Source organism: Pan troglodytes, chromosome 14 (assembly GCF_028858775.2).
Source record: "Pan troglodytes isolate AG18354 chromosome 14, NHGRI_mPanTro3-v2.0_pri, whole genome shotgun sequence".
Taxonomy (NCBI): Eukaryota; Metazoa; Chordata; class Mammalia; order Primates; family Hominidae; genus Pan; species Pan troglodytes.
Genome location: NC_072412.2, coordinates 53,297,723 through 53,441,901, shown reverse-complemented (window position 1 = coordinate 53,441,901; position 144,179 = coordinate 53,297,723). Strand labels below are relative to the sequence as shown.

The following is a 144,179-nucleotide window of genomic DNA, read 5'->3' as shown; positions in this document are numbered from 1 at the left end:
ACTGAGGATTAGGGCTTCAACACATGAATTTGGGGGAGATACAAAAATTCAATCCATAGCAGGCTACCTGATTAGAAAACCAAATACCCTGCCGGGCACAGTGGCTCATGCCTGTAATCCCAGCACTTTGGGAGGCTGAGGCGGGCGGATCAAGAAGTCAGGAGATCGAGACCATCCTGGCTAACTCAGTGAAACCCTGTCTTTACTAAAAATACAAAAAAAAAAAAAAAAATTAGCCGGGCGTGGTGGTGGGTGCCTGTAGTCCCAGCTACTCAGAAGGCTGAGGCAGGAGAATGGTGTGAACCTGGGAGGCGGAGCTTGCCATGAGCAGAGATCATGCCATTGCACTCCAGCCTGGGCAACAGAGCGAGAGTCCGTCAAAAAAAAAAAAAACAGAAGAGAGAGAGAGAGAGAGAAAGAAAGAAAGCCAGCCAAATATCCATAGTTCTATAAATTTTTTAATGCTAAAAATGGCAATGGATGGGTTAAAGCCTGAATACAAAAGCAACACACACACAAAAAATTTAATCAACTTTATTCATTCAGAGTGCATAATATTGATCAAGTCAATGAAACTAGTGGCAATAACAGGAATAAACTGGTCTCAAAAAAATTGAGATCTGTTCAATAAGCATATGTTTACATTCTGACTCCAGATTTATTTCACAGAGAGTAACTCTTAACATGTTTCTCAACTTGTATTTAATTTTTATTTCAACACCTTTCTGAAAAAGAAAATATTTTCAGAAAGTTAGGTAGAAGCAAAAGTTGCCTAAACTTTAGGCACATAAATTTCATAACATAAGTTTCATAACAGTTCTGGAAGTAATATACTGAATTTTAACATGACACAGAATTCTGCATCACCTTGGAAGTCTTCATTATCCTTCAGCTCAATCAAGTCCCCTCAAAACTAAGCCAAACTAATAGGACATATTCCTCAATATTTCAAACACTTTCATTATTATTATATCCATTAAAGTGATCTGTGATTTGTGAACTTTGAAGTTACTATTGTAATTGTTTTAGGGTGCCTTGAACCATGCCCATAGATGGCAAACTTAATAAATGCGTGTGTGCTCTGACTGCCCCACCGACCAGCAGCTCCCCCATCTCTCTTCCTCTCCTTGGGCTTTCCTATTTCCTGAGGCAGAACAATATTAAAGTTAGGTCAATTAATAACCCTGCAATGGCTTCACTGTTCAAGTGAAGAGTCATGTGTTTCTTTAAATTGAAAGCTAGAAATGATTAAGCTTAGTGAGGAAGGCATGTTGAAAGCTGAGATAGACTGAAAGTTAGGCCTCTTGAGCCAAACAGCCAAATTGTGAATGCAAAGGAAGAGTTCTTGAAGGAAACTAAAAGTCTACTCCAGTGAACACATGAATGATAAGAAAGTGAAATAGCCCGATGGCTGATATGAAGAATGTTTGAGTAGTCTAAATAGAAGATCAAATCAGCCATAGCATTTCCCATAAACCAGAGCCTAATCCAGGTCAAGGCCCATAACATCAAGGAAAGAACCTCCACCAGCAAAAAGATTACAACTTGCTGAAGGCTCAGACCATCATTAGTATTTTTCAGCAAAAGTGTTTTTCAATTAAGATATGAACATCCTTCTAGACACAATGCTATTGCACACTTAATAGATTATAGTCTATTAAGCATAGTGTAAACATAACTTTTATGTGCACCGGAAAACCAAAAAATTCTTGTGACTTATTTTACTGCAATATCTGCTTTATTGTTGTGGTCTGGAACCGAACCTACAATATCTCCAAGGTATGCCTGTACTGAAGAGCTCAGTGCTAAGAGCAGCCCTGATTAGGTGTGAATGCCTATATGCAAAGAGCTAATTTTCTGGGGTTAAATCCCTTATACATTTTCCTATCTATGATTCCTTGGATGAAAGGTAGATTAGGATCAAAACCCAAAACTTCATGAGAAATCCTTGATATGGAGAGGATGGATGATTTTACAGTGTATTTCTTTTGAGGAAGAGTAAGAATCAGGGGCAACTGGAGGTAAGAAAAACTAGTAGCAGTTTCACGTGGTTGGTTCTGGGTAGCGGAACTTGGTATTGGGCTGAGTGGAGTTGGAGATTGCTGCTTTTACTGTATATTCTTCTCTATTTGATTTTTTTTTTTTTACCATGTACACATATTACTTTGAGCAATTAAAAACAAATCCTAGGTGGGGTTTTGTGTTACATCCCCCTAGCCTACCCCTGAATTTGGCTCAGTGTAGTGGGCTGTTCCCTGCAAGGTTGGATTTCCCTTCTGCTGACAGCATCTTGCTCCAAGCCCGGCTTTCTTTTTTTCCTCTGCTTCGAGGACCTTCTTCAAAATCGTGGGAGCCCTCTTGGCCCATGCACAGGAGCAACCAGGAAGTGGAGAGGCACACAGACCCCTGGGGGATAACGTTTCAACAGAAGGTGGTTGGAATGAGTGGATACAACTTCAGGCTGATAATTAGGGGAAGAATAAGAACACTTCCCAAAGGTCCCCAGCAGAGTGGAGCCCCTGTTGCCTACAGAGATGACTCAATAATATACTCTGAAATGGACATTTTCCCTTTCTCTCTCATACTCCCCTGTTACTGCTTCCTAGGCTCATCTCCCAAATAAACTACCTGCACTGAGTCCTCATCTCAGGCTCTGCTTTCAGTAGAAACCAAATCAAGACAGTTCCTTATCTGAAAACTAGTAATCCTGAGATGAGATTTGCAGTCTAAGGTTTCTGGACCCTGCTATCTGCAGTTCCATGGACCCTGGGAGCTGCTGCTGTGTGTGCATTGGGCTTAGATGCAGACAGAGAATTACTCCATTCTGAGCAATCAATGAACAGTTCCAGAAATGTACAATGGGGGTGCTTCATGGCTGGGGGAGGGGGCAAAAGATGCCATAAGGGAGACTGTAAGTAATTTTCTGGCCAGTCAAAGAAGTGTCATAGAAGAAGAAAGAAGGAAGATAAAAATGAGGGGAGAAAAGAAGTTGGCATCATACAGAGAAAAGGAAATGCCGTCTCTCCCTTTCCTCCTGTCAAGACAGCTAAGAGGTGTGAGCAGCAGATTGCAAAATAATCCGGGGAGCCAAGGACACCGCCAACTTGCTGTAGATGTTGGAACTGTCTCTTGAGTTTTGGAGGCCAACCACTAGAGCTTGGGGAAGATGACCAAATACAGACATTGCTTCCTTCTGCCATGTAGGTGGGGTGAAGGAGATCCACTGACTGAAATTTTGGCATGTCTGAAAATTCTGCTCCCAGGGTGCCTCTGGATTTCCAGTTTCCAGTTTTGCTCCTACCTGACTGTGAGTGGCTGCTGGCTTCTGTGAGACACTGATCCACCCTTGTAATACTGCACCCACCACCTTTTCCTTAAGATACCTTGGCCTGGTTCTTGTTATTTGCAACCAAAATTTGTGACTGTTATGGTTGCCCTCCCCAGCAGACCGGGGTGTCCTTGGGATTCCCTTCCCCGCTCTTGCACTCTTGTTTGTTTCTTTCTATATATGTGGCTTAGGGTTGCTGTTTTCCTTCCTCAGTCAGATCATGGACCTTCCTCTCTTTCTGTTTTCCAGTTAATTATGTTTTCTTCTTTGTTTTCCACACCCTTGTATACCTCTTAGTACTTCTAATAAACCTTCATGTGGGATGCCATCAGCTAAGTGGAACAGCAAAAATAACCCTCCAGCTTGTTAATGCTAAAACCACCAATAGGAAGTGACCTGTGGGGTGTTTCCAACAATTTAAGTGTCTGCCTTAGAGGGGAGGGTAATTGCTATGCTGTTCCTAAGCTCTCCATGACTCTTGGGTATCCACAGCCAACACAGCTTCCCACTTCTCCCAATCTATTCCCCGGCCTCCTTGTTGAATGAGGGTCTTATTGGAGAGCTCCCTTGCTTAAGGCTTGTACTCTTGGCTCCTCTATCAAGATTTCATAGAAGCATGTCTGAAAAACAGGATCTCTAAAACCAACTTTCCCTCTTGAGCTAGATTTCAGGAAACATCAAGAGTTGAAACAAATTCTGCTTTTTCTATCACTTAAAAGACAAGTAACCTGCTCACATTTTTGAATCTTGTCCTCAATACCTGAACCTGAGGCAGTAATGTGTATGAATGCCTTATAATGGCAACTGATATGCCCCAAATGGGTTTAGATTCTTTTTTTCTATTAATTCTTGAAATTTTAAATAAAAGCAATAGCTGCTTATTTAAAAAAAAACTAAAGCAGTACTAGAAAGAAGGAGCAGGCTGGGCCAGACTGCATGGGTCAAACTATCTGCTGTAGCCAGCACAGGCTTTCAGGGTGTGACCTCAAGCTCTCTGTCTTCCCATTCCTTATCTGAAATGTGGGGATAGCAATAGCACCTACCCCAGAGGTTCTCATGAGAATTAAATGAGTTGATATCTATAAAGAGCTTAAAACAGTGCTTGGCACATCATAGCCTTATATTAGAAAGTACTATATGAAATCAAAGATTTTTCAAATATTTTCCACATTTTTAATATCTATGTGAACATATCAACAAATTATTTTTCTGCTTATATAAGTAGGCTCCTCATACATAGAGTGGACCTCTTTTATTCCCCCTTGATAATGTGTCTTAGACATCTTCATTGTCAGTATTTAGAGATTACCTCATTCTTTTTAATGACTCCATATATTCCATTGTATGGGTGTAGAATAATGTATTTAACCAGTCCTCTAAAAATAGACTTGTGTTGCTTCCAATGAGTCTGTTAACAAAGAATGTTATAATGCATAGATGTGTGCATTTATTTCTGCACACAGGCAAGTAAATTCATAGAAGTAAAATAAATTTTGGTAGGTCTTGCTGAATTGCCCTCCAAAAGGTTTATCCATTTATACTTGGTTTGGACTCTTTTAAATTAAAGTACAATGACAATGCTAAGCACGTATTTAGTTGATGGGAATGAATTTAAGATTCAGAGAAATGTGTCTATGGCAATGTTTGGCAGAAAGTTTGGCAACACATGGATTGAGATAAACTTAGACCTTATGTTTTGAATAGGAGCTCACCCTAGGTCTGAAGCTGGATTTAAGAATACACAGAGTGGCCGGGTGCCGTGGCTCACACCTGTAATCCCAGCACTTTGGGAGGCCGAGGTGGGTGGATCATGAGGTCAGGAGTTCGAGACCAGCCTGGCCAATATGGTGAAACCCCGTCTCTACTAAAAATACAAAAATTAGCCGGGCCTGGTGGCATGCACCTGTAGTCCCAGCTACTTGGGAGGCTGAGGCAGAAGAATCGCTTGAACCCAGGAGGCAGAGGTTGCAGTGAGCCAAGATCACGCCCCTGCACTCCAGCTTGGATGACAGAGAGAGACTCCGTCTCAAAAAAAAAAAAAAAAAAGAGAATACACAGTGCACTGTTTGCAAAGGTAGTATCTACCCTTTGGCACTGCAGGCCTTTCAAAAGCATCACCGCATGCCTAACAATGAACACAAAGAACATTGCTTTGCTCCATATGTGTGTCTAGCACTTAGCATCAATAGGTGAGTCCATGTGTCAAATATTGAGCAAGTAAATCTCTTTTTAACTGTGCCCTAACTACAAAAGATGACTACAAAGTAAGCTTAGAAGATGAATGCAGGGATTCTTCCAGAATACAGGGTATTGGAGGAGGAACGCAGGAGACCTGCAGGCCAAGCCCTGGCTGGCAGTTGCTTCTTTCCTTCTAAGGATCACCTCATCCTCTCCCCTTCAGACTCCCTGTTGGCCTTTCTCATGCATGGCAGTGAATTTCCTCTACCATCTTGCAAGGCTCAAAGATGTAGCATGGGATATTCATTCTATAGAACCCAAATGAAACAAGCATTACTGCTGTGGAATTCCTGACTCAGAGAAAAATTCATGTAATTGGAATGATAAATCTTTATTATTCATTTCTTTAATCTTCAAAAGGTATGAGTCAGGTTAAAATATTTGAATAATGAAAAAACACTAAAAAGAAGGCAAATGTTACCTGTAATCACAATGCTTAAAAATTATATAAAATAAAAAGTCAAAAACGTACACTCTCAACCACCTCCTTCTCCCCCTGCTACCTCCACGCCTCCAACTGCCGTTACTAGTTTAGAGTGCATCCTGGCATTTTTAGTCTTTAACATAATTCATATGATAAGGGGGAAAAATGAGCTCTGAGTGCTTCCTCACTGAGCTGCCAGCAGCTCATCTGAGTCTACAGCAGCACCCTCAGGAAACAAAGGAGAGGAAGAGGAGCAGGGCTAAGGAGACAGAGGCTTGTACTGGTTAAGGAGATAGATGCTGGGCCAGACTGCACGGTCGAAACTCTCAGCTGTCACTAGCACAGGCTGAGGAAGGAGTGCGGCAGCAGGATGGGGAAAGTGGGATGGGAGAGGGCCAGAAATGCCAGGGATGGGGCTCTGCTTCTTCCTGCATGCACACTGACCACAGAGTCAGAGAATATCAACGCCTATCTAGTCCTACCTCCCTATTCGCAGATGTGTTTTCCAGCACTCAGTTTTTGATGCAGCCTGGAGAATAGAAGTTCCTAATAAACATAATGAAGATGATAATAAAAACCATAGCAATAATTTCTGGAATATTAACTGTGTGCTCGGTCTTTAAAATGCATTATCTCCTTTGATTTACCAACAATCCTATTGTCTTCATTATATAGAAGGGGAAACTGAAGTCAGGAATGTGAAGTATAGCCTAAGGCTACATACTCAGCTACCTGACACAGGTTCACAACTACCTGATGGAGTTCAGAATCCCAGCTCACACAGTTGGACCCCATATCATGAATTCCTCCCACTGAATAATAATCCTGCAGATGACTCAGTGGGGCTCCCTTTGACTATTCTACAGAAAAGGATTCCTGAAAGCTATCCTGGAAACCATGGGGAAACAGCATTCCACAACATCTTCAGAACCCACCTCTAATCCCCCAATATAGTCGGAAAGGTTTTCTACATGCGCTTTCCTCCTTACGTTTCTAGAAGGGGAGAAATTGTTTTTACCCATACTTAGATGAACTGGTTTTGTAAACTTCATGGCTTAAAAATAAGGGGCCAGGAAAATGTCAAAAATGATGCCCAGACAGATAGTACCAGACAAAAAGCAGAGCCATAAGTAAGGGAAGTTAATGGATGATTCAGAAGTGGTGATATTACTGAACGATACCTTAAAAGTTGGCTTCTAGGAAGCTATGTAAAAGGTTTGGGCAATCAGGAATAAGATACAGACATTACTGGTAATTCTTGGCATGGATGCACATCAAAGCAGGGGTGACTTTGAAGAAGTGCTTACATTGAACCAACAAGGCTAAATGGGAGGCTCAGGGAGGTCTGGAGGAAGGGTTCGAAATATATACTGGATGCAAACTCAGGGGAAGTACAGTGCTCTATAGACTGTGGGGGAAGAATGAACGGTGGAAGGAAATCACTTAGCTCGAATGTAGGGTCAATGGGTGGATGGAGTGGTAAGGAGATGACATTCAGACACCAGCTTGTCAGGGCAATGATGTCTCTCTGAGGAGTGGTGGTCCCTTCCGGATGTGCTTCCTTCATGCCTGACACCTGCTGCCATTCCCCAGCACTGGACCTGTAGGCCAGCCCACAGGCCAATTTGGGGGCCAGAACAGAAGGCACAGCTGTTCACTGGGCTGTGAACTTAGAACTGCAGGCACATTGCTCGGGAGAAAATAATCCCCAAGGGGCTTGAGAAGTCAAACTCGTTAAGGACGACAGGGAAATATATATTGCCTGAAAGTCCTAGGTGCTGGGCACTGTGTCTGGGCCTTTAAACAAGTTATTTTGTTTGAAGCCTTTCAACAAACGGAAAAGACACAGGTAAAATTGCTTAGGCAGATGTTAAACCAACAAAGAGGTGGACAAAGAGAAGGCAGTGCTGGGCTCTCCCTGACTGTTGGGAGAGGGTCGATGGACTCTTCGGATGATCGAGGATCACATTAGTTTCTGCCAAAGCTCATGACTACCTCAGAGTTGTGGGTGATTGTGAGAATTAAATGAGGTAATATATGTAAAGCATTTAGAACAGGACCTAGAACATCATAAGCCTATTTGTGTTAATTATCATTATTAGTTATTACCAACAAATGTTACCAGTAGAGGGTCTTGACCGCAAGTTGTCCAGGTTCTTGGTATTTTGAACAAAGAATTGGACAAAACACACATCAAAGCAAGGAAAGCAGAGATTTATTGAAAGTGAAAATGCACTACATAGGGTGGGAGCCGCCAGAGCAGCGGCTCAAGGGACATGGTTACAGGATCTTCTGGGGTCCAAATACCCTCTAGAGGTTTTCCATTGGCCACTTGGTGTACACCTCATGCAAATAAAGTAGTGGCCCGCGAGGCTGAAGTGAAGTTACAAAGTTACACTCCTATGCAAATATCTGATTGGTTCTTTTCGCAACCAATCAGAGGTACTTACTTTCAATTTTCCATCTTCCAGGCAGAAAGGGGGTTGGGGGTTTGCAAAGGGAGTAGCCTCCAGTCCTTTTGTTACTTAGGTGTGGAAAGTTGGGGTTTTCCTTTTGATTTAGTTCTATGAAGTCAGCGTGAATCAGCCTTAGGTTCCCTGCCTCCAGACCCTATTCTCCTGCCTCACAAGAGTTGAAGAAAGACCACCAGTAAGTAGAACAGCCAGTGTTTATTGAGTACTTATGGTGTGTCAGCTCTTTGCTAATCACTTTATATAGGAGGGGACTGGGACAGGCAGGTAAGTACACTGCCTGAGTCACCCAGCTGCGACTGTAACCCAGGGTTCTTTGTTTCTAAGTCCACGCTTTTAAGAGCTAAGCAGGAAGTCTTGGAGGGAACAGAAAGGAGGCAGCCTGAGGATGTGTGAGGAGCAAGCTTTACCTCCACTAATGCTTATGTTTGGAAGGAGACCAGAATGGAACCAGAAGTGTTGGGTTTCAACTGCTCAGAGAAGTGTGAATGGTTTTCTTACTTTTTTTGGCTCTTTAATTTCCCATCTTTTCTATTGAATAATCATTTCTCTTTGGGCTCTGCAGTGGTTCTCAAACTTGGCTGCACATTACAGTCACCTGGGGAGCTTTGTATAGGCTCATCCCAGACCAATTACATGGAAATCTCGTGGGTGGGGGTGGTCCAGGCACCGGTACTTAAAAAATATCCCCAGGTGATGCAAATTACCCTAAAGTGTCTCCGTTTTAGAAGCTTTTTTGTATCATCCAGGAATTTTTAAACAACATCCAGGCCTTGCCCTGCCTGATTCACTTGGTCTGGGCTGGGGCTTAAGTACCATGGTGTGTAAAAGATCCACAGGTGATTTGAATGTGCAGTCAGATTTGAGAATCGTTGTCATCAGTGGGACTTTGGGTAGCAACCAAGGAGAAAATACGTTATTTATTTATTTAGAGACAGAGTCTCGCTCTGTCGCCCAGGCTGGGGTGCCATGGCGTGATCTTGGCTCACTGCAACCTCCGCCTCGCAGGTTCAAATGATTCTCCTGCCTCAGCCTCCCTGGTAGCTGGGATTACAGGTGCCCGCCACAATGCCTGGCTAATTTTTGTATTTTCAGTAGAGACAGGGTTTTGCCATGTTGGCCAGGCTGGTCTCAAACTCCTGACCTCAGGTGATCCACCTGCCTTGGCCTCCCAAAGTGCTGGGATTACAGGCCTGAGCCACTGCACCCAGCCCATAAGTTATTTGTTAATAAAGGAGTTAGAAAGGTAAAATTGAGAACATTTATATATGTCAATGATTTCCATGCTTATGACTTCACGTTAATTTCACATTCTATGTCATTCTTGTGGCAAAGCTTAGTTAATAAAAATGCTGGCCAGGTATGATGGCACACACCTGTAATCTCAGCACTTCAGGAGGTTGAGGCGGGTGGATCACTTGAGGCTAGGAGTTCAAGACCAGCCTGGCCAAACATGGTGAAACTGCATCTCTACTAAAAATACAAAAATTAGCTGGGCATCGTGGTGCACGCCTGTAATCCCAGCTACTTGGGAGTCTGAGGCAGGAGAATCTCTTGAACCCAGGAGGTGGAGGTTGCAGTGAGCTGAAATTGCGCCACTGCACTCCAGCTTGGGCGACAGAGCAAAACTCTGCCTCAAAAAAAAAAAAAAAAAAAAAAAAAAGCTATACATTGAGATTTGTTGGAATGCCTAGGGTGATAAAATGGATAATATTTAAATGTTCATAATATATGATCCAAAGGGATATTTTGGGACATCTTAAGAGCTGTTGGGGCACATGAAAATGATAAAACAAGGAAGCATGGAAGAAAGGAGACCCTCTCGTTCTCTTTGCTCACGGTCACATACAGCATAACCTTCACAATGCTAGTAATAGCTATAGCTCCTGTCCTGTCATCTTCAGCCTAGCCGCTTACAGTCTGTGCACTTATGCAAAGCCTCTGTGGTGATCCTGGTGGAGATACAATGACAGATTTCAGGCTTGGTTGTGAGGGTGGGACACAGCTCCTGCTGTAAAGGCGATATGCAGGCTGTGTTCTGGGGCTGAGATCTTCATGGGTGAAGCGGGAGCCTCCTTCTGTCCACCTGGGTTGATACCTAGCCTGACTGAGAGGTAAGTTGTAAAGTGAACAGTGAGTCTTCAATGTTTATTCCCCCTTCTGCCTTCTCCCAACTCCCTTCACCCACCTACCTGCTCTCCCAAGCAGCACAGTAGCTGGTGGAGAGTCTAACATGACCATTAGCTTGCTTGGTGACTTTGAGTGAACCCCTTACTTCATTGAACCTCAGTTTTCCCATCTGCAAAATTGGGCCAATAGCACCAGTTTCAACGGCTGTCATCAGGATTAGAAGAAAGGCACTTAGAGCAGCCCATGGTTGGTGCTTTGTACATTTTACCTGCTGCTGGCTGGTGTGCAGGGAGAAACAGGGAAAAAGACTTTGTGGGCTACATAGGGCTGTGTGCTGGTGATCACGGATACGTAGGGCAGCAGAGAGAGAAAAATGTTAGTCTGGGAACATGTTCCACTATGGGCTTGTGCATTCACCTGTCAAATGGGCAAGCGACTCCTGCTGGTTTCCATGGAAATATGGAAATTCATCCGTTGTTCATTTCGCATAAGGATGAATTAGGAAGGTGGAGTTTTGGGAAGAAAAGTGCCCATTACATTCTAGGTTAAAAGATTTAATCATTCGATTTCAATCTTCAACATTCTTGGCAAGTGATGCCAAAAGTTATTGTTTCATTTATTTTACTAATTAAGTGTATCTGTAGAAAGGACGGATGCACATTAAAAATAAATTTATTTGTAGGAATATATCTCTGGTATTTACCTTCGTTATGTGCATCAGTGGAATAGGATTCAGGTTATATCTAACCTTTGGCTAGAAGTGTCCTAAACATTAATTTGTAAAGCAGCATTTTGGTATTTTAAGGGCATTTGTTGCCCTTGGAAAATCTGCTATGTATGCACTGTGCTAGGCCTGTTTGTAAATGTCTTTGGGACACAATGTAGCTAAATTGCTGATGTTAATTAGTTCTATAATTCATTATGGAATAGGACTCAGTGCATGCAGAAAAGGAAAGGGATCTTGACTTGTCCTTGGCACTCACCTGTCCTAGGCAAATTTCTAGAATGGAAGAGGCTAAGTGTGTCATTAGCATGTTCTGACTCCTTCTCTGCACTCCTTATCTGCCTTCTGGGGCACTCTCCTGTCTCCAACATCAGTGTCTTAACTGATACCCAGAGGTGCCACTGTGGCATCTCTGTGACTGGGAGCCCTTTCTCCAGACCACCCGTTCTGCCTCTCTCTCCCCACCCAGTGGCAGTGTTGCAGAGCTCTCCCCACCTCCTGGCAGAGATCAGGAGAAAGAGAAGTGGGTAGATTAAATTAATTCACACTGTTGTCTGGATGAGTGATATCATTGTGTGTTTATAGTGCTATTTTTTAGAAAACAGAATTTTTCTCCTCTTCTTTCTTTCCTTTCTTCACCATTTTTTTCCCAAGGGAAAAACATTTCAGGCCATTTGACAAAGTGAAGTGAAAAAATTCAGACAACCTGAAAGATAAATTTTGTAAGCAGGAGAGGTAATATATCCCACCTGGGGGTTTTTGCTGATTTCAGTTCTTTTATGACATCTCTTCCCAAAGTATTTTCTCTGGTTGTTTAGACACAGGTGTTTCCAATATGGGAAGACTCTATCAGGAAGGACTACAGAATTTGTGGAACCCAGGGCAAAATGAAAATATGGGGCCCCTTGTTAAAAAATTCTTAAGAATTTCAAGATGGTGACCACAGAGCATTTTAGTCTGTGGAAGTGTCTTTTGGACATTTCTTGGTGTTCTGCAGAGATTCTTTTGGGATGCTCAAAACTGTTTTCTTTTTATGGTGTTTGTCCTTGCTTCACTTTAAAGCTCCCATACTTGTATATCACAAACCTCAATGTTCAAAACGAAGCTCCACTATCCACTAAAGGAGGGGATGGGTAGAGGGGTTTCTCTAAGGTGGCTGCAGAATGAAGCCTGGGCTGTGGGTTGAGCTCCTTGCTTTCTAGGTCATTTTGGGGTTTGGCTCTCTGATGAGCCAGGTGTAGACAGGAGTCTGCCTGTATTTCTCACTTTCCAATGCTCCCCAGTGAATGGTGGCTTTCGCTGATGCTGAGCACGGGTGCATTTCAGCCACACTCTGTCCACTCTGTTCTCTGCAAGTTGTTGCAGCCTCTTGAAGTCCTATGGACAGGAAGGTAAAAGGAGCTCTGAGTGATGACTCCATTTGTCTCCCTGCTGCCATGGTGGCCAGCTGCGGAGGCAGGGGATCTCCATAAGAAGTGAGAGGTAAGGAGCAGGACAGTCTACACACATACTATCGTGTTACAGTTGCATACAGAATTCAGTACAGTCACATGCTGCACAGGTTTGTAGCCTAGGAGCAATAGGCTGTACCATAGAGTATAGATGTTTAGCAGGCTATCCCATCTAGGTTTGTGTAAGTACATGCCATGATGTTTGCACAATGATGAAATTGCCTAATGATGCATTTCCAGAACATATCCCTGTTGTTAAGCAATGAATGACTGTATATCCAAACTAAGAGGATGCACAAAGGAAAATGTGGAAAGTGTTAAAAGGCAAGGTGCCCTACTTCTGTCTTCTGATGAACTTAGTAGATGTTTGTTTCATCAGAGATTCTGAAGGTATTAGCAATCCTTCAACTTTGTTTGGTTTTAAATTAGAGTCTTCTAGCAATGGTAATTTTTCTCATTTTCTGGGACTACTTTACTCACTTCATAAAGAAAGGAACCAGGCCCCTAACCCCAACATATGTGCTTCAGTTATTTTAGAGTCTGTTTACAGGAGATAAATATATATAAGAGCCAATATGCTTTCTCAATTGTATTTCCTAGTGAGACTTGTTTTGCCACAAAATTCAAGTTTATTTTCTTTCTAGGCATTTTTTTATTTTTTTGAGACAGAGTCACTCTTTCACTCAGTCTGGAGTGCAGTGGCATGAGTATAGCTCACTTTAACCTCAAACTCCTGGGCTCGAGGGATTCTCCTGCCTCAGCCTCCTGAGTAGCTGAGACTACAGGCACAAGCCATAACACCTAGCTAATTGTTTTTAAAGAGATGAGGCCTTGCTGTGTTCCCAGGTTGGCCTTGAACTCCGGACCTCAGGTGATCCTCTGGCCTTGGATTCTCAAAGTGCTGAGAGTACAGGTGTGAGCCACTGCATCTGGCCAAAAGGCAGTGTCTTCATTCCAAAAATTAAAAGGAAATAACCACTTAAATACAATTTTGGGGGAGAAGATACAGTTCTGAGATAAAAATAAAACATATCCCAGAGCCTATGTACTTAACATTTTTGAGTTAGATAGGTTTTAAAAAGTCAGTCATGTGAGATTTAAATTACAGGGAGGCACATTGATTGGCACAGCTGTGACTTGACAGCGATTAGTGGCCTGAGGCTTTGAGGTGGTGCTCAGCTCATGTGAAACAGAATCTGGAATTGACTGAGAAAACCGTGAATCCTTCATAACCAGTCTTCCCCTACATCACCACTTAGGTGAATATTTGAGTGTGGGGGGTGTTGCATCCTGGGCAAAGTAAGAATAAATTATCAGTTGTGACTTCTGGAAAGTGACAATTCAAGCCAGGGATCCTAAGGGATAAATCTCCAAGTTGACTCCCTAAGTACTAGGGCACCAGGCATACCACAGACTTCAATCAGGATTTCAGAAGTGAGTCCTGGGAGGGGATGAGGTAGGACATTGTTGGACCATTCTTACCATAGGGCCAGCCCAAAGCTTTCAGGCAATTTCTCTCTCTCTCTCTCTCACTCTCTCTCTTTTACACACACACACACACACACACACACACACACACACACACACACACACACACGATGATACGTAGAATCAGCACCCAGCTCTGCCTCTTGGAAGAGCCATGTAGCTCATCCATATTTCATTTCACTTATAACATAGGCCTATCTTGTTTTTTCTAGGGTTTTCTGTGCTTGGGTTAATTTGAATGATTACAACACATCTAGCAGACATGAATCCAGATGAGGTCTGCTCTGGACATCAGAATTGTAACTATATTTGTCATGAGGGACCAGATAATCTACACTGATCTGTTCCAGAAGTGGTCCTGTGACTCAGCACTTTATGAAGAGAAAAAACACAAAGTATTTGAGTTCACATTATGGAAAAAGAACTATACACATTTTACTATGCAGTCAACAATGTGTAACTAATAGTGCGGAAATATAGATATAGTAGACTGCTTCCTCACTGATGAAAATATGTACTTTGGTTCTCTCCAGCAAGAAGTATCAGAGACCACTACTTTGGAGAGTGAGTCATTTTTGGGGGACTGAAGGACAGGAAGTGCCCCTTTCAGCAGAGGGGGATGAACTGGAGCTTGTGTGCAACCTGTTCATTTTCAGAGGTCTAGAGACAGAGGCTGCAGTGCCCTGTGCGGATGGAGCGGCAGAAAAGGCAAGGTTGTCCCGGACTCCCGCGCTGCCTCCAATCCATGAGCAGTCAGGTCTGGGGCTGGAGGGAACTTCCTTGGGTGCACATCTGCCCTTCCAGATGTGGAGCTGTGGTGGGAACAGAGGACCCAGACCCAGCCTTTAGGTCTGGGAGACACAGGAGTGGGACTGGTGCTTGCGGTACCCATCGCAAGAGACTGTTCCTATGTTTGGATTCTCTGAGGCCTCAGGTGAAGTGAGTTGGGGATTGGGGCTTGAGTTTCCTACCCTGGGAATGGAGCTGAGCTGGGTGGGCTGAGGGGAGGAAAGAGCAGGAAGGGCACTAGAGAGACGATGCGGTTGGAAATATCCTGTCCTTTCCCTCTGAGGAAACAACCAAAGCCCTTACTGGTGTGGTCAGGGAATTACTTCGGTCTGGGCTGGATTCTTCCTGCCATGTCTGAGTTCTCTAGATTCCTTTGCACGTCTCACACTTCTTTTCTCACACCAGTCTACGTAGGATTTGATTTTCCAGAGTCAGGTGCACAAATCTTCTGTCTGTGCATCTGTGCTTGCTTTGGGTTTCCTTAAGCACCTTATTTATCCCATGCTTTGCTATGGAGGCTTCATCCTCCCTCACCCCAATTCTGATACTTTAAAGGGAGTGCTGGCTGCTTGCTTTACTTATTGTCTATTTCCCTGGAATAGTTTCTTGTTTGGTACTGCAGCTTTGCTTTCTAAGCCTGGCTTTTCTCTGCTCTGTGACTGTTGTCTAACAGAAAGGGAGTTGTAGACATCTTGTGGCATGAAGAATCACTTCTGATTGGCGTTGGACCCAAAAACAGAGCCCCCTGTTGGGCAAAAGAATCATGGAAGCCGGCTTGGTTTGTGTTACCCCATTAAATGCCTTGGTGGTGGTTACACGGCTAGACGTGCTCATTGTGCTATAGTCGCAACTTAAGGAGCCTTGAACAAAAGCAGTTCTGAGCTAGCTGGAGAGATTATCATTCCATTTCATCACATGGGGGCTGTGCTTCTCTCATTTTCTGATGACTTCAAGTGCTGAACTAAGTGAACCAAGTGAAAAAGTATGGCCCAGAAACAAGATATTTTTATTTATTTTTGGTATAATGTATAAGGCCTCAGCACATGCCCACATTTTCCCCTTGCTATGCCATTTCCAGTCCTTTATCCCAGCCACCTTGAACTAACATCCTCCAGCTGCCTGTCTTGTGCCTCTGCACACAAGTTTCCCTCTCTCTGAAACTGAATCCATATTCATCTGGCAAGACCCTGTTCAAGGGCTGAAAAGTTTTTCCTGACCTTTCTCCATGCAAATTGGCCCTGGGGGCAGCATGTCCTCACTTCTAATATCTAATACCAGAAATGCTCCATTTCAATTGTTGATAATTTGTTTCTATACAGCGTAGAATAGTCTAGCGCAGCCCCTGAACTCAGCCAGCCCGATTTGAAATCCTAGCTTATTCTGTGTGTAGCCTTGGGCAAGTTTCTTACCCTTTATTGCTTCAGTTTTCTCATCTTTAAAATGGGGATGATAACAATAGTGCACTTATCTTACTGAGTTGTTGTGAGGATTAAATGAGTTAATATATATAAGGCACTAAAATATAACTGAATTATATAGGACAGTGCCTGGAAAGGAATAAGTGCTGTATAAGATGTTTGTGGTTATGGCTACTAATCTGAAAGTCTTTTGTGGGCAATGTTAGCATCCCTGGTTTGGGTCCACCATGGGTGGTCCATGGTGGGAGTTGAAAAATGTTAGTGGGATAACTGAACAGCCAGAACACCTTCCTTCCATCTCTGAGTGCAGTGTCATTTCGACAGCATACATATTCCTTAAGTCTGAAAACAGAACAACAGGAATGATTTCTGAAAAATAGAAAGCACAGTGAGACAGCCAAGATGAGAAACATTCACATTCATGGCCTATGAGCTGCGCTGATCATCAGTAACCCAGTTACAGTCTTTGGAGCTGATTCCCAGGTGGGACCTCTGGTTGAAGGGTCAATTGTTTCATTGACTTCTGCCATTTCCCATCACTTTACCAAGCAGGACTTTTTCGTATCTACTGAGTGGTGCTCTCAGTTTAATTTGTCAGCTCTCCTAGTGGATTTACTCCGCTAAACATGCCATGCCCATTGGACTGGACAAATACCTGCCTAGGGTATGGCCTGGCTCCCCTAGCCTTGTCTTCATGTAATACTGTTGCCTTGGTGAGTTCAGAACATTTTCCTGGATATGTAGTTTTTCAGTATCTCCAACAAGCAGGAGGAAGGCAGGAACATGGGTGACCTATTCTTGATTCTCTTGGTGCTTTTTATGATTATCATGATTATTTTTTATTATTACTTTTTGAGACGGAATCTCACTCTGCTGCCCAGGCTGGAGTGCAGTGGCGTGATCTCGGCTCACTGCAAACTCCGCCTTCCGGGTTCAAGCGATTCTTCTGCCTCAACCTCCGGAGTAGCTGGGATTACAGGCATGTACCACCACGCCCAGCTAATTTTTGTATTTTTAGTAGAGACAGGGTTTCACCATGTTGGTCAGGCTGGTCTCGAACTCCTGACCTTGTGATCTGCCTTCCTTGGCCTCCCAAAGTGCTGGGATTACAGGCGTGAGCCACTGCACCCGGCCTATCATGATTATTTTTAGGCCTCCTTTTTCCTATGAGTTAGAAAGAGGGTTACTAGTTTCTGAGGCAAAAAGAACCTACCATCACAAGGGTTCATCAATTAGCCCCTTGTCTGCTCTTTCTCTTTCTGTATTTCCAGTTTTATTCCATGACGTCACAAGCTTCCACGTTCACAAGCTGGAGATGTTTATACCATTTTTTATCTTATACTCATAAGCTCAGACTTTTAAAAAATTTGGCACCTACCCAACCTCCAAGTCACTGCCGGAGTTCAGGCCTTTATTATTTCTTCACTAGACTCTCATTCTAGGCCCTTAATCAGTCTCTCTGTCCATTCACATTGCTGCCAGGAAAATACTTCTAAAAAAAATCTTGGGTTATATTACATAATAGAGGATCTTAAAAATGTGTACTTTCTGAAAGTGTGCATTACCAAGTCAATGACTGCAGTGGGTTACTAGGACTTAACCCCAAGGGGAAACTCTAGGAGAGCAAATAAAATCTGTGCCTCACTATTGTTTAAATATTGTGCGCTGTATTCTATCTTCTACTATCTGAAGTGATTAAAATGTTCTTTATATACCTGGCCTGTAGGTGAAATGTTGATAAGCCAAGGTATAGATGAGAATCCCAAACTGAGACAGCTTAAGAAATGTCCAGAGTCTTGTAACAAGTGAAAATGTCATATGTCATGAGGTCATGTTAGAAAACCTTAAAGAGGATAAAAGATCTTCCACAAGCAGCAGGTCAGTTTATAAATGGATCTATGTGGGATTGTTGTCAATGTCCACCCTTGACCCAAGAAAGGACCTGATCCATTGGAAATGTTTTGTCTCTCTCACAAAAGGAAGCAGGACATAGACAGGACAAGAGAGGGATTTTGGATTATTTTCAGGGCAGAAGTCCACACTGGTGAGCTACCTTTGAGAGCTGACAGCTTATCGAGACATGTTAGAAAATCTTGAAGAGGATACTGAAAGCCATGGATGAGGTCACTAAGGGAGTGAGGCAGATGTAGAAGAGGAGAGGCCTGATGAAGAGCAGCTGGGACTGACAAGGGGCTGGTGAGGTAGGAAGAGCAGAGAGCACTATGTCCTGGGACACTGCTGGTGGGTCAGTTGTGGTAGGTGCAAACTGAGAAGTGAACATTGGGTTTGCCAACAGTAGGTGGATAGGCCTGATTGCAGTGGGCTCAAGAGAGGACCGGAGGAGAGGGTTGGAGATAGCATGAGTTATTCTTGCAAGAAGTTGTACTTAGAAGGGTGATATGGTTGGCTGTGTCCCCATCCAAATCTCAGCTTGAATTTTAGTTCCTATAATCCCCTTGTGTTTTAGGAGGGACTTGGTGGGAGGTAATTGAATCACGGGGATGGTTAACCTCATGCTGTTCTCATGATAGTGAGTGAGTTCTCACAAATCTGTTGGTTTTATAAAGGGCTTTTCCCCTTTTTGCTTAGTACTTCCCCTTCCTGCTGCCATGTGAAGAAGGACGTGTTTGCTTCCCCATCTGCTATGATTATAAGTTTTCTGAGGCCTCCTCAGCCCTGCAGAACTGTGAGTTAATTAAACCTCTTTTCTTTATAAATTACCCAGTATTGGGTATGTCTTTGTTGTGGCGTGAGAATGGACTAATAAAAAGAGAGTGGAAAAGTTGGGAGGTGGCTGGAAGCAAAAGTGGAATCAAGAGAGGCTTTTATTAAGGGGAGTGGTTGGGATGCTCAGAAATGTTTCCATGGACTGGCAAAACTACATTCAGCATCCTGGCTTTTATTTGATTTTGTAGGACTGAGAAACTGTCAGAAAATCTAAAACCTGGAGATATTTCTGGGCACTGATGAAAGATTGAAACCGTTTGTAATAGGAACGCAGCAGCGAATCTGGTCTTGCTGGACAGGGGAGAGCCAGGCCTCTGTGAGTTTGCTGTGGGAGCTGTAGAGAACGGGCTGGGCTTTGCTCTTCCCAGGTGGGCCCTGTCCTGCCCTGGTCCATCCACCCCTGGGTCCTGTTCTTAGTTGTTTTCCCTAAAACTGGCCACAGTAGATTTTGGGAACAATATAACTAAGACATACTAAATGCTTTAGTAACTTATTATGGACTTAATGATAGTACTACTTATTGAGGCACTATGTTGGGTATTTAATTAGTTTTATTTCTCACAACAATCCTACAAGGTAGGTACTTTTGTATTCACTTTATAGATAAGGAACCTAAAGTGCAGATAGGTGCGCTTGAATAGCAGGGCCGTTATTCAACCGAGGTCTATTTGATTCCAAAGTTTATATCATGTAACACTACTTCTTTATTGCTCTGATGAGTAGGATTTTGCTTAATCTTTTTTATTTTTTTCTTTTTCAACTTTTATTTTAGATTCAGGGGGTACCTGTGCAAGTTTGTTACATGGATATATTTTGTGATGCTGAGGTTCGGGGTACAAATGATTCGGTCACCCAGGCAGTGAGCATAGAACCCAATTGGTAGTTTTTCAACCCTTGTCCTCCCCTGCTCTAGTAGTCCCCAGTGTGTATCGTTGCCATTTTTATGTCCATGAGTACCTGATGTTTAGCTCCCACTTATAAGTGAGAACATACAGTATTTGTTAACCTTTTTCAGACCCCACTTTTTTTTTATATTCAGTTTTTAACTCTTGAGGTAGGAAGTGAGGAAAGATCCCATAACACCTGTTGCAAGAAGTACCTTCCATATATGGTAACAATTACTCCATTTTATCTTTGACGTATTTCTTTTAGACATGAAGAGCTTTCCTTTAAGGCTAATATTCTGAAATGTGGAGAACAAAGACATTTATTCCATTTTTTGCTATTTATTGTTTATTTATTTCTAGCTCATCACTTTTCTGACTTTTCACCCCAACACTGCAAGGCTAACTTTTCACTGTATTCCCAGGCGGCTACCACCTACTCCCTTCGGCCTTGTGTTCTGCCTTCTCTGCACTCTTCTTAGTAGCATTGTAGTAGTCCATTCTTACACTGCTAATAAAGACATACCTGAGACTGGGTAATTTATGAAGAAAAAGAGGTTTAATGGACTCACAGTTCCACATGGCTGGGGAGGTCTCACAATCATGGCAGAAGGCAAAGGAGGAACAGAGGCATATCTTACATGGTGGCAGGCAAGAGAACACGTGCAGGGGAACTGTCCTTTATAAAACCATCAGATCTTGTGAGTCTTATTCACGATCATGAGAACAGCATGGGAAAAACCTGCCCCCATGATTCAATTACCTCCCATTGGGTCCCTTCCATAACACGTGGGAATTATGGGAGCTACAATTCAAGATGAGATTTGGGTAGGGACACAACCAAACCATATCAAGCATGATGCCATTTTTTAAGCAGAGCTTCCCACAGAGCTCTCTCGGGAATGCATTATGGCTCTGAATGAGACAGGAAAGTGCATTCTATTTTGTTTCTATTCTGACTCAGAAGAACCCCTAATATTGTAAAGATAAAGCCAAAGGCCACAGCAGCCCATTGGACTGATGCCTTTAAGCTGACGTCTACTTTAGAGTGACTCTCAGAGTTATAAGCTTGGAATCTTTTTGCTCCAAACCAGCATTTCCCAAGGTGGGTTTTATGGAACACAGTTCAGGGAGATGTGACAGGAATGCCAAGAAAAGGTAGAGCCAACAACAGCACATTTGGGAGCTGCTGCATGTGCTCTGCCTCTCTTGAGGAGTAATAATGTTCATTAGTGTGTTAAAATGCTAAGAAGTCACATAGGGTATCTTAGCTTGGGTTTTCCTAGTAGCAGATTGTGAAAGCACGGTCTCAGGGCAAGTAATTTATTTGGGAGATATAGAATATGATAGAAGAGAAGTAGGAAAGTGATACAAGGATGGAAAGAAAGCCAATAAAGTGTGCATTACCAAGAAAGTGACTAGAGCTTAACTCCAAGGGGAAACTTTGGGAGATTATGTGAAATGCATGCCTTAGAATGGTCCTACTTGAGGAACAAGAAGCTGTGTTATTTTTACACCAACTTCTATCAGCTATTGCTGATAGCTGCTCCCAATTTCTTGCACTTCCAGCCTGTCACTGGCAGAACAGCCTCCCAGGCTTTGGAGAAGTCTCTCAGGGAAAGCAATACAGATCATGGCCATGGAGGTCAGGTGGAGGAATTTAGGATGAACAGAGGATATGGACGTTGTTTGTTATGTAGAAAGAGCCCTAACCCAATATTTCAAAAATCTGAATTGGGCATGGAACACTGGTTCCTTGGCACACTTGTAAGGAGTAGTCACAGGCAGCAGGCATCTGCTGAGAGAACACCAGGACCAAGAAGTGTAAGCAACGCCTTGAGGTGGAAACCAGGAGTGGGAGAAGAATAGTGAAACATTCTTATATGTAAGAAGGAGCTGGAGGCATCCATGTGGGCATGGGGCACACCTCCCCACATGGACCCCAGGGAGGCTTCTAAATGTGCCAAGGGATTCCAGTTTAAGAAGTATAGGTGTAATAGGGTCACAAATTTGATACACTATGCAAGACTCCTAAAGAAAATAAAGCTGGCCCTTTTAGAACACCTGGGTCCCCTCACCAGAGCACTCAGGACATTCTGAATCTCCTGAATGTGTCACAAATATTGTGAGAAACCAGCAATACTGCCTCAGGGTCAAACACAATAAATACCACACTGCTGCTCCCAGGCCAGATGGCCAGATACACAGGCAGAGCAGCTCCCAGAGCGGGGCTGTCCCAGAGGGTAGCCACTGGTGTCGTGTGGCAATTGAGCACTTGGAATATGGCTAATACAACCGAAAAACTGATTTTAATTTTAATCTTAATTATTTAAAATGTAAAGGAAGATACAAGGATGTGGCTTGTGGCCACCTTATTGGACAGTGTGATCCTAGAGTCATGCCGCCTCTCCGGGGTGCATGTGGGGAGGTGTGCCCCATGCCTGCGTAGATGCCTCCAGCTCCTTCTTACATATAAGAATGTTTCACTATTCTTCTCCCACCCTGGTTTCCACCTCAAGGGGTTGCTAACATTTCTTGGTCCTGGTGTTCTCTCAACAGGTGTCTGCTGCCTGTGACTTCTCCAGCAACCTGCAGGGAGCAGCTTTCTCCACAGGCATCCAGAAGATTCCTCTGAACCCTTCCAAATGGCCTCACAGCAGAGTGCTGCCATTGAGACACCTTCCCATGCTTGCCTTCTTTAACTCCTCATGGGGCTTTGAAGTGAGGTCCTAGGTGAAGCACCTTTTTGAGGCTAGCTTTCTCCTGCACCCCAGAGGGGTGGTTTCCAGCAAGTTCCACTCCTGTGGCACCTCAGCAACTTCTCTGTCATCTAGTGACAGCTCTCCCATGAGTTTTGCATCTAAGCCTGAGAGAAGGAGCCTCTTCCCTGGGTGCTCCCTCAGCCTCATAGTCGTGGCTGTGCCTCCTTTTGTGATTCCTAAATTCTCAAGAATTCTTTTTTACCTCTTACTAGTCAATCCCCTGTCATGCCAATCCCCTATTTTAGTTAATAATTCTTTTTTTTTTTTTTGAGATGGAGTCTTGCTCTGTCACTCAGGCTGGAGTGCGGTGGTGTGATCTTGGCTCACTGCAACCTCTGCCTGCCGGGTTGAAGCAATTCTCCTCCCTCAGCCTCCTGAGTAGCTGGGACTACAGGCACGTGCCACCATGCCCGGCTAAGTTTTTGTACTTTTAGTAGAGACGGGGTTTCACCATGCTGGCCAGACTGGTCTCGAACTCCTGACCTCGTGATCCGCCTGCCTCGGCCTCCCATAGTGCTGGGATTACAGGCGTGAGCCACTGCACCCAGCCCCAATAATTCTTTACATTCAATTTCCTGCTCAAATTGCTAGTAGTTGCTGTCTCCTGGTTGGAGTCTGACTGACACACTGTAATAATCTGACCTTCATTTGGAAAAGGATAACATCAGTAAATTGTCACTAAGAGAGGTTAGGATCCCAAGAGATGATATATACAAGTTATACACTTAGAGAGAATGGGCCGGGCGTGGTGGCTCACTCCTGTAATCCCAGCACTTTGGGAGGCTGAGGCGGGCAGATCACAAAGTCAGGAGATTGAGAGCATCCTGGCCAACACGGTGAAACCCCATCTCTACTAAAAATACAAAAAATTAGCCAGGCATAGTGACATGCACCTGTAGTCCCAGCTACTTGGGAGGCTGAGGCAGGAGAATTGCTTGAATGCGGGAGGCGGAGGTTGCTGTGAGCCAAGACCACACCACTGCACTCTAGCCTGGGTGACAGGGTGAGAGTCTGTCTCAGAAAAAAAAAAAAAAAAAAGAGAGAGAGAGAGAATGAGAACATAAGTTATACTTCAAAAATCTCTATACCTGGCTATATAACTTGTGATGATAATTTTTACCTACTTGCAACTTTCCAATATCACTATTAGAGAATAGAGGAAGCCCACTGTTCATTGCTCCAAATGAGAAATGAAAAGCTGTAACGGGATATATTACTGTCAATTATTCAGGATAAAAGAGGGAGGAGGTGACCTCACCTCCAGGAAGAGTGAGCAGGGATGGTCCATGAAGGTTGACAGTAGAAGGGACTCTTTTTACTTGACTTGTGAAAGACAGAGGGGTCCTCACTGAAATCCCTTTTAAAGCCTTTCATGACAGAAAACTCACCAGCCAAGGGCTAAGTAGAAAATGAAAGGGCTTTGTGTAAAAATCCTTCTGGTTGATGTCCACCTCCTGGTGTTCTGAATTTTTCCTTCACAATCTTGTAAAAATGATTTGTTTATTAAATTAGGACTTGACAAGGAGAAGACAGTGCCCCTTATCTTGGCTGAGAATTCCCCTAAAATAGAATCTTCCTTATTGACTTACTTCTGTTAGTGCTGTAACTATCACAATTTAAAGCTGTCATTTGTTGGGCTAGGTCCTAAGCTCAGCACTTTTCAGTTATGTCTTATTTAACCTTTAAAAAATGCCAGCAGACAGATGAATAAATTGAAGTTCAGAGAAGTTAAGTAACTTCCACAGGGTCACATGGCTGTGGCAGTGCTGGGCTCTGAAGCCAGGTATGACTGACTCTAGATTCCTGTTCCTTCCACTCTGCCACTAATGTCACTGTTCATGGAAAAACTATTTTCAATTTTGCTGATTCCCTTAGAAAACACCATCACTGCCTGCTTTAGTTCCTTCTCATGCTGCTCTAAACACATACCTGAAACTGGGTAACTTATGGAGAAAAGAGGTTTAGTTGACTCATAAAAATGTTCCACAGGCTGTAAAGGAGGCATGTCTGGAAGGTGAAGGGGAAGCAAGCATGTCTTCATACGGCGGCAGGAGAGAGAAAAAGAGTGAAGGGGAGATGCCACACACTTTCAAACCATCAGATCTCATGGGAACTCTCTTGCTATCATGAAAACAGCAAGGGGGAAATCTGCCCCCATTATCCAAATCCACCCGCATGGTCCAAATTCATCCCCATGATCCAAATCCACCCTCATGATCATGATCCAAGGGACCTCCCACCAGGTCCCTCCCCCAACATTGGGAATAACAATTCAACAGGAGATTTGGGTGAGGGCACAGAGCCAAACCATATCACTGACTGAAGCAAAAGAATAGAAAGGGCTCCCAGGAACTAATGCTGAAGATAAATGGGGGTATTAGGGGTAGAGGAGATGTGTAAAGAGAGGGCTTTGGAGGATAAGAAGGGCGAGGACACTGAGAAATAAAGATAAACACATCAGACTCTGTTGCAGTCTGAAGGTTTACACTAGCTAACAAGGCCAACAGACCTACTTGGAGCAGGGTCATGACAGGACAGGGGAGCGGGGGTAGTCTCCAGGATGCAGGGAAGAATGGTGCATGACAGTTAGGCGGGGAAGAACATTCACCTGGTGTCCTTGGAATTCTCATAGCTGATGGTGGAAATGGGAAAAGGCACTACAGTATTCTTAAATTCATAACTACCCTGTAGCTGATCTGTACTCAACCAGGATTGTATACTGGGGATGGCAGATGGTTTAGTTTCGGAGTATAGTGGCAGAACAAATATCCTTAGAACTCACTGGCTCACCTTTTCCATGTGCGAGACAAGAATATAATAAAAAGAAAGGGAAGCAGAAACCATCCTGATCCACAGATGCTACTTCCTGGGGAGCCTCTTCTGACACCAGATACCAGGGGCAGCCAGGAAAGGGGAAAGATGAACTCTCAGGACTGGTGCTGCAACTTTCTTCCGGGCTGCATGCTCCTGGTCTGCAGGTATGGTGCACGTCTCTGTAAGCACAGTCATCGGGAGAATTTTTAAAAAGTGGAAGGACAGTGGAGGTCTGTGCCATGGCTTCCCTGGGAGTGGGGAGGGCAGCACCTCTTATCTACTTACAGAAATCCCCTCATGCAGGGATGAGGGGGTGAACTTGTCCAGTTTATGAGCCTTGATTCATTAGCTGCTCAGAAACCCCCCAAATCTACAAATTGGGCCCAGAATCAGAGCTGCTAAGGAGGACTTTAATAATGAATAATGATTGTCATGATAACAACATCCCCAATGATGTCAGTAACAGTAGCCTTAGGAATATTCCTCACAGGCCATCATTTACTCAGTGCTCACCAACATCCCATATATTGTGCCTGCTTCTTTACATGCAGTGTCAGTTAATCCTCAGACCAACCATCTGACATTCTGTACATATGCAAAAACTGAGGCAAGAAGAGGCTAAATAATTAAGGTTAAGTTCTGAAGCTGGAATTTCAGTGCTGGTCCGTGGGACACCAAAACCCACAATTGTAATCATGATGCTTTTGCAATGGATACTATTGGCTGCCTGTCCTCTTCTTCCTCCCATCCTAACAGGACAGTCCTCTGATTTGGTTCTGGTGTCAGCTTTTCTTTATTTAGTCCTGTGATTTAGGGAAGAAGTATGTGACAGTTCTGCAGTCAATTATTGGTCTAGGTGGGGCATGAGATTTAACTACGCCCAAGCATGGCCTTATGTTTCATGATGAGGGGAGAGATTGTCTCACCTACAGGAAATAAACAAGATAGTAAGTTGTGCTAGTCATGGCTGGTAGCCTTCTTGAATGAGGACAGGTGATTCAGTGACCTATGAGGACAGGGAACCTGTGGACAAAACATACACATAGACACATAGAAGACATCTGAATCAAATGAGCTGTAGGCAAACAGGACTGGAACCCTGGTCATTTTGTGTGTGCAGCCCCCTTGACTATTGACTTCCTCATATGTAATCTAATAAACTTCCTTATTTATTTAAGCCAGTTGAATCAGGGTTGCTGTTACTTGCAGTCCAGCATATCCTAACTGATACAGCTCTGCCCTCCCTCGGTAACCTACAGAATCAAGTGCCCAGTGTCTTTAAGAGGTATGTACTCTCAATTATACCAAACATGTTCTGGTTTTATTTAACCTTTAAACATCTCTTAGCATCTCAAAATGCTTTAAACATAAACCTAAGTCCTCTAGTGGTCCTTAAAGCTATGTTCTTATTTTTCTTACTTCACAAATAGTCAGTAACTTCCCTCACACCAACCCAGTAAGGGACCCTAATTATATTTCTTAGCCTGCATTTTTCCCCCTCTGATTTGATCAATATTCTAGGATGAAGGATTACAAAAGTAATCTTTTCAAAGAAAGTAATGATGAATTATAGGGAGCAAAACACACCATCCAGAGGGAAGCCTCTTTCTGACAACACACAATAATGCTTGTGGCATGTTTCCAAGCCCCACAGAGAGCTGAGTGGAGGGAAGTGAAGGGGGACCGATCATATTCACAAACGGGCCTTGGGTGAGGCTGAGGTGGTGGGAAGGGAGGCAGGACCCAGAAAGGTCAGCGGCCCAGCCCAATTATTCCATTGCTGATAAGAATAGAGAAGATTGAATGGAGATCATTAATACCCTACTCTTATGTTACGAAGCCCTGCTGAGAATGGGAGGATAAACCACAGAGAAGCAAGTTAGAAATAACTGCAATTGTATGTATACAACGAAGAAGTGCTGTGTGCAGGGAAAGCCTAAGGTTTAGGAACGGTGACCTGGGAGGGTGGCTGGCTGGTTTTTTAGGGACTATGCAGAGAACCTAAGAAATGAAGTTGGTTGAGTTATTAGGGAAGATGGATGTCACCAGATTCTGTATGCAAATTACTAGTGGAGGCAGATTTATTCTATGTGGCATCATACAGAGAGAAAAGGAAACAACAGTTCTAGAGATGCCTGATGATATTGAAATCTTGGATCTGGGCTGTTACTTTTTCAATAGTGTCAACTTGATATGTGGTCAAATCACCATGGCTTTGCAGTTTAATTTTTGAGCATCTAATTTCCTATCAATATAAGAAGGGGATACTTCCCTGGGCATGGATTATGTTAAGTATATTTCTTCTCCAGGGTACAGGCAACATCATCAGTTGTTTTCTTTTGTCTCTGCATTCACCTTTTGATATTCTTCTTTATAGAAAACCAGAATGTCATTGCTCCCTCTTTATTTTGTCAGAAAGGACAAATAATTGGAAGCTGGTCAAATAATTATGGCAGGCCATTGCTTTAAGAAGGAAAACTTCATTAAAATAGATGGTTAAAAAAAGGGTGGAAATAGGAGGAAACTGGGTTTTATGCCTTCAACTTGCTACCTAATTCCATCCTATATGAGGGTTGTATTAAGTCCTTATTTTCTCTAAAAGCAATATCATAAATTAAGACTATTCCTGGAAACCCAGTTAATAATACAAAAATACTTAAAATATTGGTCACAACAATAAACAGAAAATGTACAACTGGGAAATATCTTACAAATAATAACTGGATGCATTTAAATGTTTCTTTTAAACAAAGTTCTCCCTATAGACTTCCATCTTTTCAGTACAACTAAGAAGTTTTGAAAATAGGCATGGGTAAGACAGAATTTTCTAGATTAATTTAGTAGATCAAGAACCAGTCCTGAAGGATGCAGATACAGGGTTGTTCCTTTGCCTCCAAAATTTCAAAGTCCTAATTCCCAGTAGTGGAGGAAGGATATGAAACAGAAAAAGTAAAGTACAAACTCCATGGTTGTTGATTGCCGAGAGCGACAAGGAAAGACAGGTGGAAGGACCAGTTGTCCTCTGTGATCTGTGTGAACAAGAAACAGTCTTAGGATATTTCTGTTTTTATCAAATGTTATTGCAAATGCTTTTTTGTAAGTATTGAGTAAAAACTAAGAGATCAGAATGTATGATAAGGGGAGGAAGTTAGCTACTGCAGTGTTTGCACATGATTATGGAGTTAGAATTATTATTTCCACATTTTATTTTTAATATATGTTCCTCATTATAAAAGCATATGCTCATTGTAAAAAAAGAAATTACTTTCATCGTCTGGAGCAATCACTTTGCTTTAGTGCATTTCCTCCTGCAATTTTTAAAATGGAAATCTGAAGAATTCTCAGAAGCTTCTGGCAAACATGGATATGAATTTAGGAAGAAAAATTTAAGAAGACAAAACAGGAGATAAGTAACAAATGCATGAAATACTCAGGGCTGAATTTCCAAATCTTAGAAACACTGTTTGGAATAAATCTAAAAGAGTGGTCTGGTATATTTTATTATCTTAATTTATATTATAATGAGAAATGGAGCACATCTGACTTCAGAGTCCTCATCCACTATTTTAAGACTGCTCTAAAAGTGACCCATTATAGAGAGAATTAATAAATGAGAACTAATGAACCCAAACCAGGGACAAGTAAATATGACAGTAAATACACAAACAACTTTTAGACACAACCAAAGTGTGAATCATATGAAGGCAGCACTCAGTAGATTACTTTTTACTTGAGATATCTAATGATCCTTGTCCAAAATAAATTTAATTGTTACAGTTTCATTACATTTTTCCATATCTCAGTGACCTGGAAATTCTTTTGAGAGTTGTAGGTTTAAAAAAATTAAATTGCTGCTTAACAAGCATTGACTTTAGTAAGCTTTTGAGTTTTGTTTTGCATGAAATTGTTAGTAGCAGAATGAGGAGATATGGTGTAGACCAGATGTTTCCAGTGTTGGCCTCTTTACAAAGTAAAATGATGTTATAGACCCTCATATAATAATGTTTTTGTTTACTTCATTTAAGTAAATATGTATGTGGATTAATGGGTTCTGTGAAATAATTACCCAGCCCCAGTCCATAGGCTGGGCTTTAGCCACTGAGTTACTAGAGAAGAGGAAACAAATTGTAAAGAAAGACTCTTATTGTGGGAAATGGAAGTGTTCCCAGGGGCCCCTCTTTTTCCCCCTGGAAATGTCTTCATATTGCAGAAATTTTTCCAGCTTCCTTGTTGTGTGAATTTATCTTATTTAGGTCTCTCATGCCAGGCCCACACAGGAAATCATATTCCTGCAATATGGCCCTGTGTCTCCTTCCTTTGGAATATTGTAAACACCCGCTTTGTCCCAACAGAATTAAGCCAAATGATGACATTGCGAAGAGCGTCTTGGTTGGCTATTGGTCTTGTTTTTATTGTTACATGTGGGCCAAGTGTCTCAGAACTTTTCTCATAATCTCATGTGCCTCTCACCTGGATTGGCATTGGAGAGCAATAATGCAACTTCAGTGCGATTCTGCAGATTTCATTCCGAAGTGAGAGAAGAAATAGAATCACATTTTGATAAGATATTGCATTGTTGATACTTCTTTTGATTTCTCTGGGGTGCCAATCTTGCAACTTTCTGCCCTGTTTTAGCTTTAGATGTAACCATTCCTGGTTATTATTGGTTCAGAAGAGAGAGAGAGATATTTTGTCAATTCAGCCCATTCAGGATGGCTGGAGAACATTCATGGCACAGTTGGAAAAATAGTCTGTTGCTTTTATTGAAAGCATGATCTTTCCTTTGGCAGCAACAAAACCCATATTCTTTCTTATCTGGCAGAGAGAAACACTTATGCAGACAGAAAGACAGTTGCTTTTAGCTTTTAGAAAACATACCAATTGAGAAGTAGTTTTGTGATGCAAATTTGGTGCCAATGACTAAGCTTCTTTGAAGAGTGAAAGTTGGAGAGTTGCTTTGGCAGAGGCCTGGAGCCCTCCAGGATATTCTGAACAGATGCTGAAGTTCTTACCTTTCTTGGTTTGAAGGTTGTCTCTCTCACACTGAACATAGTATCTTTGTCAAGAAACTTCAGGAATGTAGTACATTAAAATTTAACCCCCTCTGAAAGTAAACCACCTGTAGAAAGGTCAGTATAATATCTGGGTTTAAAGCCACTTCCTCCACTTACTGTGTGAACTTGAACAAGTTACTTCATTGAGCCTCAGTTTCCCCATCTGTAAGGGGGGAAGATAATAGAATTGACCTAATAGTGTTATAGGGATTAAAGGAGATAGGGCACGGTGTCTGGCAGGGTGTAGTAGCTCAAGTAGTGCTAGCTATTATTACTATTATCAATCAAATATCTAACAGTAGCTGGTATTTTGTGATCATTCTAAGTTTGAACTTCTAACTCTCATCTCATGTTTTTGTTTTTTGTTTTTTTTTTTTGATGTAATACCCCATTAATGATGTCCAGCCAAAGACCTCCAGAAACACTCTTGTACGTGAATAAGGCTGGTTCATTACTTGTTGCAGTGAGGGAGAACACACATTATAGGAATTATGGGTGTCTCAGTAAGAGAGTGTTAGAAAGGACCTTATAAGATTAGACTTTGATTGGGTGATCTGAGGCAGGGTCTGAGGTAGCAGGGATTCCCTCTAGATTGGATGGTGTTAGAAAGCAGGGCAATTCTCTGATTATGGATCTCAGTGACTTTTATCTATAGGAAGGGGAAACTATAGGGAGAATAAAGTTGTCATTGGTAAAGAAGTAGCAGTCCTCATTTCGGCCAAGAGATAGGGTGTTTGGTATTTTGTGGGTGGTACAGTGACTTGCTTTTGTCTGTACTTAGACAAAATTATGAAGTGGCCCTGCTTGGTCTTATTTAATCATGATCTCAAAGTTGCCTGGTCAGAGGCTGGTTTTCTGTGAGATGGTTCATGTCTAATGGGAGAATCACAGGGTCTACCTGTGAGAGCCAGGCCAGCTTCTGGGTGTCAGGGGCTGCTCTTTTTCCTTCCTCAATTGTTACAACTACAATTCTAAAGAAATATTCCAATGATTTAAATGAGCAACACATCTTTCCCTCCTGAAGAGTTGAATAGACTAGCCAAGTTTTCAGGAAAAACACATCATTCATTTGTTCATTCAACAAATTTTCCTTTGGAATTTACTACTGGCCTTGTCATATGTGCTGGGGCTCTAACAATGAACAAGAAAGAGGATGTGTGTACATTAGAGCATCTAGTAGGGGAGACATTCAAATAGGGGAGACAGACATACAAGGAAACAAAAGAAGAAACTCAGTGTTTTCTGCTCTTGATAAGTCTCCAAACTGACTGTACAGAAGGCACTCTATACTGTCCATCCTTATTTTGAGAGATGGCTCTTTTTTATTCCTGGATTTGATGACTGTTTACTGGAAAGGGGCAATGTTTTGAGACATAAACACCTATCTATACCATACATGACTACATTTCTTTTCTGATGTTGTGGACCTAAAGATGAAGTGAGAAAGGCTGAGAGAAGAGAGACTAGGGATGGAAAAGACTTCCAGATATTAAACATAAAAGATAAGTGAAAGAAAGATGATTTTTTTGATTTTGATGTATTTGAAGGAAGAAATCAGTGATGATTTCCCTAGATTCCTGTGCTATTCTAATGAACAGGCTGCTTTCAAGCTAAGAATATTTGGAAAACTCAGGTTTCATTTGTGGCTTCCTCGTCTACTCCAAGTGGTGCTTTATGAGTGGGTTTTTTCTTCACTCAAGATTCTCTTTCCAGCCCTACTATGTGTTATTTTTAATTTGTTTCCCTATGTTGATTGGCAAGGTCCCTGCTAAGTACTTATCAGGTTTTTGATGAATAGCTGTGGATTGATTCTTGGATTCCCCACATCCTGTAACCCAGATGTCAGCTGTACGGTCATCCTCTGGCTCCAGAAGCCACAACCACCTTCTCTGTGTTCATTGTGTAACTACCTGGATGCAGACCCAGCAACTCTTTGTCATCTCTTAAAGAAGCAACTTACCCAGATACCTGGTAGACCACAGAAGATGTCACTGAGGGTTTTATAGGGAAGGCAGAGGAGGAGATTTTTCCACATCAATCAAGTTTTACATTTTCACTCAACAAAGTCTGTTTTTTCCTCAGCACGGTAGCAACTGAGGCTCTCTGCTCACCTTCCCAAAATGAGGCCCTTCTCTCAATTTCCTGAATTTTCTTAGGGCACTTTAACATTTTCATATTTTTATCCTGAAGAACAATGAAAACTATCATGAGAAATTCTTTTACCAGCTGTGATGGTTAATTTTATGTGTCAGCTAGACTGGGCTAAAAGATTCCTAGAGAGCTGGCAAACAGTACTTCTAGGTGCGTCTGTGTTTCTGGAAGAGATTAACATTTGAATCTCTAGGCTGAGTACAACCCACCCTCATCAAGGTGGGCAGGCATCATCCAATCCACTGAGAGCTTGAGTAAAGCAAAAAGGCAGAGTAAAAGCCAATTTTCTTCCTGTTAGAGCTGGAACATTTATTTTCTCCTGCCCTCAGACGTTGGTGCTCCTTGTTCTTGGACGTTCCAACTTGGACTGAATTACACCACTGGTTTTCCTGATTCTCCAGGTTGCAGGTGGCAGAGTATAGAACTTCTCGGCCTCTTTAATCACGTGAGCCAATTCCCATGAAACATCTTTTCTCTATCTCTATTTATGTGGAATCTATCCTATTGGTTCTGTTTTTCTAAAGAACCCTGGCTATGAGACCAGCTTTAACCAACATAATAACTGCCTATTAGCTTCATTCTAAAGCCACTTTCTTGGCTGATTGCACCTTTTTCTCTCCAGCTGTCAGCCTCCCTTACTTGAGAGTAAATGTAGAAAGTAAAATGGGCAAATTGTGTAAGTGAATATGTGACTTATATTTTTACAAATGATTGCTACAGTTTTAGGCCATTAATTTTAGGAAAGAAGAAAAAAAGTTCAAAGAACAAATTTCCTTTTGTGTCTTGGATTCATGGCTTCCCTCCTGCTGTGTCTCTGGGCTTACTTAATTTGTTGGCTGTCTTTGCCATTTTTACAGAGCTCGTCATTTAGTGACTTTTTGATTGTCCTTGGATGAAGCTGGGATCTGTGTGAAAAATGAAATGCACTATCCCTATTCCTAGGGATAATCACTATCACTAAACTTTTTTGAATATTTATTTCAGCGTCTTTGAGAAGGATTGCAAAATAAACTTATTGAATTTTATCTTCCTTGCATTTTTAGCCTATCTTTGCTGGAGAAATATGTTTAACAATGAACACAAATGTTGAAGTAATGAGTGCTTATATTGATGGTTTGCTCTTCAGGATGGAGACCTATTCAGAAAAATCTGTATCAAAACTTTTAAGAGAAACAACTCAGAACCTATACTCTCTCCTACAGGCGATCTTTCTTATCTTAATCTCCAATTATTCTATGTGTCTTTGGAAGTAATTTGTGATCAGATGTAGTGGCCAGTTTCACTTTAGACAGCCCTTTTGGTCAGAAATGATTTATAATGCGTGGCTGCATCTTATACTTGCACATCCATCTTTCCTTTCCTAACTAAGCTGGAATTTATCCATAAGAGTCTCTACTAGGGGGATGTTAAAAGTAATAATAACTGTTCTTATGTGTTATTTGGTATTTTTTGTTTAAGGAAAAATCCCCCAATGCCTGGGGTAATATGCAGCTCCTCATGTATTTATGGAATAAATACCGTTTCAAGTTTCCAAACCCCAATCTTGATATAATTCCTCTTAATTTTGGCTAACGTTCTCTGTATTCTCCATGTTCCCAGCTACTGTTAGTGGCTGTGGTGAAAGGACAGATCATTATATAATTATAATTGCTTACATCCATTTTGTGTTTGTTTTGTAGAAGTATTATAGAAGGTGCTTTACAAATATTTTCTTTAATTCTCACAGCAATCATAAAAGGAAGGTATGAACATCCCTCATTATAAAAAAGAAACTGGTTCAAGAGGAGCCCCAGTTACACAGCTAAGGAAGAGCAAAGCTGAATTTCAAGCCACGTTTCTCTGGCTCAATGGCAGAGCTCTCTACTATGTTGTTTCTCTGCTCTTTTCCAGGATGCTGATGCAGCTCTTCCCAATTTTGCATTATCCTCTGACCCATGGGCTCACTCCATGACTTGCCCTGGCTGCCAGGTTACAGTCCCAGGGCCATATCTGGACTAACCACATTCTTTGGATACTTTAGACCATTTGGCTAAGCTCTCCCTGGCCAGCCATTGCTACTGGGCCCCTTGCTACAAGTTTTTGCCTAGTTTTTCCTCATACCCCACTTTGCTGGCCTCCAAGTTGCCCTCCCATCCCAGCATGTCTTGCTTTTGAATTCATTTACATTAGGAAGGAGCTATGAGTTGAGCCATCCTGAGAGCTGAATTTTGGAAAGAAACTGAATTTATTTTAAAATCAAAGAATGTAATCTTAATTTCCTATCCACTTGAGGTACTGAAGGATTTTTAACACCTTTAAGGAAGAAAAAAGCTCAGGTTACAGCTTTGCTTGATTTGCTTTGAATGAAATTGCCCAGTTTCTCCTGCTTTTTTTTTGTTGTTCTGGGCTATCTGATACTGAACCATATAGCCTGAAATTGAGTTTTGTGCTCAAATTTGAGAGAGAGAGCGAGACACAAGAGCAAGTATTTGTAAAACTTGGGGAAAACAAGGGCAGCAGCAGTTACTTTCGTTATCCCTATTGCTGTAACCCTGGAATTTTGGGTTCCTTGGTCAGTTGCAGTATCATCAGAACCTGGTGAAGCAGAACCTACCACCAACCCCAGTAGTCCTAATAATTTACCCTGGGTCCTACCCACATCATCATTCTCCTAAATGTAAGAAGGAACTCAAAGGTCAAGTCAACTGGCCAGGTTGGAATCCTGATTCCCAAATACTTAGAAAAATCTCTTCCCTCTTCAATATATCAAGATGTGAGTCTTTCAACATCTTCCTCCAAGAGTTTAAGAAATCATCTCACTCACTAGGTTTAAATTGAATCCCTTGAAATGACTAATATCCACTCTCAGTATCTCCAGCAACAGATGCCAACTGATAAATTATATCTCCAAATGCTAATCACATATGAGCCTGGAGGCATAAAATGACGGAACCAACATCTTTGTGGGCCATCCCAGCTAGTGTGGCAGAGAGAAACGAGCTTGAGATTTGAAGCCAGAGGACCTTGGTGAGTCCAGCAGGAACCTCTAAGTATGAGTGATTTTTAGATCAGTCACAAAATAGGGAAAATAAAAATACTCATTTCACAGGGCTGTTATTTTTATTGAATGGGAATTATGAGTATTAAAATACTTTGTAAAATGTAAAGTACTCTACAGGTGAGTGCTATTTCTGCTATTATTGTTTTAATTATCATTACCTTGTTAAAGAGAAGGTAATTATTTTATTTGAAAGGTTCCAAAAAGCAAGGAAGGGGGGTCTCATTTAAACTTGTGATATTAGGAGCTAATAATGAGTAATTCTGGATCAGAGAAGTTGGCAAGTCAGGGTGTCAAGAAGCACAAAGATTTGAATGCTTAGGAATTTCACTGTTAGCTTCTTGGATGAACTTTCAAAGGGAAACCTCAGGTCTCAGTTCAGTTAGGATCAACACATCTTTAATGAATTTCCTGTTCCATCTACTGTATTAGGTGCTGAGATTCTGAGTTAAATGAGACATCATTCCTGCCTTTTAGAAGATAACAGGCTAAGAGAGGAGCCAACAAAACAGACCATTTTGATGTACCATGGTAGTGTTAGAATGCAGGTACATTCATGGTGCTCACCAGCTGTCTCTAGATCTCCAAATCCAACAGGGATTTTTCAGTCCTTATCTTACAGGAATGCTTTGCTGATTTTGAACCTTGATACTCCATTCTTCTTGAAAGCTGAGGACCTTCATCAATTTTCATCTCCTTCATGAATTATCTTACGCCATCTTACCCTTAAACACTGGTGATTCCAAAGGCTTCAGCCTTGGTCTTTGTTCTTTTCACTGAATGTTCTCTTCCTGGTCTCTCTCATCTGCTCTCTAGGTTTTAACTATCACCATATACTATGATTCCTTATCTGTATATCTCCATGCTTAACCTCTCCAATTAGCTACAGATTCCCACATCTAGTTCTCTGTTGGGCTCTTTTGGATTTTCTTCAGGTTTAACTTGTTCCATACTACGTCTGTTTACTATAACTTGAGATTTGAGATACTTTCTAGATTTCCAGCATTTTGATAGTTTCCCATGTTGGTAGTCTCACCATTTCATGATAGATTAAAAAATTTTTGTTCTAGGCTATTTGGAAGAATGTGATTCAGGTACTTCCAGTCAGATACATCCGTGCAAGACTTGGATAGAGAAGTAACATAAGGAGGCAGCTGTGGGAAGACTGACCATCTGGTAAGCGATGGTGGAGGTATCTGGTTCTTCTGGGGCTCCTGTGGCAGAGTTTTGGCATCCAGTCCCATGTGTGTTCTGGGACAAGTGGCTGGTGGCCAAGGTGGCTAGTCTTTCCTGTGATTATTGCTTGTGGATGGTTTCAAGATATGCACCATTTAGATGGAATTCTTTGGTTTCTCTAGAAATTCTGCAAGCTAACCATATCCTTTAATAAATTACCTTCTGTTTAAACCAGAAAGTATTGTTTGCAACTACCAATACTAATTGCTATGGGCCTCAAATTAAGAGCTTTGATGTTATCTCTCAATGGAGTTTTACATACATTTGTATTTTTGTGTGTGTGTATGTACATGTTATAAGCATTAATTTTTTGAATAGATTATTTTTCAGAGCAGTTTTAGATTCACAGCAAAATTGTGTGGAGAGTACACAGAGTTTCCATATTCCCTGCCCCGACACATGCATAGTTTTCCCCATTATCAACACCCCCCACAAGACTGGTTACAATCGATGAATCTACAATGACATGTCATTATCACCCATAATCCATAGTTTGCATTAGAATTTACTCTTAGAGTTGTACACTGTATGGGTTTTGGCAAATGTACAATTATATGTATCCAATATTATAGTATCATGCAGAGTCATTTTGCTGCCCTAAAAATCCTCCATGTTCCACCTCTCTCTACCTCTTTCCCCTTAAGCCCCTGGCAATCACTGATCGTTTTACCTCTCTGTAGTTTTACCTTTTCCAAAATGTCTTAGAGTTGGAATCACATAGTTTTTCAGATTTGTTTCTTCTACTTAGTAATATGCATTTAAGTGTCCTCCATGTCTTTTCATGGCTTAATAGCTAATTTCTTCTTAGCACCCAATAGTATTTCATTGTATGGATGTATCACAGTTTATTTAACCACTCACCTACTGAAAGACATTTTGATTGTTTTCAAGTTTTGGCCATTATGAATAAAGCTTCTATAAACATCGATGTAGAGATTTTTGTGTGGAAATAAATTTCTATCTCATCTAAGTAAATATCAAGGAGCATGATTGCTGGATTATGTGGTAAAAGTACATTCATTTTGTAAGAAATTGCCAAACTTTCTTCCAAAGTGGCTGTATCATTTTGGATTCTCACCAGAATTAGAATGAATGAATGAGAGTTCTTGTTGCTCATCCTTGCCAGCTGTTGGTATTGTCAGTGTTTTGGATGTTGGCCATTCCAATAGGTGTGTAATGGTATCTCATTGTTGTTTTATTTTAAATTCCCTAATGACATATGATGTTGAGTGTCTTTTTATATGCATATTTGCTTAAAAGTATTACTTTTTAAATCATAAATTTGCAATTCTATTTTGGTTCTCTTTGTATTTCATTTTTCTGGAAGTCTGAAAAACTAGAAATCACTCAGGGTTCTCTTGAGCTTTGAGATGGTCTGCCTAAAGTTGAAGACGAAGGATAAAGCAGGAAAAACGGGAAATCATTGTGAAGAAGTAGACTGTCACACGTAAACAGTGATGCTACTGAAAATGAAATATTAGAGAATAGACAATATCTTTTCCTTTCTGAAGGAAATCAGAAATCCTTTCTGAAGGATTCTGAAGAGTGAATCAGAGTCTCATGTGTTCTACTTGCTGTTTGGTGAGGAGGAAAGAAGCTTTGAAATAGGTTTTTATGTGTAGTGGCTCAACAATGACCTCAGGCTGATATAATGAGGGTGATCATCCTCATTATATAGGAAATACCCCTGCATGCTTTCACCTTGACCCACTTCAAAGGAGGGAGTTTGCAAAGCTTATTGGTCTATTAGCAAACCTCATTTCCCCTCTTTTTTTTCTGAACAATGAGCATCTACCTATCATAGAGATGTTATTAAGATAAAATGTGATAATGGTGTGAAGGTATTTTGAAAATATGAAGTATTTTACAAATGAAAAAGTTTAAAGGCTTGATTTTCCACTTTGGCTTCTTTTTAAAATTTTTATTATTTTTATTATTTTGTGTTTTTAAAAATATATATATATTTATTATACTTTAAGTTCTGAGGAACATATGCAGAACGTTCAGTTTTGTTACATAGGTATACAGTGCCATGGTGGTTTGCTGCACCCATCAACCCATCACCTATATTAGGTATTTCTCCTAATGCTATCCCTCCTCTAGCCCCCCACCCCGCGACAGGCCCCGGTGTCTGATGTTCCCCTCTGTGTGTCCATGTGTTCTTATTGTTCAACTCCCACTTATGAGTGAGAACATGCGGTATTTGGTTTTCTGTTCCTGTGATACTTTGCTGAGAATGATGGCTTCCAGCTTCATCCATGTCCCTGCAAAGGAAATGAACTCACTTTTTTTATGGCTGTATAGTATTCCATGGTGTATATGTGCCACATTTTCTTTATCCAGTCTATATTGATGGACATTTGGGTTGGTTCCAAGTCTTCACTGTTGTGAATAGTGCCACAATAAACATATGTGTGCATGTGCCTTTATAGTAGAATGATTTATAATCCTTTGGGTGTATACCCAGTAATGGGATTGCTGGGTCAAATGGTATTTCTAGTTCTAGTTCCTTGAGGAATCGCCACACTGTCTTCCACAATGGTTGAACTAATTTACACCCCCACTAACAGTGTAAAAGCTTCCTATTTCTCCACATCCTCTCCAGCATCTGTTGTTTCCTGACTTTTTAATGATCGCCATTCTAACTGGTGGGAGATGGTATCTCATCGTGGTTTTGATTTGCATTTCTCTAATGACCAGTGATGATGAGCTTTTTTTCTTGTTTGTTGGCTGCATAAATGTCTTCTTTTGAGATTGTCTGTTCATATCCTTTGCCCACCTTTTGATGGGGTTGTTTTTTTCTTGTAAATTTGTTTAAGTTCTTAGTAGATTCTGGATATTAACCCTTTGTCGGATGGATAGATTGCAAAACTTTTCTCCCATTCTGTAGGTTGCCTGTTCACTCTGATGATAGTTTCTTTTGCTGTGCAGAAGCTCTTTAGTTTAATTAGATCCCATTTGTCAATTTTGTCTTTTGTTGCCATTGCTTTTGGTGTTTTAGACATGAAGTCTTTGCCCATGCCTGTGTTCTAAATGGTATTGCCTAGGTTTTCTTGTAGGATTTTTATGGTTTTAGGCCTTACGTTTTAAGTCTTTAATCAACCTCGAGTTAATTTTTGTATAAGGTGTAAGGAAGGGTCCAGTTTCAGTCATTGGCTTCTTATTGACTCATATTCACTTAGTCTATGGGAATTTTACAGTATAATATTCATCTAATTAATGGGAAGATTTATTTCATTTCCCAAACTAATCTTGTCAATAAACACCTTATCATTTTATTTTGTAGTAAAATATATTTTCTGACTACTGAATAACATTCTTAATAATGATTATGTGAATGTATTATTTAATCACAATTTATTACTCTTTCCAAGAGCTTTCAGTTAGCAATATCTTTTGTGGAAATTTCCTTTCACATTAAAGACCATCTAAAACTTGGAGTTGGGTTTTAAAATGTGTTCTATTTTCATAAGTAAAGAGAAAAGAATGTCAATGCAATTTTTTTATTCTCTTCAAAACCTTCAGGTGGTATTTTAAATGTCTTTTGTTGTCCAAATATTATGTTTTTAATTTTGGAAAGAGGTTTTCTTTCCCTTGGAGGAGAACTAAAAAACTATATTTTAGGATAAAATGCTTAAGAAAATGACTAGAATAGAAATGCTGGGTAATAAATTTTTTACTGAACATTTATTATGGACACTATAAGAGGAAGCAATAGTTATAATACTGTTTTCATTGGATCATTAAAGGTCAGCAATTGCTAACACTTCAAGACTGTGAGAAGTTTTTAGGCCAAATTCTTATGTGCAAAAGCATAAATTCTCCCAAGGTTTTACACTAGTCAGACTCCTGATTAATGTTTAGATAAGCCAGTGAATGTTGGTGTGGACTAGTTGGATAATTAAACACCACATGACATAGCTTACCACTCTAGCTTCTGTAAATTTTAGAGATATTCATTCATCAACATTTGACTGTAACCAGGATTACAGAAGTCTAAAATATCTCTAGCTTTCCTACTTTGTGACAACATCATACCTTCGGTAGTTGTGTGTTAAGCCCTAGGGTGAAAAATTTCCATCCTAGAGCAAAATAGTTTTAAGCTGGTTGTTTGCTTAAGACTGATGACTTATTCTGAGGGCTTCAGGGAACTTTTTCTTCATTTCAGTGGAAGCCTTCAGAAAGTGGAACTGAAGAGCTCAACTCGAACACATTAAAGAGGCTTTTTACAAACAATTCATTTTTTACGGTTCTGAAAAACCTTACACCTAATAATTGCTACATCAGCACATATGAAGATTTCAGTACTTAGCATTGCAAAGCAGTTGCTTGACATTTAGTGATGGGAAGGGGCATCCAAAGGTTATGCCACTAGTGAAAGAATAAATGACCCTAGAGGAAAGGAAGTCAGAGGCAGATATGGAATTTACATGGCTCTGCACTGGGCAGCTGAGTGCTATGGAAAATAGAGGAGAATAAATTAATTGGGAAAATGTTGGCAGTGCCCAATCTATATTAACTGAATTTAGCAAACCAAAAAAACATTCATTTTAATTTCAATTAATTAATAATTAATTCAAGTTAATTTAAATCTCCTTTAAAAATGTGTGCAACTTGACGTATCTAGACCTGAGCTGATCATCTTCTCCACCTTCCCTGTCCCCCAACCAGCTTCTCCTCTTGATTCTTTTTTTAGTTAGTGGCTCCTGTGCTCTCGAGGTGTCTCAACCCAAGATCTGGGAGTTATCTGAGGTTCCTCCTTCTTGGTTAGCCTCACATTTGGCACAAAGTCTTAATCAGTGTTACCTCCTAAGTATTTCTCGAATCCATTTCTTTCTTTGAATCCACCAGCTTCATTAAATCACTGCAAATGTTCCTGCCTTATCTCTTGCCACTCCTTCTTCTCACCTAGAAAACATCTTGGTTTTCAAACTTGCTCCAAATATTGCCTTTTTCCCATTAAGACTGGTTTTCAAAACACTGGTTTTCAAAACTTGCTCCAAATATTGCCCTTTTCCCATTAAGATTGACTCCAATTCCTCATTGTGCAGGTAAAACAGTGATTCACAGCCTCGGCTGCACTTTGGAATCACCTAAAGTGTTAAAAAAAGAAACCTGAGCCGCCCGCAGATATTCTGATTCAACCGGTCTGGAGTGCCCCCTGTCATGGGAGTGCTGAAAACTCCTTAGGTGATTCTAAGGTGCAGTCAAGGTTTGCAAACCACAACATTAAAATAATCTCCCCCTTATTTTGCCTCCTCTGCTGTACCTTATAACAATATTCTGAAACCTGGTTAAACATCAACATCACTGAGGTACTTTAAAAAATAAAGATTCTTGGGCTTGTGGTGGGCTAACTTTAAGGTGATACCTCTCAAGTCCACCTTTTGGTGTCCACACCCTTGTAAACCCCCTCCGTGAGTTTGGGTGGGGTCTGTGACTTGCTTCTAACCAGTGGAATGTGGCAACGGTGATGGTGATCATGTCAGATTATGTAAGAATCCTTGCAAGTGGACTTGCTCTTCCCCCTGCGGGCTTTGAAGAAACAATTGGCCATGCTATGAGAAGGCAATGGAGAGGGCCATGTGGCAAGGAACTGTGAGTGGCCTTTGGGAGCTGCGAGTGGCAGTGCTTAGGAGCTGACCAGGGCAAAGGAGTGGATTCTATTTAACAGCCCCAGTGAGCTTGGAAGATTTGTTGCCAGTTGTGCCTTTAGAGGAGACCTGAGCCCTGGTGGACATCTTGGTAGCAGCTTACAGAGGACCCATATAAGCTGTGCCCAGAATCCTAAGCTGCAGAAATAGTGAGATAATAAATATGTGTTGTTTTAAGCTGCCAAGTTTGTGGCAATTTTTAATGCAGCATAGAAAACTAATATATAATAGGAGGCCTGGCATGGTGGCTCACACCTGTAATCCCAGCACTTTGGGAGGCTGAAGTGAGTAGATTGTTTGAGGCCAAGAGTTTGAGGCCAGCCTGGGCAATATGGCAAAACTTGTCTCTACAAAAAGTACAAAAATTAGCTGGGTGTGGTGGCTTGCACCTGTAGTTCCAACTACGTTGGAGGATATGGTGGGAGGATTGCTTAAGCCTGGGAGGTCGAGGCTGGAGTGAGCTGTGATTGTGCCACTGCACTCAGCCTAGATGACAGAGCAAGACCCTGTCTCAAAAACAAACAAACAAACAAAAAACAAAACAAAAACAAAACAAAAAAACTAATATAAGGCCTTTTAACCTTTTTCTTTATAACCTATCCTGCTTAAGGCCTCATTTTAACGTGAAAAGATGCAGACTACTTCCCTGGTCAAATATCTGTATGCCTGTGGAATGACCTAAGAGCTGTCATCCTGAAATCCATTCAGGTTAACCTCAGGACCCCCAGTCCAGCTCTTCCATTCCCAAAGCCTTTGTATAAGAATGTGCTGGTAATGAGAGCAAAGGCCAAACTCATGGTGTTTTCAGGGTCTTCTGATCTTACTGGTGATGCTTGGAGGTAACCTCATGTGGAAGGAAATGCCAAGGTGTACTGTCAGATAGGTGGTTCCTAGGACTTGAGGGAGCGGTTACTGAAATGAGAGGGCTGACTGACCTGGTTAGTGAAACCAGTTCTGGTAAAGAATCACCACTCATCTTTTTTCTGATGTGCAATCTTCCTATTGAGGTTTGAAAGCTGAGGGCCAGGTGATAATGTTGAGAGGCCTCTTTTTGGGCTTTCTCCTTTGGGATGCCCCCTTTGGAACAGGTACTAGGGTCCCTATTTTCCTAACCCAGCAATGGAGTAGATGATTTTCAAAGCAGAGACTGTTGTCAGCTATATTTAGGCAAAGATTTGATGGGCATGTCAGGGAGGAAGTGGCAGGAATTCTACACTGGGCATGAGATTGGATGATACAACTTTCAAGGTCTTTTCTAATCTAAGATATTTGATTCTAGGAGCTGCACTACTCATAAAATAATTTAGTGAGAAGGAAATTAGGATCTAGGTAAATCAGATGGTCATTAGTACTAGTCTGCTGATAAATGTCCACTCACCTCTCCTAGTCCAATAACATCTATAAGTTGGCGGGATGTTATCAGACTTTCTAAATCAATTGCCTATTAGAGTTCCTTTAATCATTATTTTAGATTTTTAAAATGCATATTATTCCAAAATGAGATACTATTTTGGCTCCAAAGAAACATATTTCTGGTAATTTACATTTGGTTTCATGAGTCACCTTACACATTAGCATTCAATTCACTATTTTTCGTAGTAAACTTTCTAGTAATTATCTTACCTTGAATTCTACATTTAAACGATCAATTTTCTTTTTGAAATACGGTAAAGAATAAAATATCTTTTCAATAGGGTTTCTTTCATTGTATTAGAGATATCGAACATAAACTTGGAATACCTAATGAAGAGTCACAGAGTATTTTTCTTATTTTTGATAAATTTTGATAAATTTTTTCTTATTTTTTTGATAAATTTTCTTATCATTTTCCTTATATTTTTCTTGAAAGTAGTAATCCTTTAATACCATTGAATCATCGATTTCTTTTTAAATATTGAGTGGGTTTTTTTTAAATCACATCACTTCTGACACCAAATCAGAGGATTTTCACCTCCTGATACCAAATACATAATATCTTTTCCAACACCACTTTTCTAACTCTTTGACAGGGCTCAATCCCACAAGACTGTCCCATTTCAGATGCCAACTGCAAGTCCCAGGCCAACTGTATTTCTGACTGACAGGCTATAAATTGGGGATTCTCACAACCCTCAGGTTTGGTAATCTGCTTAAATGGCTCACAACTTAGGAAGGCACTTTACTTACATTTAATGGTTGAGTTGTAAAGGATACAGATGAATTGCCTGATGAAGAAGTATATAAAGTGTGGTCCAGAAGGGTCCCAAGCACAGAAACTTCTGCTCTTGTGGAGTTGGGATGCACCATTTTCCAGCATCTCGGTGTGTTTACCAACCCAGAGGCTCTCAGAACTGTATGACTTAGGGCTTTTTATGGAGGGTTCATTCCATACATTGTCTTCTGTCTGTGTATGTGTATCTCAGTGTCTTCTTATAAGGACTCCCACCAGTCATGTTGGATGAAGGGCCCACTCTACTCTAGTATGACCTTATCTTAACTTACATCTGAATTGTATCCACAAAGCCCCTATTTCCAATTAAGGGGTCACAATTATAGTTTTTGGGGATTAGGACTTTGCTGTGTCTTTTTGGGAGTCATAATTCAACCCATAGCACCACCTATTGGGGTTAGTTAGGAAGCATTGAACTTGAATACCCTGAATGCTGCACTGAGGGCTTCAGCTGTAGGCATTGTGAGCCCATGAAGAGTTCTGAATGTGTGTGTCTGTTGCAGAGGAGGGTGACAGGCTCATACATAAAGGTTATTAAGTTGCCAGCTGACAGTTGGGAAAACTGGAAAGATAAATTATTTCAGGAGGGGAGGACAGATAATTAGAGTTGGAAGGGACCTTATAGATAAGGTGGTTAAACCTCATTTTGTGGATGAGGAACTAGTTAGGGGATAGTGACAATGGTATGAGGATGGATGATGGAGCCTGGATTGCTGTGGCCTGGTGCTGCCTGGTTCCTGCCTCCTTTTGCCTCTCCAGAAGCCACTCAACACATGCGCCAGCTGTACTCTCAGCTTTTGGGGTCTGATTCTAGGAGATCTAGCTATATACTGAGGGATTTGGCATTAGCCCCCTTCTAACCTCATGTCACAGTCCTAATAATCTGTTTGAGGTTCCACATCCCTTGTGTGCTTGCTTGGGCATTGGCTTCTGTGTCCTCCCTGTGCCCGAGTTCACATCCTCAACACTGGGCCTCTGTCTTCTTGTCAGTCCCCTCCCCAGGACCCACTTCGAGTTGTGAGCCCCACAGCCTGCTGGAAGGCTGCCAAATGCCAGCTTTCTGCCTGTGCACCTGGACAGCCAGGTTGCTCCTTCCCCTGATCCTGGAACAGAAGTCTGTCACTCTGTCCTCCAGATGTAGACTGTCTGCAGCCTTTTGTCTTTTGGGTACTTTTTGCTGAATCCTCTGGATGGAACGTGCAGTACCTTTGTTTACCTGCTGCCAGACCTGTTGTAGAAGGTGGTGGTGTTCTAGATGCCTGCCCCTCCCAGTTTTCCCTCCCCGTCCAGTTAACCAGAGTGGGACTAACTGTTGAGAAGGGATGGGAAAATCCTGGAGTCCTGTCTGACTCTGGGGTGAAGAGAATCTTTCCTAATTAACCATTTCAATGCACTTAAAGGAACAAAATATATAACAGTGTGTGTGGTGTGATAGAGTTTATATTGAAAAGGTGATATACACTTGTATATGTAGAGAATACTTTGGGAATAATCTACAATCTGGTCACAGTAGTTGCCTCTGGAAAGAGGAACTGGGGCCTTTGGGACAGGAGTGGGAGCTGAGACTTAATTTCCACTACATTTAACTTAAGCAATATTTAATTGCTTCTATTTTGTTTTTATTATTTATGAATAGAGACAGGGTCTTGCTTTGTCACACAGGCTGGAGTGTAGAGGTGCAATCATAGCTCACTGCAGCCTCAAATTCCTGGGCTCAAGCAATCCTCTCACCTCAGCATCCAGAGTAGCTGGGACTACAGGCACCACTTACCACCACCACACTTACATTCTTTTTTTTTTTTTTTTTGAGGTGGGGTTTGGTTATTTTGCCTGGGTTGGTCTCAAAACTTCTGGCCTCAAGCAATTCTCCCACCTCAGCCTCCCAAAGCTCTGGGATTACACTTGTGAGCCACCTCGCCTGGCCTAATTGCTTCCATTTAAAAACTCTGTACATGTATCACCTATTCTATAAATAACTTAAAAAAAGCAAAAAATACATGTGAGGCATTTTACTAAGTAAAGCAATCTTGGGGTGACTTTAAAAAATTTGCAATATTGTCATTAGAGAGTAAATGTGTTTGTTCTCTAGATTTAAATGTCTTCATATGGCATTTTCTAGATCAAGCAACTCTGTATGTGAAAGGACCGGTCTTACGTGATAGCAGATAGACATATCTAGTTGGTCTGGGTGTTTAAATGCTGATGCTCTATTTGTGGCTGTCTTTTCTGACGTCCATGTTGCTTTGGGCATTTAACAGTAAACCCATGTTGTTCTCCTTGCTTTAAAGTTTAAAGTTGCATTCTAATTCTCATGGAGTGAAAGATAAGACTAATTATACTGCCTGTATGACTGAGAAAGAAGGATGACCTTGTCCCATATGCTAAAGGACCTGAAATCTAGAGAACAACTTGACACATCTATTTCCAGCCAGAGCAGCAGTGACTGGCAGGAAGACAAAGAGGAGGCGGGTCTATAAGGAAGACGTCTGGTTGGCAGCGGTGAGTGGGAAACGTGCACGTGGCCACTTGCACGGGGCCCTGCATGGAAACCTGGCCGAGAGGAGAAATGGGGACTGAATTGCGTCTGCCGTGGGTGTGTGACGGAACTGCTATTCTTATTATGCCTTTAGTATTACCTTTGTCTCCAGGCCAGTACATTCAAAGAGACAAGAATGAATAATTATGGGAACCAGATGGGACATTCTTGTCATTGTTGCAGTGTTTTCCAGAATATTGTCACCAAATCCTCAAACAAGACAATATTGCAAATATCTAATTATTGGTCTTTATAATCCTTGGGTGGCTTAAACAATGGAAGTACTTGGAATTGGAAAATAATGGATTAAAATTAGGCATAACATTTACTTGTCTTTAATTACTTCAATTCAAAGAAGAGTACATTTGAGCTGAGTACCCTGTTCTTGCAATTTGGCCCTCCATGGGTGTCCAGTGGCTCGTTAGGGAACAGCCACTAGCAAATGGGAGAGAGGCTCACAGCCCGAGAATTAATCAATTAAATCCAACATGTTTACTGAACACCAGTCATAATCTAGAAACTGGGGAAGATAAATAAAGCATTGATCTCAGTCTCTGCTGGGAAAGACAGACATTTAAAAAATGTACAGGTCCATAATCCCTGAGTCACATTTCTGAAATCCAAAAACCTCATAAAATTGAATTCTTTTTTCCACAACTTTTCTGGCAGCAAAACTTGAACTGATGTGAGTCTATTTATGTATATCCTTTATTTGTCCCACTTAGTGTGGATCTTCGTATGTTTTGCTTAAGAAAGATTAACGGGGTGTTGCCCCAGATCCCACTGCAGAAGTTATATAATATTGTTAATTATGCACCAGATTTCTTTCCTAAAATCCCCACAATTCAGAATTCTAAAACATACCGGGTGCCAAGGGGTTGGGATTAGGGTCTTTAGACCTGTAATTCTTCAAAACTTCTTTCTCTGGAGAAGACCCTACTTTGAGGGCACCTGATATCTTCTGGGATGAGAACGTAGGCTATGTTGTCTCTGCTTGCTACAAAGAACTTCAGTAAGTAGCGGCCTCAACCCGGCTTTCTCTAGAACTAAGGTCTTCTTTTTTCTCCAGCTAGAATCCTAAAATTTCCTTAGGTTTTTTTTGAATAATTTACTTTCTTCACTGAAAGTATTACCTTGCCAAGGATTTATTCCGTTTTCCTATTAGAGAGATTAGTACCTCCCAAGTTTCTCCTTATAGATATTGTTTAATCTTGGCATAGTTTGGTTGTTTTTTCTTTTCAGAGTTTTAATTAGTCTGTGTCCTACTTAAGCTGTAGGGGACTCCATTTGAAATATTAGGTATGGTGGTACCCAGGAGTCTGCCCCCAACCCAGGGAGGTTCCTGTCTTCAGATAAAATAGCTTTCTGCAGTCTTAATAGAAGGTTTCTAAATAATGTTCATTTCATTCTTCTTTCCTCCTGGTCTTTTCCCTGTAGATTAACACTGGCTTGTTTAAAGTTTTGTTGGAACAGGTGCTAAATTCTCTTTCTTTGGGAGTACAAGAGCAAGCCCACATGAGAAGATCCCTGGATATCCAATTCTTTCACATGAGTGGGACAGTGGCTTGAAGTGACCATCATTCCTGTGAACTTTGAGGAGGCTGAAATTGTGTGTATAGGGAGATTCCCCTTTAGAGCTTCTCTGGCATTTGAGATATAAACCCCTCACTGGATGGGGTGGGGGCATTTTCCAGGGGCTTGAGGAGACTGCAAATGTAGTGTGGAGTTCCTGATACTTCTTGTAAGGGGAACCCTTTCCTGGTTCAGGGGAGGACCAAGAACACAGGGAGGGAGTAGCCTGGGTGACTCTCCCTACAGGAATTGAAGAGAAGAGCAGGAAGGCTTTAGGTGTCTAAAGAATCATCCAACAAAGTAAAACCAGGATTAAAAACAGCAAATAAATTTGTAATAGTTTTAGTTAACGTCGTCTGTTTCCCATCCACATCAGTTAGGAGAAAAGCTGGTAAAAAGACAATAAAAAGCTAGTGTGATTATTTTTAGGGAGAGCAAGTGAGAATTCCTTTTATTATCTGGAATCTTCCCCTCCCTTCCATTTAAAAATTTTACTTCAAAATACATTTTTTTTCATAGAAAATTTAGAAAATACTGCTCAGTCATAGAAGAAAATAAAAAAGTCCTCTTATCCTGCTGCATAGAGATAATCACTTCTATCATTTTGGCATACACCCTTACTTTTTTCTATGCCTGTTTTTAAAGTGCCGGGCATTTACAGGCTTAATAATAATTTATTTCTTTTTCTTTTTTCCTTCCTTACAAAACTTGTTCAGAACAGAGTCTCTCTTTGCAGAATTAGGGAATGGTGAGTTTTACTCTGAGCTTATCCTAAGAAATGTTCAGGTTAAGTAGTTTCAAGGTGGTAGGAAAAAGAATCCCTAATAATTTTAAATTTAATACTCTTTGCTGCTGTGATCACTTGTCAGAAACAGCAAGGAAAACCCTGGAAATGTACATGCAGCAGGGAGTCATCGTGGGACATGTAGACTAAATTGTAGCCAGTGCAGGGAAGGTGCTGGGCACAGAGTAAAATAGGCTTCGGAGACCCTCAAAGTAGGGTGCTGTTCACACTTACTCATGAAGTACACTGGGGGCTGCACTCCCATGGGAGACAGAAACCAATTATTGCCTACTTTACAGTCCAGTTAGATCTTTTTTATGTATTGTATGTGTATGAGCACCTCAGTCTTGTGAATCTCAGAGGGGTGCTAATTAAAGACATCAAATGACTGAGTAGTATAGGTGTTTATAGCAGTTGATACAGGGGTGAGGGCAGTTCTCACCTAGAAATGGAGTACTTTAAAAAGGTTTTTAGCAAAGTCACTGCTTAGGTAAAATTGCAAATATGAAATTATAGAGAGACAATATGGCAGTCCCCTCCCATTTATTTTGCATCTCAGATAACCCATGAGCACATGTGACAAAGGGGATGCTGAGTCTTTTCCTTCCTGTCTCCCGTAGAGGATGTGTGAAATGAAAAGCTAACATGAGGGTGTTTGAGAAACTTTCAGGGGAAAATTAAGTGCTGACTTAGTGGGTCAAAAAGCACAGCCAGCTTTATGTTATGACTTTTTCCCCACTCAAAATTTACCTAGGATGTGTTGGAGACATATGCATATACACACACACACACACAAATATATATACACATACATACACACCCACCCACCCACACATATATGTTGTAAATATAAATATGTAAAAATTATAAGTAAATTAAAAATATATAGATAAAAATAGAAAAATATTTATAAATATATAAATTATATATTTTATACATAAATACATATGAAATATATAAAAATTTAAAACTTCTACCTTCTCCCATCAAGCCATCTATCTGGCTTGAAGCCTTTGGAAATGCCCCCACTAAAGATCTGGAAGGAAACTAATCTGTACAGAGTTACAGAATCAGTCAGGGTCATTCTCTAAACATGCTCACAATTTTACATGCATTTTTTGCCATCTCGGTTGCCAAAGGTGTTTCTTAAGGAAGAAACGCTTTCGCCTGACAAATTTCCTTGCACAGATCTCAGTTACACTGTGTTATCTCAAAATGCCCTGGTGAGTTAAATAATGTGTTGTTACTGAACATAATTTTTAGTTTCTTTGGGGATTGGCTATTTCAGATGCTCATTGAATAGGGGATGTTTTTACTTCATTATTAGAATGAGAATGAATCACCTCATTTTCTCATCTTTCAAGGTGAAGTCTCTCAACTAATAATTTTTTCACTGTGAGATAGTAGGTAAAAGCTAAAATTTTAGAAAATTCTTAAATTTGAAGTAATTTTTAGCCTTTTCAACTAACAGTCTGCAATTATAAATAAATCAATTGTTAGTCTTGAAAGGGTAGTGTTTAATTCTGTATGGAAACATCCTCCAGCAGCTCATTTGCTTCTGATATTCTCTGAGGATTTCCATAGATTCTGATCACAGTCTTGTGTTTATTTACCTTCTTTACAAAATACAGCTAAGGCTGAGCAATTAGCATTTTAATTTTATGCAACGTGATTTCTCTCCTTCACTTAAAAAGCTGAAGAAGTGCCTGTGCAGAAAAGAAATGTTAGTAACCTTTTCTTCGTTTATTAGGCATCTATAGCATGCATTGAACTACTCATATAGTATCATGGAATGAATTATTTTTAACATGCACTGTAAATTTTTTCATAATTTTACTGATGGTGGTTTGCACACACCAGGTGCTCAGTGTCTTATAAACTGACTACAATACATATTAATATATATTGCCTTTTGGTCTTATACCATTACATTCATCTTTTATTTTAAATTTTTTAACAGCTCAACTGAGCTCTAATTACATCTGTGAGATGTAATTCACACACCATACAATTCACCATTTAAAGTGTACATTTTAATGGTTTTTAATATATTCACAGTTGTGCAACTATCATTACTATCTATTTTGGGGCCATTTTCATCATCTTGTACTCATTAGCAGTCACTCCTTATTTCCATCCAACTCCTCCCTTGCCCCTAAACCCTAGACAACCACTGATATACTTTCTGTCTCTATAGATTTGCCTGTTCTGGACATTTCATATAAATGGACTCATACAATATGTGGTCATTAGTGACTGGCTTCTTTCACTTAGCATGATGTTTCCAATGTTCATCCATGTTGTAGTATGTGTCAACACTTAATTACTTTCAATTGCTGAATAATATTCTATTTTATGCATTGTATTAGTTCATTTTCATGCTGCTGATAAAGATATACCTAAAACTGGGCACGAAAAGATGTTTAATTGGACTTACAGTTCCACATGGTTGGGGACAGTCTCACAATCATGGTGGAGGGTGAAAGGTGCTTCTTACATGGCGGCAGCAAGAGAGAATGAAAGAAGAAGCAAAAGTGGAAACCCCTGATAAACCCATCAGATCTTGTGAGACTTATCCACTATCATGAGAATAGAATGGGAAAGACAAGCCCCTATGTTTCAATTATGCCCCCATGGGTCCCTCCCACAACACATGGGAATTTTGGGAGATATAATTCACGTTGAGATTTGGGTGGGGACACAGCTAAACCATATCATTCCACCCCTGGCCCCTCCAAATCTCATGTCCTCACATTTCAAAACTAATCATGCCTTCCTAACAGTCCCCCAAAATTTTAACTCATGTCAGCATTAACCCAAAAGTCCACAGTCCAAAGTCTCATCTGAGACAAGTCAAGTCACTTCTGGCCTATGAACCTGTAAAATCAAAAGCAAGCTAGTTAATTCCTAGATAAAATGGGAATACAAGTATTGGGTAAATACAGCCTTTCCAATTGGGAGAAATTGGCCAAAACAAAGAGGTTACAGGGCCCATGCAAATCTGAAATCCAGCGGGGCAGTCAAATTTTAAAGCTCCAAAATAATCTCCTTTGACTCCAGGTCTCACATCCAGGTCATGCTGATGTAAAAGGTGGGTTCTCATGGTCTTGGGCAGCTCAGCCTCTGTGGCTTTGCAGGGTACAGCCTCCCTCCTGACTGCTTTCATGGGCTGGCATTAAGTGTCTGTGGCTTTTCCTGGTGCATCGTGCAAGCTAGCAGTGGATCTACCACGCTGGGGTCTGGAGGACGGTGGCCCTCTTCTCACAGCTCCACTAGGCAGTACCCCAGTAGGGACTCTTTGTGGGGGCTTTGACCCCACATTTCCCTTCTGCACTTCCCTAGCAGAGGATCTCCATGAGGGCTCCGCCCCTGCAGCACACTTTTGTCTGGACATCCAGGGGTTTCCATACATCTTCTGAAATCTAGGCAGAGGTTCCCAAACCTTAATTCTTGACATCTGTGCACCCACAGGCTCAACACCACATGGAAGCTGCCAAGGCTTGGGGCTCCCACCCTCTGAAGCCACAGCCCAAGCTCTAAGTTGGCCCCATTCAGCCATGGCTGGAGTGTCTGGGACACAGGGCACCAAGTCCCTAGGCTGCACATACCATGGGGACCCTGGGCCTGGCCCATGAAACCATTTTTTCCTCCTGGGCCTCCAGGCCTGTGATGGGAGGGGCTGCTGTGAAGGTCTTTGACATAGCCTGGAGACATTTTCCCCAAGGTCTTGGGGATTAGCATTAGGCTCCTTGCTACCTATTCAAATTTCTGAAGCTGGGTTGAATTTCTCCTCAAAAAATTGTTTTTTCTTTTTTATTGCATCATCAGGCTGCAAACTTTCTGAACTGTTATGCTCTGTTTCCCTTCTAAAATTGAATACCTTTAACAGTACCCAAGTCACCTATTGAATGCTTTTCTGCTTAGAAATTTCTTCCACCAGGTATCCTAAATCATCTCTCTCAAGTTCAAAGTTCTACAAATCTCTAGGGCAGGGGCAAAATGCCACCAGTCTCTTTGCTAAAACACAAGAGTCACCTTTGCTCCAGTTCCCAACAAATTCCTCATCTCTATCTGAGACCACCTCAGCCCAGACCTTTTCGTCCATATCACTATCAACATTTTTGTCAAAGCTATTAAACAAATCTCTAGGAGCTTCCAAACTTTCCCCCATTTTCTTGTCTTCTTTTGAGCCCTCCAAACTGTTTCATGCTCTGCCTGTTACCCAGTTTCAAAGTCCCTTCCACATTTTCAGGTATCTTTTTAGCAACACCCCACTCTACTGGTGCCAATTTACTGTATTTGTTTTCAGACTGCTGGTAAAGACGTACCCAAAATTGAGAACAAAAAGAGGTTTAATTGGACCTACACTTCCACATGGCTGGAGGGGGTCTCACAATCATGGTGGAGGGCGAAAGGCATTCTCTTGCTGGTGGAAGCAAGAGAGAATGAGAGAAGAAGCAAAAGTGGAAACCCCTGATAAACCCATCAGATCTCATGAGACTTATTCACTATCATGAGAATAGCATGGGAAAGACTTGCCCCCATGATTCAGTTACGTCCTCCTGGGTCCCTCCCACAACACATGGGAATTGTGGGAGATACTATTCAAGTTGAGATTTGGGTGGGGACACAGCCAAACCATATCATGCATATATTACATTTTGTTGAGGCATATACTACATTTTGTTGATCTATTCATCTGTTTTTAGACATTTATTTTTTCCCAGCTCTATTTAGGTGTAATTGACAAATAAAAATGATATATGCAGTATTTATCACATACAATGTAATTTGATATATGTATGCATAGTGACATGGTTTAAACAAGCAAATTAACATATCAATCATGTCACAAAGTTTTTTTTTGTGGTGAGAATATTTAAGATCTACTTTCAGCAATTTTCAAGCATACAATATATTAATATTAGCTATAGTTACCATGCTGTATAATAGATCTGTGGAACTATCCTAAGTGAAACTTTGTACCCATTGACCGATATTTTTCTGTTTCCCACTATCCTTCACCCCCCCGACCCTGGCAACTATCATTCTATTCTCTGCTTCTGGGAGTTCAGTTTTTTTTTAGATTCTACATATAAGTGAGATCATGAGGTATTTGTCTTTCTGTGTCTTGCTTATTTCACTTAGCATGATGTCCTCCAGGTTCATCCATGCTGTTACAATGACAAGATTTCCTTCTTTTTAAAGGATGAATAATATTCCTATATCTGTATATATTATATATATGTTATATATACATCACATTTTCTTTATATGTTCACCTGTTGATGGACACTTAGGTCGATTTAATGTCTTGGCTATGGTGAGTAATGTGATGAACATGGGAGTGCAGATATTTCTTCAACATGCTGATTTCATTTCCTTTGGATGTGTATACAGCAGTGGGATTGCTGGATCATATGGTAGTTCTAGTTTTAATTTTTTTGGAATGCCCATACAGTTTTCAGTTATGGCTCTACTAATTTGCATTCCCACCAATAGTGTGCAAAGGTTCCCTTTCTCCACACCCTCACCAACACTTCTTATCTTTTTGATAATAGTCATTCTACAGGTGGGAGGTGATAGCTCATTGTGGTTTTAATTTGCATTTCCCTGATAATTAGTCATGATGAGCATTTCTACATATGCCTGTTGGTCATTTGTATGTCTTCTTTTGAGAAATGTCTATTCAGGTCCTCTGCCCATTTTTAAACTGGGTTGTTTTCTTTCTATTGAGTTGCTTGCATTCCTTATGTATTTTGGATATTAACCCCTTATCAGGTATGTAGTTTGCAAACGTTTTCTCCCACCCTGTATGTTGTCTCTTGGTTTTCTTTTTCTGTGCAGAAGCCTTTTAATTTGATATAATCCCATTTGTCTATGTTTGCTTTTATTGCCTGTGCTTTTGGGGTTATATCCATGAAATCATTGCCCAGACTAATGCCGTGGAGCTTTTCCCCTATGTTCTCTTCTGGTAGTGTTACTGTTTCAGGTCTTACATCGAAGTCTTTAATTCACTTTTGAGTTGATATTTTATATGGTTTGAGGTAAGGGTCCCATTTCATTCTTCTCCATGTAGATTTTCAGTTTTCCCAACGTCATTTATTGAGGAGGGTGTCCTTTCTGTATTATGAACTCTTGGCAACTTTGTTAAAGATCAATTGACCTTAAATGCATGGATTTATTCTTGAGCTTTGTATTCAGTTCCATTGGTTAATATGTCTGCTTTTGTGCCAGTTCTATGATGTTTTGATTACCATAGCTTTGTAGTGTATATTGAAATTGGATACTTTGATGCCTCCAGCTTTGTTCTTTCTGCTCAAGATTGCTTTGGCTCTTCAGAATCTTTTGTGATTCCATACAAATTTTAGAATTGTTTGTTTCTGTGAAAAATGCCATTGCCATTTTGATAGGGATTGCATTGAATCTGTAGATAACTTTGGGTAGTATGGACAATTTAACAATTTCAATTTTTCCAATCCATGAACACATGATATCTTTCCAATTATTTATTTATTCTTCAATTTCTTTCATCAACATTTTATAGTTTTAAGTATACAGATCTTTTATCTCATTAAATTTATTCCTGTTTTTTTCTTGATATTGATTTAAATGAGACTGTTTTCTTAATTTCTCATTTGTATAGTTCGTTGTTAGTGTATAAAAACACTACTAATTTTTTGTATGTTGATTTTGTATTCTGTGACATTACTGAATTCATTTATTAGTTCTAACAGTTTTTTGGTATACTCTTTAGGGCTTTCTATATATAACACCATATCATCTGCAAACAGATAATTTTAATTCTTCCTTTCCTATTTGGATCCATTGTATTTTTTTTTCTTGCCTAATTTTTCTGGCTAGGACTTCCAGTTCTATGTTGAATAGAAGTGGTAAGAGTGGCCATCTTTGTCTTCTTCCTTAAGCTGATAGACATTTAATTTGTTTTCACTTTTCTGTTTATTGTAAATAGTGTGCTATAAACATTCATTTACAGATTTTTGTGTGAATATACATATGTATTTCTCTTGGTTATATGCTTAGGAGTGGAATTTCAGGTTCATATGGAAACTCTGTGTTTAAATTTTTGAGAAGATACCAACTTGCATAAAGATAATGATAATAATAGCCACTATGTATGTTGTATTATATCTCTGCTGCAGACAGTGGTTAAATTATAAATGTTATATGTAAGTGCAGACTTAAAGTACTAGTTTATAATGAGTTAAGTTGGCTTGAAATAAATTTAAGTGTGGGGATGTTTTTGTGGACAAAAGCAAGAAGATGCTATTGCAAGTCTGTAGGAAGAGACCCTCACAGGTACCATAAGGAAAATAATAGGCTAGTTAAAAGAACCATCAAGGGTTAAAACTCCTGTACAGAGCAGGCACTCAGAACTCACTCCTGGGGAGGTAAAGACTACAGTAAAAGTTTATTGCATGAACAGAGGCATCCAACATGTTTGTTGCATGAACAAAATAACTTCTTTCGCATTAGGAAATATATGTATCATGTTTACCATAGTCCAAATAACATGGAATTATAAAAATATATACAAAAATTCTCTGATACTTCTTCTTTCAAGAGTTAAAGCCTAATTCCTCTCCCCTTGAGTGTGAGCTGGATTTAGTGACCCGCCTTTAAGAAACAGATAGAAGTGGAAGTGATGGCGAACACTTTGGAGAATAGGTCATGGAAAGGCACTGTTACTTCTGCCTTGTTCACTTTCTCTAGAATTATTCGCTTTGAGGAAAGCCAGCTTCCATATTGCTCTATGAAGAGGCCTACATGATGAAGAACTGAAGTCTCCAATCAACAGTCACCTATCTAAACTTGGAAGTGAATCCTCCAGTCTCAGTTGAGCTTTCGGATTGCTGTAGCCTGTCCCCCCTACCCTATGGACAGATTGACTGCAACCTCATGATAGCCCCTGAACCAGAAGAACCTCATAAATGACTTCAAAATTCCTAACTCTCAGAAACTATGTGAGATGATAAACATCTGTTGTTTTAAACTGTTAAGCTGCTAGGTTTTAGCATAGTCTGTATAAGCAATAGATAAATAATATACAAGGGGAAACCTCAGTAACTAATAGTGGTGATGGTGGTAGTGGTGATGGTCGTGGTGATGATGATGCAAGACGAGGAGGAAGCTGCTGGTATGAGCCCCAAAGTCTCCTGTTTAGGAGGTAAAATAAATCTTTTTTATAAAAGCCCTTTTGTATTTTTTCTTTTATTCTGAACTATGGGGCAAAGAGTGTTGCAATGTTGCTTCAAGGGAGAGGCTCTTGCTGGTGAGTGAAGAAACTCTACTTGTTCATGACTGTGTTGGTTTCTCTCCTGGTACCTTGACCCTGTGATGCTTTATGGGAGGATACACACAGGTGATATTTCATTTCATGCAGAGCTCTCTGCCTAGATGTCAGCAGACTGCTTTTTCACTTTCTATGTGAAAGTTCAGGTCACTGAGCAGAGAGTTAGTTTATCAAAATTACTTACCTAGACAAAATTCAGGTACAATCTAAAAATCTGTACTTACATATGTATAAATGACTGTTGTGACTTCTGCCATGTTTGTTCTTTAAAATAAAAATAAGGACAATTGCCTTTGGGTTCTGTCAGTCACTAATGTTGCATAGATGAACTGTAGAGCAAGGGTCCCCAACCCCCAGGCCATGGACCAGTACTGTCTGTGGCCTGTTAGGAACTGGGCCGCACAGAAGGAGTGAGTGGTGGGTGAGCGAGCATTACTGCCTGAGCTCTGCCTCCTGTCAGATCAGCTGCAGCATTATATTCTCATAGGAGTGCGAACCCTGCTGTGAACTGCGCATGTGAGGGATCTAGGTTTTGTGTTCCTTATGAGAATCTAATGTCTGATGATCTGAGGTAGAATAGTTTCTTCCTGAACCTAATGACCACCACAGTCCATAGAAAAATTATCTTCCATGAAACCAGTCCCTGGTGCCAAAAAGGTTGGGGACCACTGCTTTAGAGGACTACATAAGGATAATGATATTAATAGCCACTATGTATAAGCTAAACACCCCACACAAACATATACATCATCTGCTATGCTCATCCAATCCTGATCACTGAGAAGAAGATTGCATTTCAAAGGTGTTAATTAACCCAAGGGTACTTGCTGTGGTGAGGCTTGGCTTCAAATCTGGTTCTCATGGTCTCCAAAGAATGAGTTCCATCAATACCTACTTTATTGAGAGTTTTTAGTATGAAGGGGTGTTGAATTTTATCGAAGGCCTTTTCTGCATCTATTGAGGTAATTCTGTGGTTTTTGTCATTGGTTCTGTTTATGTGATGGATTATGTTTATTGATTTGTGTATGTTGAACCAGCCTTGCATCCCAGGGATGAAGCTGACTTGATTGTGGTGGATAAGCTTTTTGATGTGCTGCTGGATTTGGTTTGCCAGTATTTTATTGAGGATTTTCACATCAATGCTCATCAGGGATATTGGCCTGAATTTTTCTTTTTTTGTTGTGTCAGTGTAAATTAGTTTGACAATTGTGGAAGACAGTGTGGTGATTCCTCAAGGATCTAGAACCAGAAATACCATTTGGCCCAGCAATCCCATTACTGGATATATACCCAAAGGATTATAAATCATTCTACTATAAAGACACATGCACACGTATGTTTATTGCAGCATTGTTCACAACAGCAAAGATTTGGAACCAACCCAAATGTCCATCAATGATAGACTGGATAAAGAAAATGTGGCACATATACACCATGGAGTACTATGCAGCCATAAAAAAGAATGAGTTCATGTCCTTTGCAGGGATATGGATGAAGCTGGAAACCATCATTCTCAGCAAACTAATGCAAGAACAGAAAACCAAACACCACCTGTTCTCACTCATAAGTAAGAGTTGAGCAATGAGAACACATGGACACAGGGAGGGGAACATCACACACCAGTTGGGTGGGGGTGGCTAGGGGAGGGATAGCATTAGGAGAAATACCTAATGTAGATGATGGGTTGATGGGTGCAGCAAACTGCCATGGCATGTGTATACCTATGTAACAAACCTGCACGTTCTGCACATGAATCCCAAAACCTAAAGTATAATTTTAAAAAAAGTTAAAAAAAAAAAGAATGAGTTCAGGAGATCCCTCTATGACCACACTGTCTTCCTTCCTTACTACTCAATTGATGCCTCCGTTAAGAAGGTAAATGCTTTTATCCAATTTATAGAGCTGTTTGAACTTGATGGATATAAATGTAAATGTTTGAATGTTTTTCTCCAATGCCTTTTTCACCTGTGCTTTGTTCAGGCTTCTTTCTCCAGCCATAAATGACATTTTGGGTAGCACCATAGCCCTCAGATCACTTTCAGTTATTCTGTTAATGCAGTCTGTGGGAGGCAGCTTCTGGAATGACCCTCATGTTGGAGAGGCCCATATGGCAGGGAACTCAGGGTCACCTCTGGCCAAGAGGAAGGGAGATACTGAGGCCCTCAGTCTAAGAGCTCATAAGTAATGGAATCCTGCCAAGAACCACATGAATGAGCTTGGAAGTGGATTCTTCCCAGTGGAGCCCTGAGATTACTGTAACCCAAGCTAGCATCCTGATTGCAGCCTGAAGCAGAACACCCAGCTAAGTTGTACCCAGATTCCTGACCCATAGAAACTGAGAGTAAATGTGTGTGGTTTTAAGCCACTACATCTCTTATAAGAGACCAAACTGTGTTAGTCCATTCTGGTATTGCTATAAAGAAATACCTGAGGCTGGGTAATTTATAAGAAAGAAGAGTTTGTTTTGGATCATGGTTCTGCAGGCTGTACAGGAAGTGTGGTGCCAGCATCTGCTCCTGGTGATAACCTCAGGAAGCTTCCAATTATGGTGGAAGGAGAAGGGGAACCAGTATGTCATATAGTGACAGAAGGAGCAAGAGGGAGAGAAAGGAGAGGTCCCAGACTTTTAGACAACTAGATCTTTCTAGAACTAACAGCAAGAACTCACTTATCCCCAAGGGGATGGAGCTAAACTATTCATGAGGGATCCACCCCTATGATCCAGTCACCTCCCACCAGGCCCTACCTCCAACACTGGGAATCACATTTCAACATGAGATTTGGAAGGGACAAACATCCAACCTATATCAATAATGAATGTACTGACCCGGCTTAAAATTTCAACTGGACATCCAATTTAATGATTATTTTCTATCATCCTCCTTTCCCCTTTCTGTCTGTGGTCAGGAGACTTGCAGAGCCTGCCCTTTCATTTCTTCCTCCACCTCTGCTCTTTTGGGTTTCTGTCTCCCTTGGTAGGAGCTGTGGAGGGATATGGAAAGACACAGTGTTTCTTGTCTGACATCTTCATCATTTTTCTGCTGTTACTTTGCTTCTCTGGCTTTGAGTAAATGTCTCTTGGAGAAGCATTCCCCTCTTTCAGGACATATGTGTGAGTGGGTTCTTTGTAGAACGCTTTGGAGCTTCCCCGCAGGTTCCTGATCTTTTCTGATTCCTCTACAGAGTCTCCATCCCAGACAATCCACTCTACAGGTTCTCATTGTTGGGATCCACCTGCCAGCAGGATCTTGCATGGGCATCTGCAAGCTGGCTCAAGTCCAGCTACCTTCAATTTTGTCCATTTTCCGCTGTTCATCTGCCTCCAGCTCTTTCTGCTTTGCTGTTCCTCCCAATTCCAATGGCTGGGTTGAGCAAATAAAACACAGGACACCCAGCTGAATTTGCACTAGATCTTAGCCAAAGGGCCAAGAAGTGATTGATGTCCAGTTAAACTTGAATTTCATATAAACAATGCATATTTTTTAGTATAAGTAAGTTCCATACATCGTATATTTTATCTGGCAACCCTGTCCCCATGCTCTTGCATTTTTCTCAAATAGACACACAGAGAGATCAGCAAGGCCACTGCCCAGTGAGAGAATAAAATGCTAGTATCACTTCTGGCGGCCAAGTAGAATGATTCTCTTGGCCAGTTGCTTGCTTGACTTGAGATAGGGATCCCAGGGAAGGGTGGGGAAAACTCATAATGAATACTGCATTTCCATTGACTTGTATCCTCCAATGATTTCTTTGATTCTCAGGTTTGCATTTATAGACTAAGAGAGAGATGGGCAGTGAACTTTGAGAGTCTTCCGTGGTGGGTGTCCATCTCTAGTTGTGTGTTATGTGTTGTTTTCTTGGTCTCAGCTTGGGGTAGCTGACTTCAAATTTTGGGAATTAGGAAAAACTCTCTTCCACATCCTGTACATACTACAACACAGCTGCATCAAGGCAATCCCAGACTTTCTCATCTGAAGTTGTGATTGAATTTGCTTTTGTTATTCTAAGTTGTCTCTTGTATTTCAACAGCATGTGGTGTTGGAATATGTCAGTTTCCACATGGTGAAAAAGGTTACCTTGTTTAGCTTCCCTCCCTTTTTCTTGTTTAAATATTTTAAAACAGTTTCTTGCTGCCTGTTTGAGAACTTGAATCTTCATTCAGACATCTGTTCTTGAGCTAGTGAGACTGTTAAGCTCTGATGTACCTGGAGTTCTCTGTGGTGTCGTCTCATACCTCTTCCTAAATTCCCTGAATGTCCTGCAGATGCTCTTTGCCCACAGTGTTGCAAGCACTACCCAGATCCCCCAAAGAGGACTCCGGCATTCACTTCCCAGGCTGCTGACAGCTCACAGCTCAGTCACTTCTAGGGAATCGCCCTGAGGTAAAGGCAACTGCTTCACCCAAGTTTCTGGCCCAAACCTGGGGACAGCCTACACTCTATACCTGGTCACTGGGGAAAGCTGAGAAGCAGATGACACAAAGGCCTGACCACTTCTGACATATTTAGGACAATCTCATGTCAACTTGAGGGTACCTCCGGAGGGTTAGTCTGTGTCCTTTGTTTCAATAGTATTGCTTAATTCCTGAACTGTTCTTTGTTGTTGTTGTTGTTATTAATGTCTTTTATACTAAAATGTCCTTCAAAACTAGCTTGGAAAACACAACAGGATTAAATCCCAAATGTTTCTATTTCAAATGTTGTTTTTTTACTGATTTTTTTTCTCAAAACTAGCTTGAAAACATGACATGCATTACAATATGCTTAAATTTCACATTTTCTGTTAAAAATAGTGTTTTCTACCAGATTTTTACTCAAAAGTTGCTTGAAACTTCACTTCATTTTTATCCCAGCAGGCACTCTGTACTTTTCTGTTAAGAATTCTTTTATTAGATTCTCCCTAAAAATTAGCTTGGAAACATGATTTCATCACAACACATTTAAATCCCCTAGTTTTCAGTGGAATTTGAGTGCATTTTGATGAAAATAATTTTTACAAGCTGGATTTGAGGAAAAAAAATCTAGTATAAAACAACTTTTCAACAGAAAAGTGTTTAAGAATATTGTGATGATAGTCATATTTCCAAGGTAGTCAGAGATTTCTTATTAGTATTATGTGATTGATTTTCTTGCCTGTTATAATAATTTATGAATAGACTTTATATTTATGAATAAATTCAGTTCAGCATGTTTTGCTTGTGTAGATGTCTAACATTATTTATGACCTGATACCTGTCAAAAGGTTGTCTGTCCTTTGGTGAAACTCTTGCCATCTTGTTCCCACTCTTACCTAGTCCTCTTCATACCCTTAAAAAACATCCTCTGCAGCACACAGATATGTGGTGATATCATCCTCTGATTTAAATTCTTCCCCAGTTTTATGTCATCCAGAAACTGGGTTTGACCCAGTGTTCTGCAGTGCTCTTGGGCCATACATCATCCTCTGCAGCCACATAGGCAGCCACACAGCTGTGGAGGTTGGGGGCCTGGAGCCCCCTTGGATTCAGACTGATAGTTTCTGGTGTATCTAGTTCCAGAGTTTCCAATATAATTCCTCTATAAAAAGGATTCCAGGGATCTTTAAAAAGGCTCCTCTTTCTGTGATATGAGTTGCAAATTTTTTTTCCAGTTTGAATTGCTATATATACAGTACTACAGGACAATTATGGCTGTAACTTCTTTGTTTTTCATTTTAACAGTAACAACAACAGCAAAAACCACAAGGTAAGCAGAACTCGCTAATGCCAGATTTGGAGGAAGTTCACAGCATCTTCCTTTTAGTGTGCCTTCTGATATTTTATGAACTCTAGGGACTTACATGTATGTAAGGGTTGCGATTAGTGAGGGAAACATGGAGATGGGTCAGATATTGTCATTACTTCTTGCAGCCACACGGTGTCACTGTGAACAGTCAGTCATTTTGACAGATGCTGCCAGCCTGCTTCTGGCTCAGGTCTGTGTAAGCCACTGAGAATCTTTAAAGGTTAGTCTTCAGTGGTGTATAACCCACTGTTTCTTTGTCATGTTTAGTAAAGGGTATCACACACTTGAGTTCTTAGGGATACAGCTTTTGACACCCAATTCTTTCTGGCCCATTGAAGTCATTTTCCAAGGCACCAGAAGCCCCAAGAGCACTGTTAACAAACTGACACTAGAGTCTGCTCCTTGCAAAACAATGCCTAGCCAGGCACGATGACTCATGCCTGTAATCCCAGCACTTTGGGAGGCGGAGGCAGACGGATCGCCTGAGGTCGGAAGTTCAAAACCAACCTGACCAACATGGAGAAACCCGGTCTCTACTAAAAACAGACAAACAAACAAACAAAACCAAAATTAGCTGGGCGTGGTGGCGCATGCCTGTAATCCCAGCTATTGTGGAGGCTGAGGCAGGAGAATTGCTTGAACCGGAGAGGTGGAGGTTGTGGTGAGCTGAGATGGTGCCATTGCACTCCAGCCTGGGCAACAAGAGCGAAACTCCATCTCAAAACAAACAAACAACCCAACAAAAAACAACAAAAAACAATTCCTTAGGTCTCTTTGCAAATTTATATTATTAGGGATTGGGCAACTTTTACCCTTTCACCTCTTGCACTATGAAGGGTCTCATTGCATTAACTTTCTTGAAGTTTAGGACTATCTACACTTCCTACCTTAACAAGGTAGGAACCCCAACACCTTCCCTAAAAGTCTTCCCTTCCATGGTGGTTTTCCTTTCATGCTAATTAAGATGAGTTCCTGTCATTCCTTGCTAGATAAGAGAATGACTTTTCATCCTCCTCCAGTCCTTCATGTTTTACTCATTAGCAGAACACTCTCCAATTGATCTTGATCACTTCCTTTGAGAAGTTAATGTCTGTCAAAAGAGAAAAAGATATAAGGATATCATTATTTTATACTTTGATAAACATAACACTTTATAGCTTATTTTTTCCCCTTGTGTTTCAACAAAGTGAAAACGTCTTTAAGAGGGAACCTGATCCATCCCTCCTCACTGGGTGGGGCCTCCCTGCAGGAATTTCAGCAACTGCAGCCAAGGTTATATGGAAAGAACTCGGATCTCTCCCTGGGATGGAGCCCCTCAGGGAGGTGCAGCTGACATCTCTGTGGTTCAGTCAACACAGCCTTGCCAACCTGCTGGCTCTGGAGAGTCCAGGCAGTCTGGACGAGGAAGGGTTCCCCTCAAAACAGCACACCTGCTCTACCCAAAGCAGCCAGACTGCTCCTTCAAGAAGGATTCTGATCCTGTCCCCCAAGACTGGGTGAGACTTCCCAAGAGGGGTCTCCAGACACCTCCTACAGGAGCGTCCAGGCTGACAACGGGTCACTAGCCCCCTGGGATGGAACTCCCAGAGGAAGGAGCAGGCTGCCATCTTTGCTATTTCACAGCCTTCATTGGTGATACCTCCAGGTAAGGGGAAAACTGAGGCAACTAGGGTCTGGAGCGATCCCCCAAGAAACTGCAGCAGCCCTGTGAAAGAATGGCCTGACTATGAAAAGAAAAACAAACAAATGGAAAGCAACAACATCAACATCAACAAAAAAGACCCCACAAAAACCCCATTTAAAGGTCAGTAGCCTCAAAAACGGAAAGTAGATAAGCCCACAAAGATGAGAAAGAATCAATGCAACAAGGCTGAAAACTCAAAAAGCCAGAGTGCCTCTTCTCCTCTAAATGACCACAGCACCTCTCTGGGAAGGGCACAGAACTGGGCAAAGGCTGAGATGCCTGAATTGACAGAAGTAGGCTTCAGAGAGTGGCTAAAAATGAACTATGCTGAGCTACGGGAGAATGTTGTAACCCAGTGTGAAGAAGCTAAGAATCATGATAGAACAACAATACAGGAGCTGATAACCAGAATACCCAGTTTAGGGAGAAACATAACTGACCTGATGGAGCTGAAAAACACAACATGAAAAATTCACAGTGCAATCACAGGTATCAATAGCAGAATAGACCAAGTGGAGGAAAGAATTTCAGAACTTGAAGACTGTCTTTCTGAAATACAATAGGCAGACAAGAATAGAGAAAAAAGAATAAAAAGGAATGAACAATGCCTCTGAGAAATATGGGACTATGTAAAAAGACTGAACCTACGACTGATTGAGGTGCCTGAAAGAGACTGGGAAAATGGAACCAAGTTGGAAAACATACGTAAGGATATCATACAGGAGAACTTCCCCAACCTCACAAGAAAGGCCAACATTCAAATTTAAGAAACCCAGAGAACCCCAGTAAGATACCCCATGAGAAGATCTATAATATCATCAGATTCTTGAACATTGAAATGAAAGAAAAAATATTAAGTGTAGCCAGAGTGAAAGGCCAAGCCATCTACAAAGGGAAACCCATCAGACTAATAGCAGACCTCTCAGCAGAAACCCTAGAAGCCAGAAGAGATTGGGAACTAAGGGGACTAATATTCAACATTCTTAAGTAAAATAATTTCCTACTCAGAATTTCATATCCAGCCAAACAAAACTTCATAAATGAAGGAGAAATAAGATCCTTTTCAGACAAGCAAATGCTGAGGGAATCCACCACCACCAGGGCTGCTTTGAAAGAGCTCCTGAAGGAAGCACTAAATATGGAAAGGAAAAGCCATTACCAGCCACTACAAAAACACACGGAAATACACAGACCTGTGACACTATAAAGTAACCACATAAAGAAGTCTGCAAAATAACAAGCTAGCATCATGATGACAGGATCAAATTCACACATAACAATATTAACCTTAAATGTAAATAGGCTAAATGCCCCAAATAAAAGACACAGAATGGCAAGCTGGATAAAGAGTCAAGACCCATCAGTATGCTATTGTCAAGAGACCCATCTCCCATGCCAAGACACACGTAGGCTCAAATTAAAGGAATGGAGGAAAATTTACCAAGCAAATGGAAAACAGAAAAAAGCAGACATTGCAATCATAGTTTCTGACAAACAGACTAAACCAACAAAGATACAAAAAAAGACAAAGAAGGGCATTATATAATGGTAAAGGGTTCAATTCAATAAGAACAGCAAACTATCCTAAATATAATATGCACCCAATACAGGAGCACCCAGATTCATAAAGCAAGTTCTTAGAGACCTACAAAGAGACTTAGCCTCACATACAATAATAGTGGGAGAATTTAACACCCCACTGATATTATTAGAGAGATCATCAAGACAGAAAATTAACAAAGATATTCAGGACCTGAACTCAGCTCTGGATCAAACAGACCTGATAGATATCTACAGAACTTTCCACCCCAAAACAACAGAATATACATTCTTCTCATTGCCACATGGCATCTCCTCTAAAATTGATTACATAATCAGAAGTAAAACACTCCTTAGCAAATGCAAAAGAACTGAAATAATAACAAACAGTCCCTCAGATCACAGCACAATCAAATTAGAACTCAAGAATAAGAAATTCACTCAAAACCACACAACTACATGGAAATTGAACAACCTGTTCCTGAATGACTCCTAAGTAAATAATGAAATTAAGGCAGAAATCAAGAAGTTCTTTGAAACTAATGAGAACAAAGAGACAATGTACCAGATCTCTGGGATGCAGCTAAAGCTGTGGTAAGAGGGAAATTAATAACACTAAATGCTCACATCGAAAAGCTAGAAAGATCTCAAATTAACAACCTAACAACACAACTAAAAGTACTAGAGAATCAAGAGGAAACGAACCCCAAAGCAAGCAGAAGACAAGAAAGAACCAAGATCAGAGTGGAACTGAAGGAGATAGAGACACAAAAACTTCAAAAAATCAACAAGTCCAGGAGATGTTTTTTGGATAAAATAAAATAGATAGACTGCTAGCTAGACTAATAAAGAAGAAAAAAGAGAAGAATCAAATAGACACAATCAGAAATGATAAGGGGGATATTACCACTGACCCCACAGAAATACAAATAACCATCAGTGAATACTATACATACCTTTATGGACATAAACTAGAAAATCTAGAAGAAATGAAAACATTCCTGGATGCATACGCCCTCCTGAGACTGAACCAGGAAGAAATTGAATCCCTGAATAGACCAATAACGAGTACTGAAATTGAGGCAATAATAAATAGCTTACCACCACCAACAAAAAAAGCCCAGGACCAGAAAGATTTATAGCTGACTTCTATCAGAGGTACAAAGAAGAGCTGGTACCATTTCCACTGAAACTATTCTAAAAAATTGAAAAGGAAGGACTCCTCCCTAACTCATTTTATGAGGCCAGCATCATCCTTAACAAAACCTGGCAGAGATACAACAACAACAAAAAGAAAACTTCAGACCAATATCCCCAATGAACATTGATCGAAAATCCTCAATAAAGTATTGGCAAACTGAATCCAGCAGCACATCAAAAAGCTTATCCACCATGATCAAGTTGGATTCATCCCCAGGATGCAAGATTGGTTCAACATATGCAAGTCAATAAATGTAATTCATCACATAAACAGAACTAAAGACAAAAACCACTTGATGATCTCCATAGACGCAAAAAAAGGCCTTTGATAAAATTCAACACCCCTTCATGTTAAAAACTCTCAATAAACTAGGTTCTGAAGGAACATACCTCAAAATAATGAGAGCTATTATATGACAAACCCACAGTCAATATTATAGGGAATGGGTGAAAACTGGAAGCATTTCCCTTGAAAACCAGCACAAGGCAAGGATGCCCTCTCAGCACTCCTATTCAACATAGTTTTGGAAGTTCTGGCCAAAGCAATAAGGTAAGAGAAAGAAATAAAGGATATTCAAATAGGGAGAGAGGATGTCAAATTATCTTTGTTTGCAGATGCCATGATACCATATGTAGAAAGTCCAATTGTTTCAGCCCAAAAGCCTCTTAAGCTGATATGCAACTTCAGCAAAGTCTCAGGATACAAAATCAATGTGCAAAAATTGCTGGCATTCACATAAACCAACAACAGGCAAGCAGAGAGCCAAATCGTGAATGAACTCCCATTCATAATTGCTACAAAAAGAATAACATACCTAGGAATACAGCTAACAAGGGAAATGAAGGACCTCTTCAAGGATAACTACAAACCACTGCTCAAGGAAATAAGAGAGGACACAAACAAATGGAAAAACATTCCATGATCATTGATAGGAAGAATCAATATCATGAAAATGGCCATACTGCCTAAAGTAATTTATAGATCCAGTGCAATCCCCATTAAACTACCATTGACATTCTTCACAGAATTAGAAGAAACTATTTTAAAACCCATATGAAACCAAAAAGAGCCCAAATAGTCAACACAATCCTAAGCAAAAAGAACAAAACTGGAGGCATCACACTACTCAACATCAAACTATACTACAAGGCTAGAGTAACCAAAATAGCATGATACTGGTACAAAAACAGACACATAAACCAATGTAACAGAATAGAGAACTCAAGACCACACACTTAAAAATTGTCTGATCGTTAACAAACCTGACAAAAACAAGCACTGGGGAAAGGATTTCCTATTCGATAAATGGTGCTGGGAGAACTGGCTAGCCATATGCAGAAAATTGAAACTGGACCCCTTCCTTACAACTTATACAAAAATTAACCCAAGAAGGATTTAAATGTAAACCCTAAACTGTAAAATCCCTAGAAGAACATCTAGGCAATACCATTCAGGACATAGGCACGGGTGAAGATTTCATGACAAAAACACCAAAAGCAACTGCAAACAAAAGCAAAAATTGATAAGTGGGATCTAATTAAGCTAAAGAACTTCTACACAGCAAAAGAAACCATAATCAGAATGAACAGACAGCCTAAAGAATGGGAGAAAATTTTTGTGATCTATTTATCTGATGGAGGTATAATATCCAGAGTCTGCAAGGAACTTAAACAAATTTACAAGAAAAAAAAAACCCATTAAAAAGTGGGCAAAGGACATGAACAGACACGTCTCAAAAGAAGACATTCATGCAGCCAACAAACATATGAAAAAAAGCAAATGCAAATCAAAACAACAATGAAATACCATTTCATGCCTGTCAGAATGGTGATTATTAAAAAGTCTGGAAACAGCAGATGCTGGTAAGGATGCAGAGAAAAAGGAATGATTTTACACTGTTGGTGGGAGTGTCAATTAGTTCAACCATTGTGGAAGACAGTGTGGCAATTCCTCAAAGACCTAGAGGCAGAAATACAATTTGTCCCAGCAATCCCATTACTGGGTATATACCCAAAGGAATATAAATCATTCTATTATAAAGATACATGCACACGTATGTTCACTGCAGCACTATTCACAATAGCAAAGACATGGGATTAACCCAAATGCCCATCAATGATAGACTGGATAAAGAAAATGTGGTACATATACACCATGGAATACTATGCAGCCATAACAGGGAATGTCCTTTGCAGGGACATGGATGGAGCTGGAAGCTGTTATCCTTAGCAAACTAACACACAAACAGAAAACCAAACACCGCATGTTCTCACTTTTATAAGTGGGAGCTGAACGATGAGAACACATGGACACATGACGGGGGACAACACACACTGGGGCCTGTTTGGGGTGGGGGTTGGGGAGTGAGAGCATCACGAAGAATAGCTGAGGAACGCTGGGCTTAATACCTAGGTGATGGGTTGATCTGTGCAGCAAACCACCATGATACACATTTACCTATGTAAAAAGCCTGCACATCCTGCACATGTACCCCGAAACTTAAAAGTTGAAGGAAAAAAAAAGAATCATTTATGGAGCTTGTTTAAAATGCACGTGCCTGGGCCATACTGAGAATTTTATTTCAAGTCTGTTTATGCATATTTAAAACCCCTCTGCTAAGTCTGATGAACACATATCCACAATTAAGAACTATGACTTAATGTCATGAGACTATATTTGTCCTTGATTTATTTTCATATCAATGTGAAGATATAATGAGACAGAGTTCTGTTAAAACCAAGAATTCTTCAGAAATGAATGTGAGCAGTGACAAAACATCAGAATAGTGAGAAATGGTAAGACTATGCAACTGTTTCACATCGCAGCATGTGCCCAACTAGAATATAAGGTGCCATCCATGACAACCCAACATGACAGCCCAATGTCCTCCAGGCTATGCTGTTTGTTGGAAAAAATCAAGAACGTAGGCTATAACCCAAGAGTTTCTGACATACCATTCAGGCTGAGGAAGACCCAGAAACTTCTGGGCCATGTAAGCCACAGCCACAGCCTCATCAGCAAGCACCAAAAGCACTCCGGAGGCGGGAGTAATACTGGTGGCAAGCATCACCACAGGATCAACTTTGACAAACCTCATCTAGGTTCCTTTGGGAAAGTTGGTATAAGGGTTACCACTTAAAGAGGAACCAGAGCTCCTGCTCAAATGCCAACCCTGATAAATTGTGGACTTTGGTCAGTGTACAGACACAGGTGAATGCTGCTAAGGACAAAACTGGAGCTGCTCCCACCATTGATGTGGTGTGATCAGGCTACTACAAAGTTCTGGAGTTCTGGGAAACGGAAATCTACCAAAGCAACCTGTCATCATGAAGGCCAAATTCTTCAGCAGAAGAGCTGAGGAGAGGATTAAGGGTGTTGGAGGTGGGGCTTGAGTCCTGGTGGTATGAAACCACATGGATGGAGGTTTGTTAAATGCTAACAACTGCTACAAAAAAAAAAACAACAAAAACCCAAAATATGAAGTTAAATCCAGGTACTGTGATTGCTCACCTGATTTTTGGTTCTTGTGATGGTGCTTTCCCGTGTGCAGATAGTTGTTAAAATTTGGAGTTCCAGCAGTGGGGAGATGAATGGTGTGGCTTCTATTCCTCCATCTTGCTGCACCCTCTGTGGTTTGGTTTTTTAAAATTAGTTTTGGAAAGTTCTTGGCCATTATGTCTAAAAAGGTTGGTTCAACATATGCAAGTCAATAAATGTACTCCAATTACATGTATGTTAGAAAGCTTGGTATTATCCCATGTGCCTCTCACATTGCGTTTTCCCCCCACATTCTTCTCTCTCCATTCTCCAGTATGAATAATTTAATTGACAGTATTCAAATTCATGCATCCTTTCCTTTGATGTTCAATTTGCTATTAAGCCTTTCCAATTTATTCTTAATTTCAGATACTATGTTTTTCAATCTTAGGATATACGTGAATTAGTTTTTAGGGATTTCACTTCTCTTTTGAAGTTCTCCATATTTTTGTTCGTTTTGTTCATCTTTTACTCCCATTTATTTAACCTACTTACAGGTTAATTTAGTCTATAAGAGTCAATTTAAAGTCATTTTATTCTAATTCCAATAACTTTTTAATCTGTTGGTTTCCTTTCATTGACTGTTTCTTAACTTTCTGTTTATCAGTCATATGTTACTTATTTCACATCTCATACTTTTTTATGGTGTGCTGGATACTGCATTTAATAAACTTTTAAATTTTAGAATAGCTTTAGATTTGCAGAAAAATTGTGAAATTGTGTGGAGAGTTTCCACATACCCCTGTGAGAAAACATTTAAATGGTCCATTTTCAAGGCATGATAAATCTTATGTACTGGCAACCAGCCTGTGGATGTGACAAACCACACGGCTCATGCACCTAGAAAGTCACAATAAGTGGACAGAATGTAGAGGTGGGTTAGCCCATAAAAGGGAAAAAAGTTTCATTATTGGGAAATCAAAACTTAAGTAGGGAAAGGGACTGGGGTATAATCTTATAAGGGGGATAATGAAACCTGGGTGACATCCAGGAAGATTTTAATCCCATAGCACTCTACCATTGAGGACCTGGGGGAGAGACTTGCATGCTAGGAGATAAATTACCTGCTGTAACTGCTTCAGATGTGCCTGCCTACCAGACACCTGATCTTCCAAGATCACCATTAAAAGACTTGCTTCCACTGTTCTTTGTGTCTCTGAGTCCAGAGACACAGTTTGGATTGTTAAATGTGTTTCTCACGCCCCACATCCAGTTTTTCCTCTTATAAATATCTTACATTAGTATGGTATGTTTGTTATAATTAATGAGCCAACATTAATATAGGCATACCGCAAAGATATTACAAGTTTGGTTTCGGACTACCACAATAAAGTGAATATCACAATAACGTGAGTTACACATTTTTTTGGTTCCCAGTGAATATAAAAGTTATGTTTTCACTATACTGTAGTCTATTAAGTGTGCAATGGCATTATGTACATGCAATGTACATACCTTAGTTAAAAAATACTTCATGACTATAAAATGCTGACACAGAGATATGAAGTGAGCACATGCTGTTGGAAAAATGATATCAATAAATTTGCTTGATGTAGGGTTGCCACAGACCTTCATTTCATAAAAACTGTAGTGTCTGCAAACTGCAATAAAGCAAAGTGCAATAAAAAGAAATATGCCTGTATTATTAACTAAAATCCATACTTCATTCAGATATCCTTAGTTTTTACCTAATGTTCTTCTTTTGTTCTAGCATCCCACCCAGGATACTACATTACATTTAGATGCCATATCTTCTTATACTTTGTTTGGTGGACAGTTTCTGACTTTCCTTGTCATTAATGACTTGAAAACCTTGAGTATTGATTACACATTTTGTATAATATTCCTTAATTGGAAATTGTTTTCTTTGCAATTAGGCCAGGGTATGCATTTTTGGGAGGAAGGATTTTAATCCTTCTTTGGGTCATAGTCCGGATCATTTTCCTCATCTCCTTGTTCTCCTTCCTCATCTGCTTCTTCACCTTCTTCATCATAATCATCATCATCCATCTTCAATAGCTTCTCCAGTAAAGTATAACACTGATCCTGAGATTATATGTTCAGGTAAAAAGTGACCAGTTTCGAAGTCTGCAGCAAGGATTGTTTTAGCATCATCATCCCGATCTCCGCTCTCAGAAACTTCAGGAGGGGCAAAAAATTTAAAGAAAGAGTCATTGGAAACTGTTTTAGTCACAGTACTAACTGTCCCACGTCCCTTGTGTTTCTGCTTCTTCTTAATGGTTTTCAAAGTGACATTCTTTCCTTTTTTCCAATCTATCTGGCACCCTGTAAAACCCATAATTTCTGGTCCATCAAAATAAAAGGGATCAGAATCATCTGGTTCTGACCTCATGCTGTACGTCTTTGTCAGCACTTCATTTGTAAAATATTCATTGTCTTCAAAGTGAAATTCTAAGACAAAACTCATGGGCTGGCAAGCATCTGAGAACTTCACTTTAATATCTTTCAAGTGCTTCAGAATAGGTTCATCATGCTCCTGAAGCATATCACTGAGCAAGTCAACATTCTTAAAAACAGTTAACCGAAATTCAGGAATTCCTTTGGAATCTTTTTTTTCTTCATCTTTTTTCTCATCTTCAATCATGGCCTTTTCTTTCAACTCCTCTGAGATCTCATCTTCTTCATCTGGTTTCCATTCTTCTTCTGTAGGTTCATAATTGCATTAATAATCTCAAATTGCTTATCAAATAGAGGCTGACAGAGAACAGCATACTTCCTTTCAAGATTGTGAACTTCCTCATTGAATTTGGCTTCTGTCTGTGCACATTTAACTTACAGGTGTTTGAGAGCATTCACTTGTTTTTTAACTACCCTAGGCAGGCTTTCAATGTATCCTGTTGGTGTTTCTATTAGACCATCAAGTCTTTCTTGAAGGGCTGCAAGAATCTGAGGATTTTGCATCATCTGAACAGTTAGCTGATGTGCTTTGATTTCTGTTTCTTCACCAGTTCCTTCTTCTACTTTTTCAGCGTCATCCAAATCTTGATCAAGTTCAGACTGTTCTTTGTTGTCAATGTCTGCCATGTTGTAAGAACTCCAAATATTGGCAGCTAGTATGGGGAGCCAGGCAGCCAGAGCAGCGCAGGCAGTGACTCAGGGTTGCAGCGGTGGCTCCATGAGCAGATGGCGCCAAAAAAGCCATCACACATTTTCAAGATTGGTTTCTAGATACAGTAGTGACAACTGATTAGGTAACTTTCACCACTAAAATTTTCAAATATAGTAAATAATAATCCATTGCACATTTCTAAATCACTGAGAGTAAGTTTCAAGTGTTCTCACCACAAAACATGACAAGTACTTGAGGTCATGACTATGTTAATTAGGTTGATTTAATTATTTCTCACTGTATTCATAAATCATAGCATCACATTGTACTCCATAAATATATACAACTATAATTTGTTAAACTACAATAAAAATAAAGATTAAAAAAATCAACCTGTTTTTTAAGGTCATATGAATGGCTTTTTCTGATTCTTTCCTGAGAACTTTTTTTTAATAGGAAGAGAACTCAAGGATACAGTACGTGGAATCCAGGAAGGATAACATGGACACACAGGAAGGGTTATGGCAGGGAAAGAATGTAGATACGATCTAGAAGGTTGGGTTGACACAGTCACATTTCTCCTACTCAGATATTTTACTTGGGTCAGCCAGTGTGAACTGCCAGTTTAACATGTGGAGAAAGTAGAACAGTGCATGTTTCAACCTCCACCATCTTATGAGGCTGCAAATCTTGGTTCCTTTATTTTACCTATTCTCTGTGGGTTACCTACCTGGGGACTGAGCCACATGCATTATTCCCTACTTCCTAAGAGCCACACTGATCTCCCTCTTTTTCTATCTTTGAGAATTTTCCTTAGACGTCAAGGTCAAGTTGCAAGGGGGAGCTGTAATTGTTCTGGTTTGGTATCCTTGGGTTAAGAGGGAGTAAGGAACAGTTGTCAAAGCACCCTTCTTTCTTTTGATCACAGGTGATCCTATGCTGAGAGGAGTATGGTATGTTTTATAAGCTTTTCAAGAAGTGGCAAAACCAGGCAGTGAGAAAGCAAACCTCTTCTCTTTAGTGCAAAGTGTAGAGGGGCCATGATAATGCTTAGAGCATGATGCAATACATTATAAGCACTCAATAGCTATTAGTTGGGTGAATCAAGTGCTGTGGGTTTCTTCCCTCTTACTTGTCTTTATGGCACCTTATTACTCTTTGGGTATCTGTAACTGATGCTGATGATGTCTACTGATGTCCTGATGTCCCTCAGTAACTTCTAAACTTTTCCCAGTGTTTTTCTTCTCTGAAACACTCTGGCATTTGAAGGTCTTACAATTCAATCTAACCCAAGTTACATACCACCTTGAACTTTTGTTGTGTCTCATAAGTTAGGTAGCATCTATCTGGAAAATAGAGAGGCACATCATTGGGGCCACCACTGCTTTCCCACCCTATTTTGACCAAAGAGTGTCCAAGGAGGTCCTATCTTCAGAAACCAGCAAGAGCCTTAGTAGGGAACATATAAATGAAGTGGTCACTGCTTAAGGGAGTTTCCTGGCCTGCTTTAGAGTTAGACTTTTGTCCTTTCCCATTCTTTTCTGAAGAATGGTAGAAACTCCAGTTGGAGAAGAAACCAGGTTTCTATCCACTCTATGCTATTTTTAAATTTGGTTTACAGCAGAGAGAAGGATGTCTGCTTACTCTTACAAGAAGGACTCTATCTACACAGAAGGGTACTTCCTGAGCCTATATAAAGGTTTCTCAATATGTTAGGTGCTAAGCAGAGAGGTGGAGCCTGTGAAATATAGCTTTTATAAAACAAAGGGACTAAGAAGCCCATTTGGAGGAATTCTTTGGCCCAAACTGCAGAGCCATAGGAAAATTGAAGTCATTCTTTAATTATGGAAGCCCTATTTAGGGGTTTTCAATGTGTGGTCAGAGCTTATATCAGAATCATCAGGGAGAAGTTATTTAAAATGCTGATTCCTGGTCAACTCTTTGCCAGCTGAATTAGAATCTCTAGGGTTGGGGCTAGGAAAATCTATGTTGTAAACTAATTTCCCTTATAATTCTTCTAAGTCACTAAATAATGAGTGCTCTAGGGGCCGTCCTTTAAATTTTATACTCTAAACTTGAAGAAAACACTCTCTGTTTGTTATATTGATAATGTTAATGTTATTTTTGGCTTAAATAGTGTGGTAGGCAGAATTCTAAGATGATGCCCAATGACTCACCCCTTGTAAAACTCTTTTTTCTTGACTATGGGTGGATCCCGTAGCTTGTGTCTAATCAGTAGACCATAGCAAAAATGATGGAATATTACTTTTTGGATTATGTTACCTTATATAGCAAAGGTAAAGGAATTTTACAGATGTAATTAAACCCCCTAATTAGTTCACTTTAGGTTAACCAAAAGGGAAATTACTTTGGTAGGCCTGACCTAATCAGTTGAGCCTTTTAGACGAGGGTCTAGAGGTAGAGAGAAAAGAAGCAGAGATGTCTTCCTGCTGGATTTAAGGAAACAAACTGCCACATTGTGGAGAGGGTCATACGGCAGGGAACATGTGCAGCCTCTAGGAGAGAGAGATCCTCAGTCCTGCAATCCTAAGACTTGGATCCTGTCAGTAACCAGTGAGCTTGGAAGAGGAGCTCAGCCTCAGATTGCAGCACCAGCTGACATCTTGAGGCAGCCATGTGACACCCTGAGCTGAAGACCCAGTGAAGATGTGTTGGGATTGTGTGTACTTAGACTTGTGGAAACTGTGAAGTAATAAATGTATATTTTCTTCTGCTGATGTTTGTTATACAGTAATAGAAAATTCATGCACATAGTAGAGAATAAAATGTCTTATTTTTCAAGAATTGTGAATTACATATAATCTTCCCAGTTGCTTTGACATCTATAGCAACATTGGGGTCCTGGTACCTGTTGGGGAATAGGAAATCTTTCCAAAAGCTACATGGGAACAAATTGTTTTAAGAGCATCAGTTTACATATGTTCAACATCCATACATACTCTTTTCTGTGATCTATTGTCTTGGAAAGGAGCCTGCAATTCAGGAAGCCACGTGCATCCTTCTCTTCTGCCTTTGTTTTCACTTTCCAAAAGAAAGGCATAAATTCACACCTCTGAAATCTTACCACAGTGAATAGTTCAGGGGTATAAAAATCTCCAATCCAATGAAAAATATCAGTTATGATAATGATTTCACTGATTAAAGGATTTTATGACTTTCTCTGTCTTTTACATATTTCTGTGGGGTGAAAACTGTGGCATTAGAAATGGTATTTCAGCTTCTGTGGCAATGCTCCAAACTCAAATATATTGTAAAGTAGGGTAGCAGAAGTGATGACATTTTCTTATATCCCCTACTTGTCAATGACTGCAATACTTCCTGGGGAGAGGCACATGAGAGGAGAGAGAAGGGAATATGCTCCATTCTCTCTTCACTTCAGGATGCAGTCACAGAGCAGCTCCTACCTGGTATGTGACAGTGCTCACGACAGAAGGAAGAGACATAGCAGTAAAACGTGGTTGCTCCTAAAGATTCTTGGAAATATTGAAGATCAGAGAAGCCTTATTTTGTCCAGGTAGCAACCTCATGGAAAAGGTCTGTTTCAATATATATATCTATGTTAGAATTCAGAAGTGAGATGCTTGTTACAAGAACATGTGTTAACAGTTACTTAGATTGAAAAACGAGGACAGACTTTTTCTAATAGAAAGCAAATCCAATTTGATTGATTGGTTTTGTAATGACAACTGGCTTTGCGTGGTGGATACCTCCATAAGTTGACAGAGCTGAGTCTGCAGTTATGAGGTTTGGATGCATATATTGAATGATCAGATAAAAATATGTTATCAGCTGGGTGTGGTGGCTCACGCCTGTAATCCTAGCACTTTGGGAGGCCGAGGCGGGCAGATCACCTGAGATCAGGAGTTTGAGACCAGCCTGGCTAACATTGTGAAACCCCGTTTCTACTAAAAATGCAAAAAATTAGCCAGGTACGGTGGCTCGCGCCTGTAATCCAAGCTACTTGGGAGGCTAAAGCAGGAGAATTGCTTGAACCCAGGAGGTGGAGGTTGCAGTGAGCCGAGATCATGCCATTGCACTCCAGCTTGGGCAACAAGAGTCAAACTCTGTCTCAAAAAAAAAAAAAAAAAGTTATCAAAAATATTTTTTGTAAGGAGTATTATAATTAACAATATTTTGATTTTCCAAATTCATTCTATATTAGATTACACAAAATGTTTTCACGTAGAGTAGCAGGTATATATATTTGTTGATAAGCCTCAGTAAAGCCATTTAAAAAATAATTCTCAGAAATTAAGTGAATGAGTATAGTGACTAGATAATGAATAATTTTAAAACTCAGTTATTTACAATTCTTAGGTTTTGACAAAATTAAAGGAGAATCTAATTGAGTTGTCAGCCAATAAAACATTAAAATAATTTTTGACAGATTGCAATATAATTTTTGGCATTTAAGTCAGAAGCAAAATTTTTTTCATTCTAATTTACTTACCTATGTGAAGAATTTTTTAATTGCTTACATCTATAAAAATGAAAAAAGAGTAATGGATTTGATTTTGAAAGAGTTTGAATAGGTGACTAATAATATCAGAATTTGACTTTGTGGGGAAAGTAAATTGAAAAATATAAGTTCTGGAGCAAAAAGGAATGATGTAAGTTTTCTAACTATCAAAGAAAACTTATTTATGTCATTTTAAAGCATATGATAGCTTGTCTTATGACTAGATATTTTACCCAATTTGGCATGTTTGAAAGAATGATGGAATAGTTTTATTTAAATGGTTGATTTTTACAATGTGCTGCAAATGACAACTTTTGAACATTTTAAGGCATAAAATGGAAAGTTTTAGCTGTTCACTTTAACAATTTAGAGGATACCTCTAGTTTCTCAAAATTATTTTAGGATATATACAGTTAAAAAATGTGAAGGCCATTGATTGCCTTAGTCAACAATAGTCTAAGGAATACTGGGTGAATTCCAGACCTCAGAGGCTTACAACAATGTGGATTTGTTTCTCGTTCATCTTACTTGTGCCTCTCCTCCATGCTTCAGGCCAAAGAGGTGCCTACCTGGGACGTGACTGTGTTCTTGGCAGAGGTGAAAGACATAGAGGTCACATGTGGTCACTTTCAAAGCTTAAGCTTGGAAATGGTGCCACGATTTTCATCCCATTTTCCGGACCAAAGCAACCCACATGGCCAGGCCTGACATCAATGGAGCAGAAAGCAAAATCATCCCACTGGAAGGATCAGCAAATAATTGGGAATAAAAATAAAAACTACCACAATGATCTACAGAATTACAGACACTTATAATAGGGTAAAATATGGAAATGCACAGTAAAAACGAAGTTGCATAAAAGAGAAAAATCAAGAGGGGCCTCAATATAAAAATAGAGGTACAAGGACAAAATTTAGTGTGTTATTAAGAAGATAGACTTTTGCTTATTTGGAACAACTTGTTTTCTGACTCATTTGAAATAATTTTAGTTGCAGTCATTTAAATGCTTCATGGAACAGAGCTTTAAGGCTGCTGACATATATGTGCCTCAAGTCCAATCAATAGCAATTTTTTTCATCTGAACCCTTACGAAATTTGATGTCTTGTGTTGGCAGGTTTGTTTCATCTTTATCTTTCCAGTAAGTACAGCTTCACCACTTGCCATTTGTGAAATGATTTGTTCGTCTATTTGGAAACAGAATGTTAAAAGTTTGTCAGGGAAAACGATAAGAAAACAAACCCTGTTTTGAAATCTTAAAAGTTTCCCAGTGTAAGAAACTTCGTAGAAACCTTCTGGAACTCTAAGATGAGAACTCGAAGGATCAGCCAGTCAGTCAGCCAACTCTGACTGCCAGTCTGTAACATAAATGCTTCCAATATTCAAAGCTGTTCTGTCAATTGATATATTTTAATGTGGAATCTCACCTCCTACAACTGTATTGGGAGTTTTTGAAACATGAAAATTTCATATGTAAGCTCCCAGAATTATTATGTGTTTAACATATTTAAACATTTTTTTCCCTTAAATTTCAATCTGGAGTAGTAAAAAGATTGATACATTGTGGTTTAAAGAGAGTTTAGGAAAAACATTTATGAGCCATTATCTCTTTATTCTCTTTTACTCCCCATAAACTTATTTCATAGCCACTATAATGTACTGTGAGGCATTATATATTGATTATAAAAGACCCTTTCCCTTTGGAATACTACATGCAAAATACTTAGCATTTTTGCCAGATATACAGTAAATACTCAATAAATGTTAGCTATTAAAAACAATAAACACATTCCCAACAGTTTGATGGGATGGGGGAGAATGGTTAGGCAACTGTTGGCCAGAGGGAAAAAACTTTATTTTTTAAAGGAGTTTAGGGTGTCTGTATTATTTTTTACATCGGCAAATAAAATTGTATATGTCATGTACATTGTGATGTTTCGAAATATGTTACATTGTGGAATGGCTAAATCAAGCTAATTAGTATATGCATTATCTCACATAGTTATTTTTTTTTTTGGTGAGAACACTTAAAAATCTCTCAGTGTTTTTCAAGAATACAATATATCATTGTTGGCTGTAGTCACCATGTTGTACATTATACCTCTTTTAAACCTTATTTCAAAAAGTTATTTTCTTTTTTAGTATGTAGAGCAATGGGTGTGTTAGTGAATAGTTTAAGAGGGTTGACTTAGTAAGTTCAATCAGAAAGGGTAGGTGAGCAGCAGGATTCTCAGGATCAATTGTGTTTGTGGTTCTTTTTCTCTGATGATTTCTTAGACCTTTTACTGGTGATCTGAGTGTCATCTCAATGTTTTGCACTTTATTCTGGAAATTCTTCCCACAGATCTAGAAATAGGAACATTTTATTTGTTCTGATTTATAACGGCAGTCAAATAATTATGCCTGTTAATCATCTTTTACTATTTTATCCATTAGTAAGCACAATATAACTGTATGTAACTTTTTATCTAAGTGAAATCTCAAATAGTTTTAACTACTCTTGTTTTCAGAATTAGTGGACTGGAGTTAGGATTCTTTAATGCTATTCTGAAAACAAACTGGACCCTTTTTTTTTTTTTTTTGCCTGAAAGGTGATCAACCTAGCAAATGCAAGCTCAATAATTCCTTCCTGAAATAGTCAATTTGAATGCAAAGTTAGTTTTTAAGAGTTTGTCTGTAAATGCTGGCATAGCACAATTAAAAGGAAAAGGTATGAATTTGAGAAGTTGGAAGAAAAAGCTAATTTTCTGAAATCTTTTTGATGCCTATCATCATTTTCCCAATTTAAGCCTAACTGCTAAGTTGTCTTCCACTGTCCCCAGTAGGGGAAAGGTGGAAAGAAACAATGTTTAATTGGATTGCAACTACATGACCCCAGCACTTTTCATTAAATCCGTGACAAGTCAGCCGAACTACTTTGGTGTCTTGAAGCCAAAACAACTTCTTGATTAACTAAATTTCTCACTTTTTAAATTGGTGGTTTTCTTGTTGCATGGATACAGCATTAGCTAAACCAAATACAAATTAGAGATTTTCTGTAAACCACAGGAGGCATTTATGATACCTGTCAAAGCAGCTCTAGCAGGGCCAAGTTGGGAGCTCCTGAGCATAGTGGCAAAGGCAAAATTAGCTTTGCATCCTCTCTGCTCTACTTAAAGATCCCTCCCACTCTAGTTCTGGTGACCCAGCTCCAGGTACCAGCACATGGGGTATGGAAACACCCACTCAGTGTTGTGATCCCACAGAGCTATCTGTCTTGTAATCCTAGCTGGGAGTTAACTAATAGTGGAGTTAACTAATAGTGACTTCAGGCTGTTACCTTCCAGGGAATATTTGAATTCAAATGAGTGATTGGAAGGAGCAGCAACTCTAATGATTTTATTTCAAGTAGATAATGGATGAAATTTTGGAGGTTAGGAAATTCTCAGATCTTACCCCATAGATAGCAGTTTGCCTATGCTGCTATGGGCTGGTCCGTGTAATGAACACAGACGATACATAGACAAGGTGAGACATTGAGGGTATTAGTCCAATTCTTCATCTAGACTGCCATTTTTTTTTATTATACTTTAAGTTCTGGGATACACGTGCAGGATGTGCAGGATTGTTACATAGGTATACATGTGCCATGGTGGTTTGCTGCACCTATCAACCCATCATCTACATTAGGTAGATTTCTTCTAATGCTATCCCTCCCCTTGGCCCCCACCTCCCAACAGGACCTGGTGTGTGATGTTACCCTTCCTGTGCCCATATGTTCTTATTGTTCAACTCCCACTTATGAGTGAAAACATGCAGTGTTTGGTTTTCTGTTTATGTGTTAGTTTGCTGAGGATGATGGTTTCCAGCTTCATCCATGTCACTGCAAAGGACATAAACTCATTCTTTTTATGTCTGCATAGTATTCCATGGTGTATATGTGCCACATTTTCTTTATCCAGTCTATCATTGATGGGCATTTGGGTTGATTCCAAGTCTTTGCTATTGTGAAGTGCTGCAATAAACATACATGTGCGTGTGTCTTTATAGTAGAATGATTTAAATTATTTGGGTATATACCCAGTAGTGGGATGGCTGGTCAAATCGTGTTTCTGGTTCTAGATCCTTGAGGAATTGCCACATTGTCGTCCACAATGGTTGAACTAATTTACACTCCCACCAAGAGTGTAAAAGCATTCCTATTTCTCCACTTCCTCTCCAGCATATGTTGTTTCCTGACTTTTTAATGATCACCATTCTAACTGGTGTGAGCTGGTATCTCATTGTAGTTTTGATTTGCATTTCTCTAATGACCAGTGATGATGAGCTTTTTTTCATGTTTGTTGGCTGCATAAATGTCTTCTTTTGAGAAGTGTCTGTTCATATTTTTTGCCCACTTTTTGATGGTGTTGTTTTTTTCTTGTAAATTTGTTTAAGTTCCTTGTAGATTCTGAGTATTAGTCCTTTGTCAAATGTATAGATTGCAAAAATTTTCTCCCATTCTGTAGGTTGCCTGTTCACTCTGATAATAGTTTCTTTTGCTGTGCAGAAGCTCTTTAATTAGATCCCATTTGTCAATTTTGGCTCTTGTTGCAATTACTTTTGGTGTTTTAGTCATGAAGTCTTTGCCCATTCCTATGTCCTGAACGGTATTGCCTAGGTTTTCTTCTAGGGTTTTTATGGTTTTAGGTCTTATGTTTAAGTCTTTAATCCATCTTGAGTTAATTTTTGTATAAGGTGTAAGGAAGGGGTCCAGTTTCAGTTTTCTGCATGTGGCTAGCCAGTTTTCCTAACACCATTTATTAAATAGAGAATCCTTTCCCCACTGCTTGTTTTTGTTAGGTTTATCAAAGATCAGATGGTTGTAGATGTTTCATGTTACTTCTGAGGCCTCTGTTCTGTTCCATTGGTCTATATATCTGTTTTGATACCAGTACCCTGCTGTTTTGGTTACTGTAGCCTTGTAATATAGTTTGAAGTCAGGTATCATGATGTCTCCAGCTTTGTTCTTTTTGCTTAGGATTGTCTTGGCTATACAGGCTCTTTTTTGGTTCCATATGAAATTTACAGTAGTTTTTTCTAATTCTGTGAAGAAAGTCCATGGTAGCTTGATGAGAATAGCATTGAATCTATAAATTACTTTGGGCAGTATGACCATTTTCACGATATTGTTTCTTCCTATCCATGATCATGCAATGTTTTTCCATTTGTTTGTGTCCTCTCTCATTTTGTTTAGCAGTGGTTTGTAGTTCTCCTTGAACGGGTCCTACACATCCCTTGTAAGTTGTATTCCTAGGTATTTTATTCTCATCGTAGCAATTGTGAATGGAAGTTCACTCATGATTTGGCTCTCTGTTATTGGTGTATAGGAATGCTTGTGATTTTTGCACATTGATTTTGTATCCTGAGACTTTGCTGAAGTTGCTTATCAGCTTAAGGATTTTCTGGGCTGAGATGATGGGGTTTTCTAAATATACAATCATGTCATCTGCAAATTGGACAATTTGAGTTCCTCTCTTCCTGTTTGAATACCTTTATTTCTTTCTCCTGCCTGATTGCCCTGGCCAGAACTTCCAATATTATGTTGAATAGGAGTGGTGAGAGACAGCATCCTTGTCTTGTGCCAGTTTTCAAAGGGAATGCTTCCAGCTTTTGCCCATTCAGTATGATATTGGCTGTGGGTTTGTCATAAATAGCTCTTATTATTTTGAGATATGTTCCATCAATACCTAATTTGTTGAGTGTTTTTAGCATGAAGGGATGTTGAATTTTATGAAAGGCCTTTTCTGCATCTATTGAGGTAATCATGTGGTTTTTGTCATTGGTTCTGTTTATGTGATGGATTACGTTTATTGATTTGTATATGTTGAACCAGCCTTGCAACCCAGGGATGAAGCCAACTTGATAGTGGTAGATAAGCTTTTTGATGTGCTGCTGGATTCAGTTTGCCAGTATTCTATTGAGGATTTTCGCTTCGATGTTCATCAGGGATATTCGCCTGAAGTTCTCTTTTTTTGTTGTGTCTCTGCCAGGTTTTGGTATCAGGATGATACTGGTCTCATAAAATGAGTTAGGGAGGAGTCCCTATTTTTCCATTGTTTGGAATAGTTTCAGAAGGAATGAAACCAGCTCCTCTTTGTACCTCTGGTAGAATTTGGCTGTGAAGCCCTCTGGTCCTGGGGTTTTTTTAGTTGGTAGGCTATTAATTACTGCCTCAATTTCAGAACTTGTTATTGGTCTATTCAGAGATTAGGCTTCCCCCAGTTTAGTCTTGGGAGTGTGTATGTGTCCAGGAATTTATCCATTTCTTATATATTTTCTAGTTTGTTTACATAGAGGTATTTATAGTATTCTGTGATGATAGTTTGTATTTCTGTGGAATCAGTGGTGATATCCCCTTTATCATTTTTTATTGTGTCTACTTTATTGTTTTCTCTTTTCCTCTTTATTACAGACTGCCATTTTTATTCCTATCTGATTTTGGTGCAATGAAGTTGAGTTTTGAGGATTTGCAACCTTTAAAATGAGGAGCTAGGGAAAAAAAGGACAAGGGCATATGACTATAAATGTTAATAAGTATTGAATACTATTAATGTACCAAACACTGAACTAGATACACAGATGAGTAACATAAGGTAGTGTCCTTGTCCTAATGGTACTTGCTCGGATAGTGGTGGGAGCTAGCAAATAACCATACAAACATGCATATGTGTGTATGCATGTTATATGTATATATGTATGTGTATGTGTGTGTATTTGTGTGTATATTTATATGTAAAATATGAATTTTAGTAAATACTGTGAATGAAAGGCAGCCATTCAATTTTGCCTCCTAGGGGCAGATTAACTCAATGGTTAAATTCACAGACTCTGGATCCAGGAGGCCTGGATCAAATTCCAGCTCTGCCACTTCTTAGCTGTGTCATCTTAGGTGCATTACTTAAGCTTCCTGTGCCTCCTTTTCCTCATCTGTAAAATGGCGATAATAACACCTACTTTATAGAGTTGTTGTGAGGACTGAATGAATTAACATATGCAAAATGATTAGAACAGAGCCCAGCACAGTGTTAACCTTTAGCTAGTATTATTACTGGGGGTCAGGGAGAGAGCCTCATTGAGGAAGTGACAGGGATGATTAGGAGGAGGCCCTGTGAGAGGGTTAGGAAGTGTGCCCCAAGCCAAGGGAAGAGCTTCTGAGGGGAGAAGCAGTTTGGCACACTGGAGAAACAGAGAGGAAGCCCATTGGGGTGCACCAAGTAGCCACAGGATGGAGAGGAGGCTCCAGAGTGGGGACAGAGATCAGATCATGTCAAGATTTGAAGAGCATTTTAAGGATTTTGGATTTTATTCTAAATGTGATGGAAAGCGACAGACATGTTTTACACTGGAAAATGACATGATATAATTTATGCTTTAAAAACAAACAGTCTGGCTACCTTGTGGAGACCAGACAGGAGAGCTGTGGCAGGGAAACCACTGTGGGGGCTATATTAGGGTTCTCCAGAGAGCATGACTAGAGGTTAGGGGCACAGAGAGAGAGAGAGAGAGAGAATGTTAAGGAGATGGCTCACTTAATTGTGGGGGCTAGCAAGTCTACAGGGCAAGTGGGCTGGAAATTCCAGCAGGGGTTGATGATGCAGTCCTGAGTCCAGTGGCAATCTGGAGGCAGAATTCTTTCCTCTTCAGGGGACCTAGATCTTTTCTCTTCAGGCTATCAAAAATTGCATGAAGCCCAGCTATGGAGGATAATCTGCTTTCCTGAAAATCTACTGATTTAAATGTTAATCACATCTGAAAAACACCGTCACAGACACTTCTAGATGGGTGTTTGACAAGACAGCTTGACATCACAGCCTGGCCAAGTTGCCATACAGAATTAACCATCTCAGGGGGTATTTCCACCAACAAAGTGAGAGAAGATGGTGGACTAGGGTGATGACTGAGGGGATTGAGAGAAGTGGCTGGAGTCAAGCTTTAGTTTGAAAATAGAATGAGCAAACTTGGTGTTGATTGCGAAAGGGGATAAGAAGCAGGAGCAATCAAGATCATCCCCTCAATTTCTGGGGTAAGCAAAGAGCACAGCCCTACCTCATCCATCCAGGCAACTTCAGTGGGTAGGGGAGAGAGATACTACCAGGGAGAGTGGAGAGAGAAGGAAGGAAGAAGGAAGAGAGAGAAAGAAACAGTGTGGGCATCCTTAGGTGCAGAAAAGGCAGGGAAGGGGGGGAGCTTAGCTCAGATGTTGAGAAGCTGATAATTCACCTGGGAAATCCCATGGCAGAGTGAGCAGGGGACATGGCATTCTCCATCAGTGATCTTATACAATAGTGCCCTCAACTCCTACTAAACGTGGCCCAAAGGATGTCAGGAAGGACTGGTTAATTCCACTGTGAACCAGAGCAGGAGTGTGAGCTGAGAAGGCTTCCTTTGTGGAAAGCATAGGGAAAATTGTTTCAAAAGGGGGGCAGTCTTAGCTGTGCCAAATGAAGTCAAGAGTTCTAGGTCTGATTTAAATGTTAATCCCATTTGAAAATCATCTTGACAGCCACTTCTAGACTGGTGTTTGACCAGATAGCTTGACATCACAGTCTAGCCAAGTTGACACATAGAATTAAGCATCTCAGGGGTATTTCTACTATCCAGGTGGAAAAGGGCTCATTCAGTTTGACAATGTGGGCATCTCTGGTACCCTTGAGAGTAGCTTTGCTGGTGGTCCCATTTGCAGACGAATAAATTGGGGTGAGACAGGTGAACTATGTAGTCCGAGTTCAAACTCACAGCTCAGTTTGCCTGCCTCAAAGACCATGCTCTTAATTTCTTTTTTCTTTTCTTTTTGAGATGGAGTCTCACTCTGTTGCCCAGGCTGGAGTGCAGTGGTGCAATCTTGGCTCACTGCAGCCTCTACCTCCTGGGTTCTAGTGATTCTCCTGCTCAGCCTCCCGAGTAGCTGGGATTGTAGGCGTGTGCCACAATGCCTACCTAATTTTTGTATTTTTAGTAGAGAGGGGGTTTCACCATGTTGGCCAGGATGGTCTCAATCTCTTGACCTCGTGATCCACCCGCCTTGGCCTCCCAAACTGGTGGGATTACAGGCGTGAGCCACTGCGACCGGCCCATGCCCTTAATTTCTGTACATGTTTCCTCCCTCTGAGAATGAGCACAGGGAAGAGTCTTGCTGCCTCTGCCCTGATTTTATGCCCTTTATGTGTTGTGGGTGGTGGAGGGCTAGTGCTCTGATCCTGGATTTTAGCCCCGATAAAGAACTGAGTTTTCTGAGAACACCTCACATTTCCAATAGTTAAGACTTTTATTAAACTTGTAATATTTGGTAACATTTTCTTAAAGTCTTGGTGGTGGTAAACTATCACTTTATAGCCCCAGTTCTTTATATTCCTTCTTGGTTAGGAGACGCAGGCAATTAAAGCAAATTTATGGAAACAGATTTCATACTTAGCCTTGCAACAAAATTTCACCCCAAACTAAAAACAACCACTTAACCATATGGAAGAGCTAATTTAGTTTCAACCCAGCAATTTTGAAATAAGTACTTGTATAATAAAATTTCAATTATAGTAGTTCTTCTCTAGAACTTACTGTGTATATACTTAAAATTTTGTAATCCATGCTATTATGGTTGATTTAATATTCTGTTATTTCCAACTCATATTAAACTCCTTTTTTGTTTTTTTTTAAAAAAATTTGACTTCTGGATTCACGTCAGTGACTCTGTAACCATGTTTCTTTTTCCTTTCTTTATATAATGGGTAAAGGGGAGAGGCCTTGGGTAGTCTAATTTGTAGCTCTGGCAGTGATGTCTTTTTAACCCCCCAGAATATATTTAAGAAATATGCATGTAAATCATAGTCATATCTAAGGAATAAAAACGATAAAAAGAACAAAGTAGCTGGGGTTGAAACAGAAAAGGCAGACTATCTCTTCCCACTACCCCGTGAATCAGATAGATGGATGTGTCTGTGCTTAGGCAGACCCATGGTGAGACAGGCAGGGAGGAGTGGGGGGGGGCAGGAGAGAGGCAGAGAGAGAGAGATAGGGAGAGAGACAGAGAGAGAAATAGAAAAGTTCTTTATTAGTATTTCTACAAGAAATACACTAGATGGTTTGGGGTCAAAACCAGTGTTTTATATGTGACCCTCTGCACCCCACTTTTAATGTGTTTTCTCTGCTCAGATGGCATTTAAAAAATCATATAACAGTTTCCTTCTAAAACAGACTTCTGGACTTATTTTTTCCTTTAATCTATACCTGCCAGTTTGGGACAGTATTTCCCTCACTTGATGAAAATCTTTGCTATTAATTGAGGATGTAGCTAATATTTCTGTCATAGGCAGCAAGGTGACACAGGATTACTTTTCATATATCTCTCACGCCCAGGGAGAATGAACACAAAGGTTTCCCTTTTCAGCACAAGATAGAAGATTCCTAATTTTAGTGTCAGAGTGACACCTTAGCGGAGTTTGTATCTGGTTAAAGGGTTGTAAGTATCAGGATAGCCTGTTCTCCAGTACTTCCCGCATGTCCTCTTCATAAGTGGGACCCCTCATCTCCCTTTATCCATCTCTAGGGTGCTCTGAAGGTAGTCAGTGTTTCCCTGTGCATCTCTAGGGTGCTCTGAAGGTAGTCAGTGTTTCCCTGTGCATCTGATTTGATCTTTAAAGACCCACAGCACTAATAGATTTATCTTTTCACATTCAAAGCATTCAGCTTATAATAGTTCCCCATTTCATGACTGATAATTTTGTTGTACAACCTTAAATGACTCCAAGCATTGGTAAGGGCATCCTAATATTTTCCTGTGACTTTACCTAATTTCCAGACTCTGAGCAACAGCCTCCATTACACATATCTCCTTGTTCTTTTGGACAATTACATTATGAATGTAGCAGTCAGGACACAGTCAGGAGACAGAGACCACCACTTGTTTTGTTTTAAAAGAGAGAATTTAATGTAAAGAACGGTTAACTAAGAAATGAAAGGCAAAATGAATGAAGTTATTGTGGAGGGATCAATTGCAGGAAGTAGCTACCACTGTTGTGGCTGGGAGAACAAGGAGAAAAGGTGGGAATTGGAAAACCTTGGAAACATGGAAGAGAGATCTCACGGAACTGAAACTGAGAATTCTGAGAAGGAGCCATTGCTTAGCAGGTACTTGTTTCTCTGAGCTGAGAGTAGGTTTCCTGGCTTCTAAGGCAGGGACACTGGTTGGCCGGTATTTCTGATGGCATACAATGGGGCTAGATGCACAAGTACCGGGAAAATGCACTGGTTCCGTTGATGCTCTGGGAAGGAGCTGCACCTGCTGGTGTAGAGAAGGAAAGCAGGGTGACACAGGAAGCAAGCAGGAAGGAGCAAATCTCTTCTACCTCCTCTAGCCTTGCAATCTCCGTTTAATTCTCCTGTCGGCAGCACCTGACAAGGAGAAGCTGGCAGGAGAATCACAGGGGAGAGTACAGAGGGTGGGTTTGGCACTGAGAGGCAGTGGCCTATTATCTGGCACACTGAGCTATCACTGTACAAATGCTTGTATTTGCAAAGGATTGTTATTCAAGTTCTGTAGTTTCAATGCAGTCAGCATGCCACACATAAAGAATGACTGTGATCAAAGTATTTTATCACTTTCAAGTCATGCTTATAAAATGCTCAATAAATGTATTTTTTTAAAGTGAGAATATTTTACTGAACACAAACGGTTTCATCTGGGGACTACACAACCTTATGTGGTGGTTTTAAAATATGTCCACGAATCTTTCAAAATTGCTCCTTCGAAAGATCGTACCTCATGTCCCTCCCCTTCTTAATTTCCCTCCCCTGGCATGTGCGTAGACTTAGTTATTTGCTTCTAACTCATAGAATGTACTGGAAGTCAATGTATGTGACTTCTGAGGCTGGATCACAACAGGCGCTATTTCTGCCTTGCCTTCTTGGATTGCTTTCAACAGGGGGTCACTCATCACTGTGTTTGAGGACATCCAAGCTGCATGAGGAGAGGCTCACGTAGGGGGAAACCGAGGTTTGCAGCAGTGACTCGCCAGGCGTGTGAGTAAGCCAACCTGGAAGCAGATCCTCCAGTTCCAGTGAAGTGTGTGGATGACATCAGCTCCAGCCTTCATTTTGACCACAACTCATGAGACGCCCTAAGCCAGAACCACCCTTGAAGCTGCTTTTAAATTCCGAAAGTGGAAATAATATATTTTATTGTTTAAAATCACTACATTTTGGGGTAGTGATTTGTTTTGCATGCCATTTGTTATGTTGCAATGGATAACCAATACATCTTGACTTTTGGAAACCATGAGGAGGGATCAATGTTTTAAAAAGATTCAGTGTCCTCATTTAGGTAGTCACTATTATTATTTCTTAAGGGAGTATGCCTACCAGGACTATAACTTTTCCAAGGAAGTGTTTATGAATACAGCACTGCCATGGATATTTAAAAGCAAGCTTGTGGATTCCACACCAGCTTTGAAATAGAATATCTGACACCTAGCAGTTAGTATAAGATAAAAGGAATTATTTCCCAAATAAAGCCATATGTTATTGCTATCATCATCATCATCATCACCATCACTGCCATTAAACATCTAGCTGCAGATAATACCCATAATAGTGTCCCTTTGAATGAGAGAAATCAACAAAGGTCCCAAAAGGCAATTGCACAGGTCCTTATTTACTGATTTTTCCTAAATAATCAAATAGATCTTTTACCTTAAATGTAGATAATATCATAATTCATCAAACTAATTTATAATGGTGAACTGCCACTTAAATATTGTCTTATAAATGATGCCTTTTGAAGTTAAAAGTGATGTTGATTCAATCAATTTTGAAAAAATATCTAGAACATATTAAACAAATGATATTAGAAGTGAAAAAAACTGTCTTCTATTAAGTCTTCTAAGAAAGACAATTATGATAAGTTCCTGATCAGATAAAAACCATTCCATCATTAAAGGAAATAAAAAGAAGCATAAATAAATTTGAATAGAAATGTATGTATGTTTCTTGGGTTTTGTCCTTCTGTACAAGGCTGGACCTTCAGAGTTAGAATTATATTCTGGTTTTCCCTCTATAAGCAAGAAATGACCTTAATGTATTAGTGAGACATATTTCTTCACCTATTGACGGTCACTCAGTGCTCTCATGTCTATAAGATCTGCTGTGTCACCTCTGCTGACCTTCTCAGGCATCTCCACAGGAGGATGGGGAAATGCCCATCCTCTTCAAGAGGGCTCAACCCAAGTAAGGAATCAGCTCAGGGCTTTCCTTGCACTGGCTTCCTTCTTTCTAAAGCACTCCAATGCAGAAGAAAACCCAGCCTGATGAGTCATTATCCAGCCATGATGTCCACCTTAACCTTCCAAACATCACTGATGTGAGGCAGAACCATCACAGACTGGAATGGCTACAGAATCTTTCTGACCCAGTGGATCCACCACTCCTAGACCCTCTCCAACTGACTCCTGGTGCAGTCAATTATTCTTCCTCCAAGTAATTACTTTCCTCTTGTCTTAAAATCCTTAATATGTAAAAGTGTGGTGATGCTTATATCAGTGTGATGTAGCCAGTGTTCCATGGGAACAGACATTTGTGAGTCAAGGCAAGAGCACTGAATATGTAAGCATTGCATTGAAAATGCTACTGTCAACTCAGCCATTAGCTTCACTTTGCAAACTGATTCTCTTTATTGTTACCCATATTGGATGACAGAGGAAAGGGAAGAAATAGAAGGAAGAAGTAAGCCTGTTGTGAGAACTGCCCTCTTCCCTCTCTGCAGGAAATAAAAAATCTTTATCCTTTCATTCCTCTAAGCATGCCAGTTCAGAGTACATTTCAGCAAAGAACTCAAATGTTAAAAAGCCCAGATGACATTTCCAGAACAATACATTATCCAAGTTATAAGCCAGGGACAGACAAGGTGACTAATGGCTGGTGGGTTGGTCATGTGCCCTGGAGAAGTGTAGTAGTCACGATTTAAAGTGATTCCTCCAGGGAAGCCAGCAACAGGATTTTGAAACCTATGATTTACTTTCTACAAAACAAGCCAAACATTGGGCCTTCATACACCAGTTGCATTCCATGCAGCTAGAGGTAGAGCAAGGATGCATTTTCTTTTTTTCCATCCTCCGTTTGGTGGCTCTCAATTTGCTACTTGGGCTGGGAATACTAGCCTCCCTTACATATGTGGGTGTCAGAGATAAAAAGTACTTTCCCCAACTCTTCGTTACAAAGGAAACTTGATGCTACATTACATGATGTAACTCCTCCTTTTTTTTTTTTTGAGACGGAATCTCGCTCTGTCTCCCAGGCTGGAGTGCAGTGGCGCGATCTCTGCTCACTGCAAACTCCACCTCCCGGGTTCCTGCCATTCTGCCTCAGCCTCCCACGTAGCTGGGTCTACAGGCGCCCGCCACCGCGCCCAGCTAATTTTTTTTGTATTTTTTAGTAGAGACGGGGTTTCACCGTGTTAGCCAGCATGGTCTTGATCTCCTGACCTCGTGATCCACCTGCCTCGGCCTCCCAAAGTGCTGGGATTACAGGCGTGAGCCACCGCGCCCGGCCAACTCCTCCTTTTGATTATAGGGCCTTTAGAGGAAGGTCACATGGACCGCTATTTCCGGTTTAATTCAATATAAGGATAGACGCAAGAGGGAGGAGTCAGTGCTCATGGGAGAGGGAAAAAAGGCAAGGAGAGAAAGGAGAAGTAAGAGATTTGGAATTGCAAATCTGGAGTTAAAAGAACAGCTACAGCATGGGCAGTGTCCTGCAGGCCCTCCTCTCACCACTCTGCACACCTGAACCTTCTCCTGTGAGGGCCCCTGCACAGTCGCGTGACACCTCGCACCTTCTACCTTGTCCTCTGTTTTAGGAAGACCAATGACAAATAACCTGATGATATGTCCAGGTTAGCATGAAAATAAGGCAACTTTCCTTTAAGAAAATAAGAAAGAGAAACAACCTTTGATTGTCGGTCAGGAGTCCCTCTGCAGCAGGGCCAAACTCTATTTCGACGGTCCTTAGCAGCCTCTGTTCCAAGGGACCTCACAAACCTGACCTAATGGGAAGGAGATTTGAGAGATGGTTAGAAAAATTGGGGGATGTCACATAGTTTAAATCTCTGTTGTAACATACAGAGATATAGTAATGTTGTGCTTAAAAATGCTTTGCTCTAAAAGAGACATTAGATTTTTTTTTTTTTTGAGTCGGAGTCTCGCTCTGTCGCCCAGGCTGGAGTGCAGTGGCACAGTCTCAGCTCACTGTAACCCCTGCCTCCCAGGTTGAAGCGATTCTCCTGCCTTGGCCTCCTGAGTAGCTGGGATTAAAGGTGCATGCCACCACGCCCAGCTATTTTTGTATTTTTATAGAGATGGGGTTTCACCATGTTGGCCAGGCTAGTCTCGAACTCCTAACCTCAAGTAATCTGCCCACTTCAGCCTCCCAAAGTGCTGGGATTAAAGGCATGAGCTACCACATCCAGTCAAGACACTGGACTTTTGAGAACACAATTTCTAGGAGTTTGGATAGGCAAGAGAGATGTCCAAGACAGTCTGCTAGGAGCTGCTAGGGAAGCACCTTAATTTAAATTATGATAGCAGTATTACAAGCTTCAATTTTGAAAGGCAGAAGGCTAAGTTAGAAAGAAAAGGGCTCGTCATTCCTTATTACCATAGGGTGTAAGAACTGAGTGTTTCATATGGCTGAATGTTTTTGTCTAATTAAAAATAAAACGAAATTATTTTGGAAATTAAGACTTTAAAGAGTTTTTCTTCTATCCAGGCCAATAATATTTAGTCTTTAATGATGGCTCTTATGTAAGTTCTGGGAATATTTTTGAACTATGGGCTTGTACTAATTTGCAAGGTATTGCTAGGTAATTGTTCTGGCTGGCATGCTGCTTCCCTCAGGCATTTCCAACGTTAAGGTCACTCTTTCTCCTTTTCGCTAACTAGGTGTGTTTAGTTTTGCAGGGGTATTATAATTGCTGAGCCTTAGTTCCAGCTATTCAGGTGGGTGGTAACCTATAGAAGCCCTCTATTCTATTTTTATTGGGGTTGAGGCATTATAATAAGCTCCTGGAATTTCCTCATAGGCACTACTGTAATAATTTTAGGGATATTTTTTATGATTTCTTACTAAAATGGAACACATTATCATAGCCACTGAAGAACTTACAATAAGCCTGGTAAACAGATGTATATGTTTCTTTTTTATCAGTTTTTTTAAATTTTTGATCTTTGTGGGTATGTAGTAGATATGTATATTTATGGGGTACATGAGATATTTTGATATAGGCAAGCAATGTGTAGTAATCTCATCATGGAAAAGAGGATATCCATCCCTGCAATCGTTTATCCTTCATGTTACAAACAATCCAATTATATTCTTTTAGCTATTTTAAAATACACAATTAAATCATTTTGGCTATAGTCACCGTGTTGTGCTATCAAATGCTAGGTCTTATTCTTATTCTTAACCATCACCACCTCCCCTCCACCCTGCACTATCCTTCCCAGCCTCTGATAACCACCTTTCTACTCTGTATCTCCATGTGTTTTATTGTTTCGAGTTTTAGATCCCACAAATAAGTAAGAACATGTGATGTTTGACTTTCTGTGCCTGGCTTCAGATGTATATGTTCCTGAACTTATATTATCTTGGGTTTCTAGTATCTTGTGAAAAATATTTAGTTTCTCACAGAGAGTTCTAATTTCTTCCAAATCTAGTTCTCCTCTCTTCCTAGGCACATAGGAGGATTACACTTTCCTGCTTCCTTGCAGTTGAGTAATTAATTATTGCCCCTGGGTTGTGAACAAAAGAGCTGTGTCACGTCTGGGCTAGAGCATTTCATGGCTGCTGTGCAATCCTCCAGCTCGGCTCCGTCTTTGCAGTGGTGAACCCCATGAAGCATCACAGGAAAACGGTGGCATCTCAAGACACAGTGAGCAAATGGAGCAAACTGCACGTGGAGCAAAGCCGACCTGCCAATCTGTACTAGCATAGAGTATGAGTGAAAAATCAACTCTTCTAGTTTTTTAATTATTATCATTATACTTTAAGTTCTAGGATACATGTGCACAACGTGCAGGTTTGTTACATATGTATACATGTGCCATGTTGGTGTGCTGCACTCATTAACTCATCATTTACATTAGGTATTTCTCTTAATGCTATCCCTCCCCCTTCCCCCACCCCAGAACAGACCCCAGTGTGTGATGTTCCCCGCCCTGTGTCCAAGTGTTCTCATTGTTCAATTCCCACCTATGAGTGAGAACATGCAGTGTTTGGGTTTCTGTCCTTGTGATAGTTTGCTCAGAATGATGGTTTCCAACTTCATCCATGTCTCTACAAAGGACATTAACTCATCCTTTTTTATGGCTGCATAATATTCCATGGTGTATACGTGCCACATTTTCTTAATCCAGTCTATCACTGATGGACATTTGGGTTGGTTCCAAGTCTTTGCTATTGTGAATAGTGCCGCAATAAACATATACATACATGTGTCTTTATAGTAGCATGATTTACAATCCTTTGGGTATATACCCAGTAATGGGATCACTGGGTCAAATGGCATTTCTAGTTCTGGATCCTTGAGGAATCACCACACTGTCTTCCACAATGGTTGAACTAATTTACACTCCCACCAACAGTGTGAAAGTGTTCCTATTTCTCCACATCCTCTCCAGCACCTGTTGTTTCCTGACTTTTTAATGATCACCATTCTAACTGGTGTGAGATGGTATCTCTTTGTGGTTTTATTAATTTTTTTATTGTACTTTAAGTTCTAGGATACATGTGCACAATGTGCAGGTTTGTTACATATGTATACATGTGCCATGTTGGTGTGCTGCACTTGTTAACTCGTCATTTACATTAGGTATATTTCCTAAAGCTATCCCTCCCCACTCCCCCCACCCCATGACAGGCCACGGTGTGTGATGTTCCCCACCCTGTGTCCAAGTATTCTCATTGTTAAATTCCCACCTATGAGTGAGAACATGAGGTGTTTGGTTTTCTGTCCTTGTGATAGTTTGCTCAGAATGATGGTTTCTAGCTTCATCCATGTCCCTACAAAGGACATGAACTCATCCTTTTTTGTGGCGGCATAGTATTCCATGGTGTATATGTGCCACATTTTCTTAATCCAGTCTATCACTGATGGACATTTGGGTTGGTTCCAAGTCTTTGCTATTGTGAATAGTGCCGCAATAAACATATGTGTACATGTGCCTTTATAGTAGCATGATTTATAATCCTTTGGGTATATACCCAGTAATGGGATCACTGGATCAAATGGTATTTCTAGTTCTAGATCCTTGAGGAATCACCACACTGTCTTCCACAATGGTTGAACTAATTTACACTCCCACCGACTGTGTAAAAGTGTTCCTATTTCTCCGCATCCTCTCCAGCACCTGTCGTTTCCTGACTTTTTAATGACTGCCATTCTAACTGGTGTGAGATGGTATTTCATTGTGGTTTTGATTTGCATTTCTCTGATGGCCAGTGATGATGAGCATTTTTTCATGTGTCTGTTGGCTGCATAAATGTCTTCTTTTGAGAAGTGTCTGTTCATATCCTTCGCCCACTTTTGGATGGATTTATTTGATTTTTTCTTGTAAATTTGTTTAAGTTCTTTGTAGATTCTGGATATTAGCCCTTTGTCAGGTGGGTAGATGGCAAAAATTTTCTCCCATTACCTGTAGGTTGCCTGTTCACTCTGATAGCAGTTTCTTTTGCTGTGCAGAAGCTCTTTAGTTTAATTAGATCCCATTTGTCAATTTTGGCTTTTGTTGCCATTGCTTTTGGTGTTTTAGTCATGAAGTCCTTGCCCATGCCTATGTCCTGAATGGTATTGCCTGAGTTTTCTTCTAGGGTTTTTATGGTTTTAGGTCTAACATTTAAGTCTTTAATCCATCTTGAATTAATTTTTGTATAAGGTGTAAGTAAGGGATGCAGTTTCAGCTTTTTACATATAGCTAGCCAGTTTCCAAGCAGCATTTATTAAATAGGGAATCCTTTTCCCATTTCTTGTTTTTGTCAGGTTTGTGTTATTTCTGAGGCCTCTGTTCTGTTCCACTGGTCTATATCTCTGTTTGGTACAAGTACCATGCTGTTTTGGTTACTGTAGCCTTGTAGTATAGTTTGAAGTCAGGTAGCGTGATGCCTCCAGCTTTGTTCTTTTTGCTTAAGATTGGATTGTCTTGGCAATGTGGCTGTTTTTTGGTTCCATATGAACTTAAAGTAGTTTTTTCCAATTCTGTGAAGAAAGTCATTGGTAGCTTGATGGGGATGGCATTGAATCTATAAATTACTTTGGGCAGTATGGCCATTTTCACAATATTGATTCTTCCTATTCATGAGCTTGGAATGTTCTTCCATTTGTTTGTGTCCTCTTTTATTTGGTTGAGCAGTGGTTTGTAGTTCTCCTTGAAGAGGTCCTTCACATCCCTTGTAAGTTGGATTCCTAGGTATTTTATTCTCTTTGAAGCAATTGTGAATGGGAGTTCACTCATGATTTGGCTCTCTGTCTGTTATTGGTGTATAAGAATGCTTGTGATTTTTCCACATTGATTTTGTATCCTGAGACTGCTGAAGTTGCTTATCAGCTTAAGGAGATTTGGGGCTGAGACGATGGAGTTTTCTAAGTATACAATAATGTCATCTGCAAACAGGGACAATTTGACTTCCCCTTTTCCTAATTGAATACCCTTTATTTCTTGCTCCTGCCTGATTGCCCTGGCCAGAACTTCCAACACTATGTTGAATAGGAGTGGTGAGACAGGGTATCCTTGCCTTGTGCCAGTTTTCAGACGGACTGCTTCCAGTATTTGCCCATTCAGTATGATATTGGCTGTGGGTTTGTCATAAATAGGTCTTGTTATTTTGAGATACATCCCATCAATACCTGGTTTATTGAGAGTTTTTAGCATGAAGGGCTGTTGAATTTTGTTGAAGGCCTTTTCTGCATCTATTGAGATAATCATGTGGTTTTTGTCTTTGGTTCTGTTTATGTGATGGATTACATTTATTGATGTGTGTATGGTGAAAGAGCCTTGCATCCCAGGGATGAAGCCAACTTTATCATGATGGATATGCTTTTTGATGTGCTGCTGGCTTGAGTTTGCCAGTATTTTATTGAGGATTTTCACATCGATGTTCATCAGGGATATTGGTCTAAAATTCTCTTTTTTTGTTGTGTCTCTGCCCGGCTTTGGTATCAGGATGATGCTGGCCTCATAAAATGAGTTAGGGAGAATTCCCTCTTTTTCTATTGATTGGAATAGTTTCAGAAGGAATGGTATCAGCTCCTGTTTGTAACTTTGTTAGAATTTGGCTGTGAATCCATCTGGTCCTGAACTTTTTTTGGTTGGTAGGCTATTAATTATTGCCTCAATTTCAGAGCCTGTTATTGGTCTATTCAGGGATTCAACTTCTTCCTGCTTTAGTCTTGAGAGGGTGTATGTGTCCAGGAATTTATCCATTTCTTCTAGATTTTCAAGTTTATTTGTGTAGAGGTGTTTATAGTATTCTCTGATGGTAGTTTGTATTTCAGTGGGATCCGTGGTGATATCCCCTTTATCATTTTTTTATTGCATCTATTTGATTCTTCTCTCTTTTCTTCTTTATTATTCTTGCTAGCAGTCTATCAATTTTGTTGATCTTTTCAAAAAACCAGTTCCTGGATTCATTGATTGTTTTGAAGGGTTTTTTGTGTCTCTATCTCCTTCAGTTCTGCTCTGATCTTAGTTATTTCTTGTCTTCTGCTAGCTTTTGAATTTGTTTGCTCTTGCTTCTCTAGTTCTTCTAATTTTGATGTTAGGGTGTCGATTTTAGATTTTTCCTCCTTTCTCTTGTGGGCATTTAGTGTTATAAATTTCCCTCTACACACCGCTTTAAATGTGTCCCAGAGATTCTGATATGTTGTGTCTTTGTTCTCATTGGTTTCAAAGAACATCTTTATTTCTCCCTTCATTTCGTTATTTACCCAGTAGTCATTCAGGAGCAGGTTGTTCAGTTTCTATTTAGTTGTGTAGTTTTGAGTGAATTTCTTAATCCTGAGTTCTAATTGGATTGCACTGTGTTCTGAGAGACAGTTTGTTGTAATTTCTGTTCTTTTACATTTGCTGAGGAGTGCTTTATTTCCAACTATGTGGTCAATTTTGGAATAAGTGGGATGTGGTGCTGAGAAGAATGTGTATTCTGTTGATTTGGGATGGAGAGTTCTGTAGATGTCTATTAGGTCTGCTTGGTGCAGAGCTGAGTTCAAGTCCTGGATATCCTTGTTGACATTCTGTCTCATTAATCTGTCTAATATTGACAGTGGGGTGTTAAAGTCTCCCATTATTATTGTCTGGGAGTCTAAGTCTCTTTGTTGGTCTCTAAGGACTTGCCTTATGAATCTGGGTGCTCCTGTATTGGGTGCTTGTATATTTAGGATCATTAGCTCTTCTTGTTGAATTGATCCCTTTACCATTATGTAATGGCCTTCTTTGTCTCTTTTGATCTTTGTTGGTTTAAAGTCTGTTTTATTAGAGACTAGGATTGCAACCCCTGCTTTTTTTGCTTTCCATTTGCTTTGTAGATCTTCCTCCATCCCTTTATTTTGAGCCTATGTGTGTCTCTGCACGTGAGATGGGTCTCCTGAATACAGCACACTAATGGGTCTTGACTCTTGATCCAATTTGCCAGTCTGTGTCTTTTAATTGGGGCATTTAGCCCATTTACATTTAAGGTTAATATTGTTATGTGTGAATTTGATCCTTTCATTATGATGTTAGCTGTCTATTTTGCTCATTAGTTGATGCAGTTTCTTCCTAGCATCGATGGTCTTTACGATTTGGCATATTTTTGCAGTGGCTGGTACCGGTTGTTCCTTTCCATGTTTAGTGCTTCCTTCAGGAGCTCTTTTAGGGCAGGCCTGGTGGTGACAAAATCTCTCAGCATTTGTTTGTCTGTGAAGGATTTTATTTCTCCTTCACTTATAAAGCTTAGTTTGGCTGGATATGAAATTCTTGGTTGAAAATTCTTTTCTTTAAGAATGTTGAATATTGGCCCCCACTCTCTTCTGGCTTGTAGAGTTTCTGCTGAGAGATTGGCTATTAGTCTGATGGGCTTCCCTTTGTGGGTAACCTGACCTTTCACTCTGGCTGCCCTTAACATTTTTTCCTTCATTTCAACCTTGGTGAATCTGACAATTATGTGTCTTGGGGTTGCTCTTCTCGAAGAGTATCTTTGTGGTGTTCTCTGTATTTCTGAATTTGAATGTTGGCCTGACTTGCTAGGTTGGGAAAGTTCTCCTGGATAATATCCTGCAGAGTGTTTTCCAACTTGGTTCCATTCTCGCCATCACTTTCAGGTACACCAATCAAATGTAGATTCGGTCTTTTCACATAGTCCCATATTTCTTGGATGCTTTGTTCATTTCTTTTTACTCTTTTTTTCTCTAAACTTCTCTTCTTGCTTCATTTCATTCATTTGATCTTCAATCACTGATACCCTTTCTTCCACTTGATCGAATCGGCTGCTGAAGCTTGTGCATGTGTCACATAGTTCTTGTGCCATGGTTTCCAGCTCTATCAGGTCATTTAAGGTCTTCTCTACACTGTTTGTTCTAGTTAGTCATTCATCTAATCTTTTTTTCAAGGTTTTTAGCTTCCTTGTGATGGGTTCGAACATCCTCCTTTAGTTCAGTGAAGTTTGTTATTACCAACCTTCTGAAGCCTACTCTGTCAACTCATCAAAGTCATGCTCCATCCAGCTTTGTTCCATTGCTGGCAAGGAGCTGCACTCCTTTGGAGAAGAAGAGGTGCTCTGGTTTTTAGAATTTTCAGCTTTTCTGCTCTGGTTTCTCCCCATCTTTATGGTTTTACTACCTTTGGTCTTTGATGATGGTGACCTACAGATGGGGTTTTGGTATGGATGTTCTTTTTGTTGATGTCAATGCTCTTCCTTTCTGTTTGTTAGTTTTCCTTCTAATAGTCAGGACCCTCAGCTGGAGGTCTGTTGGAGTTTGCTGGAGGTCCACTGCAGACCCTGATTGCCTGGGTATCACCAGCAGAGGCTGCAGAACAGCAAATATTGCTGCCTGATCCCTCCTCTGAAAGCTTCGTCTCAGAGGGGCACTCGTCTGTATGAGGTGTCAGTCAGCTCCTACTGGCAGGTATCTCCCAGTTAGGCTACATGGGGGTCAGGGACCCACTGGAGGAGGCAGTCTGTCTGTTCTCAGAGCTCAAATCCATGCCGGGAGAACCACTGCTCTCTTCAGAGCTGTCAGACATGGACATTTAAGTCTGTAGAAGTTTCTGCTGCCTTTTGTTCAGCTATGCCCTGCCCCCAGAGGTGGAGTCTACAGAGGCAGGCAGGCCTTGTTTTGCTGCGGTGGGCTTTACCCAGTTCAAGCTTTCTGGCTGCTTTTTTTACCTACTCAAACCTCGGCAATGGCGGACGCCCCTCCCCCAGCCCAGGCTGCCATCTCACAGTTCGATCTCGGACTGCTGTGCTAGCAGTGAGCAGCGCTCCGTGGGTATGGGACATGCCGAGCCAGGCATGGGATATAATCTCCTGGTGTGCTGTTTGCTAAGACCATTGGAAAAGCGCAGTATTAGGGTGGAAGTGTCCCAATTTTCCAGGTACTGTCTGTCATGGCTTCCCTTGGCTAGGAAACGGAAATCCCCCAACCCCTTGCACTTCCTGGGGAGTCGACAACCCTCCCTGCTTTGGCTCACCCTCCATGGGCTGCACCCACTGTCCAACCTGTCCCAGTGCGATGAACCAGGTACCTCAGTTGGAAATGCAGAAATCACCCATCTTCTGCATCAGTCTTGCTGGGAGCTGCAGATTGGAGCTGTTCCTATTTGGCCATCTTGGAGAGATCAACCTCAACTCTTCTAGTTTTAAGCCACTGAGTTTTCTGAGATTGTTACTGCAGCATAATCTAACCCATCCTAACTATCATATGCTTCCTCTTCAGAAATATATACAATATCCAGCTTTAATTCAAGGCTTAACAAACTGCAGCCTGCCTGTTTTATTTTTTTAAATTTTAATTATTTTTACTTCTTTTATTGTGGTAAAATATTTATAATAAGATTAACCATTTTAACAATTTTTATGTGTATAGGGATTCCATGGCATTAAGTACATTTGCATTGTTGTTCAACCACCATCCATCTCCAGTACTCTTTCATCTTCTGTAACTGAAACTCTCTGCCCATTAAACACTTACTCTCCATTTCCCCTTCCCCTAGTCCCTTGCCAACCACCATTGTACTTTCTGTGAATTCGTTTACTCTATTCCAATAAAACCTTATTTACAAAAACAATATGGAACTAGAAAAAAAACCAAGGCTTAAAAGAATTTTAAGTGGAATCATACAATATTTGCCCTTTTGTGACTGGCTTATTTTACTTAACATGATGTCTTCAAGGTTCATCTATGTTGTTGCACATGTCAGAATTTCCTTCCTTTTTAAGGATGAATAATACCCCATTATATATATGTATATATGTCGCATTTTGCTTATTTGTTCTTCTACTGATGGGCATCTGGTTGGGTTCACTTTTAGTCTATTGTGAATAGTGCTGTTATGAACATTGATGTACAAATACTTGTTTTTGTGCCTCAGTTTATTTCTTTTGTGTATATACCTAGAAGTGGAATGTCTGAGTCATAAGATAATTCCATGTTTAACTTTTTGAGGAATCACCATATAATTTTTCCACAGTGTTTGCACCATTTTACATTCCTACTAGTAATGCACAAGAGTTCTAATTTCTCCATGTCCTTGTCAACACTTGTTATTTTCTGTTTTTTTTTAAATTGATAATAGCCACCTTAATGTATGTAAAGTGGTACCTTGTAGTTTTTATTTGCATTTCCATAATGTTTAGTGATATTGAGCATCTTTTTGTGTGCTTGTCATTTTTATGTGTTCTTTGGAGATGTGTCTCTTCAAGTCCCTTGCTTATTTTTGAATTGGGTTGCTTATTTTTCTCTTGCTAAGTTGTTGCTGCCTATTTTTGTAATTAAGGTTTTACTGGAATTCAACTATTCCTGTTTATTTACATTTTTTTTGTGGGTGCTTTCAAATTTTAACAACAGAGTTGAATAGTTGTGATAGAAGCTGAATGGCCCACAAAGCCTAAAACATTTACTATCTGGCTTTGTACAGAAAACGTTTGCCAAGTTTTGCTCTAGACCATTCTGTTTCTATTTCTACTTCGATTTCCAATTTCTTTAGGGAACCTGGTAAGTTGTTCTCTCCCTATCACTTGTGCTTTACTCCTGCTTACCCTTGTCTTCAAGGTGTGAGACTTGGTCCATTGGTCAAAGACTAAAGGCTGTGAAAAAAGGAAGAATCTGTTTTCTATTTGCTTGGTAGAAAGATCTACCAAGCAAATGGAAAACAAAAAAAGGCAGGGGTTGCAATCCTAGTCTCTGATAAAACAGACTTTAAACCAACAAAGATCAAAAGAGACAAAGAAGGCCATTACATAATGGTAAAGGGATCAATTCAACAAGAAGAGCTAACCTAAATATATATGCACCCAATACAGGAGCACCCAGATTCATAAAGCAAGTCCTGAGTGACCTACAAAGAGACTTAGACTCCCATACATTAATAATGGGAGACTTTAACACCCCACTGTCAACATTAGACAGATCAACAAGACAGAAAGTCAACAAGGATACCCAGGAATTGAACTCAGCTCTGCACCAAGGGGACCTAATAGACATCTACAGAACTCTCCACCCCAAATCAACAGAATATACATTTTTTTCAGCACCACACCACACCTATTCCAAAATTGACCACATAGTTGGAAGTAAAGCTCTCCTCAGCAAATGTAAAAGAACAGAAATTATAACAAACCATCTCTCAGACCACAGTGCAATCAAACTAGAACTCAGGATTAAGAAACTCACTCAAAACCGCTCAACTACATGGAAACTGAACAACCTGCTCCTGAATGACTACTGGGTACATAACGAAATGAAAGCAGAAATAAAGATGTTCTTTGAAACAAACGAGAACAAAGACACAACATACCAGAATCTCTGGGACACATTCAAAGCAGTGTGTAGAGGGAAATTTATAGCACTAAATGCCCACAAGAGAAAGCAGGAAAGATCCAAAATTGACACCCTAACATCACAATTAAAAGAACTAGAAAAGCAAGAGCAAACACATTCAAAAGCTAGCAGAAGGCAAGAAATAACTAAAATCAGAGCAGAACTGAAGGAAATAGAGACACAAAAAACCCTTCAAAAAATTAATGAATCCAGGAGCTGGTTTTTTGAAAGGATCAACAAAATTGATAGACCAGTAGCAAGACTAATAAAGAAAAAAAGAGAGAAGACTCAAATAGACGCAATAAAAAATGATAAAGGGGATATCACCACCAATCCCACAGAAATACAAACTACCATCAGAGAATACTACAAACACCTCTACGCAAATAAACTAGAAAATCTAGAAGAAATGGATAAATTCCTCAACACATACACTCTCCCAAGACTAAACCAGGAAGAAGTTGAATCTCTGAATAGACCAATAACAGGAGCTGAAATTGTGGCAATAATCAATAGCTTACCAACCAAAAAGAGTCCAGGACCAGATGGATTCACAGCCGAATTCTACCAGAGGTACAAGGAGGAACTGGTACCATTCCTTCTGAAACTATTCCAATCAATAGGAAAAGAGGGAATCCTCCCTAACTCATTTTATGAGGCCAGCATCATCCTGATACCAAAGCCGGGCGGAAACACAACCAAAAAAGAGAATTTTAGACCAATATCCTTGATGAATATTGATGCAAAAATCCTCAACAAAATACTGGCAAAACGAATCCAGCAGCACATCAAAAAGCTTATCCACCATGATCAAGTGGGCTTCGTCCCTGGGATGCAAGGCTGGTTCAATATATGCAAATCAATAAATGTAATCCAGCATATAAACAGAACCAAAGACAAAAACCACATGATTATCTCAATAGATACAGAAAAGGCCTTCGACAAAATTCAACAACGCTTCATGCCAAAAACTCTCAATAAATTAGGTATTGATGGGACGTATCTCAAAATAATAAGAGCTATCTATGACAAACCCACAGCCAATATCATACTGAATGGGCAAAAACTGGAACCATTCCCTTTGAAAACTGGCACAAGACAGGGATGCCCTCTCTCACCACTCCTATTCAACATAGTGTTGGAAGTTCTGGCCAGGGCAATTAGGCAGGAGAAGGAAATAAAGGGTATTCAACCAGGAAAAGAGGAAGTCAAATTGTTCCTGTTTGCAGACGACATGATTGTATATCTAGAAAACCCCATTGTCTCAGCCCAAAATCTCCTTAAGCTGGTAAGCAACTTCAGCAAAGTCTCAGGATACAAAATCAATGTACAAAAATCACAAGCATTCTTATACACCAATAACAGACAAACAGAGAGCCAAATCATGAGTGAAATCCCATTCACAATTGCTTCAAAGAGAATAAAATACCTAGGAATCCACCTTACAAGGGACGTGAAGGACCTCTTCAAGGAGAACTACAAACCACTGCTCAATGAAATAAAAGAGGATACAAAGAAATGGAAGAACATTCCATGCTCATGGGTAGGAAGAATCAATATCATGAAAATGGCCATACTGCCCAAGGTAATTTATAGATTCAATGCCATCCCCATCAAGCTACCAATGACTTTCTTCACAGAATTGGAAAAAACTACTTTAAAGTTCATATGGAACCAAAAAAGAGCCCGCATCGCCAAGTCAATCCTAAGCCAAAAGAACAAAGCTGAAGGCATCACACTACCTGACTTCAAACTATACTACAAGGCTACAGTAAGCAAAACAGCATGGTACTGGTACCAAAACAGAGATATAGATCAATGGAACAGAACAGAGCCCTGAGAAATAATGCTGCATATCTACAACTATCTGATCTTTGACAAACCTGAGGAAAACAAGCAATGGGAAAAGGATTCCCTATTTAATAAATGGTGCTGGGAAAACTGGCTGCCATATGTAGAAAGCTGAAACTGGATCCCTTCCTTACACCTTATACAAAAATCAATTCAAGATGGATTAAAGATTTAAACGTTAGTCCTAAAACCATAAAAACCCTAGAAGAAAACCTAGGCATTACCATTCAGGACATAGGCACGGGCAAGAACTTCATGTCTAAAACACCAAAAGCAATGGCAACAAAAGCCAAAATTGACAAATGGGATCTAATTAAACTAAAGAGCTTCTGCACAGCAAAAGAAACTACCATCAGAGTGAACAGGCAACCCACAAAATGGGAGAAAATTTTCGCAACCTACTCATCTGACAAAGGGCTAATATCCAGAATCTACAATGAACTCAAACAAATTTACAAGAAAAAAACAAACAACCCCATCAAAAAGTGGGTGAAGGATATGAACAGACACTTCTCAAAAGAAGACATTTATGCAGCCAAAAGACACATGAAAAAATGCTCACCATCACTGGCCATCAGAGAAATGCAAATCAAAACCACAATGAGATATCATCTCACACCAGTTAGAATGGCAATCCTTAAAAAGTCAGGAAACAACAGGTGCTGGAGAGGATGTGGAGAAATAGGAACACTTTTACACTGTTGGTGGGACTGTAAACTAGTTCAACCATTGTGGAAGTCAGTGTGGTGATTCCTCAGGGATCTAGAACTAGAAATACCATTTGACCCAGCCATCCCATTACTGGGTATATACCCAAAGGACTATAAATCATGCTGCTCTAAAGACACATGCACACGTATGTTTATTGTGGCACTATTCACAATAGCAAAGACTTGGAACCAACCCAAATGTCCAACAATGATAGACTGGATTAAGAAAATGTGACACATATACACCATGGAATACTATGCAGCCATAAAAAATGATGAGTTCATGTCCTTTGTAGGGACATGGATGAAATTGGAAATCATCATTCTCAGTAAACTATAGCAAGAACAAAAAAACCAAACACCGCATATTCTCACTCATAGGTGGGAATTGAACGGTGAGAACACATGGACACAGGAAGGGGAACATCACACTCTGGGGACTGTTGTGGGGTGGGCGGAGGGGGGAGGGATAGCACTGGGAGATATACCTAATGCTAGATGACAAGTTAGTGGGTGCAGCGCACCAGCATGGCACATGTATACATATGTAACTAAGCTGCACATTGTGCACATGTACCCTAAAGCTTAAAGTATAATAATAATTTTTAAAAAAAGGCAGAATCTGGGAGTTGTGAGGAAGAGAATGGATATTATAGGAAGGACAAAATTTCAAGGCTGAGGTGAAAACATGAGAGTGGGACTCCTCAATGTTAATTTTTAAAAACTAATGTTTATTAGTTCTTTAAATGTGCCAGGTACTGCTAAGCAGTTTCTATGCATAATAACATTTAATCATCAGAACAAATCTCTGAGATTGTTACTCTGATTATTAACCCCATTTTAAAAATGAGGGCACTGAGGCTACTTGCCCAGAGTTATATAACAAGTGGCTGAATCAGGATTTGAACTCAGGTCAGTCTAACACCAGAGCCTAAGCTTAACCACTCAAACACTATGCGGAGCAGATACAAGCTGCATTTGGAAACAGAAAGCACACCAACTAGGTTGGAGGAAAGGCTGTGTGTTGAGAAGTGGAGGTAGCTAAAGTAAATGTAGATTTGAACCAAATTTCAGGTGGCCTTACATGCAGGCTGTAGATTTTGGACTTTATCCTGAGAACTGTGGGGGCTTAGATAATAAAAATCAGTCTAGAGTTGTGAAAAATCAAAGGGCATAAGAAGAGGTGAGGCAGAGAGAGCTTTGGCAGGTTGCAGTAGTATTCGAGCACAATGATAAAGCCTTGAACTGGGATGCCATAAGTTCAAAACTAGATAATAAGAAGTCATGAATCTGCATTCTCAGAGTAATGACCTCTAAAGGTATTTCTAGGTTAATTTAGAAGAGATGTTGGTTGTCCCTCTCCTGTCCCTGTGTCCTTGGCTGAATTTTTCATCTACCACGTGGAGAATACTGGGAGATATGCCACAATAAAAATGGGAAACAGGATTCAGCATTCCCTGAAGTTACATTTAGTATGGTAGCCGTTATCTGTGCCTTTCTCAAGGCTTACTAGGGCTTTCTTCATGGTCACAAAGACTGAGAACTTTAACTTGATCGCCTTCCAGTTCCTAACATACTACAATCTTACTCTATTGTTGATATCAGATAGGACTTTTTATAATATTTTTCTTAGTTTTATCAGATAAGCAGAAGAGAAAGGGTCTTAATTTATTAATATTTAGGAGGGGTCTACAGGTGGGATAAACTTGTTGCTACAACTGCTCAGATGCCATAAATGTTTGAGAGTTGGAGGCCCGTCTATGCCCAAGAAGGTTCCTGGTATTAAGAAAGGTCCAGGATGGCCAGGCGTGGTGGCTCACGCCTGTAATCCTAGCACTTTGGGAGGCCAAGGCAGGTGGATCATCTGAGGTCAGGAGTTCGAGACCAGTCTGGCCAACATGGTGAAACTCCGTCTCTACTAAAAGTACAAACATTAGCTGGTCATGGTGGCAGGTGACTGTAATCCCAACTATTCAGGAGGCTGAGGTAAGAGAATCACTTGAACTCGGGAGGTGGAGGTTGCAGTGAGCCCGAGATCATGCCATTGCACTCCAGCCTGGGTGACAGAGGGAGACTTGGTCTCCAAAAAATAAAAAATAAATAAATAAAAATTAGTCCAGGAATGAGGCAGGCATTTTAGGTATTTCTAATGAGAAACATACAATAATTATATCTAGTTCTGTGTATTTATCTTAGTAGAGACGGGGTTTCATCATATTGGCCAGGCTGGTCTCCAACTCCTGACCTCAGATGATCCACCTGCCTTGGCCTCCCAAAGTGCTAGGATTACAGGCGTGAGCCACCGAGCCTGGCTTTGTGTATTTATCTAAAGTTGATTTAAATTATAACATATTCATAATACAGTTGAGTCACATGATTTGCAGTAGTTGTGACCTATAAAGTCACTGTAATCACTTAATACCAAACCATTGCTTCTTTTACCTATTTATGTATGTATTTATTTTTATTTTATTTTATTTTATTTTATTTTATTTTTTGGAGATGGATTCTTGCTCTGTCATCTACGCTGGAGTGCATTGGCATGATCTTGGCTCACTGTAACCTCTGCCTCCCAGGTTCAAGCAATTCTCCTGCCTAAACCTCCTGAGTAGCTGGGATTACAGGCGCACACTGCCATGCCTGGCTAATTTTTTGTATTTTAGTAGAGATGGAGTTTCTCCGTGTTGCCCAGGCTGGTCTCGAACTCCTGAGCTCAGGCGATCTGCCCACCTCGGCCTCCCAAAGTACTAGGATTACAGGCATGAGCCACTGTGCCCAGCCGTATTTATTTATTATACTTTAAGTTCTGAGATACATGTGCAGAATGTACAGGTTTGTTACATAGGTATACATGTGCCATGGTGATTTGCTGCACCCATCAACCTGTCATCTAGGTTTTAAGTCCTGCGTGCCTTAGGTATTTGTCCTAATGCTCTCCCTCCCCTTGCCCCATGCCCCCTGACAGGCCCCGGTGTGTGATGTTCCCCTCCTTGTGTCCATGTGTTCTCATTGTTCAACTCCTACTTATGAGTGATACCAAACCATTGCTTCTAGGGGAAATACAGGGTTAGGTTCCTGCAAGCCTCTGGTCTCAACGTTTTCACCAACTGATTGATACGTAACCTTATTTTATGTGTGTGTCTGTTTAAAGACATCTTATTTCATATATATTATTGATTCATTAACACGGAACTCATGGCCAACAGCACTATAATTCATGCCTGAATGAAGCTGGTCTAAGATGTGTATTTTCTCTGTAAGACACGTCACAGTCTTTTTATGATTAGAGACACTTGACAGCGCTTTGGTGCTGTGCTTGGGGCCATTTTAAATAGCAAAGTCACCAACAAGAAAAACAACACAGAAATGCTAAAAACGTAGCACTAGACAGATCACAAAAAGGATAATTATGTACAGAATGAGACTTGAAACCAGAAGGCAGAGTGTTACCTTGTTTGATCTGAGTCACACGTTGGGTGACTCATTTTTTCACCACTCTGCACAGGTTCACTAATAACCATGAAAGCATCACGAGTATTGATCTTTGGGGTTACAAATAAATTTTAGTCAGTAGGCAGATTTACAAACATGGAATCTATGAATAACAAGGACTGACTGTACATAATTATGAATGACACTATTTCTAAAACAGAAGTTTAATTTGGTTAACTAGGTGCTAACCTATGCTTAGTTAACCCCTGTCTGAGGCAATCCTTTATCCCACACAGTTCTGCCTTGACCAGTAGGTACTAACTGGACCAGGTACTTCCTTTGTAAATCGAAAACCCTACATGACAGCAAAGGGCCCTTCCCTAGTCCAGATGTTAGAAACACCAGGGTAAGCAATGACTACTACCAGCCTACTAGTGAGAACTCATGACATACTTAATCTACTTTTGCTTTCCTATACACTTATAACAATTAGGGCATGAGACTCATGGATGGGTTTTAATTCTGAGACAGGATTTCCATCATAGGAGTCAAGGACACAGGAACTTCCCGAAGTTAACCTTGCATAGACATCTCCCAAGACAGGGAAATCAATTAAACAACTGGGAAAGGAGGATGCCGTTTGATGCAGTCCAAACAATTAGACCCGTATGTAGATAGAACAGGACATCTAACCTGGGTTTTGCCTAAAATATCTGGCTCATAACTCTTGGCAAATTAAATTTTCATAGGTGAAAGCCAAAGAGGTTGGAAGGATGACTCAACCTAGTTAATTGCAAAGTTCGATACAATATTGAAAGCTATTAAAGCACCATCGTAATACATTCCTGTCCCACTTGAATAGTGAGAACATTTGAGGTCATTTCAGATTTTGGAACCGATTGCCAAATGTGGAACTGAGCCCCAAATTCCCTAGATACAAGAGGTTCCAGTGCTGGTTTATTGTCCTCTACAGCAGAGTGGAAGCAACGCCAGGTTCCACATTGAGCATCATCTCCTGCACTCCTCCGGCACCCAGGGTCCTCACAGTGCTGTTGATCCCCACAAGCCTGCCCTCTGTTGCAGGACTTCATACTTCTAGACCACTCATTCTTTCTCCTTCTATCAAAATGTCTGATTTTCTGGTTAGGATATGACCCACTTACCCTGCCTGAGGTTTTTAGAATAGTAAACCTGCTGCCTCCAAACTGCTCTGACCATTTCCAGACTAGTAATGGGTTAACTGAGTGTCAGCTGGATTCCTTGGCCTGCAAAGAGAGCATTCAGTCACTTCTGAACTCCCTCTGCTGGGAAGCTCTCCTTACCACCATGTTCCTGTGGGGAAGCCAGGGACCCCTCCTGGCTACCTCTGCTGTTCTTCATTGCCGCCCTAAGCTTTATTAAAGTACAAACAGTAGCAGATACTAACATTAGAAGTTCTGGAGAGATAGAAGTGACAGTAGAAAGCAAGGATGACTTCAAAGGAGAAGGTATTTTCACAAGGAGCTACAGATATTTTGAAATATAGTGTAGACCCCCCCAGCAGGCTGGAGCAAGATATGAGTGTTCAGTGTTGGAGCAAATGGAACCTCAGGGGCATTAGAATGTTCATGCAGAGTACAATAATTGATACCCATAATGAAAGCTCTGATATTCAGGGAATGTTAAACTATGTTCAGACACACTGCCAACTAGGACATAGAAGTAAAACAGTCATCCTTCCTACCTCTATGGCTTTCACCTATGAAAATTTAATTTGCCAAGAGTTATGAGCCAAATATTTTAGGCAAAACCCAGGTTAGATGTCCTGTTCTATCTACATACAGGTCTAATTGGACTGCATCAAACGGCATCCTCCTTTCCAAGTTGTTTAATTGATTTCCCTGTCTTGGGAGATGTCTATGCAAGGTTAACTTTGGCAAGTTCCTGTGTCCTTGACTCCTATGATGGAAATCTTGTCCCCCAGTTAAAACCCATCTATGCTTCTCATGCCCTAATTGTTATAAGTGTATAGGAAAGCAAAAGTAGATTAAGTATGTCATGAGTTCTCACTAGTCGGGTGGTAGTAGTCATTGCCTGGGTGATCTGGCGAGTGTTTCTGTTTCATGGCTTCCAATTAAGCCCTGAATGCTTACAACAACAACCCTAACATAAAAACGATACTAGCTAACATTTTACTGAGTGTTTATGATGTGCTGGATACTGTTCTAAGACCTTTACACATATTAATGCACTAATTCTCTGGATAAGTCCATCAGGTAGTGTGATCGCTAGTCTCCAAGGTAATCCCCAATGATCCCCATGTCCTGGAATTCACATCATTGGGTGATCTCTTCCAACATTGTATCAGGGTGGGTCTGTGTGGCCAACAGTGTAGGACACAAAGGATGGTATGTCCTATTCAAGATTAAACTACAGAAAATTGCAGCTTCCTTCTCGGAGAAGAACTGAGGACTTGATCCAACAGCCCACAATGAATGAATGTTGCCAACAACCACGTGAGGGAGCTAGGAAGCAGATCATCTTATTTCAAAGGACTGCAGCCCTGGCCAACAGCTCTACTGCACCCTCACAAGAGACCCGGGACAGAACCTCCCAGCTAAGGCTCTGTTGATTCCTGATTCACAGAAATGACTGGTTTATGTGCCAACTTTTGGGGGTAAATAGTTACACAGCAATGGATAACAAATACAAATTGGTACTATTTTTTATTTTATTTTATTTTACGGAAGAACCAAGACACTGCCAGATATGTAACTTTCCCAAGCCGACCCTTAAATGATGAGTTGGGGTGGAAATTCCAGTCTGTCTGTACAGCCTGTCGCCTATAGGCTAGATTGCCTCTGGGCATTTTTATAGATGTATATTGTGAGATCATCTGGGGTGCTCTTCAGTGTGGAAGACGGGGTATAAATCTGTGGCCACTATGGGAAGAATAAGCTCCCTGCTCACTGTGGGTCAACTTTCTGCATCAAGTATGCTGTGTATGTAGGACTTTTGGCCAACTCAGGATCACTCTATAAATCTGTGACTTAAAGGGCTCAAGTGGACCTAAAGCCTGAGCTCACTAGGCCTCTCTCTCCAATATTTGGTGCCTGCCAAGGATGTGGAATTGTGTCAAGGATAAAGAGAATTTGTTTAAAACATGGGTTACACCTTTGAGAGAGCTTTGTTTAGTCACAGAGCTTGTTCTTGCTCCAAGCAGTGGGTTAAGTCCCATTTCATATTCTTTTCAAATTTGTATTAATTAATTCCTCCTCCCAGTGACCTCTGGATGTGTCACATTAAAAGCTCTTGAGAGACTGAGGTCCCAGAAGAGATGTTAGACATTTAGAGAAGTTGTAGAATATTCATTCCAGAGACAATGCACACTCAGGCTATTAGCCTTCAGTTTACCAAACTGAAGTGTGGTCCAAAATAAAAATACTGTTTGCAATAACAAACCTTGTGTAATTTCACAATTTATCTAGCTCTTTTAACTTTTCAGAATACCTCCACATATTTTTTTTCCCTCAGAATATACTTATTCTGTCACAGATGGGAAAAAGTGACTCAGGAGGCCAATTGATTCCCTAAGGTCATACATTAATAGATTGTTTTTTGGTGCTTACTGTGTCTTCAAAGCACTTTGTACATATTAACTCATTTAATCCTAACAATAGCCCTGTGAGGTAGAGTCAACTCTCAGCCTTGTTTTTATAGATAAGAAAACTAAGACCCAGTTAATTAGCTTGATTTCATAGCAAAAAAGCCATGGATTGAGTCAGGATTTGAACTCAGGAAGTCTGACTCATGGAGGCTGCCTGCCTCCAAAGCCTTCCAGGTAACCAGCCCATGCTGGTTTTACTGGCCATTAGGTTTTACTGTAATTAATTCACAATATAGGCTGAGATCTGAACCCAATTTTACCTTTTCAACTCTAATTTTATTGCCATGTCAAATATAAAATTTTATATCAGATGTTCATTTATTTGCAGGTGGAAACTTTTGTTTTAGAAAACGTAACGAGTTTATTTGTAAATATGGTCTATCTTTTCTGTTCAGTTGACTGCCATGTTTAATGGAATGACCTTCACATGATAGCATTGAAAAATGCAACCACCTGACTGTCATTCCTGAGTCCTGAGGGTGCCACACAGACCACAGAGCATCCTGGGAGGTTCCAAGCCACATGTCATTGCCAGATGGACTATTGACTTCAGACTGCATGTAGCTCCTGTCCTGGGGAGGGTAGGAGCTGGGAGGACCCCTTTTTCCTCTCTAGACTGGGACCTAAATGGAAATTACATTCAAGATCTTCTGTTTTCTTTCCCCAGGCCCCAGGCTGAATTTGACTCTCGAGGTCTTACCCCTCTAAGGGTGAGAACTGAGATCTGGGGCTGTCTGCTCATTGTCTATATTAGTCAGTTCTTCAGAGGGACAGAACGAATAGTGTGTGTGTGTGTGTGTGTGTGTGTGTATGAGTTTATCAGATTAAAAGCTGACACAATTACAAAATGAAGTCCCATACTAGGCCATCTGCAAGCTGAGGAAAGGCAGAAGGCGGTAGTGGCCCAGTCCAAGTCCTAAAGCCTCAAAACTAGGGAAGCCTACAGTGCAGCCTTCCATCTGCGGCTAAAGGCCAGAGAGCCCCTGGGAGGCTTCTGGTCCAAGTTCCAGAGCCCAAAGGCTGAAGAACCTGGAGTCTGATGTCCAAAGGCAGAGGGAGAGGAAGCAAGATCTCAGCGTGGAGAGACAGCAGGAGTGAGAGGGTGCAGCAAGCTGCTTACCCCCTTCTTCTACCTGCTTTGTTCCAACTGCACTGGCAGCCGATTGGATGGTGCCCACCCACGCTGAGGGTGGGTCTTTGACTCCCAGCCCACTGACTCAAATGCCAATCTCTTCTGGCAACACCCTCACAGACCCACCCAGAAACAATACTTTACCAGTCATCTAGGCATCCCTCAATCCAAGCAAGGTGACACCTAACCATCACATTGCCTTCAGTATTTGTTACTATTTTGTGTGATTGATCATTTCTGTATACTTATAGGAGGCAGTATAGTGTCAGGGTTAAGAGACTGGGTTTAGGGTCAGCTGGCCTGGCTTTTTATTTCTGTTCTACAATTTCTTTTCCTAACAACTCTCCTTCTCTTCTGTGACTTGTGTGAGCTGAGTAGAAGCAGCATTGAACATGGCTTGAGCCCATTTCTCCTACCCAGTGTCAAAGGCTGGGCCTCATTACCCTTTGTGCTTTCTGACCTAAGAGGCCACCAACAGTTCTTACACTCTGAGGGAAGAGGGTCACAAGGGGAGAGTGGCTGGAAAATATTCCTACGTCTGCAGAAATACCATGACTACCAGTGCACACAGTACTCTAGTGCTTACGTTAGAAAACTTTCTCACATGTAGTTACATTGGATTCTCACAATTCCATCTACTAAGTAGGACAGTTGTCTTACCTATCCTAAAAGATTATCCTAAATGGTCTCACAGAGGTTTCAAGGCATGACGAAAGGGTAACACGAGAATTCTAATTCATGTCACACTGCTTTGCCCATTACCATGCTCTTTCAAGAGCTTTTCAGGACATTATAAAGAAGATCTTACAGAGTACACAATCACTAGCTTGGAGCCCGATAATTTAAAGTTCACTATAACGACAGAAACAACCATAATCAGCTCAGCTTATAGTTACTGAATGCTTACTGTGTGCCAGGAACTGTGCTGAGAACTTCATGTGCATTATCTCCTTTAAGCTTAAAACAAGAACCCAGACAAGCTTTGCCCTTCAAAATGTGGTCCACAGGCCAGCAGCATGGGCATCGCCTGGAAGCTTGTTTGAAATGCAGACCTCAGGTCGCGCCCCAGACCTCCTGAATTAGAGCCTGCATTTTAACAAGAGACCAGGTGATTTATGTGCACATTAAAGTTTGAGATGTTCTTCTGGCTTCTCTGTGAGGAACTGTCATAGCCCATTTTACAGAGGAGGAAAGGGAGGCTAAGAGAGATTTAAGTAACTTACATATTCATTTATCCAGTGGAGTAAAACGAGGCAACTTGCCTCAAAAGCCTTGCACATCACTACTGGTCACCTTCCTTCTTTGAACCTTAGCCTACACACCTGACTCATGGAAATAATTGTGTCTTAGAGCTTTGATGTCATTTCGTAAAATGCAAGAATCACGCAAATTGGCAGGCTCAGTGTTTGGCCCACAGATAAAGAAAAGCTTGATATATTTCCTGTAAAATAGTCTTTCTAATACTCACTTGTCAGTATTCCAAAACTTCTACCATAACGCCTGCAAAGGACTTAGCCAGAGTTTAACAAACGATGCTTATTATGTGTATAAGAATGAAAACCTGTGGTTGAGGACTGGACTGAGCAAGTATTTTTGCATGAATTTCCAGGCAAAGTGTGATTTCTGATTGTTTTCAAGGACAAAAACCCTTTCTGTACACACACACACACACACACACGTGCACACACACACACGCGCGCGCGCACACACACACACACACACTCCTGTTGCAAGAAACCTGGAGCGAGATAAGTGGGATCAGAAACATCATATCTACCCAGAGGCATCAGGCTTCTTTTGAAATTATTTGCTTAGTGGGAAGCAAGCTGGACGATGAGCAAATGTCAGTTTCTGTATTTTCTAGCAATATCTCCTGGCTATGGATGTGATTCTGGAAGTGTTTCAGCTTGAGTGAGTGAATGCCATTTTTTTGTTTAGGAGCAAACTATAGCTGGCTTGCAATCTGTAATACAATCTACACATTCTTAATTGCCCCAATTTTCTTCCCTGTGTCGTCTTATGTCATAAGGCCCCCTTTCTTTGTCACCAAGGAGACATCTTGGTTGGCACACACTGGGGGCGGGGTTCACACAGGGGCATGGCATACTGGGATCTGGCCATTGGGAGGCTTGCTGGTATCACGGGTGTGAGTCTGACCTCTGACTGATGAGCACTGGTCCCTCACCCACTCTTTGTACCCTTCTGCACCCTCCTCCTGGGTTAAGCACCCTCCTGCTTTGTACACCTTTTCCTGGGGTGACCAGTGCCATTCCCCTTTCCTTGAATGCCTTACATTGTGTAGCTACTAAGTCTAGGGCTTCTGTTTTCATTGTTTTCCATTTACAGTGAGACAAGGGTACAGTGGCCAAGGCACCTCAGTTTAATAGACTGCCTAAGTTGAACTCCTGGCTCTGCAGTTGACTTAACTTTTTTGTGACTCGTTTCCTCTGTATTAGGTTGGTGCAAATGTAATTGCAGTTTTTACCATTACTTTCAATGGCAAAAACTGCAATTACTTTTGCCCCAACCCAGTAAAAGGGTAATAATAAAAATACCTACCTGCTTTATAGGGTTGTGACATTTTAGTCAAACTTAGAACAGTGCACACACGGTAAGTATTCAGTGATGCTCTTGGTACCTTTTTTTTTTCCCCAGAAAATCTGTGATCTGGACAGGACAATTTTGTGTTCTCCTTTAACAGATGAATAACTTGGAGTCACCCAACTACAGGTTCATAATCCTTTGTGCCAAAAAACCCTGAAAACAAAAGGGAATCCTTTTTAAAAAGTAATTCCTTTGATGACCAGACTGACATGATGGTATTTGTAATCTTTCATCCCAGTTTGTGTAAATATTTATGTGTCACTGAAACGTAATGTATTTGGTTTTGGATGTGGCTACATGCACTACTGGGGAGTTGACGAAGTTCTCTGAGCCTCAGACCACTTGCCTGAAAAACAAGGTTAACGATTCCCCCCTCTTTGGATAGCTGGGGGATTAAATAAAGGAGTCTATAAAAAATGAGGAGACAGGGCCATCCCATTTCTCTTCTCCCAAAGGGAGACTAACGACAGCCAAGACTTATGGAAATAATTTAATATGACTGTGTCCTGAATGGGCCATTTAGTATGTCTCTTGTGTAAACAATTGGGTTATACCATTAAGGTGTGCTAAGGCCAAGTTCTTAATTCTGCAGGCTCCCAGGGAAGCAGGGAAAGAGCCAAACACTGCTCTGCGCACCAGTGGACCCTGCAATCCTGCTTTCTTCCCCCTTTTATTTTCTTTTTTTTTTTTTTCATGTTGAGTCTCTTAAGTCTCTTTATTGCTCAGAAGTCCCTGGTCCCCTTTTGTTTTGTGCATTAACTTTTTTCCCAACATTATATTACTTGTCCTGTAAATTCCAGCCATAGAGGATTTGTCTGGTTGTTCCTTGTGGTGTCATTTGAGTTCATCTTCTATTCCCCATGTTTTTGTAAATGGAAGGTAGAACCTTGAGTGGTTTAAGGTGTAATGTTTTTTTTAAAATTATTATTATACTTTAAGTTTTAGGGTACATGTGCACAATGTGCAGGTTAGTTACATATGTACAAATGTGCCATGCTGGTGTGCTGCACCCATTAACTTGTCATTTAGCATTAGGTATATCTCCTAATGCTATCCCTCCCCCCTCCCCCTACCCCACAACAGTCCCCAGAGTGTGATGTTCCCCTTCCTGTGTCCATGTGTTCTCATTGTTCAATTCCCATCTGTGAGTGAGAACATGCGGTGTTTGGTTTTTTGTCCTTGCGATAGTTTACTGAGAATGATGATTTCCAATTTCATCCATGTCCCTACAAAGGACATGAACTCATCATTTTTTATGGCTGCGTAGTATTCCATGGTGTATATGTGTCACATTTTCTTAATCCAGTCTATCATTGTTGGACATTTGGGTTGGTTCCAAGTCTTTGCTATTGTGAATAGTGCCACAATAAACATACGTGTGCATGTGTCTTTAGAGCAGCATGATTTATAGTCCTTTGGGTATATACCCAGTAATGAGATGGCTGGGTCAAATGGTATTTCTAGTTCTAGATCCCTGAGGAATCACCACACTGACTTCCACAATGGTTGAACTAGTTTACAGTCCCACCAACAGTGTAAAAGTGTTCCTATTTCTCCACATCCTCTCCAGCACCTGTTGTTTCCTGACTTTTTAAGGATTGCCATTCTAACTGGTGTGAGATGATATCTCATTGTGGTTTTGATTTGCATTTCTCTGATGGCCAGTGATGGTGAGCATTTTTTCATGTGTCTTTTGGCTGCATAAATGTCTTCTTTTGAGAAGTGTCTGTTCATATCCTTCGCCCACTTTTTGATGGGGTTGTTTGTTTTTTTCTTGTAAATTTGTTTGAGTTCATTGTAGATTCTGGATATTAGCCCTTTGTCAGATGAGTAGGTTGCGAAAATTTTCTCCCATTTTGTAGGTTGCCTGTTCACTCTGATGGTAGTTTCTTTTGCTGTGCAGAAGCTCTTTAGTTTAATTAGATCCCATTTGTCAATTTTGGCTTTTGTTGCCATTGCTTTTGGTGTTTTACACATGAAGTCCTTGTAATGCCTAGGTTTTCTTCTAGGGTTTTTATGGTTTTAGGTGTAATGTTTAAGTCTTTAATCCATCTTGAATTAATTTTTGTATAAGGTGTAAGGAAGGGATCCAGTTTCAGCTTTCTACATATGGCTAGCCAGTTTTCCCAGCACCATTTATTAAATAGGGAATCCTTTCCCCATTGCTTGTTTTTCTCAGGTTTGTCAAAGATCAGATAGTTGTAGATATGCAGCATTATTTCTCAGGGCTCTGTTCTGTTCCATTGCTCTATATCTCTGTTTTGGTACCAGTACCATGCTGTTTTGGTTACTGTAGCCTTGTAGTATAGTTTGAAGTCAGGTAGCATGATGCCTCCAGCTTTGTTCTTTTGGCTTAGGATTGACTTGGTGATGTGGGCTCTTTTTTGGTTCCATATGAACTTTAAAGTAGTTTTTCCAATTCTGTGAAGAAAGTCATTGGTAGCTTGATGGGGATGGCATTGAATCATAAATTACCTTGGGCAGTATGGCCATTTTCATGATATTGATTCTTCCTACTCATGAGCATGGAATGTTCTTCCATTTCTTTGTATCGTCTTTTATTTCATTGAGCAGTGGTTTGTAGTTCTCCTTGAAGAGGTCCTTCACATCCCTTGTAAGTTGGGTTCCTAAGTATTTTATTCTCTTTGAAGCAATTGTGAATGGGATTTCACTCATGATTTGGCTCTCTGTTTGTCTGTTATTGGTGTATAAGAATGCTTGTGATTTTTGTACATTGATTTTGTATCCTGAGACTTTGCTGAAGTTGCTTACCAGCTTAAGGAGATTTTGGGCTGAGACAATGGAGTTTTCTAGATATACAATCATGTCATCTGCAAACAGGGACAATTTGACTTCCTCTTTTCCTGGTTGAATACCCTTTATTTCCTTCTCCTGCCTAATTGCCCTGGCCAGAACTTCCAACACTATGTTGAATAGGAGTGATGAGAGAGGGCATCCCTGTCTTATGCCAGTTTTCAAAGGGAATGGTTCCAGTTTTTGCCCATTCAGTATGATATTGGCTGTGGGTTTGTCATAGATAGCTCTTATTATTTTGAGATACGTCCCATCAATACCTAATTTATTGAGAGTTTTTAGCATGAAGGGTTGTTGAATTTTGTCAAAGGCCTTCTCTCCATCTATTGAGATAATCATGTGGTTTTTGTCTTTGGTTCTGTTTATATGCTGGATTACATTTATTGATTTGCATATATTGAACCAGCCTTGCATCCCAGGGATGAAGCCCACTTGATCATGGTGGTTAAGCTTTTTGATGTGCTGCTGGATTCGTTTTGCCAGTATTTTATTGAGGATTTTTGCATCAATGTTCATCAAGGATATTGGTCTAAAATTCTCTTTTTTGGTTGTGTCTCTGCCCGGCTTTGGTATCAGGATGATGCTGGCCTCATAAAATGAGTTAGGGAGGATTCCCTCTTTTTCTATGGATTGGAATAGTTTCAGAAGGAATGGTACCAGTTCCTCCTTGTACCTCTGGTAGAATTCGGCTGTGAATCCATCTGGTCCTGGACTCTTTTTGGTTGGTAAGCTATTGATTATTGCCACAATTTCAGCTCCTGTTATTGGTCTATTCAGAGATTCAACTTCTTCCTGGTTTAGTCTTGGGAGAGTGTATGTGTCGAGGAATTTATCCATTTCTTCTAGATTTTCTAGTTTATTTGCGTAGAGGTGTTTGTAGTATTCTCTGATGGTAATTTGTATTTCTATGGGATCAGTGGTGATATCCCCTTTATCATTTTTTATTGCGTCTATTTGATTCTTCTCTCTTTTTTTCTTTATTGGTCTTGCTACTGGTCTATCAATTTTGTTGATCCTTTCAAAAAACCAGCTCCTGGATTCATTAATTTTTTGAAGGGTTTTTTGTGTCTCTATTTCCTTCAGTTCTGCTCTGATTTTAGTTATTTCTTGCCTTCTGCTAGCTTTTGAATGTGTTTGCTCTTGCTTTTCTAGTTCTTTTAATTGTGATGTTAGGGTGTCAATTTTGGATCTTTCCTGCTTTCTCTTGTGGGCATTTAGTGCTATAAATTTCCCTCTACACACTGCTTTGAATGTGTCCCAGAGATTCTGGTATGTTGTGTCTTTGTTCTCATTGGTTTCAAAGAACATCTTTATTTCTGCCTTCATTTCGTTATGTACCCAGTAGTCATTCAGGAGCAGGTTGTTCAGTTTCCATGTAGTTGAGCGGTTTTGAGTGAGTTTCTTAATCCTGAGTTCTAGTTTGATTGCACTGTGGTCTGAGAGACAGTTTGTTATAATTTCTGTTCTTTTACATTTGCTGAGGAGAGCTTTACTTCCAACTATGTGGTCAATTTTGGAATAGGTGTGGTGTGGTGCTGAAAAAAATGTATATTCTGTTGATTTGGGGTGGAGAGTTCTGTAGATGTCTATTAGTTCTGCTTGGTTCAGAGCTGAGTTCAATTCCTGGATATCCTTGTTAACTTTCTGTCTCATTGATCTGTCTAATGTTGACAGTGGGGTGTTAAAGTCTCCCATTATTATTGTGTGGGAGTCTAAGTCTCTTTGTAGGTCACTCAGGACTTGCTTTATGAATCTGGGTGCTCCTGTATTGGGTGCATATATATTTAGGATAGTTAGCTCTTCTTGTTGAATTGATCCCTTTACCATTATGTAATGGCCTTCTTTGTCTCTTTTGATCTTTGTTGGTTTAAAGTCTGTTTTATCAGAGACTAGGATTGCAACCCCTGCCTTTTTTTGTTTTCCATTTGCTTGGTAGATCTTCCTCCATCCCTTTACTTTGAGCCTGTGTGTGTCTCTGCACGTGAGATGGGTTTCCCGAATACAGCACACTGATGGGTCTTGACTCTTTATCCAATTTGCCAGTCTGTGTCTTTTAATTGGAGCATTTAGTCCATTTACATTTAAAGTTAATATTGTTATGTGTGAATTTGATCCTGTCATTATGATGTTAGCTGGTTATTTTGCTCGTTAGTTGATTCAGTTTCTTCCTAGTCTCGATGGTCTTTACATTTTGGCATGATTTTGCAGTGGCTGGTACCAGTTGTGCCTTTCCATGTTTAGTGCTTCCTTCAGGAGCTCTTTTAGGGCAGGCCTGGTGGTGACAAAATCTCTCAGCATTTGCTTGTCTGTAAAGTATTTTATTTCTCCTTCACTTATGAAGCTTAGTTTGGCTGGATATGCAATTCTGGGTTGAAAATTCTTTTCTTTAAGAATGTTGAATATCAGCCCCCACTCTCTTCTGGCTTGTAGAGTTTCTGCCGAGAGATCTGCTGTTAGTCTGATGGGCTTCGCTTTGTGGGTAACCCGACCTTTCTCTCTGGCTGCCCTTAACATTTTTTCCTTCGTTTCAACTTTGGTGAATCTGACAATTATGTGTCTTGGAATTGCTCTTCTCGAGGAGTATCTTTGTGGCGTTCTCTGTATTTCCTGAATGTGAATGTTGGCCTGCCTTGCTAGATTGGGGAAGTTCTCCTGGATAATATCCTGCAGAGTGTTTTCCAACTTGGTTCCATTCTCCCCGTCACTTTCAGGTACACCAATAAGATGCAGATTTGGTCTTTTCACATAGTCCCATATTTCTTGGAGGCTTTGTTCATTTCTTTTTATTCTTTTTTCTCTAAACATCCCTTCTCGCTTCATTTCATTCATTTGATCTTCCATCACTGATACCCTTTTTTCCTGTTGATCGCATCGGCTCCTGAGGCTTCTGCATTCTTCACGTAGTTCTCGAGCCTTGGCTTTCAGCTCCATCAGCTCCTTTAAGCACTTCTCTGTATTGGTTATTCTAGTTATATATTCATCTAAATTTTTTTCAAAGTTTTCAACTTCTTTGCCTTTGGTTTGAATTTACTCCTGTAGCTTGGAGTAGTTTGATCATCTGAAGACTTCTTCTCTCAACTCGTCAAAGGCATTCTCCGTCCAGCTTTTTTCCATTGCTGGTGAGGAACTGTGTTCCTTTGGAGGAGGAGAGGTGCTCTGCTTTTTAGAGTTTCCAGTTTTTCTGCTCTGCTTTTTCCCCATCTTTGTGGTTTTAACTACTTTTGGTCTTTTATGATGGTGATGTACAGATGGGTTTTTGGTGTGGATGTCCTTTCTGTTTGTTAGTTTTCCTTCTAAGAGACAGGACCCTCAGCTGCAGGTCTGTTGGAATTTGCTAGAGGTCCACTCCAGACCCTGTTTGCCTGGGTATCAGCAGCGGTGTCTGCAGAACTGCGGATTTTCGTGATCCACAAATGCTGCTGTCTGATCGTTCCTCTGGAAGTTTTGTCTCAGAGGAGTACCCGGCCGTGTGAGGTGTCAGTCTGCCCCTAATAGGGGGTGCCTCCCAGTTAGGCTGCTCGGGGGTCAGGGGTCAGGGACCCACTTGAGGAGGCAGTCTGCCCGTTCTCAGATCTCCAGCTGCGTGCTGGGAGAACACCTGCTTTCCTCAAAGCTGTCAGACAGGGACATTTAAGTCTGCAGAGGTTACTGCTTTCTTTTTGTTTGTCTGTGCCCTGCCCCCAGAGGTGGAGCCTACAGAGGCAGGCAGGCCTCCTTGAGCTGTGGTGGGCTCCACCCAGTTCGAGCTTCCTGGCTGCTTTATTTACCTAAGCGAGCCTGGGCAATGGCGGGCACCCCACTCCCCCAAGCCTTGCTGCTGCCTTGCAGTTTGATCTCAGACTGCTGTGCTAGCAATCAGTGAGACTCCATGGGCGTAGGACCCTCTGAGCCATGTGCGGGATATAATCTCCTGGTGCGCCACTTCGTAAGCCTGTCAGAAAACCGCAGTATTCGGGTGGGAGTGGCCCGATTTTCCAGGTGCCATCTGTCACCCTTTCCTTGACCAGGGAAGGGAACTCCCTGACCCCTTGTGCTTCCTGAGTGAGGCAATGCCTCACCCTGCTTCAGCTGGCTCACGGTGCGCTGCACCCACTATCCTGCGCCCACTCTCTGGCACTCCCTAGTGAGATGAACCCGGTACCTCAGATGGAAATGCAGAAATCACCCAACTTCTGCGTCGCTTACGCTGGGAGCTGTAGATTGGAGCTATTCCTATTCGGCCACCTTGGCTCCTCCTCCTCCTTCCCCCTTTTCTACCGAGCACTTATCTAATGTATTCTGATCTGTTGAGTTATCTTCGTCTTGTCCCTCTCCCCTCATTGGAATGTAAGCCCTCTAGGGAGGGGTTTCTCAGTCTTGGTCTTTACCATGTTCCCAGAGTTTAGAACAGTGCCTGGCAATCCACTAATTGTGAATAATGAATGTGTGAAATAAATGAGTTAAGGAGCGGAAAAGGGAAACTCATCCTGGAAGACCCATATTCACTTTATACGATGGTGTCTGCATAGTCAGATTCCACCACTTTTCCCCACTTTGAAATGTTTTGAGGAGCTTGGAAATCCTGCTGGCATCATGGGAAAGCAAACCCTAGACTTCTCCAGCCCCAAAAGTGTAGACTTGAGAAAAATGCATGAGGCAAAACATCATATCCCTAAAGCAGTTTCCTCTAGTTAGGGGATGAGGGAGGAAGGAGGGCATGGGGTGGGAAGTGTTAGGATTATGGGATTTAATTATTTTTGTAAAATATTGTTACTTTTTAGAAAAAGAATCACAGGTAAATATAGCAAAAGTGTTTAGATTTGATAAAGCTTGGAGGAGGGTGCACAGATCTTTAGTATATGATTCATCACAGTTTTCTCATTGTTGGAAAGACTTTATATTATAACATACTATGCAAAAATAGAGATTCTGTAAGATCCAGGAGAGTGAGACTCCTTTCTGTGGATAGGGATGATTTCACTGAGAGATGGGTGGAATTCACACATGGACACTTGCAGAAAGAGGTGAGTGGGAGAGAGAGAAGCAGGAACCGCAGGGCAGGGCAGCCAGGTAGGATCTGTGGAGTATCCATGAATGATCCTCTTGTGGAGTGTTCATTTCCTTGGGGACTTTCCCTCTGGCTTCTGGAAGTAGTTAATGAAAACAGCCTCTCCTTCTCTCCATGTTGTAATTCCTTTTTAAAACTTGTCCTAACCCTTTAGTGAAGAAATTCATGAAGGTATAGCTTCTTGCAACAGCCGGGGGGAAATGGAAGACTCACTCCTATCCTGGAGAGGAAGCCTCATCCTGTTGAGTTGACAGTCAGGATTTCTGCACATGGCCATTAGTGCTGTGAAAAGTTGCTCATGGTGGGGGTTAGGAGGGATGGAGGATGAAGTCTTGATACTGAGAACAGCTCCTCAGGAGCCACTCACAGCTGTATAAAGCCTGTGCTTATCCTTATATGTTAGGAGGCTGGAATCTGAGCAAGAAAGGGAAGTGGACATCTGGATTTTACATGTGTGGTAGATGTGTAATAGAATGTCAATGGAAGGTCAATCTCCAAAATTTGGTTGAAGTCCGTATTAGTCTGTTTTCACACTGCTGTTAAAGACATACCTGAGACTGGATAATTTATAAAGAAAAAGAAGTTTAATGGACTCACAGTTCCATGTGGCTGGGAGGCCTCACAATCATGACAGAAGGTGAAAGGCACATCTTACATGGTGACAGACAAGAGAGAAATGATAGCCAAGCGAAAGGGGAAACCCCTTATAAAATCATCAGATCTCATGAGACTTCTTCACTTCCATGAGAACAGTATGGAGGAAACTGCCCCCATGATTCAATTATCTCCCACTGAGTCCCACCCACAACATATGGGAATTATGGGAGCTACAATTCAAGATGAGATTTGGGTGAGGACACAGCCAAACCCTATCAAAGTCCAAAACCTTAGACTAGGGGATAAGTATCCTCACATTTGGAAAGACAAGTAATAGACACATCCAAGCCAGTCTTACTAAAAGATAGAAAATCTGATCCAGCAAATAGCACCCCCAACCCGGCTGCATTTTCAGCTTATAAAGAAATGAAAAGAAATTCGAATGGGTTTTATTGGAAGGAGTCCACATAAATAGAGATCTCTGCCCTTTTTCTCAGGGTGTTTCCAACAACTCTTCCCCTCCTCCAGCAAGTGAGACCTCCCAGGAGGACCCCTGTAGAGACTGGCAGTGCCCGCAGCCTACAGAAGGGAGGATTGGTTCTTCAGTCCTGGCGGGAGGTCTGTTGGGGAGTGTCACCATCCGTATGGAGCATGGAGAGGGAGTTCCTGGGAAACCTCATGTGTCCACAGATGTGACATTAAGACTGAAGCCTGTGTCCTGCAAGTTCTGAAGGCAGGAGAGTATCTGAAGTAGCCCACAGAGGCAGAGGGTGGGTGGGTTGTACCTGGGTGGATTTATAACAATGCTGATTTCCCAAGGACCAAAGTAACAGGGCCATCTGGATGAGATCCTTTCCAAAGATCACCTACAGTTAGATCTTTTGTGGGTTTGACTGCTGAGGATAGGAGATGGAGGTGATGCAGGATTTTTGCTCCTTAGTTCAGCTAAATGTATGTTCTTGTCTCACAGCTAGAAAAAATTAGGCATGCAGAAACATTGAATGGTGAGAAGGATGGAATTTATTAAGCGAAAAAAAGCTCTTGGCAAAAGAGGGGAGGTCCTGCCAACAGGTTTTCACCTCCCTAATTGAATATCAGGGCTACCACACACGCGCTCAAGAGGCCACTCCTCCCTTGCATAAGGCATGAATTCCTGGTGGCTCCATCCCATTCCCCCAGTGCGCAGGCAGGCACGCCCTGGCAAGCCATAGATAGTATTGGAAAAGGCAGCATTTGATTGGTTGAAAGGCCTTATTTAGAAAGAATCAATTGGGAAAGGGTGGGCAAACAGGGTCAGAAGTTTTCCCTCTGGGTTGCAGGTTTCATCTGGAACCAGCACTCTGGTCTTTCAGCTTTCAGGCTGCTTTAAGCTTGAAGGGGGGGTCTCACCCGAGACCCTTCCCTAGCTGCCTAGGCATTTGTCTGCCTCCTGCCTTTATTAGAGCAAGATTGAAGGAGGCTGGCCAGAGAGCCCCTTGCCCAGGTCTGAGAGCTCAACACAGCTGCGGGGAACCTTGGAAGTATGGACGTCTTCATCACTTGAGGGCTGATGTCCAGCTGGGGTGATCTCAGGGGGAGTTTCTGTAGTTTGCTCCTCTTCCCCTTTGGCTCTATGAGGCTGAGAGAGAAGGAAGATAGAGAAGGAAAGGCAGAAAAGACATGAGAGACCAATTTGGGCACCCTTATACCTACTGTAGTTGTCTGACCTGCAGGCTAGGCCTGGGTTAAAGGGGAGGAGAAAGTTGTAAATGTGATCTTGGTGTTTTGATATGACTCTACTGGACTTTCAATATCTAAGAGTGAGTCTTAAAGTGAATGAAAGTGGTGGGAACTGCCTGAGTTCTTGTCCAGGGATGGGACAGAAAGCTTTGACGTAGCAGACCAGCAATGGGAGAAAAAAAGAAGTGTTTCCTGGTTGTACCTTGTTGTGACCATCTCATGTAATAAGCCACGCAGAACCTGATATGTTGCTGTAAATGGCAAATTCTTGGTAAGTGCTAAGTGAAAGGCAGTTTTGTGATCATCCTTTTTATCTTCCCTGTGTATCAAGTGAGTCAGAACTAAATCACCACTTTGCAGACACAGAGGGTACGAGGTAACAAGAGTTAAGCAATGCCTGACAACCAAAAATCCAAGAATGTCAGTAATCAAATCATACTTTAAAGTTCACCCTCTGACCCACTTGCCTGGGAAAATGCCAAGGAAATAAATAGGAAAGATGAAGTCTCTTAATACACAATACACATTTGTATTGAACAAATGTGCTGTCCCTCCCAGGGAGCAGGATGATGTTGACCCACCTTGAGTGACATTTCCCAGATGCTGTCCCTGAAAAGCCCCCTTTATAAAGCCTTCAAGACATTTCAGTAAACTGGGGAAGGAGTTGTGGTTTTCAATGGTCCATAGGTCATGGGAATAGCAGGGTGTGAATCCATTCCTGCTCTTCTTGGCTTTGGTGTGGGATTAGCATAATTCCATCTTTTTGAAATCCTAAATCATGCCATTTCTCCACGCCTGCATCTTATAAGTAGAGAAGAGCCTACGTACAAACTCTCAGGGTAAGGAGGATCTGGAAGGCATGACTATGCTAGTGAATATCAATTTTCATGACATGAACTGGCCTGGGGAAAGCATAGATGATTGAAATACACACATAATCCAAAAATGTCATCTTAGTCAATTGCATTAATCCTTACCAGCCATCTTCACTGAGACCTTAAATTCTTAATAGACTAGTTTGAGTTTTATTTTTTTTTCTTCTTGCCAACCTAATACTTGGGGATAATGACAAGCACTGAAATGAAAAGAAAGTAGGTAAAGTGATGGAACAGGGTAGTCGAATTCGTAAACTGCATCATCAGCCTTTGAATGCTTTGGAGTCAGCTATAAATACTGTTTTGTGATTATGTGTAAGCATCTGGGTGATTTAAACCCACAGTCTGTGAAATGTGACAGGATAGATGTACCCTGCACCTGTTTTTCTTCCTCTTTGGATTTGTTAATAATGAAGCTTATACAACTCAAGAAAATTACCACTGACAGAATCACAGGAGGCTCAGTGCTTTGGGCGGTATAAATTTTAGGTGATTGAGTCTGCATGTGAAACAAACCTTTGTTGGGTCAGACCAGTTCCTGGAATAGAACACTATTGAGATTTGCCATGTTTGATTCTGAGAATCTTGGGGTCACTTTCTCTAGTATTGTTAGAAAAAAAAAAAACCCCACACATAAAATCAATATAGTCAGGAATAGCATCTACTGAAAAGTTTAACATTTCCTTCTCTCCTTTAGGAATTAGCTTATTTTTCATTCACAGGAATACTTTGCTCTTTTGAATGCTGACCCTACCTTTATTCGAGCTGACTGGAGACAATAATTTAGCAACAAAAAAAATTTCTTTAAATGCATGACAGAAGTTGACTCATTAATGTGGAGACAAACATTTAAGGAAACAGAACCTGTCTAAATCCAGCTACCCTGTTATTCAGCTGCAGCCGGGGGACCTGCCTGAGCCTGTGTACAGCTCTCTGCCCCCACTGAGACCTCCAAATACTGTCTGCTCCTGATTACCTTAATTCATATATATACCCCTATTCATTTCGTTCATTTGCCATATACCCCCCAATCATTTCATTCATTTATTATATATCTTATTTATTTATTTACTTTTTGAGATGGAGTCTTGCTCTGTCACCCAGGCTGGAGTGCAGTGGCATGATCTCGGCTCACTGCAAACTCTGCCTCCCAGGTTCAAGCCATTCTCCAGCCTCAGCCTCCTGAGTAGCTGGGACTACAGGTGCATGACACGTGTCCAGCTAATTTTTGTAATTTTAGTAGAGACGGGGCTTCACCATGTTGGTCAGGATGGCCTTGAACTCCTGACCTCAGGTGATCCACCTGCTTGGCCTCCCAAAGTGCTGGGATTACAGGTGTGAGCCACCATGCCTTGCCTCTTGTTCATTTAATCCATTATTATACATCTTGCTCATTTTGTTCATTTGCTGTATATCTCCTTGTTTAGCTCATTGATTTGTCATTCAGCTCTGCTCATTTGCTGGGACAGGGCTGGCCAATGGGAATAGAAAAAGCTTCAGGACAGAAGAAATGACAGGAACCTTGTCTCCTTACAACGAAGACTGAATGAATGTGGAAAAACCTCAATCAAATCCAGGGCAGTCTCACTATCCAAGGAACCAGGTTGAACTTTAAAAGGGCCAGGGTACCCCAATCCTGTCTAAAATATGGGTTTGGTTTCCAAGTAAGAAGAACCAGTAGCTGGTTACAACTCTCAAGGGAATTGACAAGTACTAGGCAAAGTATATGAGGTTGCCTGGCTCACTGGTTGGAACTGAGGACCACTGCTTGAGTCCCCTCTCTTTGGAGTGGTGGTAGGTGGTTGGGGCAAGGGGGGATTAAGATGGTAGCAGGTTCTGGTCATGGTAGGAACACCCTGTGGAATGGGAACAATGCAGAAAAGCCATAACCTTATGCTGGTATTGCACTTAGAACGCTCTGCTTCTAGATATTCAGATTTGAGGTAAGAGATAGCTAAGAATTTTTCAGTTTGATGCTGGACTGGACTTTATTGCTTCATAGTTAAGCAATCAGATGACTGATCTTAGTCTATTTTCAGTAGCCAGAGTTGGGTGACGCTTCTTGAGGACAGGCTCTGTGCCTTATTCACCCTCCTATGTGTTTCAGCACCTCTCACTAGGCATTGGGCATAGTCAACATGTCAAGGCAACATTTGAATACGTATTTGATTGTTTTGATATTGAGCTTTTCTCTATCAACCTTATCTATTTTTTTTTCTCATTTCTATAGACTTTGTGGTTAGAAAGACCTGGATTTCGATTCAAGTTGTGTTAGTTAATAGCTGCAAGACTTCAGGCAAGTTACCTTCTCTGAGCCTCCTTACTTACCTCTGAATTGTGGATGACACAGCTATATCTTAGCATTATTGTGAAGATGCAGTAAAGTAGAAAGTATAACATACCTAAGGGTGCTAACAAGGAAGTGCTGAATCTTTTGCTGAATCTCCTTACTGTCCCGGACCATTGCGACACCCTCCCTCAGTGGTTAGTGTGCCTCTTCATGCATCACTCTAAACTATTGTTTTTATCATAAGATGCATTATCTTTATTTCCTAGTAAAAAAAAACAAGTTAATTTATACATGGATATAGGTCTGGAGTTCAGCATAGCCAGGATTCAAATCCCATTCTTTCTGACTCATATGCCCACAGACTTTTTTCTCTTATTTCTCTCTCTGTTGCAATTAGCAAGATTCTAGCATTAACTGTATTTTATTTTACTCTGGCACTTTGAAAATTGGATCAAGTTTTTGCAGTTTTGTATTCTTGCAGAATCACTTATGATAAACACAAAGCAGACAAAACAACATGCTAAATTGCTGTGGTTGTGTTTTGCTGACTCAATATTCCATTCCTCAACTTGCAGAAATTGGTTTCCTTTGTGCATACGTCTGGACTTTCACATATACCCACGTGTGGTCAGCTGAAAAATGACTCCTCGAAAGATATTCATATCAAACTCCTGGCAGCTATGAATGTGACTTTATTTGGAAAAAGGGTCTTTGCAGGTGTAATTAAATGAAGGATGTTGAGATAAGGTGATCATTTGGGATTGCTCAGGTTGGCCCTAATTCGAATGATGAATGTCTTTATGAGAGAACGGCAGAGGGAATTTGAGACAGATAGGAGTGAAAACACAGAGAGGAGGAGGAGGCAATGTGACCACGGAATAAGACATTGGAGTGAAGTAGCCACAAGCCAAGGAATGCCTAAAGCCACCAAAAGCTGGAAGACGCAGGAAAGGAGCCTCCTGGAGAGATTTCTGAGGGAGCACAGCCCCACCGATGCCATGATTTCAGCCTTCTGGTTCCCAGAATTGTGAAAGAGTAAATTTCTGTTGTTTCAAGTGGCCAAGTTGGTGGTAATTTGCTACTGAAACCCCAGGAAAGTAATATACCATGTTTTTATCTGTATATGATAAATATAATTATAAGAAATTATATCTCTTGAGGACCTACCCTCTTCTGTGATTTCTATCTCAGACATTGCTCCAAGCTTTGAAGCAACTATCAGCTTTATTTCTTATCTTAACTAAGATATAAATCTTAATGCAGCAGCTGCCTCAGCTGGTAGTGTAGCTGCAGCATCTCCGCTAACCCATCTTGAATAGAGCAAGGTCAGATGACTTCGAGTGGAGTTTGGAGAGTTTGGAAAACTGGGTCTTGAAGACCCAAGGTCAGCTTTTTTGTCTGTAATCATTTGCTTAGAGGAAGGCAGAAAGGTGAGGTCAGAATTTCCATTAAATATAAAATATTAATTAGGGAAATGGGCAAAGAAGATTGTCTCATTACCTGGCAAATTAATTTTAGCTCACCAGCAACATGGTGCCACTAGATTTGAAGATCCTGCCAATGAGTAGTTTAATACATTCTTTGCAAGGAGGTGACAACTGCCACAGTGAAGAGTATGCATCATTTTAAAATGAAAGTAAATTCCTGTAGAGTACTATTGAGGTAAAAATCAGAGTGATCTCTTAACGTCTAGAAATGAATAAAATGACCAAGGGCTATGTGTAAGTGATTTGTAGTGAATAATTGCAGACTTAAGATGGAAAATGAAATAGATTAAATCTTAAAGACTTGAGATAAGGATTCTGTTTCTGAAGCGAATGCGGTGCAGTATCTGTATCTTACTAGTGAGGAGAGAAAGAAGAATGGCATTCTGATGAAAGAAACCTGTCCACAGCGATGAGTTCTCTAAGGGCCTATTTTCATTGTCAGAAAATCCAAGAGAAAAATTACGTTGCAAGGGCACAGAATTAATCTTTCTCTGAACAGCAACAATAACAAAAATGCAATTAAAATATATAGATTTACACCTGGAAGTCAATCTGTTCAAAAGGATGCAGTTCCTCTTTGAGTGTCAGGTGAGTAGGGACTCACACATGAATTAAAAAATCTTCCTGGTTACAAGAGCTGTGGAAGTTGGGTTTGATTTCAGGTCAGAGTTGTTGGTCACTCAGAGGTGGCCTAGCTCTGTGCTGCAGGAAGGGCAAATTAATTCTGGTGAGCAAAAAATAGAAGTGGAGATGTTCCTGTTCTTCCCCATTTTGTCACAATTTTATAACTTCTCTATTTTAACTGTAATATCCATCATAAATTCTATTTTTTCATGGCTGATACTGGGTCAGAGACATCACACAACTGTCCCTATGGCTCAGGTCCCTTCCTCTCTCTTTCTTTCTTTCTTTCTTTCTTTTTTTTTTTTTTTAAATAAGTCCCTATCATTATCATAGTGCTTGAATGAAAGGTAAAAAAAGAATATAGAGGGCAACAGTCCTTTCCCCCCAACTGTTAATGCCTACATGTAGTTTTCTAGGGAAATAGATAAAAAAGAATGTGTAATTTTTGGAAATCAGCTATTCAGTGGTAAATATAAGGCGTGATTCTTCTTTTCATATAAATATAAGAATTTTTAAAAAGTACCAAGAAAGAAAACTAAAATAAGGAAAGCAGTGAGTGTTCTCTCTTGGAGATTCCTATCACTATCACATCTGGGTTATCTGGGACTCCTGGACAAGGTTTTATTCATGTTGGGTGTATATTATCATTGTTATGTAACAAACTAGCTTAAGACTATCATCTTCAAATAGCAGACATTTATTATATCTGAGTTTCTCTAGATCAGAAACCAAGAAGCGGCTTGGCTGGTGGTTCTGTCTCCGAGTCTGACCTGGGGTTGTTGTGAAGTTGTTGGCTAGGGCTGTAGTCACCTCAAGGCTCGACCGTGGGAGGATCTGTTTCCAAGCTCATTCACACAGTTGCTGGCTCTTGGCAGAATGGGCAGTTAGCAGTGGCTGTAGCCAGGTTGGCCTTGGTGAGTGGAAGTCCATGTTGCTGAGCCCATGCATAACCTCCATTCTTGCCTCCATGGCCTCTTTGTGAACCAAGTGGGCAATGACAGGAATGGCAGGGAAGGAGGCTGACTAACCTCCACAGACTGGCCGTCCAACCCACCTGATTATTATAATCCTTCCCTGAGGTCACTTTTTAATGAGCATTCATGAGGGACACAAATATCTTTACACTCTACTCATTTGAACATATCTCTCTACATACTTCTTTCCTAGACTTCCTAGCCACCAATTTTCTAGTTGTGTTTCTTTCAAGTCTCTGACCATCCCGCCAAACAATTTATTAGCCACAGCTCATAAATTGATATAGACGTGTATCTTTGGGCATCTCTCTTTCCTGAAAAGTGAACAATCTGGTGCATTGCTTGAAGTTCAGCCCACTGGAAGAACCTCCCTTCACCTTCTGGGTTTTTCCAGATTGGGACTGTAATATTGCAACTCTCCACTTTGGTTGGTAACTGCATATTGTGCAGAACTATGTGTAATCCAAGCCTTAGATTTTTTTCTTCAATCAAATGATCATAGAGAACTTCCTAAGAGGCCATAGATATTGTGTGTGTGTGTGTGTGTGTGTGTGTGTGTGTGAGAGAGAGAGAGAGAGAGAGAGAGAATATAATGTATCATGATTGAGGCCATGGGCATCTGGATCATTTCTTGTCAGACTTGTGTCTAAAGACCTGCTTAAGCCTGACCTCATAGTGCTGCTGTGCATGCCCATCTCTATAACTGGGTGAGTTAGAACACACCCAGTTCATGATGCGCAGTTCAGGTTTAACATTAACTTGATATCCTATGGACAAGTATTCAGTCTCTACCAATGCCCAGCAGCAAACCAAATGTTGTTTCTCAAGATGAGTGTAATTATCTTCAGAGGTTGGAATAACTTTGTTCCAAAATCCTAACGATCTTCACTAAAATTCATGTATAGGGGCCTGCCAAAGGCTTCAAACAGCATCTTTATGGGCCACTGCCACTTCAAGCACCACCAGATCTGCTGAGCTGTACAGGCCATGTAGCAGAGTACCTTGCATGGCAGCCTGGGCCTGTTGCAGAGCCCTCGCTTATTTTGAGCACCACTCAAAACTGGCAGCTCCTATGGATCACTTGGTAAGTGGGTTGAGGTATACATTGCCCCTTAAATCAAAAGAGGGCTAATAGGTGTTATACTTCTTTCTTATTGGCAGGGAGTACCAAGTGCAGCAACTGTCTTTCTCTTGGAAAGCCTATCTCAACATTCCCCAGACAAGTGGGCCTCTAGAAATTTCACTGAGGTGGCAGGCCCTGGAATTGTTGTGGAATTTATTTTCTATTCTTTGGTCTATTAGTATCTTATCAATATAGTTAGAGTAGTTGCTATTCCCTGATCACCAGGACCAATCAACATCACATCATCAATGTAATGGACATTCTGTGGAGGGGAAAGGCAGTCAAGGTCCCTGCAAACTTGATCATGACATAGGTCTGGAGAGTTGATATACCACTGAAGTAGGTCAGTAAAGGTATTTGGCCTGTCTTCCTAGCTGGAAGCAAACTGCCTCTGATGGTCTTTACTAATAGATCTAGAAAAAAAAAATAATTTCCCAAATCAATTCCTGCATAACAAGTACCAATGGATGTGTTTCCAAATGAAACCACATTTGGAAGAACAGCTGCAATTGGAGTCCCTACTTAATTACACTTGTCATAGTTCATTGTCATTCTCCAAGACCTGCCTTCTTCAGAAGCCAAACAGTCAAGCTGAATAGGAATGTGTTAGGAGTTGGGCATAAGCACCCCTGCATCTTTCAAGTCCTTGATCATGGCATTAATCTTTGCAATTTCTACAAGAATGGTATGACTTTTGGTTTACTATTTTCCTAAGTAAAGGCAGTTCTAGTGGCTTCCACTGGACTTTCCTACAGTACTACGCCTTATTCCATGATCAGAGAACCAATGTGGATATTCTTCCAGTTTGTAAGCATATCTATTCCAATTACACCTTCTTGAAATGGTGTAAAAACCATACATTGTGTTTAGACTCACTGGGCCTACTATAACAGACCTGAGCCAAACTCATTGATCTCCATTCACCTGTCCTCCACAAGCTTCTTTTGCTGTGATGTGATAGAGAAGTGACACTTAGGTCTCCAGGAATTAGTGACAGTTTAGAGTCAGTATCTGGTAAACCCCTAGAAAGCCTGATTATTTCCCCTTCCTCAATGTGCAATTACTCCAGTAAATGGCTTCAGGTACATTTTGGGACAACTGAGAAGATTAATAGTATACAGGCACTTTTTTGGAAGCATAGCAGGATTTCTTCTTAGAAGGATCTGGCCTCCTCTTTATTTAAGGAGATCTGGGCCTATCAACTGGCTGAAGCTGGGGATTGAGTGAGGGCCTGTGACTCTGTTTTGGTGATTCAAGTTAGACTTCTGTTCACTATCTCTAGAGCTTTCCTCCTATACAGATCAAGTAAGATTTTAGTCGGCTGACCTTATATTTCAGTTCTAGGGTTACCATGATCAACTAGCCAATAATGAAGATCTCAGACTATATGAATACTGCTTTGGCTTTGCTGTGCATTATGGTGACCAGGCACAACTTGCTCATGGATTGCAGAATCAGCTCTTGCCTGAGAGTTTTCAGCCTACCCTTCTCGACAATTTGCCCTGCAGATTTTGCTTTGCCCAGCCAACCCCGACAGTCACTAATTCCTTGCAATAAATCTCTTAATGCATATTTCCCATTGGTTCTTTTTCTCTTGTGGAGCTCTGACTGATACAGAAGCCATGCTTCCTCCCACTATTTTCAAGCTTTTATTCTCATGTCATTCCCTCATATTTCATTATTTGTCTCCTCATTGTTCAGTAGCAGCCATGGTATATCAAACAAGATCATCTTTAGTGGCATAAAACTGATTAATGTCTTATTTCAAAGAGAGATTGATTATTCTCATATAACTATTAGTCTAAAGGTGGCAGTCCAGGCTCATTCCTCAAGGGAAACCTCAAGGATCAAGTTTCCTTTTAACCTCCCACTACCATCCCTAGGACATGCTTTTCCCACTCTTGGTTTTAAGAAAATAGCAAAGTTCTTCTAACCTTTTCTCTACAGCTTTGTGCCTGGATACTAGCAGGAAGGAAGAGGAGGAGCAAGAATGGAAGGCTTGTACCAACAAGTTCTTATCCTTTTTAATGAGGAAAACAAGAGCATCCCTATTCTGCTCTTATCTCACCGAGTTCCATGACCATTCTGAGCTGCAGTGGAGTCTGGGGAGGTAAGTGTTTTTTACTGGGCATATTTTCTTCCCAAATAAAAATGGGGTTGTCTATGGAAGGAAGAGAGGCATAATGGATATTGGAAGTTCCTACTGCTTGTGATTTTTTTCTTTTCCAGAATTTGTATATGTTGAAGTTGGTGGATAGACATGAGAAGCAGATTGAGGGATCTGTGGAAAGGGAGAGGAAGAGGAGGAGGGGGCTGTCAGAGGAGTAATGGATGCTAGAGGAATGGATTCCCTCCAGTTTTAGTAAATATAGGTAATTTTCACTGCATGTAAACTCTCATTCTCTTCTTAAGAGAGAAGGCTTGGGAGATAAAGATTCCTTAAACTTCAAGCCACTTCTGCTGCCTTTTCTCTCTGAAAGGAGAACCTCTTTTTCCCCATTATTGCTTGCTGAGTCTTATGAGGGTTTGCTTTGGCCCACGATACCTGTTTGGTGATCTTGTGTCTTCTCTGTCAACAACCAAAGTGACTTCTTTGGGTTTGGATTTCCATTTTTCCATTCCTTGGAGACATTGTTTGTAAATTTGCTGTCAAAGTAAGAGAATGACTCTCAGCTTATGATTTTAGGCTGAGTGGTTAGGAAGGACAGAATTTATAACATCAATGAAAGAGTTCCTTTCAGGCAGGTGGAACTTGGGCAGATACCAAGTCACACCATACAGAAGTCTCCTACTTGGCCTAAACACAGGTATGGCTGTGGAAGTTCTCCTTAAACTCATTGTAGTGGCACTGATTACCCAGGTCCCATCTGAATGCTTCCTGAATCCCTGTGGAATAAACTTGGAACAGGGTGGCCTTCCCTGCAGAAACCTTCTATCCTATGGTCATGACAATATTTAATTAACAAGACATCAGCTGTACTGAATATTAGTTAAGTGGCAGGCCTTTCTGCCAACAACTTATTAGTATGCCATCTTCTGACACTGTACCAGAATAGAACATTGATTATTTGGGGGCGGGGCTGTGGTAGTTAACTCATTTGTGATGTGCAACTCTGTACTATATCCTCTAGTATATCTTATAAATCATACATATATAAATTGACAAACTGACAGGATGAAGCTACGTAAGCTACTGCACCATAAAATTTCTGCATCTAGACTAATAATAAATATAGTGAGATAAACCTAGTGTCACAGTTCATAAACTTTTGAGAAAATAATGTTAATTTCTCTTTTGCTCCAAGATAAGTATTGCCAGTCTAAATGGAAAACTATTCAAATTATCAGGGTTTCTCCTTAGATTAGTAGGCTTTAATAATTTAAGTCATATCTTTGATTTCTAAGCTGTCTCCATGGTAACATAGTTGGAAGTCTTCGTGGCAACTAAGTGGTTGAGAACATGTCCCAAGGCCACTTTGACTTGTGGAAAACTGCCAATAGCTGTTTATTCTTATCAGATACAGAGCATCTCATTAGAGCTGAATTATCCCCAAAAATTTTGTACTGAAGAAGATTTAGACACTTACATTTCAGGATGGGGGACTCCACTGCTCTCTGCCTGACATGTCACCACCTACCCCCATGTCCTACCCCTCCAGCCCATGTTCTCTATTGTGGTGTGGCCAATGTCCAAATTCCCTGATTCTGTTGGAAATTCAAATTTCTCAGAGGCAGAATGGCTTGTGGTTGCTAATATGGTCGTCGTTTGTGACATTTATGTGCCCTCTATGATCCATACTCTGTGATGACTTTGTGATTTTCTGCCTTCGCCAAGCCAGGCATATACTTTGTCAGCTGATCTATCACCACATTTGAATAAAGTTCTCTTAATGTTCATGACCCACTTCTGCATAATAACAACGTAAAGTGAAGGAAGAGGAAGGAAGGCTTAGAGCACTCAATTCTTCATTGCCTGCCATCCCATTCTCTGGCAGCTCATTAGACAAAGCTGCCAAATCCCAAGGTGAGATGTCAGGCTACTTTGGAAACTACATTTACTAAAAACTTCATTTGTAACAGACACCTAGGGGAACATAAGAGAGTTTCACAGAACAATTAGCTGACGATATTTTTTTTTTCTGAATCTATTATTTATCCTTTTCTTGCAACTGTCAGAACATATTTGTTTGGGCAGTCATTTCAAAATGCTGGCAGGAGTTTGTAGAAATCCATTTTTTAGTTTATCTTCTATGGTGGTCTCATGGAGCAGTTGTCTTGTTCATGCCCTAGAGAGATACAGCCCACAGGAATTCAGAAAGTTAAGGCTGAGTAGTTAGGAATTCAGGGAGCATTCAGATGGGGCCTGGATAGTCAGTGCCACTAGAATGAGTTTAAGGAGAATTTCTACAGCCAAAACACCTTTGTTTGGGCAAAGTAGGAGACTTCTGTATGGTGTGACCCAGTATCTTCCTATGTCCTACCTGCCTAAAAGTAACTCTTTCATTGATGTTGTAAATTCTGCCCTTCATAACTACTCACTTACCTAAGTCAGGGACTTCAGGTAAGCTGACTAGGGAAAGTGTGGAATAAGAAATCCTCTTATAAATAGATTGTAATACTTCAACATCTCATTTACTGTTTCTAACCTCTCTTTCTTTTCTTTCTTCCCACAAAAAATTCTTTTAAAAAATGGTAATTTCTCAGATTTTTAATCTCCTCAGATCAACCACAATCCTGCATTCTGTGGTTTAATTGGCCATGGGAGAGACCACTAGCTGTCCGAAACAAATTTGCGCTCCTCTTTACACAGTGGGCAGCTGCCCAGTGAGACTACACTTCCCAGAAGCCTTTGCATCAAGGCAGGGTCACATGACTAGTTTTCACCAACAGAATGTGAGTGGAATAATATACTCCTCTTCTGGGCTAGGGTTTTAGGAAATGTTTGTGTGTTCTCTACTCTTTCTTCTCAGGACATTTGGCTGGATTCAAAGAACTTTGAAGCCCAAGGGGATGGAGGAACCACGGGATGGAAGGTGCCTGAATCCTGAATGACTGTGTGGACAGTTTATAAACATTTGGGCAGTGCCATCTCTATCACATAAATTTCTTTTGTCTTCTTTTATTTCTTCTTACCTTCCCATGATTTTCCTGGGTGAATGGCTAATTAGAAGAGTAAGATGAGGTAGAGGGTGGAATAGAGAGATTGTAAATTCTGCTTTGGGGATATTAATCTGAGTTGTGTGTGAGATGTTCAAGTGAAGATGTCAAGCAAAAATTTAGATATTTGCACTCCAGTGTGGTGGCTCACACCTGTAATACCAGTACTTTGAGAGGCTGAGGCGGGTGGATCACTGGAGGTCAGGAGTTGGACACCATCCTGACAAACATGTTGAAACCCTGTCTCCACTAAAAATACAAAAATTAGCCAGGCGTGGTTATGGGTGCCTGTAATCCCAGCTACTTGGGAGGCTGAGGCAGGAGAATCGCTTGAACCTAGGAGGCAGAGGTTGCAGTGAGCCAAGATCATGCCATTGCACTCCAGCCTGGGCAATAAGAGCAAAACTTGTCTCAAAAAAAATTTAGATATTTGCCTATGGATTTCAGAGGAGAAATGTGGCAAAAGCAAAAGTTTCAGAGTCAATAACCTAATACTTGCATTTAGCTCCAAAAGAATTGTTGAAATTATTTAGGGAAAGAGGGTAGAGAATAAAGAAGTGCCTGAAGTTGAGACTTAAGATTCCTCAACATTTAGAGTTTGGGTAGGAATGGAGTTCAAGAAAGAGCAGAAGGAAAAGTAGAAGGGATATCAGGAGAGCATGAGGTCAGAGAAGCCAAGAGAGAAATATTGTTCAAGATGGAAGATGTGGCCACCATTATGAGTTCTACTGACTGGTGAAGTAACCGTGGGAGCCATCAGTGGCCTTGACAAGAGACATTTCCTGGGATGATGGTTGGAACCTAGACTAGAGCAGATTGAGGAGACAACCAGTAGTAAGGCTACAGAGAAAAGGGAACACTTACACACTGTTGGTGGGAATGTAAATTGGTTCATCCACTGTGGAAAACAGTTTGGAGATTTCTCAAAGAACTTAAAGCAGAACTACCATTTGACTCAGCAATCCCATTACTGGGTATATATCCAAAGAAAATAAATCATCCTAACAAAAAGACACATGTTCTCATATGTTCATCACAATACTATTCACAATACCAAAGACATAGAATCAACCTAATACTCATCAACAGTGGATTGGAAAAAGAAAATGTAGTAATATATACCATGAAGTACTACAGAGCCATAAAAAAGAATGAAATCATGTCCTTTGCAGCAACATGGATAGAGCTGGAGGCCATTATCCTAAGTGAATTATGCAGGAGCAGAACACCAACTATCACATATTCTCATTTATAAAGGGGAGCTAAACATTAGGTTCTCATAGACATAAAGATGGCAATAATAGACACTGAAGACTACTGGAGGGAGGGGGTGAAAGGGGGAAGAGTTGAAAAACTAACTGTTGGGCACTATACTCTGTACTGGGCGATGGGATCATCTGTATCCTAAACTTCAACATCATGCAATATAACCTAATAACAAATCTGCACTCCCTGAACCTAAAATAAAAGTTGAGATAATAAAAAAAGGTGTTCATCATTAGCTATTAGAAAAATTCAAATTAAAATTACAGTGCAGGCTGGGCACGGTGGCTCATACCTATAATCCCAGCACTTTGGGAGGCCGAGGCGGGTGGATCACGAGGTCAGGAGATGGAGACCATCCTGGCTAACACAGTGAAACCCTGTCTCCACTAAAAATACAAAAAATTAGCTGGGCGTGGTGGTGGGTGCCTGTAGTCCCAGCTACTCAGGAGGCTGAGGCAGAAGAATGGTGTGAACCCAGGAGGCGGAGGTTGCAGTGAGCTGAGATCGCGCCACTGCACTCCAGCCTGGGCGAGAGAGTGAGACTCTGTCTCAAAAAAAAAAAAAAAAAATTACAATGCAATATCACTACACATCTATGTGAATGGCTAAAATAAAAATTAGTGACAAGACATAATGCTAGCAGGTTACAGGGAAACTGAATTACTCTTACATTGTTGGTATGCATGGGTGGGAATGTAAAATGGTACAGTCACTCTGAAAAAGTTAAGCAATTTCTTATAAAACAAAATATGTATAGTACACCTCAGAAATTTCACTCTTAGGCATTTATTACAGAGAAATGAAAAATTACACGCGCACAGAAAACTTATACACAAATATGCATGAATATGCATAGCAGCTTTATTTGTAATAGCCAAAAAGTAGAAAAAACCCAGATATTATTTTTACAGGTGAGTGGTTAACAAACTATAATACACCCATACCGTGTAATATTACTGAGCAATAGAAGGGAATGAACTATTGATACTAGCTACAATTATATAAATCTTCAGAATTTATGCTGAGTGAAAAAAATCAATCCCCAAAGATTACATACTGTATAATTTCAAATACACACACACACACACACATATATACATGCATATATGTATTTTTTAAATGATAAAATTTTAGAAAAGGAGCACATTAATGGTTTCCAGGGCTTAGGGAAAGAAAGTTGGGTGGGGAGGAGATGAGAAGGAGAAAGGGGTCAGGAAAGAATGAGAGAGGGGGGCGTGTTTATTAAATGGCAACCAACTGGAGGGATCCTAGTGATGATGGAATGGCTCTGTAT

General features: G+C 40.6%; 1 long non-coding RNA gene and 2 pseudogenes across 1 annotated transcript; 2 read left to right on the top strand and 1 right to left on the bottom strand.

Moving 5' to 3' along the window:
* The first annotated feature begins 34,460 nt into the window (after nt 1-34,460).
* Nucleotides 34,461-58,089, top strand: LOC134808195 (uncharacterized). The gene is made up of 3 exons (XR_010150699.1): nt 34,461-35,859; nt 36,961-37,066; nt 57,616-58,089. It is a non-coding gene; the product is annotated as an uncharacterized LOC134808195 (long non-coding RNA).
* A 13,007-nt stretch (nt 58,090-71,096) lies between these two features.
* On the top strand, nt 71,097-71,788 carry LOC107968035 (large ribosomal subunit protein uL15-like; annotated as a pseudogene).
* Nucleotides 71,789-73,765: 1,977 nt separating this feature from the next.
* LOC744219 (nucleosome assembly protein 1-like 1) lies at nt 73,766-75,022 on the bottom strand (annotated as a pseudogene).
* Nucleotides 75,023-144,179: the final 69,157 nt, after the last annotated feature.